Source organism: Meleagris gallopavo, chromosome Z (genome assembly GCF_905368555.1).
Source record: "Meleagris gallopavo chromosome Z, MGAL_WU_HG_1.1, whole genome shotgun sequence".
NCBI classification, from domain to species: Eukaryota; Metazoa; Chordata; class Aves; order Galliformes; family Phasianidae; genus Meleagris; species Meleagris gallopavo.
In genome coordinates, this window is record NC_139435.1 from 27,709,119 (window position 1) to 27,853,297 (window position 144,179).

General features: G+C 38.0%; 2 protein-coding genes across 5 annotated transcripts; one reads left to right on the forward strand and one right to left on the reverse strand.

The window, feature by feature from the left end:
* The first annotated feature begins 6,023 nt into the window (after nucleotides 1-6,023).
* Nucleotides 6,024-99,236, forward strand: JAK2 (Janus kinase 2). 4 transcript variants are annotated; one of them, XM_085212969.1, is made up of 26 exons: nucleotides 6,114-6,191; nucleotides 41,610-41,674; nucleotides 46,855-47,107; nucleotides 55,506-55,629; nucleotides 56,389-56,506; nucleotides 59,933-60,078; nucleotides 61,777-62,098; nucleotides 64,012-64,131; nucleotides 65,189-65,346; nucleotides 66,716-66,827; nucleotides 68,468-68,654; nucleotides 69,099-69,223; nucleotides 69,633-69,767; nucleotides 71,441-71,528; nucleotides 73,038-73,082; nucleotides 73,401-73,528; nucleotides 74,043-74,181; nucleotides 75,524-75,675; nucleotides 76,741-76,891; nucleotides 77,520-77,656; nucleotides 80,390-80,579; nucleotides 81,441-81,565; nucleotides 85,464-85,636; nucleotides 87,170-87,287; nucleotides 90,653-90,766; nucleotides 95,105-99,236. In XM_085212969.1, the coding sequence occupies exons 3-26, from the start codon at nucleotides 46,888-46,890 to the stop codon at nucleotides 95,210-95,212; spliced, it is 3,435 nt and encodes a 1,144-aa protein (XP_085069095.1). In that variant the 5' UTR covers nucleotides 6,114-6,191; nucleotides 41,610-41,674; nucleotides 46,855-46,887; the 3' UTR covers nucleotides 95,213-99,236. The 4 variants fall into 4 exon arrangements, with proteins under 4 accessions (XP_085069098.1, XP_085069096.1, XP_085069095.1 ...); XM_085212970.1 differs by lacking the exon at nucleotides 41,610-41,674 and having other exon boundaries at nucleotides 6,058-6,191; XM_085212971.1 differs by lacking the exon at nucleotides 73,038-73,082.
* Nucleotides 99,237-108,602: 9,366 nt separating this feature from the next.
* LOC146542182 (relaxin-3-like) lies at nucleotides 108,603-111,142 on the reverse strand. Its single transcript, XM_085212986.1, has 2 exons — nucleotides 110,822-111,142; nucleotides 108,603-109,141 (listed from the first exon to the last, which is right to left on the reverse strand). Exons 1-2 carry the CDS (start codon nucleotides 111,042-111,044, stop codon nucleotides 108,774-108,776), a joined length of 591 nt encoding a protein of 196 aa, XP_085069112.1. The 5' UTR covers nucleotides 111,045-111,142; the 3' UTR covers nucleotides 108,603-108,773.
* Between the last annotated feature and the right edge of the window lie 33,037 nt (nucleotides 111,143-144,179).

A 144,179-nucleotide genomic window follows, 5' to 3' on the forward strand; every position in this document is an offset into this window, starting at 1 on the left:
AGTGACGCCTCACCTGGAGAACTGCATCTGTATGTGGAGTCCTCAGGACAGGAGAGACATAGACCTGTTAGAGTGTGTCCAGAGGAGAGCCACAAAAATGATCCAAGAGATGGAGTACCACCTTTAAGAGGCCAGGCTGAGAGAGCTGGGGCTGTTCAGCCTGGAGAAGAAAAGGCTCTGGGAAGACCGGCTAGCAGCCTTCCATTATCTGAAGGGGGCAATAAGAAAGAAGACAACAGAATCTTTAGCAGGTTCTGTGTGATAGGACAAGGGGAAACTGTTTCAAACTAAAAGAGGAGAGATTAAGACTGGATATCAGGAAAAGGATAGCAAGGGACTGGAATGAGTTGCCCTGAGAGGTGGTACATACTCTGTCCTTGGAGACATTCAAGGTCAAGCTGGATGGGGCTCTGGGCAACCTGATCTAGCTGTAGATATTCCTGTTAATTGCAGGGGAGTTAGACTAGATGACCTTCAAAAGCCTCTTCCAACTCAAACAGTTCTGTGATCCTACAATTCTGTTCCAGTGGTGACTAGGGGAACAGACCTTTCTCTGTAAAATTGGCTTGCCCAGGTCACTGGCTGTGCACCTTTCTGAACACAGACACAGAGAACACAACACCCAGACAACAGTGGAAGAGAGTGTTGGAATATCAACTTCTTTCAAAGATTAGAAGCCCCCTTGCTGTCTGCCAGCATCCTGCCTGCTCCATTTAGATGTTACAGGCACTTCCATAGACATTCAAATCAAGATAGATACAGTGGGTTATATCTCTCAAATGTAACAGAAGTTCACATAAGCTAGGATTTTTACAATGTCTGACTTTCTCCTTGTTACTTTCCCTCAGTGCCATTCTTTATTGCCTGATGGTGTCCAGTGAGTGGGTGAGAACATAATATACCACAGAACTTGTGGAAATTTAACATCTGTTCTTCTGCTTGCCTTAAATGAAACTGGCCAAAAAATTCAAAAGGAAAACACCTGTGTTAAAGATGTTTAATTTTTGTGTAATCTATTTTTACTCTAAACTGTTTTGATGTTACAGTTTGTCACAGTCTGTGCATTTGATACCAACACTGAATTTTATACACCCTCCACACTGATCTAATTTCTCAGAAATATTGATAAAGCAAAGCATCTCATAAAGGGTGAGCAACTGTTACTTAGCACTTGTGAAAAATCAGCGCTTTATTTCAAATTGAAATAAATTTCTGAATTTAAATTAAATTATATGCATTGTTTTGGGTTTTGTTTTTGTTTTTGTTTTTTTTTCCCCCCAGGACAGTGAACCCAACTTGCTATTGCCTTGTACTTGCAACTAGATGTAATACTGAGAAGAAAGAAAAGTGAAATTGGGTAGTTTTGCTCAGCTAATATTAAGATAGGAGCATCAAGTGGAAAAATCAATTATCTGAAATCAAAGTACATGTTTTACCTTTAACTTGCTGCAAGCAATTTAAAGAAATTTAGAAATAGTTCATGAATGGTTCTTGTCCATATAATTGTGCTTATAGTAAAGGTTCTTGATTTTCAAGGTATCTGGTGGTTGATATGGAAACCGCAGGCAGTTTGTAAAAAGTACAAGATGAACCTGATTCAGTTTTATGATTTCAACTTTCATATGGCACTCAGGCAGCCTAGTTATTGTATCTTATACACAGAATTTAAAAACAAAAAACAAAACAAAAACAAACAAGAAAACAGGGGTAAAAATAATAGTTTGATCTCTCCTAAGAGAAAATTCCACAACTTCAATAGTAAACAGTAGGAGAATTTAGTTATCCTCACTATCACCAGTTCATCTGATTGCCTTTTATCCCTTTAATTTCTAGATGTATGATATTCACACATCCTGTCACACTGGTGAAAATAGATTAAACTACAGGAACAGATTAAATAATAATAAAAACAGGATGAGAAATTACTATTTGGCTGAAATGAAGTTATATAAACGGAAGCTTTTGGAGTTTCCTGACTTTCACAGGTAAGTGCTGCCAAGTAAGTCCGGGAAGCTTAACATTCAGTGATAATGCAAAGCAAAAGAACCTTATTATAGATTCAGTTTGTTTAATTTTAAAACCAGATCTAATGAGTTAGTAAACATTTAAGTTCTAGAAGCCTTAATTTGAAGAGTAGTTGAGAGGTTCCCACCTAATTGCCATTAGATATCTTGAAACATGAAAAATATCTAAGATATGTACATATGTGAAAGTATCTATTTCAAATAACAGATCTATTTTCCACAAACTGATCCAAGTCCACTTGAGTCATTATGCACTCCTAAGCACTGTGCAGGATGAGAATGTATGTACTTAAGGTCTGAAAGCAGAAAATGTAGTTTTTAAAAGGAAAGTGGGCTGTTTTCCATGTTTGAACATTGTAAAAACATTTAAGGTGATTCTGCTTGGATATATTAAAAAAGAAAAAAAATCCCAAACCTCCAAACCCGGTTCACCAAAATTACGTTACAGGAGGTTTGCAAGTTAGTAGCCACTGCTTCTTCCAAGGAATTTTCAAGTGAGACATTCTATTAGTATTTTTTTTTCCTGGTTGTAAGTAGACCTTAGTAGATCCTATATCCATTATAGGGTAAAACATCGCAAGCTGCCAAGAGTTGTGTGGATGGAAAAAGGAGGCAGGCAGGCAATGGCAAGCAATCATGCTAACTATAGAACTTTCTGAAAATGAATTTTGAAATAGAGTTCACTGATAGGAAGTGGCTTGTTATGAAAAGCATTGAAAGGTACCACAGTTGTCACTGTGACACTGAGAATTTTGCTGAGTGCCAGAGAGAACAGATGAAGTATGCCAGCACCGTACAATGAGGAAAAGCGTCAGTGGGAAAAGTCTGAGATTTCTCCTCAACAAAATCTGCACACAGAACAAAAAAAAATTAAATTATTAAAACTACAGTCTGAGTTGAAGGAGAAGACACAGACAGTACAAACACCAGCTTGCAGTGTTCTCAGTGGATCCGTGGTTAAAACTCCTGGTGACTGCAACACAGATTCTTTTCTAGCCCATCACTGTAGGTCTCCATTGAGTTGTACAAACTCACTTTACTTCCTAATCAAGTTCAGCTTGTGTAGAGTTAACTTTTGTTTTGTTTTGTTTTCCCAATACTATTCTATTTTTAGTGCGGAATATCCTCTATTTAACTAGTGCCTTAGCACAATGAGATGTGATTGAGCTTACTACTGGGATGGCTTTTTTCTTATTTTTTTTTTTCCTCCCCCCGGAAGTATTCACTCATAGCACTCAGATAAATAGCTTTCAGATAATGACCATGAATACTGAACAAGTTTCTTTTAAGAGTGCTCTTTATGCTCTGTTAAAAAAAAAAAATAAATCTGACTAAATTATGTTTCTCAAAAAGGCTAGACCTACCCACATAGGGGAAGGAAAACCATTACAACTTAAATGCTCATCTTAAAGCATTTTACATCCTGAAAGATTTCTAAAGAAGGAAAAGTGAAATTTACACAGTCTGCCTCCATAGACTTGACTTAACTAAGTATCTTTTCAAACCTTGTCCTAATTCATGAAGTTTTTGCAAAAAATCCTCACATTGTCCTGAATAAACAATGGACATTCAATTTATTTTCAGCTGAAAATAACAAATCTAATTCCAATTTTGAGAGTTTTTTAAGTAGTTGCAATAAAACTGTTTTGACCATGTTTATCTTTTGAATATGAAAATGAAACAACATCTATTTCCTTGTCTGCTTTCTAACTTCAGAACTTGGAACACACAATTATGAAGAAAGTAAAACCAAGTCTCTTGCAAAGATAGCAAGTTCTGTAACTTGCTTTAAAAGCAGACTAATTCTGAAGGGGAATTATTACAATAGTTGTAAAAATAAACATTTCATATGTAATTTGTGGTATTTTTCTCCATTACTTGGGGATATATTTAATAAGCTTCTCTCCCAGAGCATTTTACCTATCCATTTAGTTTAGAATTCTGTTAATATGTCCGTGTTAGTAGACACTACACATATTTCCGTTTGAATTACTTAATATCAAAAAGTGGAACCAAAGTTGTAAACAGGATGAAGCTAAATGGTATTTCACTCTTTTTAGAATTCAGTTGCCACACATCACAGGCTGACACCATTGTACCAAAGAGTATTAACACACAAAGGTATGCAAAGTATATACAGTCGTTCAGCAAAGAAAAAAGGAAAGGGGAATGCTTGAATAAGATGGAAATTTGAGATGCTGTGTTTTTGGTGAAGATGCCTTTGGAAGGCCTTGCTAAAAGTGAAGAGTTCAAAGTAACAAGCAACCCTGAACTGACTACAGGGGAAAAAAAAAAAAAAAAAAAAAAAAAAAAAGACATTTCAGAGAATAGGTTTTTTTTTTCCTTCTAGTATATGCTACATTGTATTTTATTAAAACAGAAGACAAACAAGAGTGAAAATGCCTATTATCACTAGATAAGCTGTAATGTTGGGAGTCCTAACATAGATGGGTCTTCAACAATCTGTCAACTGATTATGTGATCTATCAGCTGAGAATTTGGAAGGTTTTGATGGCCTGACACTACTAACATGTTGAAACTTAGTAAACTTAATCATTTATTTCCCACCCACTTTTGAAAAATTCTTTGCATTTTCAGTGTTCTATCAAAATTGACCTTGATGATTAGTGTGTGGGTATGCACTGATGCACAACCAACATGTAACTCTCCTAATCTTTCAGCCTGGATACCAATGCTCATGATATTTGGGAGGCAGTAGCACATTTTGAATTTGTTCCTTCCTGTCTGTCAGAAACTTTCAGAATGACAGCAATAGATGCCTGTATGATTTTTCCATGCTGCAGCCAGGAACAAGAGAAAGGCATCAGAAATGAAAAGCAAACTTTTACAAAATATATCACCACAGAGACTTTCAGTGAGATTAGGAGCTATACATTCTAGAAGGAAAACAAGATTTAATCACTTCTAATCCACAACCACCAAGTATCCTGTAAGTTGCATATTTAAAGAAATCAAATATGCAATGTAATGTGAACTCTGAGTTAAAATCCAGTTCTAAATTTGCCTGGATTTCTGTAAGATGATGCTACATGACATAGGCAACGATTTTCTTCTGAGCAAATAAACAATATATATCAGAGATGACAGTGGCAAGTTCATCCTTAAAGAACAGCATCTTCTTTGACAGTTCGACATAATGTTGGCAGGCAGGTAACAGCTTGCTTTGGAGTGAAGAGCACATGTCTGTTGGTGGATTTGAGTCACCATTACTTCTGATCAAATTGTCAGTTCTCTGCCACCCCTTCTTCTCCCAACTGTTTCCTGTAAGAGGACTTCACATTTCTGTGGATCAAGTCCTCTGGTGCTGGCTTTCTTCCTTCTATCCCGAACTCATCATCTCCTCACCGACACTGTCTCCTGCCTGCTTGCCCAAGCAGACAGCCTTGCTCACCCATCCCAGAGCTGAAAAGCAGCACCAAGCACATTGGCTTTGCGTGGGTAAGACACTAAGATACAAAATTACAGCACAAGTTACAGAAGACATTTTAAAAGCCCCCTTTTTTTTTTCTTTTTCTTTCTTTTATTTTTTCTTTTTTTTCCTCCAAAGTTGTACTTTTTACTACAAGCTGAGACAGAAACAGCGGGCACAGGCTCGGCCTCAAGAGAAGGTGCCACCGCCTTGGCCCGCTACCACTTCTGCCTGCTGGTCGGAGGCCTCCCGCTTAACTTTCTTCCCGTTTTTCCCCACCGGGGAGGCAAAAGGGAAACCCGTAAGAGACACAAACCACCCACGCCCCGCAGGGCCTGCCCTGAGGCGACTAACAGCCGCGCGGGACGCACCACGCTTCCCGCTCCCCACAGTCCCGCCGCCCGCCCAGGGCGGGGCGACAAGAGCACCGCGGAGCAACGGCCGCGACCACCAACCCCGCCCCGTGTCGCTTAGCAGCTGCGCGATGACGCAAGCTGCGGGAGCCCCGCGGTCCCCGCTCCTCCCAGTGCGAGCGGGTGCCCCCGCCCCGCGCCGCTCCCCGCCGCGGCGGTGAGGGAGGGAGGGAGGGAGGGAGGCGGGGCGGCTGTGCCGAGCAGCGGGTAAAGCGCGGCTCGGCAGCACGCCGCCGTGCTGTCTGCCCCGGTGCTGTGCATGGAGAGCTTGCGGGTGCTGAGGGGAAGCCGCCAGCTCGCGCCGCTCCGCCGAGCTCCCGCGGGGTGAGTGGGGCAGCGCAGCTCGCCCCGGCGGCGACTTGTCCGCTGGCCGCCACGATCGGGGTCGGGGGGGACGGCGGATCGGAGAGGGGGCTGCGCCTCCTCCTAAGGGGTCTCCGCTCCGTCCTGCCGGTGGGGAGTCCCGAGCGGAGCCCCGCGGTGGGACCACGCTGAGCGGCCCGGGGCGGCGGCGGGGCCCAGGGCGGGTGCCCCGAGTAGGCCCTGCGCAGAAAAGGGGGGACCGGACGGCTCCCTGTGCACGAAGGCCTCTCTGTCCGGCAGTGCGGTGCCGGCCGGCCCGACCGCGGGGCGAGGCAGCGGGAAGTCCGCCGTCACTCTTCGGGCCGCCGCGCCTCGGCGAAACTGCTGGGTTTTGCCGGAGTACTTCCTCGAGAATAGTTGTGGCGTTGAAAGATCATCGCTGCGAGGGGAAGGAGCGCCGCGGGGGCTCTGGGGCTCTTCGCTGTCAGCTCGTATTTAAGTTGTTTCTAGGACTCTTAGTTGTATGTTACAAATTACTGCATTTCATTCCCCTTCCACAGCATGAAGTTATTTCTATTATTGTAGTACACTAGTGTACTATTATTATTAAGGAAACAATTGCGGGTGAAACTTCAGGTTGGTTTTGTTTGTTTTTGGTTCAGCTGAAGTCTAACAAGTCTAATGCCAACCTTTTTGGCTGTGTCTTCAAATTCCCTTTTCTCTAACCTGTGTGATAAGGCAGAAAGTAGCACCTGGCTTTAACACTTATTATCAGTGAGACATAGGCTGTTCCCTCTGATTGTTTGTCAGGGAGAAACATAATTGGAAAGATGTGGAAGTCAATGAAAGTGCCAGGTGTAGCTTCGTAGGGCAGGTCAGCTGGTTAATGATCAGTGCTCCTGGCATGCCTGCCCCATACGCTCCCCCGTTTGTCATCTCTCTCTCTCTCTCTCCACTATCTCTCTTGTTAATCAAAATCAACAGATATTGAGTTCAGATGAGATAGAAATACTTCTAAAATTTGTATTTTATGAAAAATCAGTATTAACAGGAAATTGTAGGGAGATTGTGCACACTGTTGAAAAGTGCAGTTTGTATTGATTAACCTCTTTTTCCTTGCAATACTTGGTCTACATGGTCACTGATACAGGGTAGCAGAAGTATGTCCTTCAGGCCTTTCTATTGTTTCCTGTCCAGGAGCCATAATTTGAAGGCTTGGGCATAGCAACATTGTTTCTACCATCTTCTGCTTGAAGACTTGAGTCCCGAGTGACTCCAGAGGTATAAATATCAAATTGTGTTTAATAATTATAGTGTTACAGAGTGAAATGGTAATGTCTATAAACAGTGTGCTTTCTAGAAAAGCCTAAAATCTAAGCTCTTTACAAGAGCTTTTTCACTTTCATAAATGTTAGTGAGTTCCCAATGTCACTGGGAAGCACTAATCCCTGCTACGAGAGGAAATTTAATAAGCAAGAAGTTTGCAGAATACAGAAAGTGTTTCAGCATCTTGTTGGCTAGAACTGCAAAATGGAAAATGAAAGGAGGTTGCTACTGCCTCTCACATACATCTGTTCAGCCTGGTGATTGGACTGACAATAACCGTTTCCAAATGATGTGGTGCTGATGTTGTACATGACCGCAGTATGACTAAAGCAAATGTCATTGCCATCTTATACTGGCAGTGGTATTCTCTTGCCTGAACTATAAGAACAGCAGTTACTGAACAGGGTTGTGTCTTCTAACGTTGGTTTCTTTATCGAAGTTCTGGAACATTTTTACTGTATGACCTAAAGTAAACAAAAAGCTTAGAGGAAACATTTACAGTTACAAGAAGTACTTTGAAAACTTGGCTGAAAGACCCTCAAGAGGGAAACAAGATGAATATATATGGTAATACTAAACAAACACATCAGCTAAGTGGTGTTAATATGTACCTAAAAGGCAGCTAATGTCAGAAGTTATGAAACTTTACTTAAGAGGCAGGATAAAATAATTATTCACAAAACAACTAAAATATATTTAATGGGATTTTGAAAAAGAAAAAGCATTTTACAAAGAAGAAAGCAACACAATCTTGTGGCTTTTTAAAATAAACTTAACTGCAGCTTTGAAGAGGTTTAACTAGATGAGACTTCCTAAGATACCTTTCAACCTGAATTACCGTATCCTAGTGGTACTGTGCTATTACAAGTTAGCATTTTTGTTTTAAATATCCTATTTCTGCCCCTCCCTCATTTTTACCAAGGTTTGAATGCAAAGATTAACAGTGTAGTTAGGCAATACATAGTTATATTTTTTTCCATTTAACTCAATAGAATACTATTAAAAGTCACTCGCCCTGGCTGTGTGCTAATTTCAGTGGGTTCTGTATGAATTTCTGCATCCACCCACAGAGTGCTCAGCATGAGCCCGGTAAGATGACTAATATGAGTGAGACTAACAAGATCTGAGTCAACACTTGAGCTCAGGCTTGTATTTGTATTTCTCTAATGTATTTCAGAAATGATTTATGTATCGGAATGTAAATGAGGAGCTTTCCTGAATTCTTAGATATGAGGTTTTGTTAACTACTCTGTATAGTAATTCTCTCTCTATGGAGACTTAGAAAAACAAAATGAAAACAAGTATATAGCACGAACTTTCTTTATGGTAGTTCTTCTGGGAGAACTGTAATTAATTCTATTAGTTATCTGCACATAGGTGCTATTTTTGCTTAGTTGCTCTCCTGATCTACAGAGTACGTTGTATCTGTCACTTAAGTGACTGCTGGAATACAGCAAGAGCTACAGGATACGTGCGTAAGGTATTGTGTCTTTGTCATTCATAACCTGGCCAGTGCTGAAAGAAAAAGCGTGATGCTACTTCTGCTGCCAACTCTCTGGTTGGGCACCACTGAATGCAGAGAGATTGAATTCATGTAGACAAAGACAGTATCCTCTTGTGTTATTGTGAGTGCAGCTGATGTGTAGTTCTAAGGTAATTAGCTATCTTTATTTCTGTCTTGTTATCCTGTACTAGAAAGCAGTTTTCTTTGGGGGAAAACATAAGTACAGCTTGAGTAGACAAGTAGAATGACCTGCCTGTAAGGTAACTGTGTCTGTAATTTTGGTTATGCTGTCATTACACATTCAAACATAAATATTTAAATTTGACTGGGGGGTGGAGAGAGAGAAAATCCTGTATGGTGCAGCCTAATCATAGGGGTTTCCTTTTAATCAGTACAAACTGATTATCTTTTCTTTTTATGATACAAATTTTCTCTTCAGCTATGCCTTTTATGACAGTAATTTTCATGGTACTGTTATTAACAATAAAATAGGCAGTAAAATTGCTTTTTAATCATGGCTGAACTTTTCATTGTATTAGAAACACATTGGCAGTCAATGTTTTTTCCCCTCCATACCTCTGCCCCTTCTTCTGCACATCTTTCTGTGATTTTCCAAGTAAAATTAATATTTGATCCACAGATCAAATGCTTTTGTCTGAATTGTGACATCACAGAAAACAAACAAAAATGCAGAAAGAAACAAGTGAAATGAGAATGTTTTCAATGCCATTCATTATTCATTGGAATACTTTGTTTCTTGCCTTGTGTGTGCCTGTATTTCGCAGTCTGTTGATCAAGACATCCTTCAACCTGGTTGCTTTGTTCAGTTAGTTACCTTTGGCTCAAAATTTAACATGTAGGAGTAGCTGCAAGTTACTCTTTCAGGAGTTTATTAGTTTCTGTCTGTTGACATAGAACATTATTTTTCTTCTGCTCTTCATTTATCTAGGTCTCAATTTTTGTTGGAATGTCTTGATCCTTGTCTAGTCTTGAGTTAACTAATTATCAGTACAGTTGTCTTTCGATTTCCTAGTAAGCACTGAACAGCAACTTAAAAACAACTTCATTGCCAGGCCCAGAAGATAGAACTGGAACATTTTACAGGGTTATTAAAATTAATTACTCAAACTGTGACTTTTGAAGTACTTATATATGTACACATTTGTGTGAGTATGGCATAGTATTTCTCACTTTGCATGCATCCCCATCTAGAACTTGTTCTGGTATTTATTGCAGTTCCTGAGCTGTATGTTCTTCTAGATGTGAAATTCATATTGACAGTCCAGGGTGCTATCTTCGCTGGTATCATCTTTATCACCTTACTCTTGTGCTCAAACAGTTACAGTAGATTTCAGGCTTTTGGAATGTGTTTAACGAGTGTCTTAAATACTACATGTGTTCAAAGTGATGTGGTTAAGGTTATTTGCACATGTAAATTAAAAATTAAAAAAAAATATTCTTTCATTTATTGGTCTTACAGATTTGTTTTTGTTGCTCTTAGTTTAGGAGTTCAATTGACATCAATTTGTCAGACTTTTTGTTTTTGCAGTCATCCTGTTTTCCAAAAACAGAATATGGAACTAGGAATCTGGCTGAGATTTCTCTTCTTTTAATATTTTAGAGTACTGGTGTTAATATCTTTTTAGTCCTAGCATATATGTGCACGTATATATGCATTCTGCATGTACAAGATAGATTGATCTTTAAGAACATGCCTAATATACCTTAAATGAGAATCTTCAGTTTCTGTTCTCCATTAATACTGGTCAACAGCTAGGGCTTCTTAGTTAAAAGCAAAATATTCTTAATTATTTTCTGATATGTAGTGCTGCCTCCTGAGTTTCCAGCACAGTAAAAATATTTTACTTCTACATATTAAATATTGCTATATATAAACATACAGTATATTTCCTACCTTCGTTTCTCAAACAATCCTTGGAGGCCTCAGTTGTTTAAGTGCATTTAGATGCACTCTGTTGACTTCAGCATGAAATCAGGGGATTGTTTTCAGGAATTCAGTTATAAAGACAGGATTGCAGGTGGTGTCTGGGTTTCTCTAAGTATATTGGTAAAACTTATCTACAAGCTTAATGCAAGAGCATGTCATGACTAAAGTTACTGGAAAATAACCGTTAATTTCTGATTAAAGAGGGATGCTTTTTTTTTCCCCCCCCAAGTTAGAAAATGCTTTAGAAAGCTACTACAATAGTAAAAAAAAAACATAGACTGTTGAAGTTATAGAGACAAAAGGCTCTAAAAATATAGTTTTCAAGTGAGGGTTCATGCTGAAAGATGATGGGAAGGAAAAAAAATCATAAAATTAAGTCTTATCTGTGCTGTAGTTGGTGTACAGTTTACAACATTAGGCAGTAAAGCCAACAAAAATCCTGTTTTGCAGCATTTCCCAGCTGTAAGGAATTCTGACATGCTATAAAGTTTACTTCTGGTTCTAGAAAATGTAACAGTGTTATGTTTGCTCATAAGTTAATTGTGATGTAGTTGCAAGGGGTAGAAATACTTCCCTCCTCTGTGAAGCAAAGGACTAAATGCTTGCTGAAATGTAAAGGAGAGACAAAGCCATTTATGTATGTTTGTTGTATATCATCTGTATGAAGTACTCCTGTGTGCTAGGAAATCTGGAGTTGGAGCCAAATAGCATTTGGTCTGTATGAGTTAGCATCCCTGCAGGGACAAGCAAAATCAAAAGCATTCTTATTCCAGAATCAAAACCATCCTTACTCCAAAGGTATAAACTACAAAGGTAAGGAGGGCAAAAACTCCCTCAGAAAATAGAGGGAGTGAGTAAAAGGAATTGAATTGAGTGAAACTTTTAAAGTCTCTTATAATTGAAAGAATCAGAATTGAACACAAAGCCAAATTATTTCCATTTTGTAGGTTGCTGCATTAAGGCTGCCAAGATCTGAGCACCTGAAAGCCTGCCTGTTTTTCAACAGTATCATCAAATGTCTAGAGATATTTCCTCTCTCCATGTGAGGTACATTTCATAGTGAGAAGTGCTTCTTGTACAAAATGACTTTGTAAATTATAACTGGCATCTCTGATCTTATTTTTGGTGCTACTTTGATGTACTTTACAATGCTGGTAGTACAGATTCTTTCTGGGCTCATTTTGAGCCACTAGAAATTCTACAATAGAATACATTACATTCATATAATATGTACATAAGTGCCTGCTGCTTTAATTGTCATGTAAAGTCAGACTTAAGCCAGTTTTACAAGAATGTACTTTTCAGAGTCAAAGATTATTTGTGTGAAACTTGAGCACCTACTCTTGTGAGTTAAGATCAGTGCTAATTATGCAGTTTTTAAGCAACAGATGTATTAGATTGACAGTCATTTACTGTGCATATCTTTCTGATTTCTGTACTGAATAAAACAAACAGCAATGTCTCCTTTTTTTCCCCCTCTTACTTATTTTGATATCTTGAGGTATTGCTCTCTGAAGCAGTAGAAAGTTGGACTATCTTTTAAGGCACTGATGTCCAAGGAGAAGATAAACTTTTAATGCTGGGGGAAATTACAGGAATCTGAGCAGTGGCCTTTTGGCCTTTCTGTAAGGAATTATAGAACAAGAAATGCCGAGGATCTCAAAGAAAGTTAAGGATTGTGGCTTCATAATGTTCTAAGCATATGCCCCTCAAGATGTTTCTTTCCTCAGCCTCTCGTAAACTCTGGCATTTGCTGTTCCATCAGCTTTGTAGACACAACAGCTCTTTGTAGGGTTGTGATATGAACTATATCATAACCGTGACTTCAGTGAAAGACTAATTTCGATCTCTGAAACAAGTGGCAAAAGGTAAGGGGGGGGTGGACAAGGTAACTTCTTAAACAGGCTTGCAGTACCAGAGAAAATGTTGTGCAACAGCATCCTGGATAACCCCAAAAATGAACTGAACTACAAAAGAAAGTTTGGGTTCCCTGTGGAATCTGAGGACACGAGATTGCACAAGACCCAGATCCTCAGCTGTGGGCAATAAAGCATGTCAGTCCAACAGCTGGCTTCCAAAAGTTTGAGACTTTGGAACTCTTCTAACTGTGTAAATAGGTGCACGGTTATCTTTTAATTGCTCTATAACTATACTACCATAAACCTCTGTAAATGTGTTGTCTATCAGGGATTTTGTGAATAAATAAAATAAAATTCTGGATTCTTTTATATTAACCTCGCATCAGCGAACAGTGATTTCAAGGCTTCAGGCTAAATTTAAGACATTCTATTCCAAGAATATTTTGACCCGTAAAACTGGAGACTGGCACACTGATTGTCTGTTTTCAACACTGAAAGAATGGTGAAGCTGTACTGAATTCCAGGGAGTATTCTGAAAATGTATATAATCAATGAATATACAGATGTTATAATTAAGAAATATGCAAGAACATTAGGCTAAACAGGTTACCACACCAAAGAAGAATAGATAGAAAGCTTACCCTTGTCTTGGGCTTGCTGAGAAGACTCCAAGAGAAGTGATCCCCAAAAGAGATCCTAACCCACTGGCAGTCAGCTCTTAAGTGGGATCTAGGAGAGGTGGAGCCAGGCTCCACCCTTTCCGGTAGCACAGGAGAATTGCCTTCACCTGTGCTCCCAGGGCTGACTCATTGCTTGCTTCAGCTGGTCAATCAGAGGTTCAGGCCATGATTCAGTTCCCATACAACATGGTTGCAGAGGTTGAGTAGAACCGTGTTAGGCTTAAGTTTGTCATCATGAGAAAATGAAATAGTTGGTAGAACTTACGGGCCTGTGCAAGATAGGTGTCAAAAATGAGTTGGAGTCTCCAGTTACATGGTTAGACATTTGTAGACCTAAAAACAGTGTGATAAGTATACTTAAGCCAAAATGGAGAATAAATTGTGTTGCTTGTTTGGTTGAGGTTAATGAGATTACCCCAGTATAAGAACCAAATCAATTTGAAGCATTGCATGTGGGACTATAACCCATTATTAAGACAGAATTAGCTGAAGTTTCAGCAGCTTGAAGCCAGAGGACTTGTGCAAGACACTTTAAATTCCATGTTGTTCTTGTTATCCAAGCTGGTTCAGGCACATAAATGGTGTTTACAAGGGTGCCAGTGATATGTAGCAGACTTAAATCATTCTTTAGTTTTTTTGAGTTTTATTATTTTTCCATGTCTGTCTGTCTTAGTACTCATCCATTTGCTTATCAATATTTTTGCCTGTAGACTCATAGGACTGAGTTTTAAGCTATTGTAAGCAAAATACAGCTGTAATATGCCAATGGTTGAACACGTTTGTTTTTATTCTTGAAGCTCCTGAACTTGGAATATGATATTTTTTAACAATTTGTTAAAAGATGATATGTTGTCATGTTGTTTAAGACCTCATGCTATGATTTGATGACATGCTAGTGAAATGGTGTTTCTTATGGTCAGACTTCTAAGAAGAACATTCAGAGTTTGTCATTACCTGATGTTAGAGCAAATCAGCCGCATGTCAGTATGTCCAGATGTGGTAGTTTCAAAGGAGTTACAAGCCAAGCTACTTATTCTGTATGTTGTAACTTTCTTTCAAAAGACACAATCTCAGTTCTGTCTTTCTAATTTCTTACTGGTAAGCAGCCTTGTGGACTGTTCTGTGCTACTTTTGTGAAATATCTTTGAGCAATTTTCTGTTTAGATTACTTGAAACATTTTCAGGAAAAGCTTCAACTTCAAACTGGCACTTCATGTGAATGTATCAAATTATTTTTCTCTTCCCCCACATCAGAAGTCAGCTTTGAGTGGAAAACTTAGTATTGTTTTGACTTGCTGTGATGTAGTTGAAGTGTTTTTTACTGAGAATGTTTATGAGGAAGCAACCTCCAGCATCCTTTGTCATATATTGAAACAATAGATTAAATATATGTGAGCCTGGAAAAGGCTGTTGCATATCAAGATAAATGTACAGACACAAAACAAGAGTGATTACTTCAAATCTGCTAAGACATAAATTTAATCAAACAATTTATTTTTTTCATTAAATATACTGTATTCACAGAATCAGAAAATAGTTTACTGTGAAGCACTCCTGCCTAAAGCGGCGCTGGTAACGAGATCATGACAGGTTGGTTATTCAGAGCTGTATCTGGTGATGTCACGAAAGCTCTCAAAGATAGTCATCACATCTTCTCTGGGTCCTAGTTGTGTTGCTGGACTCTCCTCAGCGTGACAGAGTTTCTCCTTATGTCCTGTCTCAACCCTTTAGACCTCTTGTCTGATGAAGAGCCAGGCTCTGACTTTCCAAGGACTTCCCTGTAGGCTCTGGAGGCTGCTGCCAGGTCTTCAGAAGTCATCTGTTCTTCAAGTTGAACAGTCCCAGTCTGTCTTCCACTGACCATGTCATTGTCCCCTATCGTGAACATTTTCAGTCTGTATGCTTTTCTCTCACCGATGCTGGCACTGGTGAGGCCTCAAGTACTGTGTTCAGTTTTGGGCATCTCAGTACAGAAAGGACATTGAGATGCTGGAGCAGGTCCAAAAAAAGGCAACAAAGCTTGTGAAGGGCTTAGAGAATATGCCCTATGAGAAGAGACTGAAGGAACTGGGGCTGTTTAATCTGGGGAAAAGGATGCTAAGGGGAGACCTTATTGCTCTCTTCCAACATCTGAAAGATGATTACAGCGAGAGCGGGATTGATCTCTTCTCACTGGTGACAGGTGACAGAATGAGGGGAAATGGCCTCAAGTTGCACCAGGGTAGTTTAGATTGGATATCAGAAAGAACTTCTTTACAGAAAGGGTTGCTAAGCACTGGAATAGGTTCCCCAGGGAGGCAGTTGAGTCACCATCCCTGGATGTGTTTAAAAACTGTTTGGATGCGGTGCTCAGGGACTAGGTTTAGCAGAGGGTTGTTAGGGTATTATGGTTAGATTCTGGTTGGACTTGATGATCTTGAAGGTCTTTTCCAAGCTGAGCGGTTCTATGATTCTGTGTTGGAGATTGGTTGGGAGTGGAACAATACAAGTAAGAGATGAATGTTGCCAGAATTTTAAAGAAAGTCAGAGTGGTAGAAAGTCTGGAAAAGCAATCAAACCATAAGTGCTTTCCAAATTTACATATAAAAATAACCGTAAGATCATAGAATCACGAGAGTTGGAAGGACCTTTAAACGTCATCTAGTTCAGCTTCCCTGCAATGAACAGTGACATGCACAGCCAAGTTGCCTAGGGCCTGATCTAGCCTTGCCTTAGAAGTCTCCAGAGATGGGACATCAACCACATTTCTAGGCAATGAGAAGAAGTATACTGGTTTTAAACCATTGAAGGACACTGTCACCAGAAACTAAATGTTCAGTTCTCATAATTATAGTGCTTTCCTTCTTTATGAACTGCTCAGTTTGAACTTGAAATATTTTGATAGAAGTATTTGATAATGTAGCATTTCTTTAGAAATGTTGCATTTAATGATATTTAGATTTTTATGTATTTTTGTTGTATTTCAGTTTTGTAAATGTAGCTTGCCAGAAATATGTTAAAAAAAACATTGTCTTGAAAATTACAGCCAACTTGCTTGTTAAGACACTAAATACAACCCCAAGTCTAGGTTGAATACATTACACTTCTTATGTATAAATGAAATGTAATGATAGAACTCAACATGTCTTGTTTAATCAATGAAAAATCAAACTTAGCACAATGTATTACTGTTTGACTGGTTCCGTGATTAAAGTGGGTAACTGCAGAATGACAGCTTAAAAATACAAATGCAAATTACAAATGATTTATAATAAACATTGTCTCCAATTTCAATCAGAACTGCATTAAGCAAATTTAAATTAAGTGAATTAATCTGTTTTGCCCCAAGACTCTTGAATACTTAATTACACTGAGTTCATGTGTATTACGTGAATGTATAAATAGATGTATTTAAATCAGAGTATTTTAAAAATTCCTTCTGTTTCTCTAAGATTCATGGACTGTTAAGCCAATTGGAACTCTTGGAATACTATAATTTGGTTTTGTAAAGTCATTAAACTTCAACCAGTTGAGACAGATATGTTATTTTTTGATAGGGTGTTATCTAGAATTACTGTCAAGTCTATGCAGATGGTTCTTTCACCACCTTTAATTCTTGAGTTAACAAATCATATTTATTTTATATTTGCGTTTCTATTGGTAGTTCTGTAGCCTATTTTTGTACTAATAGAATAGAAATAAGGTAATTGTGGTATGTAAACTTCTTTCCTCAAGCAACATAAATGCATGACAAATCAGTATTCCTTTTTATGTATCTTTTTAATGATTTCACTATCTTTGTTTAATAAAAACTTGTTCTATTGATGTTATGTATTGATAAAATTCTTTTATTGCTAGGGGACTTACTGTTGAACTCGAGAATCTCATGTATGTAAAACACTTGCCTTCTACTTTTGTTTTATATTGCTTTCTAAATTTCATGTTGCTATCTTTCCTTTATCAAGTGGAAATCAGCTAAAACATTAGGCTGCTTTTCTGACTGCTGAAGTGCAAAAGGAGCAAGAAGAAATGTAAAAAAAAAAAAAAAAAAAGAAAAAAACCTCATATTTGATTGTTTAGGCAAATATCTTCTCTTAATTCTTCCCCATTGAGAAATAAATCCATTTTGAAACAGTAAGTATGCTTGTATTATCCTTATGGTGTTATTAGTTGAAACTATCTTCGCCTATTTCTAGTTAAAGCAAATATAAATTCTCATCTAATTGTTAATTTATTGTAGTTCATTATAACAATTTAGAATATTTATTGGTTCTTTACCACAGTATCTTTTCATCCTATCACCATTTCTAGTTACTCTTCAATCCTATGGAGAATGAAACAATGCAAAAAAACCAAACAAACAAAAAAAAAAAAACAACCACGAGTCTCCCTGCCAAAAAAAAAAAATGTAAGAGGCAGCAACAGAGTCAAATAGACTTTAGGACTCATTCAGTAAGCCTACATTGCAGATCTTTAAAAACTTACACTTTTCCTACAACTTTACAGAAATACACATTCTAATATGAATGATATTACACCACACATAACTGTTTTCAGCCTATAAATGAGAAAAGTCTCAATCAAAGATACTGTGGGGAGAATATAGTTTGTCTTGACTGCTTCTAAGTGGCTGTGTTTTCTACACTATATTAAAAGGAGTTGTCTTTTCCCACAGTAATCTGTTGTAATTTACAACAGCAAAAATAATGTTGCTGCATTAGTGAAACAGTAAGTGAGTTTACAGGCAAAAGTAAAGACTCAGTAGGATTCTCAGTAGGAAACAAAATGGCTTACAGTAAGAAGGGAGCAAGTATGTAAACAGCTTTGTCCCTTTATCCCTCCAAATGCCTGACTGTTTCTTTGCCTTCTTATCATACCTCTACCTTTTCCCCTTTGTTTCCTACTATTTATTGGCTCTTGTTGTTGTTCTTTCCTCTCTCCCCTTCTCCCTGTAATAAAAGAATCAAGTAGTTTTTAAGGCAATTCTCTGATCTCAATAACAGTCAAGATCTGAACTACTTGGAACTTCAGGGCCAGATATTTAGACTTTCAGTTTATGTTTGTGAAAAACCTTCTTGTCTTTCTTCAGACTTCAGCATCTTCAGATTTCTGTTATCTATTATTTGGGACAGAAGACTCTTTCTTCCTAGATAAAACTTGCTAGTTAATTGTGAGTGCACCTGGATGGGAAAATAGGAAGAAAATAACCCAAACAAACAGTTATGAAAAAGAAATGTTAAGATCAGAAAATATATGCTAGATATACTGTAGACCAGGTTGTAATATAACTATATTAAAATTGGTAGGAATCTGAAAAATCAGTTTTCAATTGGAGAAGAATTGTTGATGGTTTTGAGGAAGGAGATAGTTTTGATTTGTTAGTAGAATTTTCACATTGCTTGTGAAAAATAGATTGCAAGTAGACTCAATTCTATTTGTGTCCGTGGGGAAAGGTGTGATATTGTGATTAGAATTTAAAGTGGAGGATCAGAAGAATCAGTATTTGTCAGGAAGGAAGGGAGATTGGCAGGTGGCTTGGCAGTAGACTGGACAAAAACTTGCAGTTAGTCTGAAATGGAGGGGGAATGAGAGGAAAGTATGTGTTACGGATAACAAAAAGATATGACAGATGAGTGTAATAAAGTGTGGGTTGATGAGTGGCTCTGTATGGGAAATGCAGACAGTGCAAGCATTTGCATGCATCTTCTTGATCTTAACTTTTCACATACATCTAATTATTCTACTGGTTATTATAGCTGCTGGAAATACTGTTATGTTATTTCAAATTTTAATGGGGCTGACACTTTGAGAATAGAGGAGTTGTGTTGTGATAGGAATTTAGAACTGTTCTTTTGTAACTTTGGAAAACAAAACTGATCCCGAAGAATGTGGATGCTGTTTGCTTTTTGAGTGCCATGCTCACTTTTAAATGACCATGGTTGAGAGCAAGGTTCTCTGGCTATATATGAGCAATATGAAATCAGAATTGAAGATACTTTTTTTATATTAAAGGAACTAGAATAATGATTTCTAACACACATACATCCATGCATCTCTTACTTATTTTCCTGTTGTAACTTTTTGTTTTTAACTGTGGAATGAGCCGGAACATTTATCTCAGATTATATTCCTTATTTAGACTATGCGGTAGAACGAAGTAGCAGATTAACAAGACTTTTTGTTTTATCACATCTATTCTACTGTCACAGATGGTGTACAGGATTAGTTTTGCAATCGTAATTTGTGATCTCTTCTTTCCTGTTTGTTCCTACACATTTTTATTTCCTTTTCTTTTATCTTTGTAATGGGTAAGGTTCTTTTGGAGGCTTAAATATCAGATCACAGCACAAAAGGTGGGTAAGGAGTTGACACAAAAGACTAGAACTTAAGTTATTGAAACAATTTCAGAATCATAAATACGTAATTACACATAAAATATTTACAGCACAGTACTGTGCAATTTGGTTATTTGAGAGAGAACCTTAAGTGGGTTGTCACTGCATGCACAAATAAGAATTTTTTCCACTCTGTACTTGAAGTAATCACGTACTTCTACTTCACAGAGCTTGGGAGTAGTCTGCATCAGATTAAAAAGTTTCACATGCTTTCAAAATGTGAATAGAATATTGAAAATGTGTTATTGCTAATGTTACAGCTCCTGCTGAAACATCTGAGTTATTGATGTTTAGCAAGTAGATCGTTAAAGTACTGTTGTTGGACTACTTCACACAGAGTCTGGTTTTAGCAAATCTCATTATATGATTACAGGCATATTTAAAGTGTTAAATGGTGTCTATGAAGAAAGAAGGTGGCAGGTTGACTGTGGATTATGCAATCTGTGTGGGACTGTCAGTTTCTTCATTTGTCTATCTTCACTTTTGCCTTTGTAACTGGAAGTTGTGGCTGAATAGAGAAGAATGCTAGTGACTGTTAAGATAGCTATGATAACTAGTCTGGTTTTTTTTTTTTTTTTTTTTGGAATAAATGCATGGTATACTGACTTAGTAACAGTAATGTGTCATTAGAGATTTATAGTGTGAAAGTAGCAGATAAAAAAAAAAGTGTGTTCCTTTAGCTCACTAATACTAACGTAATAAAAGTAATGCTGATTTAAATTAGATCATGGTTTGATAGGAAGGAATAATTGGTAGTGCAATAGCAAGAAAAACTCAACAGCACTATTCCTAATGATTGCAAAAAAAATTCTAGAATATTTTTCTCAATATACTAATAGATTGTATGTACATTTGTTGTTTTGTTTTTCCATTATAAGTCAGTTCTTAACTGCAGCCTTCCTGCATATAATTTTTGTCTTCTGAAGTTCTGTGATCACACATAAGTAGTTTGATAAATATCTTACACCTTTAACTGAATACTTCTAATTACTGACTTGAAACTTATGCAAGAAGACATTAATGACTATCAACTCCAAAAGTAACTTGTAACTGGAGTGATAAAGATACAAAATACTAGGGAAAACTGGCTTTTTTTTTTCCTTCTACAGAGAGCTGAAAGAGACTTTCAGAGTAGGATGGGCTCCTTTGAGAATTGGACTAGAAAGAGAGGGGAAATGGGAAAAGGAGGATGTCCAAAATAAACAATAGAAAAGTGGAGAACTTTCCCTGAGTAAAACAGGGATAGGTGAAAGTGGAAAGAAGTTAAGTATGTAGGTTTTTTTCTTTCTCTGTATGCTTTTGTTTTTCTTCCTGCTTTTTGGGCAGAGAGTGGATTATCTTGTACTTAAAGAGAAGGAAAGAATCTAAAACTGGAGAAAGGGTTGAAGAGGATCTAACTACGAATATAGAATTATAGTAAGGGTGCACTGAAGGCTCAGCTTGGGAAGTGCTTTGTGGCTTTGCAATCCAGTAGAGACAATGCATTTGTAGTTTTGTGGTAAAGGGAGAAATATTAAATCACTTTTGTCAAAATCATGCTACTGCACTGGAAAAACTCGCAGAACATCTAACTTGTAAGGAAAGGGGTTCCTCAGCAGTAGAGTACAGAAATACAGATTTGAAAGTAAATGCAATCCAAGGAGGACTATTAGACTGCGTGTGGATCAGATTTGGAATTGCAAAAAGAGAAACATGATGACATTTCAACTGTTTAGCGTTTCTCAGAACATGTCCGTTCACCAGGATTGAGGCACTGGCACTTCAAGCCTATGGCTTGTCTAGCTGTTCCTGTTATATTAATAATGTGATGGAAGTGTTCTTGCAATGTGTCAGCCATTCAAAAAGTCAAAAAAACAGAGTATAAAGGAGGAAAACAGCACAAATACTTACTGTTTCATATAACTGCTGGTAAGGTGGAGTAGGCAGTATATTAAGGGGAAGAGGTTGGACAAGGCTTCCATCAAAAAGTCTGTGGAAGCTTAGTGCCAGTGTAGCCAACATTCCTATAAAGAAATGTAATAAAACAAAAAGAATGAGCTACTAAAGCAGAAGGCATTGAGGAGAGAGGGATTTTTTTTTTTTTTTTTCCAGAACAGCTTAGAAGTTGTGGATGATGATATATTCTGTGATGTAAAGGAGCTGACAAATATGTAAAGCCATGCTGCTGCAGCTGTACCCGGAGGGCCCTGCAGTATGGAGTTTTAAGTACTGAAGTACTGCAAAGATCCTTTGCCGGCAACTAATTTAACCAGGGGCTTAGGCAGAGAAGGCTTGTGTTCATCCATGTTTTGTTTTGTTTTGTTTTCTAGTGCTATAGCTGCAGTGACAAGGAGCAGGCATTAAGCTGACAAAATGCTTGCACCCAGGTAGCCAATACTGTTACAATTACTGAAGGCATTTGAAGAAATACCGTTCTAGAGATAGGGCACCTATATCTTCTTAAAATCACTGACTTTATTTGGTTACATACAGTATACAGTGCATTAAACGTATTGAGAACAGAAGAGCAATTACAACCACGTATGTAGTTACAGCTCTTGAAACTCATAAATTTTGAGTGACTTTAAAGAGGATCTACAGCCTGGTTGTATTTTCTGCATGTACTGAAACAAATATACTCAAACTTTTCAGCATTATCTTTAGCAACCTAACTTGTGATGTTCACCTATTTTAAAATGCCTTCTTTGAGACTTGAATTGAAAAATGCATTAAGTGGACTTCCATTTAGATAGTAATCAGTCATACTAGACTCCCTGATCTGACTGATCTGGGGTTTGTTTTGTTTGGTTTCTAATTTATTTTTTATTTTTTTTCCAAATATTTATTGTCGTGCTATTTAAGCTTATAGTCAAAGCCCTATGAAATCAACAACATAATTTGAACACTTCTCCATTTTCATTTTGACCTATGGGGACATGAACAAAAATGTTTGAGTAATATATGTGAGTCAGCTGGCAGCTGAATAAATTTAAGTGAATTTTATGCTTCAAGAGTTTTTTTTCTTTAAATAAGATTCATTTCTTAGTTACTGCTGAAGAAACTGAAAGTCTTACTATGTATATAAAAAACAACAACAAACAAACAAGCTTTTGGAGGCAACCACTGGTTCATTTAGCATGCCACGATCATGTTACTTTGACAAACATTTCTTTGTAGCAAGTTATGCTGTTTGTTATGAATGCATTGAACTTCTTGGTAAATGTCTGACTTCCTTGCCCCATCTTACAATGCATATTAAATGCTGAGAAAAGGTAATTGGAATACTTGGTATTGCACTTGACTTGGATCCTCTAAAAGAAAAAAAGGGCTAGGGGCATGAAGGCAGACAGAGTCATTCCCATGTGCCAAAAGATTAGCTAGAGGGGAAAAGACCAGCCTGGCTGAACAGAGACCTGCTCCTGGAACTCAGAAACAAAGAGATTTTACATCCTTTCGGAAGGGGCAGGCAAATCGAGAGGACTATGAAAGTGATAAGAGATTATGCAGGAAGAAAATTAGAAGAGCCAAAGACAGCTTGAACTTAGCATCTGCAGTAAAACACAATTAAAAGTGTTCTTATAAAAGGAGGATTAAGAAGAATCTCCATTCCCTTTACTGAATGTGAGTGTGGGGGTCGTACAGTGAGTGATGAAATGAGGAAGAGGCTGAGGTCCTTGGTGTGTTATTTAGCTCAGTCTTTATTGCTAAGACCAGTTGTTCTTGGGATGCCCAGCCTGCTGAGCCAGAAGACAGAGACAGGGAGTAGAATGAAGTGCTTATAACCCAGGTGGAAATGGCTAACAACGTACTGCACCATTTGAACACTCACAAATCCAGGGAGCTGGTTGGGATCTACCCAAATGTGCTGAAAGATCTGCTCAAAGTTTTTACCGAACAACTTTAAATAATTTAATCAGCTGTCCTGGCTGAGAAGGTCTGTTAGGAAATTGTTGGATGTGACTGCAATTTACAAGAAAGGCAGGAATTAAAATCTGAGTAATTACAGGCTTGTCGGCCTGAGCTTGGACCCTGAGAAGGTCATGGAGCAGATCATCTTGCACTGCTACCATTATGTATACAGGACAACCAAATGATCAGACTCCAGTCAGCATACAATTATAAAAGACATGTTCTCCTCTGATAAGATGACCTATTTAGTGGACAAGAGTAAGGTTGTGTATATTTAGTTGAACTTTAGCAAAGCTATGAATACTACTTTCAACAGCACACTCCTGGAGAAACTGGCTGCCTATTGCTTGGACATATGTACTATTGAACATACTGACACATGTATTATGAACTGGGGCTGTTTAGTCTGGAAAAGAGGAGGCTGAGGGGAGACCTTATTGGTTTTTTCCAGTATCTGGAAGGTGATTGCAGTGAGACTGGGATTGATCTCTTCTCACTGGTGACAGGTGACAAGATGAGAGGAAATGGCCTCAAGTTGTAATGGCCTCAAGGGTAAGTTTAGATTGGATATCAGAAAGAACTTCTTTACAGAAAGGGCTGTTAAGCACTGGAATAGGCTCCCCAGGGAGGTGGTTGAGTCACCGTCCCTGGATGTGTTTATAAGCCATTTGGATGTGGTGTTCAGGGAAATGATTTAGCAGAGGGCTTTTAGTATGGTTAGATTCTGGTTGGACTTGATGATCTTGAAGGTCTCTTCCAACCTGAGCAATTTTATGATTCTGTGATTCTACAATTCTATTTGCTGGGCAAAAATACCTGAGCCCAATGGGCTGTTGTGATCCGGTTGACATCTGTTTGCATCTGGTGTTCCTCAGGGCTCAGTACTGGGTCCAGTTTCATTCAGCACTTTTATCAACGATCATGAAGGGGTGGAATGCACCCTCAGTTCCCAGATTACACAAAGGTGGATGAGGGTGCTTATTTGCGTGAGGGTAGGAAGGTTCAAGCAAGCATCTGGGTAGGCTAGGCTAATGGGCTTTGTCCATCAACAAGGTTAAATATCGAATTCAGCACTTGTTTTGCATCAGGCTGATGCAGTGGTAGAAGCTTTGAGAAGAGTAGCTGGAAAGTTGCCTGACACGTAAGGACATGGAGCTGACTGACAGCTGACTGAACAAGAGCGAGCAAGGTGCTCAGGTGCCCCAGTAGGCCAATAGCATCTTGGCTGGATCAAAAGTAGTGTGGTCAGCAGAACTAGGGAAGTGATTGTTCTCTTGTACGAGGCACTAGTGAGACTGCACCTTGACTTCTGCATTCAGTTTTGGTCTCCTTGCTACAAGAAAGATACTGAGTTGTTCAAGTAAGAGCAAAACAATTAGCGGAAGTGCTAGAAAGACAGATGCCAGTAGTGGGTGAGGAAAGTAGGCTTATTTTGTCAGGAGAAGAAGAAGCTGAGGGGAGATACCACTCACTACAGCTATCTGAAAGGAGGTTCCAGTTAAAGTCAGCTGCTTTTCTCAGGTGACAAGCAACATAATGTGGGAATTGCAAGGGATGCATGGATATGGTGTTTAGGGGCATGGCTTAGTGGTGTTAGTTGAATGGTTGGACTTGATGACTTTAAGGATTTTTCCAAACAAAATTATTCTGTGCTTCTATTCTGTGATTGTAAGTGGACAGCAGAAAGCAATAATGTAAAGGTAAAGGCACACTGCAGGCTTGTTTTATTCCTGTACATTTTCATGGGGATTTACTCTTGATTGCTTTTGGATGAAGATCTCTATATGCCTTTGGTCTGGTCCTAGTAGGCATGTAGGAAAGCACATGGCTTGGAAATACTGTACTGAGAATTAACTCTTAAAATCATGTTCTGCTACAGTTTAGGTGCAGAAAAAATACAAGTAACAAATTTGTTTTGTAATAAATTCTCAGTTATAAAACAAGATTAGTCTGATATCATACAATATGCAAAACATTAAGGCTGTTTGAGGAAAGACCTCTATCTTTGATCGTGCAGGTGGTTCTGAAACAGTCTGCATCTCTTGTCAGTAAGCAAAAGGTGTGGTAAGAGCAGAATTATCTGGAAAACCAAAGATGACTGGGAGCATGGAATGTAAACAGTGAAAACAGTCAAAACTTTCAAAATGCTTTAAGTTTATCTTTGTAAAGTTGTAAAAGAGCTTCAGCAGCTGTAGAAAATTCTCTAGAGATTTTTTAAATACAGTAGTTAGTTTTACAAATGTCAGAATGGCTGTTATGTAGCAGTCCTTAGGAAAACAAAAAATTAATACTTCATATAACTGAAATGAATGGAACCAAGTAGGTAGTGAATGTGAAGAATTGAGCTTTTCTTTCATTGTTTGTTAGTTATCATGGAATACTGCTCTTCTAGAAATCCTTATTAATACTCTTCCATTGCAGGATTAAATGTAGCTAAAAAAGATTTGAAAGAAAAAAAGGGGACTTAGTTGGGAGAAAGCAAACATCTAGGAGCTCAATTTCAGAAGCAAGAAAAAAACCTGTTCCGAGTCTTCCAACAAAATGGATGGAAAGCATGCAGATAGACAATTGCTGTAGTGCTGTATTCTGTAACAGGCAACAGAACAACTTTTTTGATATAACTTTTTTTAAAAAATGTTGCCCACATTTGTTATCTTTGATGCCAAGTTCATGCATTTGAAAATGGTGTGGCCATGAGAGCTAATTAATTTATTTTGAACTGTCTGTGCTGCTAGAGAGTAGCTTCAGTGATATCAAGGAAAATGCTTGCTATCAAATATCTTTAATAGGTAAATCTACTAAAGATTTATCAAAAGCTGATTGTAGCAGATCTGGCTGCGATGTTAACTTTTCCAACAGTAGCCCATGCTCTGCACTTCTTGTTAGAGCAGTCACTTCATGTCTATGGGGAAGACATGCACCATTGAGTGTGGAAGGGTTATTTGTGCTGAATATCATAAAATTTTTCTTAAACCTAAATGAACCACATGGCTGAGGAGTCAGGCTGTATGTAGAAAGACTAATGTTCATTTATCATTGGTGAGTAAGGATCAGCTAGTTGCACTGCCCTTGCCTTTAGTGCTTCTGGACATCCAAGCTTTTGTACTTGGAGCCCTTTAACTTCTGTGCAGTACCAAAGCTTCCAGAGTCATGTTACAAAAACAAGGATGGAGTGGGAGTAGAAGACCTGTGGCGGGTAACCAATAAGTTACAAGCTTCCAAAAGCTGTTTGTGATCTGCTGACTATCTGTGAAGAACACTACCAGCAGTAATGTCCTGCAAGGACTCATGATACCAATTGTATGACTGTTTGGCCAGAGCATAAATCAACCTACAAACACCGATGTTTTATACATCTTTTCAGAAATTGACATAAATAGTTGGTACACCTTGCAAAAAGTCATTTATACTTAGACTGCATGTAATTTTTGGGAAAAGCCAAATAATTCCTTTTGTCCAAGAATATGCAAAGCCAATATATCTAAGGAGATGTTTGCATTGACTGCCTCAGAAAAATACCAAGTTTCTCACCCACCTCCTGAATTCACACATGAGAGCTGGTGGACTGTGCAACACAATTTTTTCAGTTCTCATTTTCTTTGTAGGTGTTTGGGACACATCCTTCCTAGTTTGGCTCCCTGTGCATCTGAGCTGGTAATCAAAATAGAGCAGCTTGTTCCTTGTAAATTCATTCTGCTTGAGAGTGGCGGATCACAAACTACTGTTGGAACCATAAGGATTAGAGCTGATTTGCTCTTCTGGTGGAGTATGTTGCTGCAAATATTACCTGCTCTGATTTCTTTTAGTAAGACCAGTTGGCTCTCTCACAGATATTTTTGTCAATAGTTGGTTCTCCAAATAGTTTGTTCTCTCACTTGGAATATACATATTATGTCTTCTATTATGTGCCAATCTGTCTCAAGTTTATCGTGGAACAAGTCACTTTCACTGTTGCTTTTACTCTGCACAAAACAGTAAGAATATTTAAAAAGTAATTTTGAAGCCTGTGCTAGCTTAGTCTTGTTCAAGTGTTCTCCTGAAAGCTTCCTTTATCCCTTTCTCTGTGGACCACCCTGGTAGTCTGCTTTTCTCATAAATATATCTTTCCCTACTGCTTCTCATTTTCTGTCTGTTTCAAATGTGATTTCGTAAGTTTTATTTACTCTGACATCAGACAAGAAAGGGCTGCAAATTTCAGCAGTAGGGGACTTGTGGTGTTATACTTAGCATTAACTCCTGTGGAGATGTTTTCCATTTACTCCCTACGTTTAGACAAGAAGAAATGACTGGAAATCCTTGGCTGCAAGATTGTTATCTCTGACCACTGGGCTCTGCAATGTAATAAAATCCTTATCCATCCTTTTCTCCAGAACTTTGAGAGAATCCTTAAATGTCGCCAAGGGTGAAGGAAGATCTAAATTTCATAATTTTCATAACTTTTCATAATTTTTCATATTTCATAGTTTTTAAAACAGTAATATCTCCATACTATCAAAAAGGAGAGGAGAAAAAAAAACCCTGACCATCAGTGGTGTATTTTAAAAGCACCTACTTCTCTTTCTAACTTCTATTTACTTGTAGCTGTGATTTGGATGCTATGGGAATGTAAAATTCATTGGTTTGTTACTGTGGGGTATTAAGTGAAATCTTTATTATGTGCTCTCGCAGTATTTGTTTTAATGGTCTGGGCATGCTGAGTAGTTTCAGATAATCTAAGGAAACTGGAATCTCACAGCAGTTGCTCACTTGGGTAAGCCTGAGACCGTATCTCTCTGGGGATGGGAGGGTAAAGACCTACATACTCTTCTGTGTAAGACAAGAGTATAGAGATGCAGAAAATGAATTAGTACAGATATCTACCCTTTCCCAAGGTTTCTAGTTTCCTGTACCACCTGTGACTCAGTGTGATATTTCCATCTTCCAATCGAACCAAGGCTCTTGCTATCATTTTTTTGTTCTCTCTCATGGAGCATGTCATCTCTATGGCGTCTGTTACAGCCTTGGAGCAAATAATCACCATGAAAAGGTATCTTCTCAGGATTAGTTTAAGCTTCTTCCCAAATTTTCATTTGTATTCAATTACACTTCCAAAAGTTAAAACAAAACAAAAGGATGCCTTCATTTCCCCTTCCACTCCCGACTTTTTTTTTTTTTTTTTTTTTAGTTTTTTTTTTAGTTTTTACAGGAATCTTACTGAGTCTGGACTGTTGATCATGCTTAGTAAATCATTGTATATTTTCTTCTACCTTCTGGAATAAAGCAGGTTCTAACATGCCAGTTTTTGCATCTGTTCATGCACAATAATCATCTGGTTTTTACTTCATGTGTATTAAGGTTATGTGTGTATATCAATCCACTGTAACTTAATTAGTTTTAAATAAGGTGGGGTAACTGCTAAGTGACTGAGTAGACTTCAGTTAAAATTCACAACCTGATTCTTTATCCAGCTGAAGATGAGGAGGTGAGAATGCAGTGCGAGATGTCTTTCTTTGTTGGAAAAGCTCAGTGGGGAAGAAGTTCAGATAGGAGAAGTAGAAGAACTGCTTTATTCTGAGAGCTTTGGGCTCAAACTCTTGTGTTTTAATCTCCATTTAGAGCTAGGGATTCTCAAATTCCTCAAAATCGAAGAACTGCTAAATCTTCTAATCTGTCATCTCATCTTCTTTGCTCTCTTAATTCTCTTGTTTTTGCCCATGGGTTTGCTTTTCTTGTTGCACATTCTTTTTTCTGGCAGAGAGCAGACAATGAAAGTTGAAGTCCCTGAGTGTGACTCAGATGCTGCACTTATTCTGCTTAACAGGTGATAGTCTGAGAAATGGATAATCTGGCTTTAGAAAGATTCTGCGTCAGGTGAGATGAAATTGTTCATCAGAGGATGAATCCATTATGCAATCTTGCTGTCACAACAAAAGCACAAAGGAAGACAGTTAATCTTTGCCACTTTTTTTGTTACTTTGCTTCTGAAGGGTCACTAACATCCTTCATGGATTATGAGAATCATCAAACTACTTTTCTTAAGAAGAAACTAATCTGTCACATCCGTCTGAAGTGACTGGCAGGATCTGTCCCAGATTATACTGTCCTTACGTGAGTTCATAGTGATGTATGTTACTTGTACCTTGATGAAGTCAAATATTTAAGCGGTGGTACTACCATGAAACAGGAAACAGTTTGGGGAAAACAGATACAGCTATCTAATGAAGGAGATAAATTTCACTTTTAGAATTCATCCATCATAAATGGGGATGGAAGAATTAACAAGAATCCATTTTTGCAATTTTTGTTTTTGTTTAATGCTAGTATACATAGTGATGGCATTTAGATTGGATCAGAATGACTGAAGCACTAAGAATCCTGCTTCTGCTGAAGGTGTGAGGAATATATTAGTCACCTATTAGGCACTCAAAAATACACCCACAACCTTTGATAGAGATGTTAATGAAGTGTTGCGTTTGTTGTACAATTCACTTTTTTTGGAACTCTAAAAAGTAATTGAACAGAAATTCTGAAAACAGCTTATGAAATCATTGTGTTCTTTGCTTTGAGGGACATTAAATGTCTCTCTCTTCTATGTCTTTCCCTCTTAAGGCTTGTTCTTTGGTGTAGTTTTGTTTTGTGGATTCTTTTTTTTTAATGTATGCCCTTTATATTGAACTTTGTGTGTTCAGGTAAGATTATTTTTCATTCCCCTGCTTGAGATTTCTTCTATATACTGAGAACTGAAACTGAGATGCTGTATATAATGAGAATTATGCTAAGAATTTAATTTAAAAGTGCATTTTCTTTTGCAATGTTTAAGCAGTTTGGGGATTTCAGCAGCACTTCCTTAGTGGTGGTGCTTCATTGCAACTGTTCACCTTCCTTGAAAGGAATTGTGAGACATTTTCTTCTTTACAACAGAAATCCATTCCGTTAAATATATTGTGAAACCAATAGTTGTATTAATATCTGATCTATCAGTGGCTCACAGTGTGAAATTAGGCAAATAATTGAGACTCTTTGTATTTCTGTTAAGTTTGGAAAATAAGAATGGTGATCATTTATTTAAAGTACCCTAGTACCAAAGTGCAATGCAGTCAAGAGTATGAAAATAACTGTACTTAAGTGCCTGTGCAATTGGTAAAGTTTGCCTCTAATATTCTAGGCAATCTAATGGCTTTTAGTGACTCATAGAAACATGTTCTTTATCTACAATAAAACTACATTGTAGGGTTTTGTTTTTAAATAAATTTAATACCATGTAAACATTATCAACAATGTACAAAATAGGGCCATGATTTGGCTTCTCCTATTTTGTGGGGTGTTTTTTGTTCATTTTTTTCATCTATCTGTGTACCAGACAGAGGGATGTAATTCCACTGTGACCTTCTTGTTTTGATTTAATAAAATGAAACTCAAGTGGGTTATTATTTGATGAAATTGGCAGATCAGTAAATAGATGTTTGGTTTGGAACTTGGTGTGGGTGTAGTGTTTCTTACATGTACTGGCAATCAAAGTCCTTACTGTGTGCCAATTAAGAAAGAAAAAAATCCATTTATAAGATCGTTTATTGGTAGGTGAACAGATATAACAAACACTTAAGGATAGGAGAGAGTAGCAGGATATCCATTTGTATCAACTGGAAAGTCAGAAGTGGTTCATTCAGACGATTTTAATTCCTGCTTTCAAGAGATTTCAGTTGTAGTCAGCTTGATGATTAGAATATACATTTAACAAATATTGTAACTAGCAGTATTTATAGTAATTTGTCATTTGTTGCATATTAAAGGTAGATGTTCAGGAGTCCAAAGCGTGCATAAAGACAAGAGACTCTATAGCTGGTTGTAAAACCCCCTATTGACTTCAGGAAGTCTTGGCAATTTGTCCCCAAGTTCAGCTGGAGGCAAGTCTTGCTTTGTGCAGTTTCCATGTTCAAAAAAAAAACAAAACAAAACAAAAAACAACACAATATCACTTTGACTGTAACGTGTTATTGGTTTTTAGATTTAGATCCGGTTCATCTAATAAAAGTAATTGCTTTCAATAAGAATTTATCAAAGTGAGGCTGCAGTGCTTTTGATAGACTTTTTGGGGAAAGCTTAGTTGGGCTTATCACTGTGTTATGATTATGACTTGTTTTTTGTCACCTGTTTATTAGTTAGATATTAATTTTTTTTTTTTTTTTTTTTCCTTGGGATGTGATTCTTGAAGTCCATAAATGTCTACCCTCTTGCAGCAGCTCCTTCTTGACCCTTGCAGCAAGTCTGGAATTTGTAGCTTGGCTGAACTGAGTTAAAGCTGCAATTGTATATATGCATTATTCTGAAAAGTTCCACAGAAAATTGAAGTTGCTAATGAATTTAAGACTGGTCAAGGAAAAAATATGTATTGTTCTGTTACTTAGGTAGTATACATGGTTTCTGAAAGGGGCTGCAGTTTAGCAGAAGGAATTCATGTTATGTTTGGCATTACTGAGTGGGTACATCCAGGGAAGATTCCTTAGAGTAATTTGAGCTCATCCAATAATGGAACGTAGGTGGAAGCCTATGTTCCAATTAAGAACTGAGTTCAGTACTGTGACATGTACTGAGAGACTTTGTTAGGTTTTTCTAATTTTTTTGTCACCAGATAGACTTTTAGGAAGCTTAGTACTTGTTCGGTGGGAATTTTGTAATGTAACTTGTTATAAACAATTTATTGGTATAAAAATATAGTTATGCTGTAGATGTTTCTTCTTTCTTTATAATGTCCTCTTGTAAAGGATCTGATAATAGCACAATCTATAGTGACACATTTTAAAATCCAGAAAAAAACCACCATCTTCTTATTTGATCTTCTGTTATCAGTGCTGGTTATATCTTGGATTTCCTTCTGCACACAGTCCAGTAATGTGAGTTTATCTAAAATCTATTTTAGATATATCTAGATAAATAGATAAAATCTATTTTGTATCAACTCCTATTTTAAAACTAAAAAATAAAGAATCTACTGCTTTCTTGACTGTTCCAGCAGTTAGTCTTATTTCTGAGAGAAATAGAAAAATGTATTTCAAACAGGTACCTATGATTTTAATCTTCAGCTACTGTATTTGAATCCTTATTTGCTTTTCATTATATTATTTTCATGAATTTGTCAGGTAGTCTGCTGTTGCTTTTTGAGATAGTGGGGCACGATTCTCATGCTCTTACTTTCTGCAACTTCTTTAATGTTTTTGTCAGGATTTAATGTCAAAAATCATGATAGTTCTGTCTGTAACTTCAGAGATAAGGAAAACACACGATATGTGTATAAATAGTTCCCTGCATTTATCTTATAAAGAAATACTTATATCTTCCTTTAGAACTAAAACAAACAACTAAGTTGGAATAATCTTACTCAGGTGAGAGTCCTATAAAAAATAGATTATAATAATAAGCATTGGTTTCTTCTATAGAACAAAAGAAAAAATAAGCTTGCTTCTTTTGTATTCCACAAGAGAACACAGAGTATTTGATACGTTACATTTATAAAATGTGATTGTCTTCCTTAGATTTTTTATTATCCTTTATTTTAAACAAGTTGCTCATTTTAATCATTTTTGTGGAATTTCCACTGGCGGCACACTTTATGACGAGCCTTTGTTTACTTTCAGAGTCCTGGGTTGTTTTTTTGTTTTTTTTTTTTTTTTTGCTACGAACTTTTTTTTCCCTGACAATCTGTGTTTATAGAGATAACGTGATCTTGGCAAAGCTTGTAGTGCTGTATCTTTGCAAAAGCTGGCTGGTATTTCAGATAGGGAACAAGTGGAGGACTCTCAGGTCACATGATTAAAGAAGCATTAAGTAAACTATCATGCAAGTACATTTTCCTGAATTATAAAGATAAAATGTCAGTGTTGTTATCATAAATGATTCAACATTATAAAGCAATTAATAGGGTTTAAAAAAAGAACAATTTTTTTTTGAAACTTGCTGGAAGCCTTCTATAAAAGAATAACAGAAAATGCCATATTTATATATGTAATAATTGAACTTTTAAGTCACTCACAATTTAAGAAGCTTTTGAATGCATTGATACAGGCTTGGGAGTTTTAGCATTATTTAAACTGCTGTTTACAAAAATCAGTCCTTTTCAATAATTTCTTTGGCATTGACTTATTGCTACTCGAGTTTCTTGGAGGGTCTTTTTTGTGTGTGTTTTTTTATCACATTAAGTAACCAGCCCCTAATTCTCTAATAATTCATATGATCTAGTTTGTGCTCCATGACTGTTTGTAGTCACATAGAATTCATTTAGGATCAAGGAGGTTGCAAGTAGGAAAGTGTTGCTGTGGTTTCCTTTTAGTTTTGTTTTCTAGGACAGGTCAAGTCTTCAGTAGGTTTTTACTTTCTAGTGCAGCACTATAGAAGAGTTAAATACAAATATATAGCATTTTATATAGATTGTATTGGGATTAAATTTTCTGAAATCAAAAGTCAGACTTAAACACCTGTAAATAAAATCAGTGTTTCAAGTTAGTAGAACTTATACATAAGGGCTTAGCTTTGTTTTGTTTAAATAATTTTAAGCACCAAAAAAAAAAAAAAAGTAATGCATCCAAACAAAAGAAAAAACCACCCACTCACACTTTAAGGAATTTGTATGTGAAATTTGCATCAGGTCTTGTCTGTTTGTATGTAATTTCTAAACTGAAGCAATTAAGGGAAGCTATAAAAGCAAGGTGGGCTGAAGACAAGGGTGGAAAGGAGACAGTAGAATCTATACCTTTTGGCTGTTCTGTAGAGATTGCTGATTCACGCTGACTTAAATGTTATCCTGTTTACTTTCTGACAGTTCCCTTGGCAAAGTGCTAATTTGGTGAAATACACATTTTCAGATTCTCTTCAGCTGTTGTTAAAGCTGGGATAGAAGTACAGGGTGACTTCATTCACCTAGATGTTTCACACTGTTGGCAATTTATCTCGGTTTTACTTGTATTCCTGCCCTCGACCCCCCAGCTTTTACTGAAAAATGTTAGAGAAGTTGAGGTCAGTTGTGTTCTTCAAGCAGTATATTATGCAATGTTCTTGTCCAAGTGAACTTTACACTTTGCGTGGTCCATTTGTGAAAATTGGAAGAGGAAAGAAACCAAAAATCACAGAACTGAGAACAGCTGGAGGAGTATCTTATAAAAATAATTCAGTGAAAAACATGGTTTATGTATTTATTTTCTCTCTTTGTAGTCAGAAAAGCTGACTGAGCTTGTGATGGTATTTTCCATGATGCTCTCTACCCTATATGGTGAAGTGTGAAGGTATGTCATTAGTGTCTATAGGTAGAGGGTTAGAAGTGTGAGAGAAAATAGTCTGTTATGATATCCTGGCTGTTGAAACTCCAGACATCTATTTGTCTTGGACAGTATAGCAAGGAAGTGTAGAAGTACGACTCTTTGCAGTGGTTTCTCACTGCATGTAAGGTGACTGAAAATCTCATTAATTATTCTTAGTGTTGGTTAGCACTTCTTAAATTGTTCTGATGCTTGGCCAATAGTCAGAATCTGCCTATGTTTTGTTCATTTTCTTTCCCCTTTTTTTTTTTTTTTTTATATGCTTATAAATTCCAGTTGTGTTAGAGGAGATTAAACGTCAGAAGGAAAATGTTTTGACTCTTGTTGAGGAGTAGGGTCTAAAAAGCTTGTTTTGTCACCTTTCATCTTTGCTTTCTGTTACTTCCTTCTTCTTCATACCTCCTCCCACTTCTATAAGACTGAACCTATAAGAGTTTTGTGGTGTTACTTCTGCTCCTCCTTCCCAGGAAGAAAACTCTAGCTTCTCAACTCACATGAATTTCTGCGCACTATGTAAACATGTATGACAGTTTCTTCAGAGGCAGTAGTTGTACTAACATCTGAGGAGGGAAGTTGCCAAACTGGGGAAGTGAGATAAGAGGACAAGAAAAGGGAGATAACAGAATTCACAAGGAATGCCCCAAAGACTTCAACTTTTTAAAATCCTGTTCTTGAAACGGCTTGCTGAACAACTACAAACTGGGCAGTTTGTCCTAATTTTCAATGATAGCTGGAAAGAATTGACTAATTTTCCTCACAGAAATGTTTGCTGTGAGAAACCCTTCATCTTCTACGAAGGAAGAGAACGCTGTGTGTTCTACCAGGATATAACTATGTGATGAAGGATTTGTGCTGTTATTTGCCTAGAAGATACCATTTGTATAGACTAGAAGCTTCACAGCAATCCTGTAGCTGGAGGGGATAAGAAACTTGGCCCAGATTTAGGTGCTCTTCAGAAGTTATGGCAAGTGATGGATCATGACTGTTCCATTTCCTCTGCCGTTAAGTTGTTGAGAGCGGACATCTGCTGAGAAATCTCTGCCTCCCAGAGGAAAAGGACAGGTATTTGGAGGCTGAGAGAAGAGGGACAGTTTTTGAGACTTTCATTTGTGGATACTGGAGCTGTTTTCTGCTGTGTCACTCAGACTGCAGTGTGAAATGTATATGGCTTCTAGTAGTTTAGTGTCACTTGCTTGGCTCTTGACAGCATCTGCTAAACTGGCATTTGTTTTGTAATTGTTGATGTTGTTCTTTGGCAACACAGAACTGTACAAACAGTTGTTGGTTAATGTTTTGACAAATCCTTCTTCAGTTGTGGCATAGGGAATTGCATTTTTTGAAAACGTTAACTTGATTTCTTCAAAAGTATCTTCCAGCATCACTTGCCTGTTATTTGATATGACCAGTCTAGGGATCTTGTGATGTTTAATACAAGCAGTTAGAAAGATGACTTTGTTGCTGCTGCGTTGCACTTTTTGCTTTCATTTATGCTTTCAATACTTATTTTAACTCTTGAATGTAGCTATAACTGTCACCTGTGCACTCTGGATTGGTGGGTTTTTCCCCTAAATATTGTTTATGACAGAAATGCCTTTTAAGAGAAAAATACTGCTTTCTGTTTCCAGTGGTGAATCAGAATATCTTTCCACTTTGAAATGTGATTTTTTTTTTTAACCTTTATTGCTTCTTAATTCCTTGGTGATTTATTAGTATTTGTTTTTACTCATAAGCCAGTACTTTGGTGTAAGAAAGTGGTTCAACAATTTCTGCAACCAACAGCCACCAGGGAAAATGAAACTACCAGTCAGCAACCTTCAAAAATACTAATTACCTTGATTTAATTTGTTCCAGATATACAGGAACATCAGCAATTTCTTTTTTATATATTTTTGAAAGAAATTAAAGAAATAATTAAGATATATCTGTTCTCTACTAATTAACCCTTATTTCATGGTCTAATCTAGTAAATAGAATTCTGCTTTCAGTATTGCTTGTAAAACATAAAATCCAGCATGATGGGGGGTAGTTATGGAAGTACTCGGTCTCCACAGCTAGCATACTGTTTATAAGAGGAAAAAACTCATAGTGAGGATGTTCTTGAGATTTTTTTTGTATCCATTTCAATTTCAAGCAAGTGCATACAAATTGACCTGCTGTATAGTGTCCTGGTTTTGCTGTTGTCATTCTTCATTGCATCACTTCAGAAGAATTTGAGAGATGTATTAGGGAAATGAATGTTATTTTCATGTACCTTGTGTGAGAGGTCTGTCTGACCTACTGTGTTTACTCATCCCATATCCTCTGTGCATATAAGGCTGTGCAGATGACGGTGGCTCTGATGGACTAAAGAACCTCAAATGTCACTGTCTTGGGAAATATTCTTTGCCAGAACAGTTGGGCAACTATTTGAATTGCTTGGAAATTTTCTGATGAAATAATCTTTTGCTGAAGTTTATCAACATGGTGAAATTTAAATGTTTTGCAGATACAGACCAGCTTTTGCCAGAGTTCTGATGGAACCCAACCAAAGCTGTTGTCTGTGGGCAACCTTTGATTTGATCACTGTTGGTTTTTTTGTTTTGTTTTGTTTTGTTTTTTTGGCAGCTCACCTACCTAGCAGATTACAGTGATGGCCAGGCTTCTGTAATGTATTTTTCATTCTGCTTTTTAGACAACATTTGTTGGCAGCTTTCATCCTGAGAAAAGCTGGAGTAATGACTTCTTTCAGTTGTGGATAATGCAGAAATACCAATTTTTTTTTTTTTCTAATCAAAGGAACAGACTAAAAGTCTCATGCTAGCAGCTTTTGTCCAGTTAGTTCCTATGTCGTGCAGACAGATTAGACCACGATCATTACTCTTTCCTTGTGCAAAAGTTCATGGACCCTTGCTGAATTGCTGATACAAGTCAGTGGTTTACCAAGGGAAAACTGTAAGCAAATGTTATCTTTGTTTCCCCAGGTTTTTTTACCACGTTTTGTTGTTGATATGTTACAGATCTGTCATCTTCCTTCTGCATCTGCTTCTTACTATTTGTGTTCAAATTTCTGATATATTAAAAATCATTGTGTTATATTAGCATAGCTGATGAAATAGGAAAAAATTCCTTTGGAAAAATCTAACTTTTAGCAGTTTTCTTGTATGAACAGTCATTTTTCTAGTGTCTATGTATTTAACTTGCTGCAGGGCAAAAAGTGGAGCATGTGAACAAGTGGCAGTGGTAACTGAAGGCATATTATTTCTCTACGGAATGGCTTTAAATATGCTTAAGGGAAGACATTTAGATTTTTGTGAAAGCTGTTTTTGAAGTCAGAACATGTTACCTGGGAAAGGACAGCAGAGTTCTCTTAGTACGGAGTATGATACAGTTAAAGCATGGATTAACTGTCTGATTAAATTGGCTTCTGTAGTTTCAGCAGTGGAGAAGTTTCTCAGATTCTCGAGATTGCTAAAGTACTTTTGTTGCTGAGTACTGTGAGTTTGATAAAGTTAGTGAGAAGAATGATTTCTTGTGAATATATGTGGTGGAAATGGGATCTGTTGTAGTGATTTTTTCCTTTTTGGTGAAAGACCAGATGCTGTTCAACTGTGGTCTGGCTGAGCAAAAACGTGAGAATCTTTTGTTGATCCTTTAAGGAGTAGCAGTACCTCTGCATGCACTAATATTTTGATGATATGTTTAACTGCTTGTTAGAGAAAGGTATGCATTTTTGGATCTTTTAATTTAATATATTTTTCTGTCCAAAGAAAAAAAGCAGTCCACAAAGCAAATCATATCAAGGTTACTGCATGTTATATGCACAATATGAATACTGTTACATTTTCAAGATTTAAAGTTTTCATAGACGCGTGCTATGAACAGGTTTATTTGTGCTCCATCTGCCCGTATAACCAAATTGAACTGTGAAGATATTCTGAGTATAAATGTTAAGTATAACTGATAAATATAAACAAACAAGCTATCAAAGCAATCTGAAGTTGGGAACTGACTGACAGACTTTTCATCTTACTCTTATTTTATATAAATAAACGAAATTTTATTTAGTGTTCTTATAACAAGATCTATAATATTCATTAGAATTATTAATTATGTTAGAGCTTTGTGAGACATTTCTGCACTCATACCTACCCTGTAACAGCCTACTTACCAACTGAGAAGGTTTTCATAGTTGCTGCTCATAATATTCTTTCAAATTTCTTGAAAGAAGGATGTGTGTATAAGGTGGAAAGTGTGTGATTTTGGTATTTTCAAGCTTAAAGATGATATCCTACTTTACTGACAATAAACTAATAGAGTTGTTGGGAGGTATCTATGTCTTCAAGGCCTTATTTAGAAATATAAAATAATAGAAAATGCTATTTTTATATTTCTCCTCACTTGTTTATAAATTGAGTATTCAAGTTGCTTAATGGCAGACAAAATAAACATTAATTGCAATTATAGGAATTCTAAAAGCTTGCTGAGAAGGGCCTGTTTTAACTTGCAGAATCTCCACTGCATCTGTGCTGTATTCTTCGCAAATTGCAGCAGCAGGGAGATGATGGACATATTTAACTGTTTCATTAGATTTTAGACTTTGTTTTGCAACTGGGAATTTAAATCCTTGCAACTGCCAGAAATGTGGTCTGGTGTAAACGTGAACAAACTGGAGGAAATGAGAAAGCTGGATTTTTTGCAGGATGGTGCACTGTCAGGTCAGTCCAAACTGTAATATATGTGGCATTCTTAGTCTGCTGCTAAAAGAACAAGCTATGTTAGACAAGACTTACTCAGTGTATGAATGAAGTAAATAATTTTGTAAGGCCTTGATGAAGATCTTATAAATAGATATGTCTGTAGGCAGGAGGAACAGAGGTTGACTAAAAGAGGGAGATGTTACAGTAGCCACTGTGAGCATATTCAGTGTTGACATCTTTGTCCCTAAGTTTCACGCTTTTTGTCCAGACCTGTGAGTTGTTCTATCTTAAGCAGTCACTTTTCTGTTTGTTAAGTGAAGTATTATAGACTTCCTGTTAGGCTGCTTTACCCAGTTGTTGGGCTTGAAGTGCAAACTGTGATGTTACTGAGCTTAGTCAGAATATCGTAACCCTTGTTCTACTGGGCACTGCTATTGCCAGAGTGGAAGTGACTTGGGTCACTAACTCAACATGGTTTATACCATCAGTTCATTGCCAACTGCCTCATATAACTTAAAATATTTACAGTTGATCTGGAGTTTTGGGGAAAGTTCACAACCAATTACAGTCAGGTAAATCTTCATGTGGTTTTCCTCAATCAAAAGCCAGACTGGGAGTAATAAGCATGAACAGTAGTCTCAGAGCAGAAGGTAATTTAGAATTAACCAGCCTCCCAGAGATCTGCAACCTGCATGAGCAGGTTATAGTTCTGTGCTCTGTTGGAACTGGTGTGCTGTCAGATTAAAATCCAAGGGGCATATGCTCCAAAGGTGAATGATATGCTGCTCTACCCCTGAGCAACTTACTCCATCCCTTAATACAGGTCTGGAAAACTTGAATTAACTCTAGAGGACTTTGTATCAGATATTAATTGTCTGACTAGACAGCATTTTAAAGAGCATCCTTGGAGGTGCGTAGAAAATATGCAGCTGTCCAAACAAGGTGTAACTGCTTATCTCTAAAGCCAGATTCACAAGAGAAGAAACACTGTTCTCAGAAGTCTGATTTATGTGGAGACAGAAGCTGAATTTGCAGTTGTGTGAGGTGGGTTCCGTTTTTCAGGGCCATGAATGGTAAACTTGGTAGAAGCAGCAGGTGGTGCTGAGGAATTTAATTTCCTTCTTTTTCCTTCTGCCCAAGATTTGTCTGAAAAGTCATCAAATCTAAACTCTGCAGTGTTCTCTGAGTTTCATCCACTTTCAACTATCCACTATCACGTTTTTTTTTTCCTCTTCTAGTCAGCTTTAAAATGCGCTTTTGTTTCTCTCTTCTTCAGCCTTTTCTTGTGGTTGAAGCATCACAGCAGGGTATTTCCATTTTTTCACTGATGAGAGAGCTACTGTTTTGCTTAAATCTTTTCAAATGGTGTTTATTGCAACCACAGAAGTATGCAAAGAGAATGAAAGTAGGTGTGCCCTTGTCCTTCCTCCTGCAAGACATTTGGTGCTAACTTCCACACAAATTGTAAGAAGAAGGTGTTATCAGTTTTTAGCTAGAATTAAGTGTTTTAGCGAAATGGAGTGTTACTACCTTAAGTGAATCTGCCGTGTCTTTTTTTTTTCTTTTCATTTCTCTTCTAATGCCATCAACAGTTCTCTTAAACCGATTTCTTCATTTACGAAAAAGAAAAAATACAATCTAAGAAAAAAGAAGACAGCTGGGAATCATGAAACAAGTGTATATTTAGTGTACCAGCTTATTGTTAGCACTAAGGATCAAGGTCTAATAGAACCAAAAATATGTTTTTGAAAAGTTCTTCACGAAGAAGACAGTAGGAATTCAGGCAAATGAGAAAGGAATGAATCGCACTATCTGAAACTCAACACCTGAGTTCTTAAATAATGATATATTTGCTCAGGGCCATTAACTTTTTTAATATTTAGTATGTTTCTATTGCAGATACATTATGTTCTACCATTGCCTGTGTGCCAGCTTTGTCTGACCTCCTGTGGATACAACAGCAAGTGGGTGACTTTTGATGTGCTCATTTAAAAGTTTTCATCATTCTTATGTTTTATACAAAGCTTTCTCAAGTGATAAAAAGTAGTTGACAGGAGTTTTACCTGTAGTGGAAAAATGCCCTTTCTCCAAAAAAAAAAAAAAAAAAAAAAAAAAAAAAAAAAAAGCAAGCTGAAAGGACAGAGAGGTTATTTTCAAGAGAAGAGTTTAGACTTAAAAAAAAGCTAGTGCAGCCTATAACTTGAAATAGTCTGAAAGAAGAAAACTGTAATAAACTGGGCAATGAATGCTGAATACTATTAAATCATGAAGGGCTTTTTATGCCCTCTGCATTTTAATGTATTTTCCTATATTGTGGTGGTTTTCAGTTTGTTAATTAATTCTCCTTTCTAGTTGAAGTTATATTATTTATTTTATTATTTTAAGCTGCAGGACAGCATGGAAGGTAAAATCAATCCTTTGGTGCATTGGAGTTGCAGACAGAAATAGAAAAGAGCATGTAAACATGTTGCATTGTAAATGCTGTGGTTGTTAGAGCAGCATGAGTAATAATTAATCCTTTAAAAATTCAGTCTTAAAATATGATCAAGATAAGAAATATCAAAATAACTCTATTGGATCAAATTCATTGTTCCTTAGTTCCAGAATCAGATCTGTTACAGATAGCTGCTTTGATCACGAAATCAAAATGTATTAATTGAAGATTTTGTTATTTATACTAATGGAGAAATGTTTATAAGTGGACTGGTAATTTTTGAATTTCACTGAGTTCTGGTTGCATGTTGGATATCAACTTTCAGATTTATATGGACCTTGTACATTGTATCTGTTTGGGCAACAAATACATGTGTGGGTACTGTGAGTAACTTACCTATGGATGTCCCATTCTGAGTATATTAAATCTTTGATGCAGTGGTTGTTTTCTTCAACAAAACATGAGTTTCTGGATGGCTTAATAGAAATGCACATTTATTCCCTTCATTGAACATTGTTTGCCTGATTGTGGTCTTTGCAGCTGAAAGACCTTCCTGGCAATTTATGACTAAGGCCCAAACGCCCACAGTCCAAATTCACTTGTACTTAGAAATGTAGATTTATGATTCTGTGATATATTAACTCTCTGTTGCTTTAGTTTGGAAATTAAAATGATGTGGTTTTCTATTGATTATGTCATGATGTTGTTGTTGGATATTTTATTTTTTGCTTTGTTTTGCTGGCTTTCTGTTTCTATTTACCATCAAGTTAGTATAATTCTGTCCTCTTCTATAAATAAATTGAGTATTTTTATCTGTTACATAGATCATGAAATGAATGCTTTCTTCCTTTGAGGTGTTAAGCTTTTTCCTGCTGGCTTAGCTATTGTGATCTTTTTTAGTAGAACAGGTCATTTTTAACCCATATAAATGTAAACCCACATAAATCATACAGTCATATTTTCCTTAGTAACTGCAGTTTTGAGAGGGGAAAAAAATTAAAAGTAACTCTCCAAACAGGTATTTTATGATAAAGCAGTATATGTATTACTTTCTCCAAAAGTAATGCCTCTTATTTACTTCCATGGAAACTACAACAAATATCAAGAGAACAATAATGCTATTTGTCAGAGCCAATTTTCAGCTAAATACACTATTTTTTAACATAGTTGTCACCATGATCTATACATTTTTGCCAGCCATAAACAAGAGCCTGAATTCCAACCTTGTAAAGATCTGCATGGCAGTCTGGAACATGGCTTGTCTTTAATATCGTCTTTGCCACTGCTATAGTGCACCACTCCACTGCCTTACTGTGCTCATATCCACTGTTTGGTCTCCATAAACGTTCAGCAAGCGTCAATGAATGTCAGTGGGAGCAATTTTTTCCACATGGAGGAATTCAGTGACACACCTTTGCTTCATACACGTGGCCATGTCAGATGCTGCTTCGTCAAATTGCCCCTCTCCTGCCATGTGTCGTATAACAACAAAATGTTGAGAGAATTTTGGTGGGAAGGTTCAAATGCTTTACTACTAACATCTGCCTCCGATGTCATAGGCTGACATAAGGTAATAAGAGGCATTACTTTCAGAGCAGCCCTTATAAAATAGGAAGCATTACTTGCAGAGTAGCCCTCATAGTTTTCATAATAGCAAGCTTTGTACAAGTTTTTCTTGTAAGCATGGCTTTTACTGATTAAAACTGTATTCAACAGAGCAAAGCCATTCTTTAACTTTGGAATACTTCTTCAATCTCACTTTTATTTTTTAACTTTTTGTTTTGTTTTGTTGTATTTTAAAATATTTCTATGCTTCTTTGTTGGGTTACTTGTCTCTCTGTCTTCCATTTTTATCACTGAGGATTTTTTGCTTGCATTCCAAAGGAATAGAGTTACCTGACTAGGTCTGAAAGGAGGCCTTGGTTTTTATCTACAAATAGTGGCTGCTTACTCATCAAGCCTCACCTCAGTTGGGACTTGTTTTGTTTTAAGTGTGGAAGAGTAAAACTCAGCTTGAAAGTATTCCTACTCTTCCTCTGTGCTAGTCTGTGGCCTGTCTAGTTGTTTTGTAAATATTCAGCACAATCTTTTGGTTGAAACTGGGATTATCATAAGATTCACAGATATCATTAAAAGCATTATTTTGACCATCAAGTTTAAGTAATGTGTTTCAGTTGGACAAGTAAGCACATGCTATAAAATCTAGTGAGCAGTGATAAATATTGGACTCCAAGTTTTTACTTTAGTTTTTCCTCTTCTGGTGTTTGATATATTCCAGAATTAGAGTTATATAGTAATCCCAGGCCTTTGACATTGTCCTACACCATATCCTTATCTCTGGATTGGAGAGATACGGATTTGAAGAGTGGGCTCTGCAGTGGATGACGACGTGGCTGGGTGGTCATATCTAGAGGGTTGTTGTCAATGCCTGTACCTCCAGGTGGAGGAAAGTCAGAAGCGGCGTTCCCCAGGAATACATCTTGAGACTGGTGTTCAACATCTTTATTAACAGATGTGAGACTGTGAGGTTGAGTGTATGCTCAGCAAGTTTGCTGATAACACTGAGTGGTGCAGTCAGTACAATAGAAGGGAAGGATATTATCCAGAGGCACCTGGACAGACTTGAAAAGTGAGCCCATGAAAATCTAATGAGGCTCAGTAAGGCCAAAGGCAAGGTGTTGCACTTGGACTAGGACAATCCTAAATATGAGTATAGAGAGAATTGGCAAAGAACTCATTGAGATCAGCCCTCCAGAGAAGGACTAGGGATTCTGTTTGATGAAAAGCTGGACAGGAGCCAGCAGTGTGTTAGAATCATAGAATCATAGAATCACAAGATTGGAAAGGACCTACAAGATCCATCTAGTCCAGCTGTTCTCCCACCACCATTGCTACCACAAGCTACTAAACCATATCTTGTAGCTCCTCATCCAGATGCCTCTTGAACACTGCCAGGGACGGTGACTCCATCACCTCCCTTGGCAGGCCATTCCAGTGCCTGACCACTCTCTGAGAGAAAAAGTTTTTCCTTATGTCTAATCTAAACCTCCTCTAGTACAACTTGTAACCATTTCCTCAGGTCCTGTCTGTTGCCTGAGAGAAGAGGCCAAACCCCTCCTCATCACAGCCTCCCTCCAGGAAGTTGTAGAGTGCAATAAGGTCTCCTCTGAGCCTCCTCTTCTCCAGACTAAACAATCCCAGCTCCCTCAGCCGCTCTTCATAAGGCTTGTGCTCCAGACCCCTCACCAGTTTCGTTGCCCTTCTCTGTACATGGTCTAGGGCCTTAATGTTTATCTTGTAGTGAGGGACCCAAAACTAACACAGTATTCAACGTGCGGTCTCACCAATGCTGAGTACAGGGGGATGATGACCTCCCTGCTCCTGCTGGCCACTCTATTTCTAATGCAGGCCAGGATGCCGTTGGCCCTCTTGGTCACCTGGGTACACTGTCGGCTCACATTCAGTCAAGCATCAACCAGCACCCCCAGGTCCCTTTCCTCTTCACAGTCATCCAGTCACTCAGCCCCAGGCCTATAGCACTACATGGAGTTATTGTGGCCAAAATGCAGGACCCGGCACTTGGCCTTGTTGAACCTCATCCCATTCACCTCAGCCCAGCAATCCAGCTTATCTAGATCCCTCTGAAGCTCTGAAGGGCATCAGGCAGATCGACGCTGCCTTCCAACTTGGTGTCATCTGTAGACTTACTGAGGATATACTCAATCCCCTCATCTAGATCATCAATAAAAATGATGGGCCCCAGTACCAGTCCCTGGGGGACACCACTTGTAACAGGTCACCAGCTGGACTTAACTCCATTAACCAGAGTCCTCTACCCAGTTCCTTACCAAAAAAGGTATACCTCTCCAGGCCACGGGCAGCCAGTTTCCCCAGAAGAATACTGTGAGAGACCATATCAAAGGCTTTGCTGAAGTTTAGGTAGACTACAGTGACAGTCTTTCCTTTGTCTACCTGTCTGGTCACCCAGTCATAGAAGGAGATGAGGTTGGTCAAGCATGACCTGCCTTTCATGAACCCCTGCTGGTTGGGTCTGATTCCCTGGAATCCATGTACATGCTGTGTGATCTCACCCAAGATGATTTGCTCTGTAACTTTCCCTGGTGTTGAGGTCAGCCAACAGGCCTGTAGTTCCCCGATCCTTCTTACGGCCCTTCTTGTAGATAGAAATACATCAGTAAGCTTCCTTCATGCAGCCTGGAAGGCCAATGGTATCCTGGACTGCATCTGAAGAGCAGTGGCCAGCAGAGAGAGGGAGGTGATTGTCCCCTTCTTCTCTACCCTGGTGAGGCCCCCCGGGAGTACTGTGTACTAGATGCCCCAGGCCTGGTCAAGAAGGATATGGAGCAGTTGAAGCTTGTCCGGAAAAGTCCCACAAAGATGGTCAGAGGACTGAAGCACCACTCCTATGGAGAAATGTTGAGGGAATTATTTCTCTTGGAGAGGAGAAGACTCTGGGGAGACCTCATTGCAATCTTCTAATACTTGAAAAGAGCTTACAAGGAGATGGAGAACCAACTTTTTACACAGGTAGAAAACAACAGGACAAGGGCAAGGGGGAATGGATTTAAACTGAAATAGGGGAGATTTCAGTTTGATGTTAGGAAGAAATTTTTTACTCAGAGAGTGGTGAAGTATTGCAAGCAAAAATATATGCAGTTATTCAAAAACTACTCTTTATGTTTCTTTTAGGCAAATGTTCTGAACAAAAACAAAAGGAAAACAATGGCCTGTCTTACAATGGCAAATATAGAAGGCACAGCAACTGCCACTGTCCACCAGAATGGCGACATCCTTGGGAATACTAGTGCACCCAAGCAGACAGAGCCATTGCTTCAAGTGTACCTTTATTATTCACCTGGGAAGACGGGAGGAGATTATCTTCAATTTCCAGCTGGAGAATACATTGCAGAAGAGATTTGCACTGTTGCCTGCAAAGCATGTGGTAAGTATACATGCTGTGGTTTTTTTTGACAGTGTAATTGCACTTGATGCAAGAGAGCTTTTAATAAACCAAAGGTCATCATAATACTGGTGTTTTAACAGAAATGCTAATCTCTCTGATGTTTTTCAACTAATCATTATCAGTAGTGATTAGCGCAAGGCTTCTGTTACTATCAGAAAGACTGTGAAGTTGAAATTATAATCAGGTGACTATGTCTACTACATTCATTTGTATTTGTAATATATATGTTTATGTATTTATGTAAATATAAGTATGTAATATAAATGTATAACATATAATGCTTATTTTTATATTTATTTATATTATTTATTTATCATAAATGCTTCACTTTACTATTTATTTATTTACTATAAATGAATCATTTTTTATCATCTTTTTAGATGGAAAGTGATGCATTAGGTATAACATGGCCACTATGTCTGTGGCTTTTTCCTTTTGAGTCATTTATAAAGTAAAGTCAGCAAGAATGTAATCAACTTTAGAATAAATAATCCTACGTCTAGTTAATAATGCCTTTGAATTGTTACATTTTCCTAGACCATGGATAGGTGCTAAGATCTATAGTAAAACAATTTAAATGTGTTTTGTGCAAGGATTTTTCGTTTCATTGCAGTAATAGCTTGAATTGAATTTGGGCAATTTGGAAAGAAAAAAAAGTAATTTTGAAGTCCAGATACAAAAGAGACTTTATTATTCACATATGTGCACCTGCACACAGTGTCTCTGTCTGTTTTTGGGACTGTCCATGGTACAAGACTTTGCCTTTTAGTTCTCCAAATGCCACATTTCAGGTGCAAATGACTTTAAAAGGAGGGATCATAATTTCAAATATTTGTTTTCCAATGAGTCACAAATGTGTACCCACTTTGGAAAACATCTCCTTAATGATTCATCGACTGCTGTGAATTTTTTAATAAGAGTACATTATTTAGCATTGTTGCCAGTGTTTTTGGTGGGTGTTCTTGGACTTCCGTTTTAATATTCATATGGCTGTAAGACTCTCAGCTACAGTATTTATAAGTATGTAAGGCTAGTTGCATAAGGGAGGAGGTTCTTCTTTTTTGAATGCTAAAGTGGTGAATTTTTTACATTAGATTATATTTATTCCCATAAAATATTTAATTGCTACTGTAGTGAAGGACTAGTGTTGAGGGGATTAACTAGAGAATGATTTCACTGGAAAGTGGAGAAATAAAATGTTCTTTAAGTTTAATCTTCTCATATCAACTTGCCAGAATATTAAAGTAATTACGGTCTTGTGTACATCAAACTTAGTATGTTCAATGTATGTCTATGTTAGAATAGCATAATCTTTGAAGGAATATGTTGTGATCAGCCATGACATCAGGTACCTTCTTTTTCTTACTATTTATTTGACTACGTTATTTTTGTCATAGAGAGATAGAACCTAGTTTGAATTTACTGGAATAGTAACTATCTTGATAGTTTGATTAGCTGCTTCTACTGTTATTTCTTGTCTACTTTTTATTTCCATTTCTTCTTCTCTAATTTAAATTCATCTTTCTTCAGTTTTCAGATGTTTGTTTGAAGTCGTGTTTTTTCATTCTTTCCCCATCACCACTGCTAGAGAGACCGTCATTATATTATCTTTAGATCATTTTTTTTAAATGTATTTTGATGGATTTCAGTAGTTTGGATGTCTTAACTATTTCCATTTTTTACTGTCTTCTGCACCATCTGCAATTTCCCATGAATATGTCCAGACCAAGCAATGTACAATATTCTTCTCGTCCATGTCACAAAAACATGCAAGATAGAATTTCTGCTAACACAAGAATCCAATTGTATTTCCTGTGACATTATCTAAAGACTTCACGTTTCTTGTTTTCTCAGACTCCACCAGTCTTTCTCAAGGCTTTTAACATCCTGGTGTAGTAGCTTTTGTTTTGTGGATATGACTGGTTTCTAGCTCCCAGATGTATCCTTCTACAACTGACTATTTTAAGAAACAATTTTTTATGAACAGAATTCCTTACTGAGTGGATTTTATCTTTTTAGCTATTGTTACATCATTCTGTATCAGTTTGTAATTCATATTTACAGTGGTGTTATATTTCTATAAGTGAAATATTTTGCTATGTTGAGGCTTCATCCTTTTAGAGCTAAGGTGGAGAAAGTCTTCTGAAGAGTGGTTTCTGCTTGACAGCTACCATGGCAGTATCTTGCTGCCAGATTGTCAGAGGAATTTGTAACTTCATTACCTTCTGAATTGGCGGAAAAGACTGAAATGGTTTTTGTATGTAGGGCTTTTTCTTTTTCATAGTAGTTCTAATCATTTGCACTTTTTTTATGAGATTTTATGCTTGTAGGTAGAATATGTAGGTCTGCATAGCATACGTACTCCAAGAATGCTTAAACAGGCAAGAATTTTCAGGAATTTTCTATGAATCAGTTCAATTCATAAAGAAAGTGGTTTAGGTAGTAGGAATGTCTGAGATGCAATAAACTTGGAAAATACTGATGAACTTTCTCCATGATTTGAGCAATTGCTAGATCCCTTGATAGCAGAGCTGGTTACATCAAAGTATGACTGCTGCTTGTGGCAAGCAGTCTTGAGTACCTTTTAGACAAGTCAAACAATTGAAGGTTTTCCAATCTATACTGGCTTGGCTTAAAAATATAATTAATACAAACCTTCTTGTAGGTTGTTTACATTTTTATGTTCTGACAGTTTTTAATATCAAACTGACAAATTTTCTAACCAGAAGTGTTGATTTTAAGTTTAAATCAATGAGTTGTTTTCAGCAATCAGCCTTATCTATGTCATCTGCCATGTAAGACAACTCTAAAATAATTGCACCAAAATGAATGGAAGCCTCAGCCGAAGAGAGGAAATTATATTAGAACAGGTAACTGAGTATCAAAATGAGATACAAAAAATTATTCTAGAGGTTATAGCATCATTGCATTCGATTCATTTTCTAAATTCGGTATCTGAGATTTTTTTTTGCAAATCACCATCTTAAATCCTTTCCCTTTCTCTTCTCCTTCAAATTAATCTAAAATGAAATTACACTTTTAAATAGTTTTTAGTATTTATATTTTTTACTTAAAAAAAAAAAAATAGCATGACCAGTGTAGATGTGGAGGTATAAAAGCACAGTGAGGAGAGGAAGGAGCTCTATGCAAATGCTTTTGCTGTGTTTTTTTTTAAACTTGAGGTAGAAGTTTGAGGATTAAAACTTTGCTGTGTTAAAGACTTTCATGATGTTGCTTGACAAATGGTATAGAGTGCTGTGGGTTTTTTTTTTAGCCTTGTCTACTAAACAAAATACTTGCCAAGAGACAACTCTGATTTTATTTGCTGTAGTCCAGACAATCTGTTTAATAGCCTCGCTAGGAATGAAAAGTAGAGAGTAATTTTGCTTTATTATGTCTGAGTCACTGTTGCTTCTTCTAACTATTCACTGTTTTATTTGCTAATATGATTAGTGAAGTGTAGAAAACCAGTGGAGGTTTTTAATACCTCTTGGAACGGCTTTTCTGATTTTACTTGTGTTGAAAATTATTTCTCAGAAATTTTCACCATTGGTTAATTGTCTGGGTTTCATCGGAAGACTTAGGTGCACAGACACCCTTTCCCTCCTCCCACTCTTCCCCCTCCTTTTTGGTTTTCATTGTTTCTGGAGAAAACACTTAAGTCCTGATGTTGTTAGTTGTTTGAAAAATCCCTGCAATTAGTAGCACTGCCAAAATTTACAAGAAAAGGGAAGTGTTTGAATTCTGCTTTCATCAGACCTTTATGGACAATTTTCAAGACCCTAATAAATGATTTTCCACTAAATGTGTAATGGTCAAAATTTTTTCAAGTCTGGCAATGTTTTGATGCTGATGCAAAGATATATAATTTCCCACTGCACCACATTTTCTTTCCTCCTTAGGAATTAAGAGGTTTAACACCCTTTCTTGATGAACACACAATCTATATGTCCCCAAGCACTGGCAGTGAAAGATACCGATTACCATATGGAATTACAAATGATTAAGTATGAAGGATGGATGAGTGCTTAAATTACTTCCTAACCGTAGGAAGGAAGTAAAGGTGGATTTCTTTTTGTTTTGTTAATGGCAACATTTCACCTTGTAGGGAGAATTTCAAAGTCCTGTTCCTCACTTAAGAAATCAATTTCTGCAGAGAATGGCAGTGGTGTGATCTGGGTTGAAGTATTGAAGTGTTGTGTGTGAATGTGTATGTTTCTCTTTATTTTTATTTATTTTTTTTCTGTAATGTACTTGGTGAAGCACAATACCTTAGCACAAGGCACTTGTGCACTTGGTGAAGCACAATACCTTTAGTAATTTAAAAATTACTTGGAATTGTTCAGTGAGCTTATTTCAGATTTTAATGAGGTAATATCTTAATAAGACTACATAAATATTCAACACTGTCTTCAACGGTGTCTAACATCTGGCTAGAATCTCTAGTAGGTTGGTAATTTACTTGCATTAAGCTGTAAAATATTCTGTGATAATTTGGTATACATACACCACACAGACTCAGAACTAATGTCAGTTACTTTTGCTTTGAAGACTAGTAATCTGTAATATGAATTGATCCAATTTCACAACCGAATTCAGTTGCATAGGGTTAGGGTTAGGATAGACTTATTCTTAACTCCAGAAAAAATGAATTTGCTACATCCTGATTTACACCCAGTCTCTAATTTATTAATCTGTTCATCGTTATTCATATGGGATTTTTTTTGTTTTTATTTCTCTTTGGTTACTTCACATAGTTCCTTCTATTTTCTTCCGTTGAAAATCACATGTTAGTATGTGTAGGTCTGGCATGTTTTAGTGAGCTATCTCAAATGATTAGCCTGTAGATTTCAACAGCTTAATCTGGCAGCTACACAAGAGCTCTTGGTCTTAGCCTTTTTGCTGGCTCCCTGCAGCAACATACTCAATTTATAAGAAGTTTAAACTTGTTCTTAAGGATTGAATTGCTTTTTGTTGCAGTTTTATACCTAGAGTTGATTTGTTTGTTTCTGATTAAATGTGCTTTAGATTTGATGAAAGGGGCCTACCTCATTTAATAATTACCTGCACCTAGACATTGTTACGAATCTGTAGGTGGGAACTGGGGGAGCAAACTCCCCCAGCCACTGTAAGGGCAGAGCAAATCTGAGGTCAGCTCATGGAACTGAATGTGTGCAAGTCCATGAGGCCAGATGACATGCATCGCAGAGTTCTGAGGGAGCTGGCTGATGTAGTTACTGAGATGCTCTCCAACGTATTTCATAAGTCATGGCTAACAGGCAAAATCCCTGGGGACTGGAAAAAGAGAAACATCACTCCCATTCTCAAGAGAGGGAGGAAGGAGGTCTCAGGGAACTCCAAGCTGGTGGGCCTCACCTCTGTGCCTGGGAAAATCATGGAACAGATCTTCATGGAAGACATGTTAAGGCACATGATGGATGAGCAGATGACCTGAAACAGACAGCATGGCTTCACCAAGGGAAGGGTTGTGCCTGACTAGTCCGGTAGCCTTCTGTGATGGAGCAACAGCATCAGTGGACAAAGAGAGGGCAACTGATGCCACCTACCTGGACTTGGACATGATCTCTCACCACATCTTTATCTCTAAACTGGAAAGATACAGATTTGAAGGGTGGACTTTTCAGTGGATAAGGGATTGGTTGGAAGTTTGCATTCAGAGGGTTGTGATCAGTGGCTGTATGTCCAAGTGGAGGTTGGTAATAAGCAGTGTCCCACAGGGGTCCATCTTGAAGCCAGTACTCCTTGTCAGTGAGACAGATGATGGGATTGAATGCACCCTCAGCAAGTTTGTTGATGTCACCAAGCTGAACAGTATGACTCATAGAGCAGAAGGAAAGAAAGCCATCCAGAGGAACCTTGATAAGGTGGGCCCTAGTGGACCTAATGAGATTCAACAAAGTAAAGTGGAAGGTTTTGCACTTGAGTCAAGGTAATCCCAGATACGTATACAAACCAGAAGAAGAACTCCTTGGGAGTACTATTGCTGAGAGGGACTTTAGGGGTCCCAGTTGATGAAAACCTACCATGAACCAGCAATGCACACTCGCAGTCTGGAAGGCCAGTGATATCCTGGGTTCTGTCAGAAGAGGGGTGGCCAACAGGGCAAGGGAAGTGATTGTCCCCCTCTACTCTGCCCTTGTGAGACCCTAGCTGGAATACTGCATCTCTAAGTCTGGGCCCTCCAACACAGTAAAGATGTGGATCTTTTGGAGAGAGTTCAGAGGAGGGCAACAAAGATGTTCCAAGGGCTGTAGACCTCTCCTGTTAAGACAGGCTGAAGAAACTGGGCTTTTCAAAATGGGAAAGAGGAGAAGGCTGCAGGAAGACCTCATTGCAGCCTTCCAATATTTAAAGAAGGTTTATAAATATGAGGGAAATCAACTTTTTACATGGGTAGATAGCGATAGCACAAGAGAGAATGATTTTAAACTGAGGGAAGATTTAGATTAGATGTCAGGGGGAAGTTTTTTTTACTGAGTGTGGTGAGGTCCTGGAACACGTTGCCCAGAGAGATTGTGGATACCCTGTTCTTGAAGGTGTTTAGGGCCAGTTTGCAGGTTGCAGTTGGCAACCTTGCCTGTGGCCAGAGTGTTGGGGCTTTATGGCGTCCCCATGAACCCAAGTTGTTCTGTGATTCTGTGAAGTCTATAAAACCTTTTTTTTTTTTTCCTCCTGATTTCTGTGTGAATTTCTGTGATTTCCTTCTAAGTCTTCAGGATGGAATTGATTTTTAGTGTTTTGCCTCTTGCCAGAATTCTTGTGTCTCTTAACATTATACACAATTGCATTTGTTCTCACTATCTGTGAGGTATTTAAAATATTTGTGTTTCTTTCATAGAATAGAATCATAGAATCACCAAGGTTGGAAAAGACCTTTAAGATCATCTACTTCAACTGTCCTCCTACTAGCAATATTTTCCTACTGAACCATGTCCCTTCGTACCACATCTAAATGTTTTTTTGAACACTTCCAGGGATGGTGACTCAGCCAGCTCCCTGAGCAGCCCTTTCCAGTACTTGACCACTCTTTCACAGAAGAAATCTTTCCTAATATCTAACCTGAACCTCCTTCAGTGCAACTTGAGACCATTCCTTCCAATCCTATCGCAAATTATATGGGAGAAGACACTGACCCCCACTTCACCAACTGCCTCCCTTCAGGAAGCTGTAGAGAGCTATTGTGGTCTCCCTTGATTCTCTTCTTCTGCAGACTCCCAGTTCCTTCAGCCACTCCTCGTAAGATTTGTGCTCCAGATCTCTCACCAGCTTCCCTGACCTTCTCTGGGCATGACCCGTGGCCTTGATGTCTTTCTTGTAGTGAGGGTCCCAAAACTGAACACAGTACTAGAGATGCAACCTCATCAGAGCAGAATATTAGGGGACAATCACCTCCCTGATCTAGATGACTAAACTATTTCTTATACAGGAAAGGATACCATTGGCCTTCTTGGCTACCTGGGCATACTGCTGTCTCATGTTCAGCAAACTATCGAAATCCCCAGGTTCATTTCCTTACCTTGACTTTCACACTACAACTTTTATCCTACTCTCCGATTTGTGCACATGTATCCCATTATGTCTTGAAAATTTGTCAGTGGTTGAATTTCTTTCTTTATTGCTGCAATGTCTTGGATATATAACCTGTTTTCCAAATCATAGCATTGGCATCCCTTGGACACACAACAGTACGGTATATTACAGAACTTTATCATCTGTCTTTCAAGTTAGGCTGTACCCTGTAGTTAGAAGCCTCAAAGGCAACTTATAATTTCATGCTATTGAAGATCTGGTGCTTCACAGATTTATACAGTTTGCAAGTAGAATTGATTCTCAGTTCTCACTGAAAGAGTTCTGAAACTTTTTGAGGGAAAAAAAAATATATCCATTTTTGTACATTTGGTTTTGTTCTTAACTGAGCTACGGAAGTATAAATGGCAGGTTGTTCTAGTAATGATGGCATTTGATTACTCATCAGCCTGGAATAATGAAATCAATAGCTAGATTTGATTTTTGGAAATGTAAGGAAAAAGTAATGTACTGTTGTTGATTGTTACTTCTTGAACTAAAAGGCTAATAATCCATTGTATTAAATACCATTCAGATAAAATCTTATAATTTGAACATTAAGAATAGAGTAACAAGTAAGTACAATCTTGTTAGAGAATGAGAAAACAAACCAGGAAAAAATCTGCAGGTTTTAAGGTGATCTCTGCAATGCTGTTGGCAGTGGTAAAGCGATGTAATAAATAGTTGGAGAACATGTGCTATCTACTGCTTTTAACAATGTATTTTTCATAGTAAGATTGATTCTCTACAAAAACAAATTCTTATATATACTTATCTATTCTTTATTTAGGTATCATGCCGGTCTATCATAATATGTTTGCACTCATGAGTGAAACAGATAGAGTTTGGTATCCTCCAAATCACATTTTCCACGTAGATGAAGCAACCAGACTAATGCTACTGTACCGGATAAGGTAATCCAAAGCAAATCTTACACACTTTTCATGATAGTACAGAACTGTGTGAGGAAAATACAGTCAATAAGGTATTTAGATGAACTGTAATTTCTCTGTTACAGACATTGTTGGTGAGATTTGGATGAAAGATAGATGAGAACGTAAAAATCAAGTAATTTAAGTTGTATACATGTTATATGTATGCCATTTCAGATTGGAGAAAGAAACAATTCAAATGTATGAGGAATTAAGATGATATTGTTCTTAAGAGTACTACATCTCCATCTCCTTACTTGCCCATTTGAAGTCAGTAGGAGTTCTGAAATGCAGAATGATTATTTTAGTCAGGTGGATGCCTGCAACAGATCCATTTTTGTCTACCCTGATTTTTGAATGTGGGCTTCTAAATGTACGGTCACTGTTTTCCTTAGAGAAAAGATTGCTTTTTCTTTAAATTGCATAATGTAACCTAATAACTCAATTGTTTCTTTAGGAATTGTCTTAGAGGAAACTGGAAGAGTAACACAAGATCCTCTGTATTCTGATTAGTGAGGATAGATTTGCAGAGCTCATTGTTTTGACCAGTGCAACTTCTCACCCTCTAAGTGTTGTACTACACACCAAGAACTAGATGAAAACATTGTGTTGACTTTGGAGGGCTTAATATTGGCTTTTCAGAACAGCCAGCCCTTAGTTTAGATCTAAGAAATGTGTAATTTCTGCTGTGGTAAACAAGAGTGTATTTTCACTGTTATTTACTTAAGTATTTTTTAACAGGTTTTATTTTCCCCACTGGTATTGCAATGGCACAAGCAGAGCATATCGCTATGGCATTATTCGGGGTTCAGAAAGCCCTGTTCTTGATGATCTTGTCATGTCTTACCTATTTGCACAGGTATGATTTGCTTCATTATATCTTCAAAACGCAGACTTATAAAGGTTGTTGATATTTCTCCCTTTCAATAAAGGGAGTTATGCAAGTTCTTTTGACAGCTTGAAGCTTTTAAACAGAAAAATTAAAGCTTGCATCACATTGTATTTCTGCAGAGGTGAAGTTCAAATGGCGGTTGTGAGGAGAGCAGGGAGATTGTGCAGTTCCCATCTAGTGCCACCACGTGCAAATCTTTCACTGTGACTTCCATTTTGGACGGTTACATTGTGGGATAATATCCTCCACATATGTTAGCATTGCAGTTTGTATGACAAGTTGCTGTCTGTCTGCTATTTCCAACAGCTCTGGTTATGGTATCCATTCAGCAGATAGTTGTGTCTTCTGTGACACCTGTAGCCTTTCCAGTCACAGAAACTGATGCAGCTATGCAGAGTTCCTGAAGGAACATGTAGCAATCCAGGTCTCAGGTTGTAGGCTGTGCCCAAGCTTTCCATCAGTGTCTGGTGGCAGCAATGAGCACACCTGCAGGAAATATGCCCAGATGGAAGTACTGCTCAGCCTGTGGACAGAGCTTTGGGAGGAGATGAGTAGGCTGAAGTACATCAGGAAGTTGAAGAAGGAGACTGACTAGTGGAGCTGTACCCTACCATCTCCAAGAATGCATTAGCTGACCACAACAAGAGAAATGAAGGGCTACCTCTCTTCTCAAAAACAGGAGAAAGGAAGGTAACTAAGAGAGAGAGCAGAATAGAGGCAGGTTTCTGCTCGGGGTGGCAGGTGAATCTCCTCCCTGCCTATCTCACCCTCATGTTCAGGTGCATAAGGAATGAAGCTTTGGAATTTGATGAACAGATAGATGATGTAGATGAAGGTTCATCCAGGTTGCAGGGGTCTCCTAGGGCTAGACAGCCTTTCTCCCATACCATTAGCACGTCTGTCAATACAAGAAGGGTTGTTGTGATAGGTAACTCCTTTCTGAGAGGAACAGAGGGTCCAAACAGACCCACACCATACCATACCAAACAGACTCAAACCATAGGAAAGTCTATTGCCATCCTGGGTAAGAGACATCACTAGAAAACTCACTACCCTGGCGTGATTCTCTGCTTAATGTCTATTAGTGGGTTTTCATGTCCATGGTGATTAGGTAGCAAAAAAGTCCTAGGGAAATCAGAAGGGACATCAGTGTCTTAGGGTTATACTTTTCTCTATCCTCCAGAAGCCTGAAGCAGTGTTGAAAGGAACAGGCAAACCCAGCTGTTGAATAGGTGGCTCCAAGGCTGGTGTCACTTGCAGAATTTTGTTTCTTGATCATGGGATAACCTTCTCAAGATGAAACACACTGGTGACCTCTGAGATGCACCTTTCTCATAGGATGGGAAGAGGACTTCTGTGCTTGAGCTAGCAGAACTGATTGGTAGAGCTCTAAACTAGTTTTGAAGGGCAAAAGAATAAAGCCAATCTCACCAGTAATAAGTTATGGAATGACATACCAAAATTTGAGGGCATTACTGGCATAAGTGAAATCTGTTGGGAAGAGTCCTGGGACCGCTGTATGATGAGGGACGGTTATAGACTCATCAACAGAGAGACATAGGCAGGGCATGTGAAGTGGAAATGTGGTGCGAGGTTTGAGGGAGGGCCTGGAGTATATGAAGCTTGCATTTGGCAGTAAGATGGTTAAGAGCCTTGGGCTGGGGATTAAGGGACAAGCAAATAGACCTTCAAACGACATCCACTTTATTATATGTCTTCCAGCTGGGATGATAACATCAGTGAATCGTTACTGAAGGAAATAAGAGACCTCTTGATCAACTGCCCTTGTGACTTCAATTTGTCAGACTTAAATTGGGAATACCACACAGCTGATATAGACAGATTCAGAATATTCCTAATACACCATGATGATAACTTTCTGGTACCAAGGGAGCCAATGAGAAAAGATGCCCTACTAGATTTGCTGCTTGTGAACCAAGAAGGTCTTGTGAATGAAGTGGCAATTAGTGGCTGTCTTAACTATAGTGACTGTAATGTTGTATAGTTTACAATCTTTAGTGTCAGGGTGAAAACTGCCATCAAGACTTTAGCCTTGGATATGAAGAAAGCAGACTTCAGGCTGCCCAGGAAACTGGTTAGAAGTGTCTACTGGAAAACTGGTTTGAAGGTGTTGGGGTTCATCAGTACTGGTCTGTTTTTGAGTACCACCTCTTAAAAGCCCAGGAACAAGCAATTCCGAAGTGTCAGAAGTCAACAAAGCAGGGCAAAAAGCTGTGGGGTTCTGGAAGCTTCCATTTTTAGGGCCTCTTATTAATGTTTTCATCAATGACTTGGGTAAAGACTGGAAGGTATACTAAGTAAGTTTGCAGACAAGACTGAATTAGGAGGAGCTGTAGACTCTCTAAAGGGGTAGAAAGGCCTTTCAAAGAGATCTTGAGAGATAGAGCTGGACCATCACCAACCATATGAAGTATAAGAATAGGAAGTGCCAGATTCTTCAATCCTAGATATACGTATAGAGTGGTGGGACAAGAGTCTAGAGAGCAGCACCACAGAAAGGGATCTCTGTGTTCTGGTTGATGGCAAGTTGAACAGGAGACAGCACTATGCACTGGCAACAAATAGGGCTAACCGTGCCCTCATGTTTATCAAATACATCATTGCCAGCCAATCTGGTGTGCTCTGTTCTGGTGTGGCCTCATCTTGAGCACCGTGTGTAGTTTTGGATGACACAATATAAAGATATAAAACTATTAACGTCCAAAGGAGCGCTACAAAGATGGTAAAGGGTCTAGAGGGGAAGATGTATGAGGAGCACCAGGGGTCCCTTAGTTTGCTTAGCCTAGAGAAAAGGAGGCTGAGGGGAGGCCTCATGGTGGCCTACAGCCCCTCATGAGGGGAGTGGAGGGGCAATGCTGACCTCTAATCTCTACTCACAGCAACAGTACTTGAGTGAATGGTACAGTGCTATGTCAGGTGAGGCTCAGGTTGGGGGTTAGGAAAAGGTTCTTCATCAAAGGGTGATCAGTCACTGGATCAGACTCTCCAAAGCAGTGGTCATGGCATCAAGCCTGCTGGAGTTCAAGCAGCATTTGGACAGTGCTTTCAGAAATATTATCTGATTTTGGATAGTCCTTTGTGGAGCTAGGAGTTGAACTTGATGATATCTTCCCTTCCCTTCCACTTCAGGATATTCTATGGCTCTGTGACACACAGACCTAGTCAAGATTTTAATCAAGGACATTTTGAGAACTGTTTCTAGTCACGATTGTATCTGGTGTCCAATATGAGCATACATAGTTCTCTGGAGATGAAAAGTTTCACTTGAAAGAATGTGATCTGCAAAATAAATAGCAAAACCAACAAAATGATACTGTCTCACTGCAGTTCATGAACAAATATTTTAAGTTGCTTTTCTGCATTTTTCTTCAGTGGCGAGATGATTTTTTGGGTGGATGGATACAAATGCCTGTTACTCATGAAACGCAGGAAGAATGCCTTGGAATGGCTGTTCTGGATATGATGAGGGTGGCCAAGGAAAAGGACCAAACCCCACTGGCTGTTTACAACTCAGTCAGGTAACTCAATAGTTCATAACTGTGTAACACCTGCTATCTATAAATATTAATTTTGCATGCTAGTCTGTCGTGAGTTGAAGATCTTTTGTCCCACAGCAAGTGGGGCTCCCTTCCCCCTCCCTCTTCCCCTGCAGGAAGAAGGCAGAGAAGTGAAAAGGAGAGATTACAGCTCAAGTGAGTTAGAGAGAAGCTCATTCACTAGAAATGATAAAGGAATGTGAGATAATACAATACAAAAGGAATCAAGGGTAATAAACAAAATGGGGAGAGAAACACCTTCCTGACTGTGCTGTAAATAGTAGTCTGGCCAAAAATAAGGCCATGGAAACCATATAAGAATGACTGGAGTTGCTGGGAACTGTAGCTCCCAGGAACTGCAGCTCCTCAGCAGCCATCCAACTTTGACAGTTCTCTACATAATGTCATGGTATTGAATGCCTATGAAAAGCCGTGACATAGCCATCTAGGTGGAGATGTTTAACTATTGGGGATTTATTTAGCCTTGCATATTGGTTCCATAAATTTACATAGAGTGTAAGCTTGAAATCAATAGAAAGCTTGTATCACAACATCTATTCTTTTTGTTTTTCAGTACATGGATTTTTTTTCCAGTTCAGATCAGGGCCAGCTTCAAAGTTGAGATCAAGTTGCACAGGGCCTTGGCAGTAAAGTTCTGAAAATGTCCAGGGATGAGGATTCCACCATACCTTTGGGAAGTTTTGACATATTATCATCCTCACTGGGGAGAATTTTCTCCTCATTTGATCGATCTCTCCTCTGTGATACCACATGCACAATACCTCTTGTCCTATTACTGTGCATGTCTGTGAAAATCCTGCATCAGTTTTCTCCATAACTAGTTAGTTGAAGACAATTGCTAGAACACCTTACTGGACCTTTTCTCCACACTGTACAAAATTCCATAAGCCTTTTCATTCATATCGTGTGTTCCAGGCTCTTAACTATCTCTGACAAGTCTCCACTAAATTTGTTTATCAGTACACTCCAATTTGTTGAAGTAATCAGTTTCTGCTTCAGCTGAGTGAATTCTGCCTCTGCTTGGTACTTCATTCTTGACGTTTGTCTTTTAATGAAGGCTAGCAGAAAGAGTTAAATAGAATGAGATAACAGATTGACCAGCTGATTGGAGGTGTCAAACTACTTTTTTGTCTTTTGATCCAATCTGGACAGTGATATGAAATACTTATATGAGAATCAGCAGCAGTGTTACTTGTGTTTTACCACCTATTGTATTTTCCATAATGAACTGTAAATTCTGTTTGTTGAGCATCTTCTTTCCACTCTAAACAAAGCAACTCTGTAATTTGTGATTTTTTTCTTTTTTCTTTTTTTTTTGCTGTCTTGCCTCAGGCTTAAATAATATCTTAAACTGGTGTCTGGATATATGGAAAATGCGTAATGTAGTATATGTTCAAATTAAGTTGAGGACAAAAAAAAGAAGAGATAAGGCTGTATTTGAAAGATTGTATTACAGGCTGAAAGAAAAATCCTTGTTATCCTAGAGCTTAAAAAAGTTACATTTAGTGGAAAATGTTTTTTCACATTGTCTTGTTCAGCACAGAGGTAGATATCTTTGTTAGATTTAATGGATTAAATCATTAGTTGTGGTTTTTGTTTATTTGCTTGTGGTTTTTTTTTTTTTTTTTTTTTTTTTTTTTGCTGGTTATATATTCACAGCTACAAAATGTTTCTGCCTAAATGTGTGCGAGCAAAAATCCAAGAATACCACATTTTGACCCGAAAAAGAATAAGGTACAGGTTCCGTAAATTCATACAGCAGTTCAGCCAGTGCAAAGCTACTGCCAGGAACTTGAAACTTAAGTATCTCATAAATTTGGAAACCCTTCAGTCTACCTTCTATTCAGAGGTTTTTGAAGTAAAAGAACCTGGTGGAGATCCTTCTGGAGAAGAAAGTTTTGCAACTATTGTAATAACTGGAAATGGTGGAATTCAGTGCTCAAGAGGAAAACTTAAAAACTGTGAGACGCTGGCAGAGCAGGTAATTTCTTTGAATGTATCTACTTCATTATTTTAATAGTTGCACAGTTTGTCATTGATAGTTTGATTAACTTGTTAAAATTTATGTTCAATAAAATGCATGTTGTCCGTGAATTCTGTTTCAAATGAGGAATTTAAGGGATCCAGAAAAACAAGACAAATTCCACTTTGCCTTTATATTGCTTCACTTAGACTCTTACCAGTATCTAAAATAGCAAATTTAAAGAGATGTTTTTGTAACTGCAGTCTGTTTACTCTTTCTCCATGAGCTAGGTGCTAAGTGGTTCAATAAGCTGTCATGATCTTATGCTGTTGTATTTTTCTCTATTGTTTCTTTTATGTATGGTTTCCCAGCATGACTGTTCTTTGGTAAAATGTACCAAAATCTGATAATAGCTGTGTACAGTAAGAGTGTGGGAATTTTCTAAAGGTAAGATTAAAGGCAAAGTGAAGCAGATGTCAGTTTTCCAAAATAGTTACATTTATTGCTTGGTAGTTTTAATGCATAATGTGTAGCAGTCAGACCAAACTACAAAACTGGTGACATGTTTATAATATACTATAATGACTTGTAAAAATGCATTTTTTTCCTAAAACTTTTTTTTAAAAAAAAAATCTGATTACTTACCCAGATTTTCTATTTTTTTTTTCTTAGAATGTTTGCAGATTCAAACATTCTAAGAAAAAAAAACAAATTACTGGACAATAGGTCCAGTAATTTCTTTTACATTATGTGGCAGTCCTCATCATGGTGCAATTTTTCTGTAGTCACTAGTTGCTCTTGCAGGAGCTGATGTTGGGTTTCTGTAATTTCTAGTTTTTGGTGCACAAAACTTATGCATACTGTGCTGTCATGGCAACTAAGCCTTTAGTAAGTATAGTGTTTAAACTGATCTCTTTTCAAATGGATATTTGAGAACTATTTTTTGTAATTGATAATATTAGCATCCTTAGTGAAAAAGACAGCATGTAGGCCAAATATATTTTCACTGTTACAGAAGCTGTGTACAAAATATGTTGCAAAAATTTAATGAAGGAATAAGGTTGACTGTAAAAGTGATCATAACTTTCAGCAGACTTTACTGATGAGACTTTATTGAATGTTGAATTGAAACAAGATTTTTAATTTTTTGAAGTTGGTAATAGCATACGTGTGGTAAATTATAAGGAAATTTGTTTTGCCAGTTCACATTTAATAATTAATTAATAGAGCTTCAGGGTCTTAAACGTATTTGAGCTCATTCATGACTTCTGATAATCAATTCAGTAGTATGACATTCAGTAGTATGAATGTATTAGGATACACTTGCAGCCTTATAGATAGAATGAATTTGCTTTGGAAGAATAGTTTAAGATAAACACATCTTTATTTAAGATGTTGTTTAGCATTTAAACTTCTGCTGCAAACCAAACAAGATATGACCTATATGACATGGTAATTTGACGTGTGAAAGACTCGAGAAAATTAGGAATATTATATTATATATTATTTTATCAAAAAGTCCCTGAACTGTCACCAAAGGAAAAAGTCATAGATTTCCTCAGTGGAAATCTTCTTACCTGGTCAGAGATGGCCATAGCTGAGAAGATCTTTTCTTAAACATTTTCTGCATCAATACTATCTCCATCTTTTTGGTAGCAGGTCTTGCAGCTTGCTGCATTCCTGCAAATGAAGACATCATGTTCTGAAATGTTAACAGGCTCTCTAATCAGGATGTTTAAAAAATAAAAAAAAAAAAAAAGTTCACAGAATACTGCTTTTCATTTTTTATTCATGTGTTTAAGGCTTGCTGAGCCTCTTCATTTCTAACTTCACAAGGTTAATGTTGTAGGAATTCTAATGCTACAAATAGGTGTGTGGTTTTTTTCAGCTGAAATTTGTTAATGTTGTGGTTATATAATTATTTGTTGTAGGATTTACAAACATATTGTGATTTTCCTGATATCATTGATGTGAGCATTAAACAAGCAAGTCAAGAAGGTTCCAGTGAGAGGAGAATTGTCACCATTCACAAACAAGACAGCAAGAATCTGGTCTGTTTACATTTACTTGCCATTTTTGTTTTCTGTATAGATGTTGCTTTGAGCAGACAGTGGTGTTCATGATTTTATATGACAAATTATTAGCATGAGGTAAAACTGAAAGCATTTTTTGCAATATAAGAGGTGTATTAAAACACTGAAGATCTTGTGAGGGACTAATGGAGACAATTCTAGTTTAGGATGATTGCGGATAGATTGATTCTCCTTTGTTGGAGCCTGAAATCTGAGTCTGTGTTTCAGCAATCTAGCATACTGTTTGTATGAAGTCATGATTAAACTGGCTGACAGTGGCCAAAAAATTGAAAAGGGGTCAAAATATTCTGGAGAAATGATAATACTTTAAAAAAAAAAAAAATGTATATGGACATAAAATTAATGTCATTGCTTCTACTTTATAAAATGCTTTGAAGAAGACACTGGAAAATAATTTTATATGTGAGTATAAAAAGTTGTTTTAGTTTGGCCTCCAGAAATTCCCCTGCCACCTGCTGGAAAGTCTGATTCAAATGCCATACAGTTTTCTTCCCTTGTCTGCATGACTGGTCTGCAAGTCCTCAGGACTCACGATCTCTCTATTTGTGTGATCAGAGAGCTTCCCACTGTTTACATGAGGAAGCTACGTGCATCTTATGCACTTCTTCATAAAAATAGTAATGAAAAAAACCCTCAAAATAGTTCAAAAAACAGTAGTCAGTTTTTAGTCTTCCTAATAGGCTTTTGGACAAAAGTCATATGGTTCACTGATGTATGGAAGAGCTGCAAATCTCTTTAATTTCTAATTTTAATGGTACAGAATTAATGACCTGTTAAGAACTTGAAAATTTGTCCAGGCCTTTTATAGAAATGTAAAAGTAGCTGAGATATCTGTGATATACATTTACAGTGCTCAGAGTATGAAAATATTTTGGATAGGAGAAAGATGCTTTCCATAATTATAAGCCATGAAAATTCTCTTAAATTCTGAATATCCAGGATATTTGCATTGACTGTTACAGATTCTCATTCTTTCTCTCCTCTTTCTCTTTTCTCTCCCCTGGCAATTTAACAGGAGGCTGAATTTCAGTCTTTAAGAGAAGCACTCTCCTTTGTATCGTTAATTGATGGATATTACAGATTAACTGCAGATGCCCACCATTATCTCTGCAAAGAAGTAGCACCACCATCAGTGCTTGAAAATATACAAAGCAATTGCCATGGACCAATTTTGTAAGCAAATTTTAGTGATGTAACAAGGTGCTGTTATTTTTGAAGGATGATTTTTAGCTGATTGTGAACCATGATGGACGTCTTAAGATGTGCATTTATCACATTTATATTATTCACTTACGTAACAAAATGCTTTATATTTTTCCTCATTTTTCACTTTGCAGAATAAAATACCTTGTTGATATATTATCAGAAATAGAGCAAAGGATTGTAGATTTAATTTTCTTCCCTTAGAATTCTGTCTTTTGTTCAAGCAAGATACAGCAAAGTCATAGTGCTGATTTCCACTGAATTACAATTATTATCAGGGCAGCAATGTATAATGCCATAGAGGACTTCATGTTTTAACTGCAGCCTCTATTACTATACTGTTTGAGTTGCTAAAGAGAAAAAGACAAATTCAAATACAGTAAAGTGCTATTCATGTAAATTTGAGGGTTTGCTTGTTTTCAAGGAATCTTGTCTCCTTGTTCTCTTTCTCTGTATTTCTAGGGAAGAATTTCAATGACTTCTTAGATGTCTTTTCTTAACATGGGAGCTTAGGAATGTTTTCTTAGGCAGAAAAAAATGGGTATTTTATATATATCTTTAGGTACAGAAAGCTCAAAAGCAGATATCTACAAGATTTGTTGTATAAAACTAAAACCATTCTACTCCATTAATACAGAATGCTTCTGGAAATTTCCCAGTGACAGAGTATAGGTTCTGTGCATATGAGGGAAGATAAAGGAAAAGAGGAACAGAAACTTACGTTTCAAAACATGTTTTTTGCACCTTGCAGACCTAGACTAATACCATATATTGATTTTTATTTAGAACTATTTAGCATAATGTACTGTAAGTACAGAACTTGCCACATGATTCTCTTTGTAATTCCTTGAGATAGACAGAAATAGTTAATAATGACTTGTTTAGAGAGAGATTAGTTGCTGTAGTAACAAATGAAGCTTTCTTTCAATCCTGTTTCTTATTAGCCCTTTCCCAAACTAAACTAGTCATTTTCCATGCACACAAATGCTTCTCTAATCTTAGCTTGTTTATCAGACAGTTTCACTTGAACAGGTTCTTCCATGATGGAAATTGAGAGTCGTATCATAAGCCCAAGGCAATGCCTTTTCAGACTGCCAAGTTTTTGATCAAATAGATCACTGAGTTTTAAAGTGTTAAGAATCTTTACTGCATTCTTTTGTACATAAGCAGCCATGTGACTACTGGAAAATAGAGAAGCAAGTGAATTATCTTAAAGGAGAGTCTAAAACTCAGAATTTGTATTGTCATTGTATGAGATATCTTATAATAGTGCTCATAAGTCATTATCTGGTCTTGTTCTTTAAAATTATGCAGTATTAATCATTTTCTTTTTATATAGCATGGACTTTGCTATCAATAAACTGAAGAAGGCAGGTAATCAGACTGGCTTCTACGTTCTTCGTTGCAGTCCTAAAGATTTTAAAAAATACTTCCTCACATTTGCTATTGAGGTTTGTATTCTGGCATGGACAGTACTTCTATAATTTCTGTTATGTTTTGATAATGTGCATGGGAAGTTCAGTAAATGATTCTGGATTTTCTTTTCAGAATGGTAGTATGTTGTCTGTTTATTCTACAACTACTTGTGTCAGATAGGTCTACTTTCAGGGTCATATGAGAGACATACTAAAATAAATTTATGATAAAGAATCACTGGCACAGAATATATGCCCCAAAATCAAAAAAGGCAGAGGAAAGAGAGTTTGATAGTTTTGGGGTTTGGAATGCAACTGTTCAAACTATTGTAATTGTTTGGGTGGTACTGTGGGGATTTTGGTGATTTCTGTTGTTTCTGGCACGGTAGGTCTTAATTACTGAGTATACAGTTGATTGCTGTGGTGATCTAAGGTTGTCTCTCATTGATGAGTTTTTATAGGTTTGAGTCGTACCCTTCATACAGCCAGATTATCTGGTGCTTGTTATGTCAGCATGTCTTGAGGATATCTGCTGTAAACTAGATGAGAAGCTGCACTACAAAATTCTCATGCTGCTGAAAAGGCAGATATTCATCTACTCTATGAGATTGCAGCTAGTGATAATGCAGCACTTTAATAGTGCTGTTACATAATTACACAATCTCATTCCAGTATTGATCTTGTTCCAAGGGTGGGATTATTTTTAATTAAATGAACAGAGCTACCTTTGGGTTTTTAACTGGAAAAAGTAGCATACATGGCTTTTCTTACTAGTTCTGCAGAAAGCTATCAGATTTACTCAACACTGCCGCAAGTAGGTACATGTTTCAAAATGATAAAATAATGTTGATTTGTGGGTGGAGAAGTAAAGAGCCATTTTTAAGACCAGTTTTAGAAAAAGTTTATGTCTAGCCAGTGATTAATTAAGGATTTTTTAGTCCCTGAGCAAGCTTAGGGTCACATTTTGAGTCAAGCTTGCCATTAACTGACCTGGTTGTAGTTGTTTTTCTTGTTCTAATTATTTCTGGGCAAGCATTAAAAGACTTTTCAGATTTGTTGGAATTTGTTGGAATGTTTTTCACAGCATTAACATGAAGGATTATGAAAACATTATTAAGAGCTCCTCTTGATTAAAAACGTCTAATGGTATATTTTCAAGATTCATCAAAATAATTCAATGCATATTGAGAGCCTACTGTACTAGGAATGAATTGCTTAGAACTGCACTGTACACTACAGAAAAACAGAAATACACCTTAGATATCCAAATACTTGCCAAAATGAAAGAGTTCGAATTTTTGGACTATGGCTTCCAACATTTTTCTATTTTATTACCCCATGTTCCAGTGAAGGAACTTTGGTTGCTAGATCTGAAGATATGAAGGATCTTTCCTAGGTTCCTTCATGTTTTCTCAGCATGATATTTGGAGATTTGTTAATGTTTGTTCATCTTAGTGCCAGCATACTAATTTCAGGGATGGAGGTAGAATCTTGGCTGTGTTTGTGTTCTTTTTTTTTTCCCCCTCAGAATCACTGTTACATAGTGAGTAACAAAATAACAAATAGTGATAATGTTTAATTGAAGGGGGGGTTCCTTAGGTTACTGTTGTACGTTTAATTTTTTTAACAACTGAGTATTGATCAATTTTCTTTTTGATGGGAAAAAATCTCTGCAGCGTGAGAATGTCACTGACTATAAACACTGCTTAATTACGAAGAATGAGAACGGGGAATATAATCTTAGTGGAACCAAGAGAAGTTTTGGTAATCTTAAGGATCTATTGACCTGTTATCAGACAGAAACTGTCCGCTCAGACAGCATAATTTTCCAGTTCATCAAGTGCTGTCCTCCAAAACCAAAAGGTAAGAAAGGATAGTTTATTTCTAAACAAGAATCTTTTACTTTAAGTCTTTATGAATTGTAAACAACAAAGTAAATGGCTTTCAGGTAGATAAGTACACATATTGGCTCATGTGAGTTCTTTTCATTCCACTTACCTGTTTTTACTTTGTTTTGACATGGCCTTCTAGACAGCCTTCACAGTTTCATTGTTAGAATTGAAACTATATTCTTAATTACTGTAGGAAGCAATGCTGTACAGAAACAGTAGAAGTAGGAGAAGCAGCAAAAGCAGTTTTTGCTAATCCGAAAAAGTGAATTATTTACCAAGACACTCTATCGCTTTTAAAATGAATTGGTCTCAGATTGATGTTGCCCTTTTTTTTTTTTTTTGTATTTATGACTTCTGAATATATGATTTTTTTTATATTTTATGGCTCAATTTTTATTTCTCTTTCTTCTCCCAGATAAATCAAACCTCCTTGTCTTTAGAAGCAATAGCGTCTCTGATGTACCTTCATCACCAACGTTGCAGAGGCACAATGTTAGCCAGATGGTCTTTCACAAAATCCGAAATGAGGACTTGATTTTTGTAAGTCCCTTAGTTGCTTCTTTCATTGCAAATGGTTGGTTTAGTAAGTACAATATAAATACTCCGTGTGCATTTAAAAGAGCTTTTTTTCTTTAAAAAAGAAAAAGTGTCACTTTGACTGCAGTGGTAGGTCTTTTTGTTTTGTTTTTCTCTGTGGTTCCTTCAGCAATTTGTTGTCTAAGATGCTTGACAAGTTAGTAACGTTTTTTAAAAAATTAGCAAGGATGTAAACTGTTTGTGGTATACGTGCTTATACCTATACTATACTATACTATGCTATACTATAACTCTGGAGGTAGACTAGCTGAGAAGTTTCACATACATGTACTGTTTATGGAGGAAGTTGTCTGTCTTTGACAGAACAAGTAGTGGTTCCTCATTTTCTCTTTCCTGCTTTTTGTCTTTTTAGGAAGAGAGTCTTGGACAGGGCACATTTACAAAGATTTTCAAAGGTATAAGGAAAGAAGTGGGAGACTATGGCCAGCTCCATCAAACTGAAGTTCTTTTAAAGGTTCTGGATAAAGTCCATAGAAACTACTCTGAGGTTGGTATGATTGTCAACTGCAGTGTACTTGTCCATCCCATATTACTTTTCTTACAGTAAACAACTTGCTATATTTGTTATATGATAGAGGGATGATTGTTGATCAGAGCTCATTCTTGGCCTTGTGAAATTGGGAAAAATCGTTTTGAAACTAGCTCTGTGAATTTCACCTATATACTTCATTTCCTTTCTCCCCGCTATCTATCAGAATTTAGAGCTACCATAGAGAACCAAAAAACAGTGGTTCTTTTGTACTACACAGATAGCACAGGAGAAACAGTTTGGCCACAAATCTGTACCAGTAAACTCATGATCTACATGTGAGGTATAAATTTTTAGGGAAAAATTTATTTTTGTTGACTGTTTTCCTGTTTTTTTGTTTTGTTTTGTGGGTTTTCTTTTTTTTTTTTTCTTTTTTTTTTTTTTGAGTCTTACTAGTTCTCCATAAAATAAATATTTTGCATCAAGTCATAAAAAATCAGAAATATGAGGAACACTTGCCATATGTGGAATCACCCATATTTGATTAGTCTTCTAGTGTTTGAGTGAATCTGTGAGCAGACCTGAAATGCCCTTTTGCGGAAAGCAGTACAATGGTAATGTAATTAAGCTCAAGAATGCATATGTGGAAAATTTAATTTAAAAAAATTAACAGATATGCTATTTCTTAGTATTTGAGTGCAACTTTATATGGCTGCTTATTGTGTACTCTGATTATATCATAGTTTCAAATTCCTAATTAACCTAAGAGCATTTGCAGTGAGTCAGAAGAACCAGTCTCTTATTCAGTGAACTTTTCAACTGCTTAGAACATATCTAAATTAAAATTTTAACTAAAGAAAAGGAGAAGAAACTTCCAAGAGCTAGTGTCAGAAGCAACATAGATATACCCTTTGAACATATGAAAGTAAAAATGATAATAAAAATAACATGTTTTAATTTTAAGAAATTGGATAATATATTATTTTAGAATAGGGTGAAAATAAAATTTTTAAGGAGCTCTAAGAATAAAGAAATAAAAATATGATCCTCAAAGGAAAATATGCAAATTTTAACCTCATCTCATTGGGGAAACAATCTGTACACAAAGAAGCATAGCTGGAGATACCACTGAAAAGAACAAAACACGACTAAAGAGATTAAAACATTTGAAAATTTCCTACAAAGGTCAGGTAAGGTCTCACAATACTGGATGAGGGATATAGTAGTTCTTGTCTTAAGTTAAGTTAAAACTTAATAATGTTCTATGAAGAAATAAATTGGGACTGAATAGTGCATTGTGAAAGAATAAATTGGAAACTGAATAGCGCATTGTGAATTTGCTCATTGTTTACTTAATGATATAGAAAAAAAGATTCTCTTTAGGATGCGGAGATGCATCTGCCTGCAAGAAAAGAGACTGCTAACTCTTCTAGATTGTGGATTGTTTTTTAAAACAAACAAATAAAACCCACAATAACAGCAAATCAATTTTTAAAAAAAAAAAACAACACAAACCAAAACAAAAAACATCCACAAATAAATAGTATGAAATTTTAGACAGTTTTCAAAATAAGATGGGAGATGGATTGTTTTTTAAAAAATTATTTAAACTGTATGCATTTTTTTTCTACAAAAAGTGTCATAGTTTTTCTTTCGCTGATCTGTTCTCTCTTGCTCTCTCTTTCTCAAAGTCCTTCTTTGAGGCAGCAAGCATGATGAGCCAGCTTTCTTACAAACATTTGGTATTAAATTATGGAGTCTGTGTGTGTGGAGAAGAGAGTAAGTATCTTTTTCACTAATTATATACAGCTGCCATCAGAGTTTTTTTTTAAAAGGGGGGAGAGTGAGAACTCGTTCCCCACAGAAACTTCCAATATTAATGAAACATTAATAATAGCAAAATCTTTACCTTACCTACAGAAGTAGAGTATGTCCTCAGCTTACTAAATTACTTGCACTGTAGTTATTTATTAATAAGTTTTTGAGAACACCTGATATATAATTCTAGCACCTCATAATGAAATCTTAATTTTGGATGGCAATCCAGTTCTTATATGTCGTCTTCAAATATGCATTACTGGACTTGACTTTACCAGTTTTCATTTTAATTCAGTCCTTGGCAGAAATAGCAGTTTGGATAAAAACCATTTTTTTCTTCTATTTAACTGTTTGTAGCAAAATGAGGCATTTTATAGTAAATGTATAATGTGTAGACTGCTACCTCCATTAAGAGAAATGGAATTTGCAAAGCAAGAAAGGTGAGGGCATTTTGTATTGGAAGTGGCTTTTCCTATGAGGTTGGGATGCAGTACAATTTTGTCTGAGAACTCATAAAACTACATCCACAATTGCCCTTCCTAGTTCATTCATGTTATCATGCATAGAGGCTATATATAAAATTCCAGATAGATAGTGTATCACTTTAAAACATGGAAATAGTAAATTCCAATTTATCTAAGCGTGGATATTATTTCTTCCCTATATCACAGTCAGCCTCTATAGTTTTTTTGTTTTTTGTTTTTTGTTTTTTTTTTTTTTTCTGAAAGTGAGCTTACAACATATTACTAATTGGCAATTAGTAAGAGATGGGAAGAGAAGGTCTTGCTTTTTCCCAGCATTAGACATTTGATGTACAGATGTCAGAACAATTGCTTCACATAATTTTTATTTTTAAAAAAGTTTTCTCTCTATAAAATAATGTCATAAAAATTAGTTTATTTTCATTAGACAAATATGAAACTGGTAGTTTCCAGTGTATTCAGAGTGTTAAAAACATTACAATGTGAGCATCCTCTCTATACCTTCCGGAGGAGGGGGAGAGGAGAAGGGAGGTTCTGGGCTCTTCTCTCTGCGAGTTGGTATCAGAGCAGACAAGAATGGATTAAAGCTGCCAAGACAAGGTTCACATTGGACATCAGGTAAAACTTATTTACTGTGAAGGTGGCCAAACACTGGAACACACTTCCTAAAGGAGAGGCTTTTGGATGGTGCCCTCAGGTGCTTTAACTTTTGGATAGCCCTGACATGGTCAGGCAATAAAATTCAAAAATCTCTGTAGGTCCCTTCCAACTACGCTATTACAATCCATCTTGCAGCTGAAGACAGGATTTCAGTACTACAATTTAATTTTTTTATTGAAACAGATTGTGCAGTACTGTGAAGTGGATCTAGTTTCATGGGTTGTTCTCTGTATGACCATGTGGAGACATATGTCATACGTATATGCAAATGTTTGTATTGTAAATTTTTATTGATCTGTTTTCAAGAAATCTCTTTTTTTTCATGTAGTGTCTTATTCTTCCAGTAAAATTGGAGATTATAAGCACCTAAGAAGTGAGTGACTTGAAATGGATATTAATTGACTTATTGCATTCATGTTACTATGTACAGTGCTATGCTTACCAGAAGATGTGTTATTTACTATGCCTTTGGAGTGAGGGTGGAAGGATAATCACTGCATTTCTTAAGGTGGAAATGTAAATTGCATGAAGTATTTGTGACAATATTAAGATGTCATATAGATTTGAATTTATAGTTAGTTTGTCAATGAATAGTGAAGAAAGAGATGGGTAATATTATGGTAATGTCTGTCTTGAATTTCCATTTGTTTATGTTATTTTTAATTATTACACTTTTAACATTTTAAATCAGATATCCTTGTACAAGAATATGTGAAATTTGGATCTTTGGACACATATTTGAAAAAGAACAAAAATGTTATTAATATCTTGTGGAAACTGGAAGTTGCCAAACAGTTGGCATTAGCCATGCATTTTCTGGTAGGTAGTTTATTTTTTATTTTTTTTAATGGTTGAGTTAAAGTGTTTCAGGTTAATGCACGTAGAGTGATGAGTTATTATTCTACCTCTTGAAACTAAGTGTGGAGTGTGAAAATAAGGTGTTGACTGAGTGCTGAAGTCAGACCTTTATATCTTACATAGAATGTAATAGATTTTTTTGTTCTTTCGAACTATTCCTTTAGATAGAGTTTAACAGTTCTTGTGTTCATTTTAAATGTATTGTGGACCCATCCATTTAAGTTAACATACTTCAGATAAAATCAAAAACATGTTGATGATTAAAATGAATGAAAATTTGCGTAGAAAAACTTAACTAAAAGGAACTGATGAAATGTCTGAGATTTGGTCAAACTTATCTCTGATCTTTATTTTCTTTTTTTCCTTTATGCTGTTAAGTGTTTTTTGTTTTAGTTTTTGTTTTTGTTTTTTTTAATACCTTTTCAATCATAAGGTATTTTTGTCTGTTTGTAAAAGATGCCTTTTTGTTTATCAGGAGGATAAAGGCCTTGTTCATGGGAATGTCTGTGCAAAGAACATCTTGCTTATCAGGGAGGAGGACAGGAAGTCTGGAAACCTTCCTTTTATAAAACTAAGTGATCCTGGCATCAGTATCACAGTTTTGCCAAGAGACAGTAAGTCTTTGTGTCATTTTCCTTTTTAATGCTTCTGACTTGAAAATCAAGATTATTTTTTTTCTTGCCACCATCTTATTCCTTTTGTTTCAATAGACCACTTCATTCTTTTGTCACTTTAGAATAATCCCCACAGTCCTACTCAGCAGTTTTGAGTATATCCTCTTTTTCATCAAATAGATACAGGAAAAAAAAGTCACAGTTATCCACTGTATGAGTATTTTGTGTTGTTCCCATTCTAAACAAATGCTTTTCATTGATAGTACTATTAATATACTATAAAGTACTAGAAGTCTGCAGATAGCTGCTGGACTTAGTATCCTGTTATCAATCAGGATTGAATTGCTTTATTTTGTCGAAGTTTTCTGAACTCAAAGTTATGCACTTATCAAAATGCTGCCTGGCAGTTGAAAATTATCTTTAGTACGTATTTTGATGAATGACTAAAGTCACGGAGGTTGCTGAAAGTACTATGTTATTAGCTTTGCCAAAAAAACTGTTTTACTGCTTTATGAACAAAATTATCTCATACTGAAAGAAGCATAAAGTGTGTGCAAGGTCCTTATGCTAATGAAACAGAAGTAAACTTCTTATCCATTTCTGAGTCTTCATAAATTTTTTTTGAAAAATGAACACATTTTAGACTTGCTAATTTTATGCAGAAGATACAACACATCTAAGAGACTGTAGGCAGCATAGGACTTACAGTCCAATAATTTTTCACTCTTTTAACACACAAAGCCTTCACTAACCTTAAAAATACCATATTCTAAGATAGAATCAGAAAACAAATTGACTTTCAACTTGTTACTAGACTCACTATTAAAAGCTCAAAAATCATAAAGTGGGAAATCGCTCACTATGGTTACTTTATACCGCTGTGCCATAATGTATCAACAAACAGTAAAGTACTTTTGGCTGTTTGCTATCTAGTTCCTTCACGACAGCTATTAAATCTTGATAATTTGGGGGAAAATATTAAAGCCAAAACAAAAATATAGTGTGGAAATGAGGTTAGAAAAGTATTTTTTTAAACATTAGTCTAATTCGATAGTAAAACTAATGATCTTCTGAATATACGTTTTCCTAAGTATTCATAAGTATTAGTTTTCTAGAACTTAATTCATAAGTATTCATTAGTATTACTGATTCAAAAGTATTATTTCTGTAGATAATCTGTAGTTTCAAGAAAAGAACAGAAACTTGGAAAGATATTAAAAACATCTTACAAAATGAAATAACTGTGTATACTAAAACCATTTTTACTTAATCAAATGTGTTTCAGAATTGTGTGGTTTTATTACTGATCTTAACATAATGTTTTCTTTGCATGACTACACAGTTCTTCTTGAGAGAATACCATGGGTTCCACCTGAATGTATTGAGAACCCCAAACAACTAAGCCTAGCTACAGATAAGTGGAGTTTTGGTACCACTTTATGGGAAATCTGCAGTGGAGGAGATAAACCTCTGAGCGCTCTCGATTCTTCAAGAGTAAGTGTCACTGGATCTGCAGTAGTGGCAGTTCTTTGGATACTTTAAAACATCTGCTGTTGTAACCAATCAGCATGCAAAATGGTGTGGCCCATAACCACTATAAGAAACATTACATTGTCTGATAGACAATGATCGTAAGTGATGAATTAAGCATTACTTTTACATTGTTAATTTTTTATTCTTGTGGGGACAAAGTTCAGATATCCCAGAATTATCTTGCCCACACTTCTTTTCTTTTGTTATAACCTTATCTCAGTTAAAAAGAAAAAAGAAAAAAAGAAAAAAAAAAGCTTTCCTAAAAATGAGTATGACCTTCGGTTGGCATAATTCTAGTTATGCTGTAAATGAATACCTAGATACCTAGAACCTGTAAGATGGTGTGTGTTGCTGACAATTCTATTTTATTTAAAACAGAAATATTAGTGTTGCCTCAGGAGCTCAAGGGATGGGGGTGTTAAGCAGAAATATATTCCATAAAAATATTATTTCTTATATCTTTAATTTTTATTTGGAAGTGAGCAGAAGTTACCATTTTTTTGTAATGATATGTAGGATTATTATTATAAATCGGCTGTTTTTCTAACAAAGCCTTGTCCAATTTCTCAGGTGTTGTAATCAGTTCTTAGAAAAAATTTCAAGATCGTCTTTAGACAGAGCTTTTAGACATTTGTGTTTTTCAGAAGATGCCCTCATCTCTTTTATTAACTCACAATCTTTTTTAGTGCCAGTGAAGCTTTTTTACGTTTAGTTTGTAAAACTCAGCTCACAAATGGATAAAATTTTCTGCTGAATTTAACACATTTGGGTTTAATGAGATTACGGACAAAGGAGATACCTTCTTCTGTTTTCTTATCTTCCACCAGTAACTGCCTTGGAGCTTTTCAACTCATTTCTCTAAATTATGCTAGTCTTTCTAAACAGCCAGTCAGTTGGTCATTCGTGCATGTTGGTGAGGTGATAAATCTAGGTTGAGAGCTGTATTTTTTCACTGCTCAGAATATCATAGCTATTAGAACTCTTCATGGTTGTATGGTAAAAAGGCTTTTCTCCATTCTATTCCAGAAACTACAGTTTTATGAAGATAGACACCAGCTTCCTGCCCCCAACTGGACAGAGCTAGCAAATCTTATAAACAACTGTATGGATTATGAGCCAGATTTCAGGCCATCATTTAGGGCAATTATACGTGACTTGAACAGTTTGTTCACTCCTGGTGAGTCTGAGTCTGTGGTGTAAAAGGATAGCATTTTTTATGGTGCCTCCCATTTCAGTATTTTGGCCTACAACCACTCTCCAACTCCATAGAATACTACATTACTGCTGCTTAGTTTGTTGTAAAAAAGAATATATTAAAAGTTAGTATGAAATAAAAATAATGCTTTGAGTGATGATTAATGTCTATCTTAACTGTTCTAGTCTCCTAGCCAAATGCATTTGCAAAGGTCTTTCTTATCTCTGAAAAGTAAGAAATATTTTACTAAATGGAAGATGCACATTAGCAAAAGCCCAAGTTTTCATTTCTTCCCTCTATAACAGAGTCATTGTGCAATAGCTGCTGAATTTAAGTTCAGTAGATCTTTATTTAAAAAAAAAAAAAAGTATTTTGAAATTACAGCAAGACTTGTTATGAGTCAAGCTACTTGACTGTTTGGTAATACCTCATTGTCTTCATGACTGCAAATTACTGTGTAGAAATAAAGGAAGTTGTTATTATTCTACTAATCTCAGAGTACGCCTAGGGTTAGGGTTAGGTAAAAGATGCACTGTAGTAAGTTTGTTTCATTCTCCTGTTTGCCTCTCTTTTCTTTCTTCATCCTTCTTCTCTTCCTCCTACACCTCAGATTATGAGTTACTGACAGAAAATGATATGTTGCCGAATATACGAACTGGAGCTCTTGGATTTTCTGGGGCCTTTGAAGATCGGGACCCAACACAATTTGAAGAGAGACATCTTAAGTTTTTACAGCAACTTGGCAAGGTAGTGTATTTGGAAATTCTCAAATTGCCTAAGAAATAGCTACCTTTTTCAATTATCTTCTAATGAACCTATATACATTAGTAACACTGGATACTTCCAATACATAAATAAATAATTCAAGAAATATCTGAGCACAATGGAAAAAAAGATTTGAAAGAAACTTGTTTGATGGTTTTAGACAGAAGAAAGGTTTTTTATGTTGAATCCATTCACCAGGAGAGGCTTAATATTTCCAGTGCAGAGCTGCATCTGACAATTTTTTGTTTGTCAGTTTTTATATTTGGGATTCATTTACAATTGTTCCAGAACAATCTTGTATAGAAACCAGGAGGCTATTGTTTTGGTTTTTTTGTTTTTTTTGGGGGGGGGAGGAGGGGGGAGTGGGGATGGGACTCTGAATACAAGGACCCAAAACTCAATAATTTGAGATATCTATATAATCTCTATAAAACTATATAATTTGAGGTATCTTTGAGATACCTGTGGGCCTCAAACTTTTTAAGCTTTAGAAATTAGCATTTGGTTACAATGTTTTGCAAGTCATTGCAGCTTAGCTGTGGAAAACGTGCACAGACAGATGACTTCAATGAAGTTATGTCAGTTGGACTAAATACCATTATTCCAGACTGGTTTCTCACTTTTTTATATCAGTTACTGATGTGTATCTACATGTCCACTTGTCTCTGTAAGTGACAAAACCTGAAAACAAAGTGGCAGAACTGCTTCTATTTGTAGGTGATTGTTGGCTATAAACAGTGTAGAGTAGGGAAAGGAAGGGAGTTGCAGGTGATGACTGCAAAAAGGAAGATAAAAAGAGTAGAGAGGAAGAAAGTAGAACGGAGAATGGAAGAAAAACTACTGAAAAACAAAGGAGAACCATGAACCAGAAGAAGTCTTAATGTGTAGTTCTTTATAAATGCAGGAAAAGAGCATCCCAGTGGGCATTATGAGAGTTAAGCAGAAATCTGTGCAGAAAGAGGAGAAAATGAATGGATATCACTGTCCTCTCCTTGCCCTCCTTTTTTTCCAGTGCTGTTCACATCCTTTCATAGTGCGTGTTTCTCACAGATAGTTGCTGCAGAAATGTCACTGTGATAGAATCGCTCAGATTGGAAAAGACATTAAAGATCATAGAGTCCAACCACGACCTAACCAAACTACCCTAAATCTAACAACCCTCCACTAAATTAAACACATTCAAGGATGGTGACTCAACAACCTCCCTGAGGAGCCTATTCTAGTGCTTAACAACTCTTTCTGTAGTGAAGTGTTTCCTGTTATCAGGCCTAAATTCTCCCTGGTGCGACGTAAGGCCATTTCCCTTCATCCTATCACCAGTGAGAAGAGACCAACCTGCTCTCACTGTAAGCACCTTTCAGATTGGAAGAGAGCAATAAGGTCTCCCCTCAGCCTTTTTTTTCCCCAGACTAAACAACTCCAGTTCCTTCAGTCTCCTTCTCCATATGGCATATTCTCCAAGCCCTTCACTAGCCTTGTTGCCTTTCTTTGGACTTGCTCCAGCTCCTCAATGTCCTTTCTGTACTGAGGTACCCAAAACTGAACACAGTACTCGAGGTGAGGCCTCAACAATGTCAAGTGTATGGCAGCAGGATTACTTCCTTTGTCCTGCTCACTACACCATTCCTGATACAAGCCAGGATGCCATTGGCCTTCTTGGCCACCTGGGCACACTGCTGGTTCGTGTTCAACCGACTGTCCATTAGAACACCAAGGTCCCTTTCCATCAGGCAGCTTTCCAGCCACACCTCCCCAAGCCTGTAGGGTTGCCTGGGGTTGTTGTGACCAAAATGCAGGACCCTGACACTTGGCCCTATTGAAACTCATGCCATTAACCTTGGCCCATCGATCCAGTCTGTCCAGGTCCCTCTGCAGTGCCTTTCTCCCCTCAGGCAGATCAACACTGCCTTCCAACTTGGTGTCATCTGCAAACTTACTGAGGGTGCACTCCATCCCCTCAACAAGATCATTAATATGGATGTTAAATAGAAGCAGTCCCAGTACCAAGCCCTGGAAGGCACCACTCATGACCAGCCGCCAACTGGATTTAACTCCGCTGACCAGAGCTCTTTGGGCCTGGCCATCCAGCTAGTGTTTCACTCAGCAGAGTGTACACCCATGCAAACCATGGGCAGCCAGCTTCTTCACGAGAATGTTATGGGGGACAGTGTAAAACGCTTTACTGAAGTCCAGACAGACCACATCGACAGCCTGACCCTCGTCCACTAAGCGGGTCACCTTGTCATAGAATGAAATCAGGTTTGTCAGACAGGATCTACCATTCAGAAACCCATGCTGACGGGGCCTGATTCCCTGGTTGACCTGTAATTGGTCCATGTTGGCACCCAAAATTATCCTTTCCATAACCTTCCCAGGCACCGCGGTGAGACTGATAGGTCTGTAGCTCCCGGGATCATCTTTCTGGCCCTTTTTGAAGATAGGCGTCACGTTTGCTAGTCTCCAATCCACCGGGACATCCTTGGTTAGGCGGGATTGCTGAAGAATGGTGGAGAGTGATCCTTTACTCTTAACTTCTTTCATGGTGATTTTGTGATATTTCACTTAAATAATTATTACATAAATAATAATATAGTAAATGTTACATAAAACATTATATCACTTCAGTGTTATACTGCAGTGAGCACTGAGGAATTTATAGAAGAGAGAATAATGTGGACTCATTTTTTAATTCAAGTATTTCTGTTTATGATCTAGGGAAACTTTGGCAGTGTTGAGATGTGCCGGTATGATCCCCTACAGGATAATACTGGGGAGGTGGTGGCTGTGAAAAAGCTGCAACATAGTACAGAGGAGCACCTTAGGGACTTTGAAAGAGAAATTGAAATACTTAAATCTCTGCAGCATGATAACATTGTTAAATATAAAGGAGTTTGCTACAGTGCAGGTATGTGCTATGTTGAATACGCCTTAAGTTGCATAACTAAGCATGTATACTGCAAGAAATTCAGGGAGATGTTTACAAAAGCCATTGCCTAGTGACTTTTCCAAAGGAAGAAAAATCTGCTATGTACAGCTTTTCATTGCAGGATGAATTTTCTTTATTCAGTCAGCTCGTAGCATAATTTTATGATTTTTAAAGAACGGGCTGTTTTGACTGATAGGTCTGTTACCTAGTTGCTTTGTCTAAAAGCAATGAATCTGGGGGTAAATAAGAAAACGAAATCATTTTTTTTAACTATTCTTATTTTTCCTTTAATGTGATGTCTGAGAGTGGATAATACCATTTTTTGTACAACTGTATAATAAATGACTAAGAAGGAGAAAGTCTCAGAAACATATATATTTGAATGAATTGCTGATGATGTTGAAATTGAGTGAAAGCACAAGTTTTGTGCAAGATCTGATTGTTTAAAAAAAAAAAAAGTGTTCAAAATCAGATTAAGTTTTGAAGATTGTTAAATTGCTAACTAGTTGATGTCAGTTGTCATTCTGAGTTTTACCTCAGCAAAAAGAATGAGTATGTAAACACAGGTATACACAAGTGGCACTTGTGCTTTACTTTTGGCAATATTAGTTTTTATGAGATGTTGAATATTAAGCATATACACATTGTGGTCATGTTTAAATAAATGGCATTTCCATATCAGATGCAAATAACAGATGAAAAATTGCACACTAATGAGCATACAGTAAAATGCATTTTTGTTAGTGAGACTTTTCTATTACTTCTATTCACTTGTAAAAACCTGTTTCAAAACTTTGCACTGAAAAGTGACATGAAGTATTTTATTTGTTGTTGTAAAAGGTCGTAGGAATCTGAGGTTAATTATGGAATATCTACCGTATGGAAGTTTACGGGATTATCTGCAGAAACACAAAGAGAGATTGGATCACAAAAAGCTTTTACTATATGCATCTCAGATATGCAAGGTAAGAGAGTTTTCAGATGGCTTGTATTTTTTGACAAATTTGCATCTACTCATTTCATTCAGAAATTAGTTGTTTTGGTATATATTTTTTAATTGTGTTAGGCAGCTAGTAAAACATAACGCTAAAAAAGATAGTAAGGTGTACTCAGATTCAAGAACTTGAAAAAATTCTGAGTATCTTTGTAATCCTTAATGCAGCATGCTGACATTGATCTGTATACTGATTGAGGGAGAATTATATTTTGAGGGTCATTTATATTTATGAGGCATATAGACTTATTCAGAAGAATTAAAATCTCTTTTTTCTCTAATGAAAGCTGCATTAAAATTTCGAAGGATTTAGTGTACTCATTCAAGCAAACTGTTCATGGGATACCATAACTGATATTTCTTATATAGACTTAGTGACTTTTAGAGATGAATATCTATAACAGTTTGACAATATTAGTAATATCGTCATTTTATAAGTAAATAATATTATTTTTAATTTTTAATTAATTAATATTAAGTAAATAACATTGGCATTTTGATCTAGTGGCGGGAAGGTACCTGATTTCTGTGTGAAGAGCTAGGGGCTATAAAAGTGCCCAAAACTGTAATAATTCAGTCTCACTGGCTGACATTGAAAATACTTCATGATTTCTGAAAAGGAAGACAGGTATCTAATCTTATTAACCTATGTCTTACTACCTCAGAAGGAAAAAGTATGTCTGCCTTAGATTTATGCTATTGTTGTGTTTTAGATATGAGAAACTATGGATGCTTCAGATTTCACTGCAGGTTTATTACCTTTAATAAAAAAAAAAAAGAAAGAAAGATAGGTAGACGGACACACACACACACTCCCTTCCTATTTTAAGACACATAAGAAATATTTTAAATTTCCATGATTTCCATTTCAAACAAGGAAACGGTAAATTAATGCGTATTCTTCAGGGTGTATAGCCATTACGTATTGTCATATCTAGTAGACTTGTGCCTTTCACTTTCAGGACATTTTGTGTGCACATGTATGCACAAATATGAGAGAAATGTTGAAATACTGCAGGTATGCAGACTGTCAATGTAAAATCAAAACAACAGATCAAATGACTTATCTCTAAGTACCATCTAGGAGGAAGGAAGTTAGAATTTGCATTTTGCCAATAATTATGTGAGAAAACTTGTGCTTTCATGTAATCAACATGGGCAAACACTGTCAGAATTTGGGAAGTCAATATAGAATATAGAATTACTTTAGTTGGAAGGGACCTTAAAGATGATCTTGTTCCAACCCCTCTGCAGGGTTGCCAACCACTGAATCAAGCGTCTAGATCAGGCTGCCCAAGACCCCATCCATCCTGGCCTTGGAATACCTCCAGGGCTGGGGCATCCATGGCTTTTCTGGACAGACTGCCAACACTTCACTATCCTCTCCACGAAAAATTTCCCTGGCATCTAGTCTAAATCTCTCCTCTTTTAGTTCAAAATTGTTCTCCTGTGTCCTCCCACTATCTACTTGAAAAGATGATTTCCCTCCTGCTTACAAGCTCCGTATAAGTACTAGAAAACCATGTATAGAACGTATAAAGAAGTATCTCTTTTGACTTCTAAGGGAAGCAAAGCCTAAGTATTAATGTGTGTATTTTACTTCGCCTTAATGTTATTGTGCTACCTGTAAAGCAGAAGTTATTTTGATTGTACTAAGTATTTCTACTGTATTATTTTGCTTCAGAACAACTTGTTTTTTTTCCTCATGGGACCTAATGTTTTATTTCCCTCTGGATAAAATCTCAAAGAGCTAGTGAGTCTGTGCTTAGTTTGGAATCTGTTTTAAGATAAGTGTATTCAAAGCAGACTTAAATCTGGCAAAAGCACTCAGTTACAAATTATTACTACATATTAAAAATGAGTACATAGTATTACTAAAATGAGATCGAAATACTTTTAGCTTTTCACCTCTTCTCCTTTCCTTTTCTGCTTCTCTCGTGATTTGTTCTTTCACGAACTTCAGTGTCTGAAGTCTCTTCTGCCTCATGTGCATTTCCGTTACTTTTTTTGGTTTGTTTGTTTTGCCTGCTAGTTTCTTAGCTGAAAGTCTTTTTCATCTTCAGCCGCCTTCTTATTTCAAGTACATATGAGAGAAATGAAGACATTACCAAACTAAAAGGTTAAGATAAGTGTGCTTGCTTGCAGTGTATTTGGTTCCTTACTGAGAACTGAGATAAATGTCCTGATTTGTGTTTCTCATACTGTGAAAAGCAGTGTTTTCAGAGGTGGCATTTGCTAATTGTGACATTTCTGTAGATGCAAATCATTGCAGCTATAATGTGATGCAGCTCGTGTCACTAGTTCTGCTTTTCTGGTGGCAAGCAATAGAATTCCGCAGTCGAATTAAAAAAAAAAAAAAAAAAAGAAACAACTCAGCAAACAACAAAATTAGATTCTCAACGCTTCTCTGGTTTTGAGGCTGTTCTTTTTTTCCTCTTTTGACACTACGTTTTCTTAATTCTTCCTGGTAAGAGGGTGGGAGTAATTTTGTTTTCCACCTCATAATGCTTAAAGGGCCCCACACCTTGCTGGAGGGTCCCACACCTAGCAGTTGAATAGTAAAGGTGAAAACATTTGAACAGTGTCACTGAACTTGACGTCACTGCTAGTGTAATGTCAGAAGATTATGATTTCCACTCAAAATTTGCATGATTTCAAGTAAATATGTCTCTGAGGCTGGAAAATGGCTATTCTAACAGGAAAGTCACTAGTATCAGAGAAAATTAAGGACTATTTTTGGTACAGTATTTAATACTACTATTTTTCAAGATAGCAAATGGTAACTTAGATAATGGAGAAGACGTCCGTTCTAAACAGTTTTGAAGTGGTATGTTCTGTTTATACAGTGTTGCCACCTACTGGTACAGAGAGGTAGCATGAGATTGAGAGGAAGTAGACTTCCAAGTTATACTTTTCAGAGGTTTCTCACTTAAAAAGGGAAAAGACCAATCTTTTGGCATTAAAAATATAATGTTTATGCCACAAATGTTTGAATTTAGCATTCTAGAACATCATTTATTGCTTTTTCTGTTGTGTTGCCGTGTTTCTTTATGAAATTGTGAAACTGACAGCCTGCTTTGTGTTTCCTTCCATGTATGAGAATCAAGACTCTCTTAATACCACATTGTCAGTTTCTGTTCACCATTTATTGCTGTGTAAGCAAGTTTTTTTTTTTTTTTTTTAATGATGTAATACCTTATCTTTATTGTCTCTTCACACACTGGCTTCTGCGTTCAATTAATTGCAAAACCAGAATGTATTGGGAAGAAGGGATCAGCAACAGCAGCAAAATATGATAACTTCAGATTATCGTTTCTTGGGTTGCCATTACACAAGATACAGTAAAAGGAGAGCTGTGATAGAGGATAATGGTCAATAAAAAGGAGAAAGATTTACAAATATGAATACAGCCAGAGAATAGTTGTCATGTTCAAGGACTTGTAAGATAAAGTTTTATAATGAAATTAGGAAAGAAGATGTGAAAAATGTCTGGAAAGAAGGTTAATTCAAACAGCTAATGAAAGGACAGGCTTCTTATCTGCCCTGCATCATGTAGATTAGCCTAGACTTCATTTATTTTTGCCTAGTACTGGCAAACTGCAGTTGGGTATGGAAAGGAGCTGTAACAGCCATCTAGCTACATAATCATAAAACACTTTGATGAGAAAGATTCTCTATCTAGCTGCCTTCAGTTAAGGAGAGTCCTGTATTTGAAAGATTAACTTAATAGAGAAATCAAAAATTCAAGTACTCTGATTTTGATACATTCTCTTTGATTTTAACTTTGAGCTTGATTCATCCCTTTAAAGATAGTGCAACCACTTAAAAATAGTTTTCTTTTCTGTTGTGTTTGTGAACCTTATGCTTAGGGCATGGAATATCTGGGTACAAAAAGATATGTTCACCGGGATTTAGCAACAAGAAATATCTTAGTGGAGAATGAGAACAGAGTTAAAATTGGAGATTTTGGATTGACTAAAGTCTTGCCACAAGATAAGGAGTACTACAAAGTGAAAGAACCTGGTGAAAGCCCTATATTTTGGTAAGTCTTCTCTCAATATATGAAATCATGACATATTTTCAGCTTTATGGTTTCAGACAACTGTTTTACATATTGTGGAATTATGATATGCGGTTTCCAAATCTGTTTTTAAAGCATTGTGAAAGTCACATGCATGATACTTGCTTTTACAGAACAACATTCAGAATTCCTAACTTTATGCATATTCTTCCTCCCCCCAAAAAAAAACAAAAACAAAACAACAACAAAAAAAAAAAACTGCAAAGATTGTAGTTAAAAAGTTAAATAATAATGCCACAGGGAATGTATTCAGAGATGAAAGAAATCTAGAAAGCTTACTGAGGAGTGGGCTTCTGTGAGTTTTGGACCCTTAAACAAAAATATGTATCTTCTAGCTGAGATCTGTTGGGTGAACCATCTGTTGGCCAAGTGGAGTTAAATCGCACAGACGAGTTAGCAAGGATAAAGTATTAGGCTGAATGTTAAAGTAAATGAACCATGAGGCATATCCTGGAGGAGTGGGCTGCTCTAGCTCAGGTACCCAAAGGTGGCTGCTCCCCAAGCCCTCCTGCCTCACCGCAGGCTCCTTGGACTGCAGCAATGGCCTGAGGCTGCTTCTTCAGGGGCTTTTCATGGGCTTCAGCCTTCTTTAGTCACATCCACTGCTACACCTTCGGCTCTTCTGTTGCTGCATGCGGATATCTGCTCTGCATGGTGTTCATGGGCTGCAGGGGGACAGCCTACTCTACCATGAGCTGATCCTGAGCTGCCTGGAACTTCTGCTCCGCACCTGGAGCACCTGCCATCCTTCTGCACTTTGGGTTCTGCAAGGCTGCTTCTCTCACACTTTCTTCATTCCCCTCACCCGGCTGCTGTTGTGCAGCAGTTTTACCAGTTAATCTCACAGAGGCACATTCAGTGTTGCTCATAGCTCAGCTCTAGCAGTGGCAGGTTCTTGCTGGAGCAGCTGGAGTTGGCTCTGATCTGCCATGGGGCAGCTACTGGGCTCTGCTCACAGAGGCCCCCCTGCAGTCTCTTGCTACCAAAAACTTGTCAGGTAAATCTAATACAGCTGCATTTGGAGTACGTACTTGTGTGTATTCAAAATGTCACTTCGTACTTGTGATTTTAGTGTATATAGCTGCCATAGATGACCTTAAAATATAATACTTAAGGGGTAAATAAAATAATATAAAATAGCATTAACAGTAGATGTTATAGATCTGAATAAAATTAAGCCCACAAATACATGGGACACAATTCAAAGCGTATTGAAGGTGGTGGAAAGATACTTATTGGTTATAAGTGTTTTTATTTCCAGTCCTTACCATGTTGAAATGTTGTTTACCCTCACTAGACGCAGGAAAAATATCAGTTCTTATGTACCAGTTAACCACTATTATCAGAATACTTGTTCACTTTTACTAGTGCAGGTAGTGCCTATGAACAAAAAATACTTTACTCATGAAAAAAAAAGAGTCCTATTCAAAGAAATATCTTCAAAACTGGAAAGATGCAAGTGATGCAGAACAATATTTTTACCATGTGTTGCAGGTATGCTCCAGAGTCTCTGACAGAGAGCAAATTTTCCGTGGCTTCAGATGTATGGAGTTTTGGTGTGGTCTTGTATGAACTCTTCACTTACATTGAAAAGAGCAAAAGTCCACCAGCTGTAAGTACTTAATTATTTTTTCCCAGAGATTTTTATTTGTTTATTAAAAAAAAAAGTGTATGGATTTTTTCTGTATTTAGATAGGTTGATATTTATTGAGCCTTTTCTGGAGCGTATCTTCATGTTTGAGACAACATCCAAATGTAAACAGCAACGTGCTGAGAAGCATTAGCATCTAGGGGTAAAATGCAAAGATTATCTGGAAAACAGTCTGTTCAAACTTAATCTGCTCTGTAACTTCCAGCTGTTTGAAAAGATTTGAAAATATCTAATTAGAGACTTATCTTTCTCATTCTTTATAGAGAGATCCCAGGTGAAACTGTTCCACTGTAATATTACAAGTATTTTTAATACCACCCTAAATCTAAGATCCAGACAAGCAAATACTTCAACCTTAAGTTGGTTTAAGTGAGGTAACTCTTAAAGTTACTCTGTTATCTTAGTAAAACCCAAGCTAATTAACTGAAGCTCAGAAAGGAAAGGGAGTTTTTCTTTTCTCGCAAACTGTTGACAAGTCTTTAAAGATACACACTAAATGGAGGAAAGTACTACTACTGAAGAACAGCTCTCCAGTTGGAAATGAAGTTCATAATGTTACTTTTACCTAGAATTGCCCTGCAGGCATTACAGAGGAGAGGTAACTCAATTGTTTACTAGAGCTGTCTTCACCGTTCACCAGTGTCTCAGTCCTGGCAAATGTAGTTCTGAGAAGCAAACAATGATTGTAGGGAAAATGTATTTGACAGACCTCTACATCAACATCAGTAGAACTTAGTAATTTTATGCAATCACAAAAGCTTTCAAGGAATCTATTCAGAACCAGTCAGAGGGACCTCAACAGGCTAGAAAGGTGGGCCTGGGTGAACCTGATGAGGTTCAACATGGCAAAGTGCAGAGTTTTGCACTTGGGCCGGAGGAATCCCAGGCATCCATGCAGATTGGAAGGAGTGGTCCTTGAGAGCAACCCTGCAGAGAAGGACCTGGGGGTCTTGATAGATGAAAAGCTTAACATGAGCCAGCAGTGTACCCTTACGCTTGGAAGGCAAATGATGTCCTGGGTTCCATCAGAAGAGGGGTGGCCAGCAGGGACAGGGAGGTGATTGTCCCCCTCTATTCTGCTCTTGTGAGGCTCCATCTGGTGTACTGTGTCCAGGTCTGGTGCCCCCAGTACAAGGAAGACTAGGAATTGTTGGAGAGGATCCAGAGGAGAGCCACAAAGATGATCAGGGGACTGGAACACCTCCTCTATGAAGACTGGCTGAGGAAGCTGGCCTTGTTCAGCCTGGAGAAAAGAAGGCTGCAAGGTGACCTCATTGCAGCCTTTCAGTACCTAAATGGAGCCTAAAAACAGGAGGGAAATCAACTCTTTGAAAGGGTAGATAACTTCAGGACAAGGGGAAATGGGTTTAAGTTGAGGGAGGGGAGATTTAGATTGGATGTCAGGGGGAAATTCTTTACAGAGTGAGTGGTGAGGTGCTGGAACAGGCTGCCCAGAGAAGTTGAGAATGCCCTGTCCCTTGAGGTGTTCAACGCCAGGTTGGATGGGGCCCTGGGCAGCCTGGTCTAGTATTAAATGTGGAGGTTGGTGGCCCTGCATGTGGCAGGGGTATTGAAGATTCATGATCCTTGAGGTCCCTTTCACCCTGGTCTGGTGAATCACAGAACCACAGAATCATAGGAATGATCTAGTGATCACCTAGTTGCTACCCCTTGCTTAAGCATATTCACCAGAGTAGATTACACAGGAATTCTGGTTGGCTTTCACTTCTTCTGGAGAAGGAGACTCCACAACCTCTCCAGGCAGCCTGTTCTGTCACTCTCTCAGTAGTTGTTTCTCATGTTCAGGTAGAACTTCCTGGGTTATAGTTTGTGTTCCTTGTCCTGTCACTGGTCACCACTGAAAAGAGCCTGGCCCCATCCACTTACCTCCCTCCTATTAAATATTTACAAGTACTGACAAGATTCCCCTTCAGTCTTCTATTCTTCAGCCTAACAGTCCCAGGTCTCTCAGCCTTTCCTCGTAAGAGAGATGCTCCCAGCCCCTAATAATTTTTGTGGCTCTCCACTGGACTCTGTCTAAAAGTTCCCCGTCCCTCTTGAACTGAGGAGCCCAGTACTTCAGGTGTATCCTCATCTGGGCAGACTAGAAGTAGGGGGTTTACCCTCCTTGACCTGCTGACCGTACTCTTTATTGCATGCCAGGATACCATTGGCCTTCTTGGCTGCAAGGGCACTCTCTTGACTTATGGGCAACCTGCCATCCACCAGAACACCCAGGTCCTTCTTTGCAGAGCTCCTTTCCAGCAGCTCAAACCCTAATCTGTACAGACGCATGCAGTGGAGAAAAAATTCTCAAAGCAGGGACAGCTTTCCTTGTCTGATACCAAACAATGCACACGTGGAGTTTTTCAAAAGGACTATGAAGTGGAAAGTAATGTAGTAAGTCATGGAATATGCTTTGAGTAAATAAACATTTTGTGTGTTCGTGATTTTATGATCAGAGCCAGGTAGCTCTCTTAGTATGTATTAAGAAAAATTTATTTTTATCAATTTGACAAAGCAGCATGTCATCATCATTGTAACTGTTACTTGTATCACTGACTTTGGCATTCGCACATTCTACCAGCAGTTATTTCACATCTTTGTATTATCACCATTAAGGACACTTATGTAGCGCTGGAAGAAAAAACAATCCCTTTACGTTATGCTTAAAAATTATTTTCCATTAATAGTATTTTCTTGTTTACTTTAGATCTCTGGCAATCTGAGATAATTTTTTTTTGGTCTACTTTCAGGGTTATGTTGACTTTTGGCTAGCAAGACTTATTTGTTTATTTTTACCTGAGTTTAATTAATTTCTAGCCTTTAATTACTGACTAATCCAGTTAATCTTTTTTATGCATTTCATAATGTTATTATATGTAACAACATTTATGTATATATATAACATTTTATAATGTTATTGTTTGCTTTTTACTTGACAGGGGTTTTTCAAAGCATCCAAATTTAAACATTTCACGGATCTCTTTAGAATTAGCAGTAAGATTTGATCTTCTAAAAGTGGATAATCATCAGATTATAGTTCATAACATAAAACAAGATTTTAATTTATAACTTTAAATCATATATCTATAATCCTAGTTTCTCCCCTCCCCACCCTCCCCCCGCCCCGCTCCTCCCAAATGAATGGTGATTGTTGATATATTATCAGAAATTGTCATTTATAATTTTATCTTTGCTATTTAATATACTATTCATAGAATTTTCGAGGTTTGTCTTATAAAGAGTTTTCCCAGGGTAATGATTTTGCAGCATATTTTTTTCCCTTTCACATCTTATTTATGATACTTGGCCTTCTGTTTCAGGAATTCATGCGCATGATTGGCAATGATAAACAAGGGCAGATGATTGTATTTCATTTGATAGAGCTTTTGAAGAACAATGGACGACTTCCAAGACCAGATGGATGCCCTGATGAGGTGAAGTATTATTATAGTAATATATTACTGTAGTCTTAAAGGTGAACAGTCAGGGTGAGTATATAGTAAATGCAAACCTCATGTTTCCTTCTGTGTGGATTATGGAAGAATGTATGCAGCCTAAATTGTTGTGCTGTTATTTTATCAGTTACATGATAGGTATAATCACATTTGTTTTTATGATACTTTAGATTATACTCACTCAGGAGCCTATAATGTAGTCTTTCTGAATATGTGAAATAGGATTATTATGACTATTACACTGGAGTGCTCAGGCTTCTATTTAAAAAATGTAAGTGAAGTTTAGTATATGGAATTTGTTCATGAAAGACTCATATAAACTTTCTTGCTCAAAACTGTACTGTAAATTTTCTGATGTGTTTAATGTTTACGAGAGAAACTTTAGTATCTACATAGTGTTCAATTAATCATATTTAATTCTGAGACTTAAAAAACCCTTTATCTTTATTATTTCTCTCTTGCTCTTCCTTCTTCAAGCATAGAAATACTTACATATGTTTGTCATGTGTATTATTAATCATCAAGCATTCTTGGACAGGTGCTACGTGCAGACTATGCATGCAGTGAAGTATGTGAATTGGATTTTATCTGTTCATGGCCTTTGGATTTGTATTCATGCTTTTTGTAGATCTGGTATATGTATATGCCTCTAAAACAATCTTGAGAGTATGTTAATCCAAGTTTTTTTAATTTGCTAATACTTCAGGTGTTTTAAAGATATTTCCTTACTATTTCTAAGCCCTTTACTTCACTGCTCTTTTGCAAAGGGTGCTCTTCAGCTTGAGTCAAATTGATAGGGCTGGGTAAGTCAGTAAGGAAGGAATGTAACTAAAATAGATACCCTATTTTTTTTTTTCCTATAACTTCTAGTCTGGATAGATTCTTGTATCTCTTTATGATTGGACACACTTGGCAATAGTTGCTGATATAGTTCCTACAAAACTGCAGATAGGAGAAACCAAGGTCGAGAGATCTAGCAGAGAAGAAAACGAATGACACAGATGCGGCAGAGAAACCACTGGACATGTGCATATGAGTACAATAGTTGTTGAATCACGAAGGTTTGAGGTTTTCGTAGATACTCTGGATGTCCTATAAATATGGTAGTACTACATCTGTTTTATTGAAACTCTAAGTGCTGTTGTCTGACATTTCTTCAGCTAACAAAGCAAGATGCCAATACCTCTCTTCTGGTAGATATTACGATCATCCTATTTTGATCCTAAAAGGCCACAGATCTTGAAACCTTCTAGGTGTTTGTAACTTACAGACTGCTTTAGACTCAGATCAATGTGAGAATTTCAGATTTGCTGAAAAGTGGAGAATTAAAAGCTACATTTGTCTCAAGCTTTTCAAATAGAATCATAGAATCATAGAATTACTCAGGTTGGAAGGGACCTCAAGGATCATCATGTCCAACTGCAGCAGTACCCTAACACTAACAACCCTCTGCTTAATCATATCTCTGAGCACCACATTCAAACAGCTCTTAAACACATCCTGGGACAGTGACTCAACCACCTCCCTGAGGAGCCTATTCCAGTGTTTACCCACCCTGTCTGTAAAGAAGTGTTTCCTAACGTCCAACCTAAACTTACCTTGGCGCAACTTGAGGGCATTTCCCCTCATCTTGTCACCCATCACCAGTGAGAAGAGACCTACCCCGCTCTCACTGTAAGCACCTTTCGGGTACTGGAAGAGAGTAATAAGGTCTCCCCTCAGCTGCCCCTTCCCTGAGGCAGACTAAACAGCCTCAGCTCCCTCAGCCTCTCCTCATAGGGCTGATTTTCCAAGCCCTTCACTAGCCTTGTTGCCTTTCTTTGGACTTGCTCCAGCTCCTCAATGTCCTTTCTGTACTGAGGTACCCAAAACTGAACACAGTACTCAAGGTGAGGCCTCAACAATGTCAAGTATGGCGGCAGGATTACTTCCTTTGTCCCACTCACTACACCATTCCTGATACAAGCCAGGATGCCATTGGCCTTCTTGGCCACCTGGGCACACTGCTGGCTCGTGTTCAGCCGACTGTCCATTAGAATACCAAGGTCCCTTTCCATCAGGCAGCTTTCCAGCCACACCTCCCCAAGCCTGTAGGGTTGCCTGGGGTTGTTGTGACCAAAATGCAGGACCCTGACACTTGGCCCTATTGAAACTCATGCCATTAACCTTGGCCCATCGATCCAGTCTGTCCAGGTCCCTCTGCAGTGCCTTTCTCCCCTCAGGCAGATCAACACTGCCTTCCAACTTGGTGTCATCTGCAAACTTACTGAGGGTGCACTCCATCCCCTCAACAAGATCATTAATATGGATGTTAAATAGAAGCGGTCCCAGTACCAAGCCCTGGAAGGCACCACTCATGACCAGCCGCCAACTGGATTTAACTCCGCTGACCAGAGCTCTTTGGGCCTGGCCATCCAGCTAGTGTTTCACTCAGCAGAGTGTACACCCATGCAAACCATGGGCAGCCAGCTTTTCCACGAGAATGTTATGGGGGACAGTGTAAAACGCTTTACTGAAGTCCAGATAGACCACATCGACAGCCTGACCCTCGTCCACTAAGCGGGTCACCTTGTCATAGAATGAAATCAGGTTTGTCAGACAGGATCTACCATTCAGAAACCCATGCTGACGGGGCCTGATTCCCTGGTTGACCTGTAATTGGTCCATGTTGGCACCCAAAATTATCCTTTCCATAACCTTCCCAGGCACCGCGGTGAGACTGATAGGTCTGTAGCTACCGGGATCATCTTTCTGGCCCTTTTTGAAGATGGGCGTCACGTTTGCTAGTCTCCAATCCACCGGGACACCCCCGGTTAGCCAAGACTACCAAAAAATGATGTACAGTGGCTTGGCAATCACATCTGCCAACTCCCTCAGCACTCTAGGGTGCAATCCATCTGATCCCATGGACTTGTAAGCATTCAGCTTTCACAGCAGGTCCAAAACTATCTCGTCATGGATCATGAAGGGCTTATTCTGTTCCCCATCCCTATCTACCAGCGCAGGGAGCTGTGTTCCCAGGGAGTAACAAATCTTACTATTAAAGACTGAGGCAAAGAAGGCATTAAGTACCTCAGCCTTATCCCTATCCTTGGTGACCAGGTTGCCCTCAGCATCCAACAAGGGATGGAGACTCTCCCTAGCCTTCCTTTTACTATTCATGTGTTCATAAAAGCATTTACTGTTTTCCTTTACCTTAGTGGCCAAGCTCAGTTCTAACTGCGCTTTGGCTTTTCTAATTTTCTCCCTGCACAGCTTCACTACATACCTGTAATCCTCATAAGTAGCTTGCCCACTCTTCCAGAGACGATAAATTTTCCTTTTGTTCTTCAGTTCCAGCCAAAGGTCTCTGTTCAGCCAGCCTGGCTTCCTTGCCCGTCAGCTTGTCTTCCGTGACATGGGGATGATCAGGTCCTGCACCTTTAGAACAATTTCCTTAAAATATTCCCAGCCTTCCTGGGCTCCCACGCTCTCCAGAACTACCTCCCAAGGGACCCTCTCAACCATGGTCCTAAAGAGGTTAAAGTCCACCCTCCAGAAGTCCAAGGTAGCAGTTCTGCTGACTCCCCTCTGTGGTTCAACAAGGATAGAGAAGTCTAGCATCTCACAATCACTTTGCCCCAAACGGCTTCCAACCTTTACATCCCCCACCAGACCTTTTCTGTTAATAAACAGCAGGTCCAGGATATTGCTTCCCCTCGTCGGCTCCTTCACCAGCTGTGTCAGGAACTTATCTCCCACACACTTTAGGAACCTCCGGGACCGTTCCCTGTCAGCTGTATTATAGTTCCAGCAGATACCTGGGAAGCTGAAGTCCCCCACCAGAATAAGGGGGAGTGAACAATAGTTGTTAAGCAGAAATTTTTGGAAGAATGCAAATCTGTTTACGATCTGGATTAAATCAGTAAAAAGAATACAAATGAAGACAATGTCGTAGGACTACTGTTCTGTGATCGGATATCAGGCGCATGCTTGGGAAAAGAGAAGCTTGTCTAAATGCCTTTCAGAATATACATATTTTCAAAAAATAATTTTGATCTGTTTTTAATATTATTAGGTTCAGTTTGCGTTTGTGTCATCTTACAAACTTTGAAAATTAATTCAATCAATTTTCATATTAACTAAAAGAGAGAAAATCTCCATAAAGGCCTTTTGCTGTCCTTAAGCAAGGAAATTGATGACTATTACTAAAATCTTGCTACACTATTTTGTCACTGTTGCATGGAAGAATGTAGTGAAGTTGGATAGTCTTTGCACTTAACTAACTGTCTGTGGCATCTATTTACATAATATTTATTTTCTTTGTTTTTCCCCCAGATTTATGCTATCATGAAAGAATGTTGGAACAATAATGTTACTCAGCGGCCCACCTTTAGGGATCTTGCTCAGCGAGTGGATCAAATAAGGGACAACATGGGTGGATGAGGAAACTGTCCCTCCTTAAGAGCATATATTAAGATGCAAAACAAAATGTACTTGGTTTGCTGTGTATAATTGACATATGTGCACATGTGCATCTATCTTTGCTGGAAGTAAAATCTGCATGGCAAATATCTTATATGAATCTGCAAACTGAGGAATCCTGCTGGTTTTCTTGATCAGGATATATTTGTTACTATGAGAACATGTTAAAATTCTCAATACGGAAAGAAATTATTTTTCTAAATTGAATAATATAATATATGGTCAGTCTACAACACCATTATTTGCCTTACTTGGCAATGAAAGAAAGAGGTGACAAAATATGGTGAGATTAAGAAATAATAAGACTATTTCCTTGTTGAAATGGAGATACATAGAAAAGACATGTAGTCTTTTCACTGAATATATAGTGAGTGACTGCACACCCTGTTTTGTGTGTTGCACAAGGGCTTTGTTTTGTTAACGTGCTTTTGTAACTTTTCATTGTTGTTGCAGAAGTGGCTTCTCTATATAACAAAATGGAGTTGGTTATGTAATCCAGCAACTTTTAATGTGCCTGTCTGAATCAATGATCAGTCAGCAGTATATGCAAAGAAACATAGACCATGTGATATACTGTAAGTATTTCTAGGGAAAGGAAAAGGAAGTGAATTGTTTGTAATTTGGACAGCCAGATAACTCACCCATGTGAGAATTGTAATTTAAAATGGAAAAGAAACATTAACAATTTTTTCGTATTTTTTTTCCCGTAAGTATTAGATTTCCTTTACGTGTTTGAGGATACAGTGATAGCAAGTAGAATTGAAGACATTTCATATAAGACTGTCTTCAGATTGTTTCTGAATATGAAAAAGCCAAACATACTGCTTTTGAATGTCGCTCTTTCACTCTTTCCATCTTTGTATTTTTTATGCCGTCCTCAGTGTACCTGTAAATTGGAAACTTCGTAAAAACAGAATTAAAAATATAGAAAATGCCCTTCAATTCCTCACTTTGTTATGATCATAATCTTGTATGTTCCTTCCAGTACCCTAAAAAGAAGGTTTGTTGCTCAGTGTATGATATGGTCAGTCACCACTCAAAGTCATTGAGTTGACTTTGGGCCAATTCATTTTAAAAATCTTTTTTTTCCTGTTTTAAGACCTAGCCTGTGACCATTTGGAAGGAGGAAAGTGTAAGTGCAGTTTCTACACATTTAGCTAAAGGCAAGAACATGATCCCAGTTAATGAGAACTGGAAGGAGGTCAAAGTTACTTGAACAGATTACTATGTGTAATTCTACTTCTGAAGTGAATCTAACAGATTTGTGGACAAGGCAACTAACTGGTTTTGCCTCCAAGCATGAAACTTGCGAATAATCTTGTATCTTAAAGTGAAGGTTTCAGGTTTTGTTTACTTAAATTCAAATGATCTGGTTATTTGTACATATTCTTAGATATTGTTTGTAACATATAATGTTTGTTGTTCTTGAATTTTTGCTGAGGTTCAATTAAGGCTACACAAGCTCACAAACCCTTAAAATCCATACATGTATTTAAAGTGAAGTATTCATTTTTGAAATTTATGGCAGTGAATTTGTGGAATAGAGGGACTACTTTGCTGTGAGGCCTCATTAAGATTCGTGATTAATTACAAATCCATCTACTCAGAAGTTTAAGTAGTAGCTATAATTAAAAAGTAGGAATTTCTTGCTCAGTGTAACATAATGCCAGTATAGCAATGTTTTGTACCACTGTGATCTTTCTTTCCCACAATTATTCATTCAAAATTATGATTTTATAATATGGGAGATTGCTAAGTAGGGACAGCAGCATCAGCCCTCTTTCTGCGCCTTGAATTTAATAAAAATTTTGTTGGGTTTTCTTCCTATGAAGCTCTTTTACAGAACCTTTAAACTGATTTTGCCAGCAGTTTGCAAGCTGCAAAGAACTTTAGAGTACTCCTATACATGTGTTTTCTATGTTTTTGTGCGCTGCTTTCAAGACGATTTAGAAGTTTCAGGCAAGGAACACCTTTGCATTTGTACTCTCAGTTGCATGTACATGTTTTTTGTAGCAAAAGAAGATAAAGCTTTGAAGCATCGAAGCAGCATTTTAGCTGGGGTAACGTATACAGGAACTACTTAAAATTTGCAGTGCGTGGCAGTTGATAGCTAACAGGTTTCCAATATATAGTAGACTAAACATAATTTATGTAAGAATCTCAGGGAAGTTTGTGTAATGCAATGAAGAGATCTTCCAGTCTGCTATTTTTTCAAGCGAATAAAAAGTCTTTTGCTTGTTCTACTACCATATGATTGATTACATAGTCTGTTTGATTGCTTAAATATAGTATGGAACTCAAGGATAATTTTTTAAGTTTTGTGGACTTTTAACTTCAATACTTCATAATTTTTAGAGCAAGCCATACCTTTACACTGCAGTATAATTTTGTGCTGTTGGTCAGGAGCATATGTAGTCCGTTGTACCAAGTCGGTCAGTGCAAAGGGCTTGATCATCCAGGATAAGTATTCTTAGCTGGATGAATAGGACCAAGTAGTGCTTAGGACTCAGGGGATGTGTGTGATCATCTGCAGTGTCAATGTTTAGGTTTTGGAGCAGACAGAATCATGGTTTTCTCATAAAGCTTCAAAGGATGTAAATGCAATGATTTGTTGAATTTGCTAATGCCACCTGTAGTATCCTTTTTTAAAAATAAAATGAAATTTAAAAAAAACAAAACAAAACACAAAAACTGCATTTCAGGAGCAAATCTATAGTAGATTTGTAGAATGCTGTATTTTTATATAGTATTTTTATTAACAGAATCATATTTTTGTTTTTTAAATTTTCTTCAGTTGGCATTGCATTTGTCACACTTTAGTGTAGTCAATATATGCTACCCAAAATGCTGTGATTTATTGTAGGAAAAGTGCTGTTTTATGCATACAGGACTGCTGCTATGATGTAGAATTAAGATACTAATTACCGCTTTACACTTATTTTGAGAGAGAGGATTTTCCTGTGTACAGGAAAGTACACAGTGTATCTTAAAAAATATATATATATAAACAACTATTGTCTAATGTAATATAACGTTGGCTTGTTACCTATCAGTATAAGTAGCCTAACCTTCAAAATCCGTTTTTAAATATGCACCACAGCCTTGCAACAGTCATGTAATAAGCCTGAGGAGGAACCGATTTTCAAGAAAAGAAACCCAAACTTTGTCAAGTCATGTTATTCATTAAAAGCTTCCATTGTTGAGATAATTACTGCTATACATACAGACAAAACTATTAAAAAGATGTTAAATTATCTGAATTAGTTTTAGACGCCAAGTCTTTAATTGTTATGTTTGCTTGAGATATGGCTAGCTGTATTGAAATGTTTGACAGAAGACATTATTGCATGAGGTATAAAGAAATGTTACTCTTTTGTAAAGAAAGCAAACTTTTCAGGAATGTATGAGCATATAATGCTGGAGGATAGATTCTGAGAGCAAGAGTGGAAGCACAGAACTACAGGAGGACTTTTGGAAAACGCTGTTGTTAAACAGTGAAAAAGCATTTTGTAATGCACAATGATTTACAAAAACACTGATAATGTCTACTGAAAATGCCATATCATTACAAATGTGCTAATGTATTTCTGAACTGTGTGTTGTCTGCCTTAAGTTTAAAATTCTTAGAGACCTAATCCTGAGAGAAAAATGCAAGAATGATTATACCAAAGGAAACTGCTTAAAATTGTTCAATGCCAGCCAGCAATCTTAAAAGGTGTTTAAGTTTTTTTTTTTTTTTTTTCCTGAATCTTGCTTTTTAAATAAGAGGTTTATAATACTTTATATTAAAGTAGAAAAAGTTCCTTTGGGGGAATGGAGGAGAAAACTCATGTTACTTGTAGTTGGACTGCAAATATTTGGATACATGGCTTGTTGGAGAGAACATGAAGGGGATATTTTCTAGAAAACTATGTATTAATAACTGAAACTTATCTGTGCATTTCTTTTGAGTTTGATTAGTAAAAAATAAAATAACTGAACACAATGAATGGCACGTGCCTGCCAAGGTTTTCTTTTATGCAATGCCTAGAACTACTTTTGGTGTTGAAGTTGCTGGTGAAGAAGGCTGCTCTGTTTTAAGGGGGTAAACTGCAGTGTATACAACTTCGTGATCTTCCTGCGGTAGCTATATGTAGTGTTTCCTCTTTTTCTTAGGAACTCTTTTATCCCAAAATAAAGGCTGACTTTGGGTGCTCCCTGAAGTTAAGACTGACTTAACTAGCTTAATATGAAGTTGGTAATTTGGGAATGAAGAAGCACTTCCCTTTACTGTCAGTATTTACAGAGAAGCTCTGACAGACTGCCTGTTAACCAGAGTGCAGTTCTTTGCAGTTCCTAATGCAAGCAAACCTGGGTGCAAATACAGAAATGAAAATGTATTTTTGTTACTTTATCATAGGTTTTCCTCCAATTTTTATTTTCTTAGATATATAAAGATTATCACCACTTTGAACAGAATTGGTGCAAATGGATTTTTGTGTTGTTTATTTTAGGGGGGAGGGGAGTGGCCTTTTTGTTTTGTTGATTTGTGCTGGTTTTATTTTGTTTGGATTTTGAGAAGTGCAATAGCAGAACACAAAATATATATATAAGTACACAGTCAGATATATAGATATATCACAGTCAGATATAAGATACTATACTGTGGTGGAAATAATTATCCTAGTTCAGTACCCGCTTCCAACACATACAGGTGTCTTATTCAGTGAAGTATTTGAGTTGCCTTTGAGGTGATGCTGACTCTGAGTCAGGATTTAAAAAAAAAAAAAAAAAAAAAAGGGTGAGGGGGAATAGAGGAAAGCCAGGCGCTTTGGCACTTGCTATTGTGGCCTTGTCCTATACAGATCTCTTGCTGCATGGGATTCGCCTGTGCAGTGCAGTGGATGTGACAACCAAGTGTATGCAAGGGACTTCTCCATGAACCCTCAGCAGCATGCTGTGGCTGCAGTGCAGGTCAGAATGAGGGCTTAAGTCACTCTTTTCTTGTAATGCTTTCACAGGGTAGAACAACTCCACCAATAAGGGCCAAACAGCTTGGAATCCCACTGATAACTGAAACCCTAAATGGGATAACAAAGGGAAGAGAATCTGAGGGGAGTTTCTACAGGGAAAGAACACCAAATTCATCAGATGTCAATTTAATAAAACTGACATAAGCACCTTTCCAAATTTAAGGTGTATTTTAGACTGATGAATGGGGAAATTGAAGGAGATGATCACAGTCAACTCCTTTTATCACAGCACAAGCCACTTTGTAAGAAAGTATCTGGAATTAATTGCTTTCTGATACTTAGAAAGTTACCACTAAACAGACTAGGGTTTGTGGAGGTGGTTGTTTGTTTGTAAATTCTTTCCCACCCCTATCAAAGTTACTCCTGATTGCTGTTGTTCAGTATGATGCAGGAACATTCTATCTCTTAGGATTCCATAACTTATACAGGAAATCTGTTTCAGTTATTAATTTTCCATTCTCTTAAGTATTTATCCTGATTCTAAAACACCTTTCATTGCTTTTTGTGCCATGTTGTGTAAGATTTTGTCATTACTGCTGCCTTTACATATCTGAGGACCTCTGCATGTTTTTGCCTCATTCTTTTTTTCTCTGTTTAAAACAGCTGTTTCTACATTGTTTCTCTATTAACATACATTTTCTTAATCTTTGATTTTGCTACTGTTTGGCAGACTACCTCTTTCCAGTATGTGATGTTCAGAAGTGGACATGGTACTTGCTTATTCGTTATGCAGAGGAGTTTACTAAGAGGTAAAATTCTCATGTGTCCCATTTGCCTGTTTTTGCAACAATATGGTGCTGTTACCTCATTCTGATATCATCCATAAAACCAGACTCATTTCTATAGCCAGAAATGGCTTGTATTTACGCTTTCAATCATTTCTAAATGTAGGAAATGCTTTCCCTAATTTTTGAAGAACAGTCTGAACTCTTTATCTCCAAAGATAATTCCAGTCCCTTCCTTCTAAATGCCATCTGTAAATGGTTCCGTATCTTTACTGGCTCCCTTCTTACAAGAAATTAATGAAAATGTCAGGTAGTGCAGACTTAGAAGAAGATGATCTAACGTCATTTTCACATATCTTTCTGCCTTGTCAGCACACCCTTATAAATGTCTGCAATACTACACTGAGATTCTGACTGTTTTTCTTATCAACCATTCAGCTCAGTTTATGTTACCCTGGATTAGTTGCAAAGATTGTCAATTAAGATTACATAACATTTTTTGCTGCCAAAACACTGGGACTGAGTGCAGCAAGTTTGCAGATGACACCAAGCTGTGTGGTGCAGTCGACAAACCCAAGGGACAAGATGCCATCCCAAGGCCAAGACAGGCTCAAGCAATGGGCCCAGGGTAAACCTCACGAAAACAAATCCAAATGCAAGATCTTGCACCTGGGTCATGGTAACTCCCACTATCAGTATAAGCCAGGGGATATAAGGATAGAGAACTGCACTGCCAAAAAGGACTTAGGAATACCAATGAATATCAAAATGGACATGAGCCAACAATGTGCCCTCGCACCCCAGAAAGCCAACTGCATCCTGGTCTGCATCAAAAGAAGCATGGCCAGCAGGTCAGTGAAGGTGATCCTGCCCCTCTACTCTGTTCTGGTGAGACTTCACCTGGAGTACTGTGTCCAGATGTGGAGTCCTCAGTACAGGAGAGATGTGGACCTCTTGGACTGTGTCCAGATGAGAGCCACAAAAATGATCCAAGAGATGGAACACCTCCATTATAAGGACAGGCTGAGAGAGTTAGGGCTGTTCAGACTCCAGAGGAGTAATCTCTGGAGAGACCTGATAGCAGATTTTTCAGTGTCTAAGAGGAGGCAAGAAGGAGACAGAATCTTTAGCAGGGTCTGTTAAGACAAGGGGAAATGATTTTAAACTTGAAGAGTGCAGATTTACATTGGATATAAAGAAAAAGCCTTTTACGGCGAGGATGGTGGAACAAGTTGCCGAGAGTGCTGGTTGATGTCCTGTCTCTGGAGACATTAAAGGTCAGGCTGTATAGGGTTCTGAAAAGTCTGATATATCTGTAGGTGTCTCGATTCATTGTAGGAAAGTTGGACTACTTCACTTCTAAGGATCCCTTCTGACAAACAATTTTGATTCTATTATATTAAACATCTTACCTAACCACAAAATTTAGAATATTTTTGTTTGTTTTCCTCAAATCCTTAACTGTTGTTCTTCATCATCTTCTAGGTACCAACACAGTTATTTACTTGAATGTTTGCTGTATTTTCTCTTATGCTCTAAATTGCAGCCAGACTGACCATTCTGGTATTCTTTGTCTAATTTTTAAAAAGACCTTATCTTTATTGTTGGAATTTTTTTCCCAGACATCTGAAAGTTCTCTTGTCCATTTTGAATTCCCACACATTCATATATGCAGGCTGCTCTGAAGTTGTATTTTGTTGGCTCCTGATATAAGAGGCAGATGGTGGTGGTATGGCAGCAGAGGTTGAACCTTCCCAATAATGTCCCATTACATGTTGTTGTGACGTAACAGATGGCAGCAGAGGGATAGTTTGACAAAGTGGTGTCAGATATGGATATGCATATGAAGCAAAGGGGTGTCATTGAACTCTTCCCTATGGAGAAAATGATACCTACTGACATTCAACATGCTTGCAGATCATTTATGGAGACCAGCAGTGGATGTGAGTACAGTGAGGCGGTGGTGGTGTGTTTCAGCAGCGGCAACAGTGACGTGAAAGATGTCAAATTCTGGATGGCCATTCACTGCTGTCATCACACCATGAAATGAAGAGTATCAGCAGTCAGTTAATCCATGTGTATCTGGTAATAGTGGTGACTCTTGCGTTTGCTTTATCAAATAGTGTTATTCTGCAATTCATTGTCATTTCTGTGGAAATAAATAGGAGGCACTATTTTTGGAGTGACATACGTAGATGAATCTGAGGCTTCAGCCTGGAGTGTTGTGTGGGATAAACTTGACTGAGCACTAAATGTCCACCCGGGTGCTCTTTCTCTCCCCCTTAATGGGATGAGAGAGAAAATATAATGCAAAGCTCATGGATGGAGATAGGGTCAGCGAAACCTCTTGCCGTGCATCACTGTGACAGTAGATGACTGTGCTTTTTGGCTCCTTCACTGAAGTACACAAGCCACCACACAACCCTGCTTACATAAATTAGTTATTTCTTCTGTACTGAATTAGTAAACAGTAGTAAATATAATCATCTTATACTATCTTATTCCATGTTACAGTTGTAACAACTCACTCACTAGTCTCTGTATATTTTCTGCCCATCTCCATTACAATGCTAAGACTCCTCTGATCAGAGAGGCTATGTAGCCATACTCTATTTACAAGTTTTCCAAATGCTTATTAGTAAGTTTGCTATAGTATGTCTTTTGAGGTAGCTCAGACCATAATATCTGTTGATACCCTTGTTTCTCAGAATGAACATTGTGCGTATTTCTGTGCTGACTTTTGTTGCTATCTACTGACTGGTTTTGACTTTCTCAGACAGCATCTTTGCATCCATTGCTCAGTAACATCATGTTTCCTGTCAGTCTATACCACACCACTAAGGAACCAAGACTCCTAGGTATCTGGTTGGTGCAGCATGTACGTCTGACCCTGGGCAGGGGCTAACAACTTGCTGCAGACTGCTACTGGGTCCCAGAACCCATCTCTTTTTGAGACTAAAGAAGCTCTGCTTCCTCAGCTTCTAATAGATTATCACAGGTCCAGAGCTCTGCTCACACTGGCATCTACTCTTTTTTAGCATTTTCTCTTCTGGTGACAATGATTTTTAGGTTCCAGTACGTCTTTTTTGTTGGTGGTGGTTTTTGTTTGTTTGTTTTTGGTGGGGGGAGAGGGGGGGGGGGAGGAGGGCAGACTGACTAAGCTAGAATTACAGACAGTTTGCCAGAAGGAAAGTTTGACAGGGCCACAAAGAAGAAGCAAGGTGTGCTTCCACACAAGAGGGGAAGATTCCCATGAATTGCAGGGTAACTGCAAATCCTTGAAGAGAGGGTGTGCGGACACTGAAGGGTGAGATTCTATTGAGTGTAGAGTCCTTCACAGGATGAATGTACCTCTGAATATATCCATACTCCACATCTGTCAGAAACTGTGAAGGAGAGCAGCTGAGATGGTCTGCTAAACACTCCTCGGTGCCATGCAGGAAGTTTCCTAAGTAAAGCTAAGAATCTTTTTCTTACATCAGGTGGATGAGCCTGCAAATATTGTAGATGGGTTAAAATTGAAACAAAGACTTGGTGCATTTATTCCAGTTGTTCAGCAGAAGAATAAGCCTTTTCCCATGTCATATAAAGCTGGTGAGCTTTCTGAGGCACAGAGTTCTTTCTGTAAGGCAGTGCTCGATGAGAGTGGAAAAGACCCAAGAGACCAATGGTGAGCAACATAAAATCAGTGTCAGTAACACAGGAAATCTGACAAACAGTGAGGAGTACCCAAGGTTCCTCTCAATGGAAGTGTAGCAGTACTGCTACAAACTTTAAGAAGCCCTGAAAAGTGGTCTGTTTGTTCAAGTACCTTGGCCTACATGTGGCAGAATACACCTATCCTTTTGTATGTTGCTGGAAAAAAGTCATAGACAAAAAGCTGTTGCATATTAGTAGGAAAGGAGTTCTGGCCTAACTGCTGAAATTTCTGCCACTCAGCAGCAATGCACAGATGGCACAGGAGAACTGAGATTGGCCTGGCACTGCATCTCATCTCAATTGGAAAAGAATGAGTGGGAACTGCCCCCTCATGCTGTGCTGGTGTGTGGTAACCATCCCTGTGTAGCAGGATTTCACCTGTTGGCACAGGGACAAAAGGTGTAAAACCAAAGACAAAGAAACTCTCCAGTGGTGTTCTTTGATGCTAAGACTGGTTGGTGCTGAGTTTGACTTCTGCAGGGCCAGTAGTGCAGTCATAGAGAAATGTTTTTTAACAAACTGATCACTCAGGGAAATGCTTGGTATTGAATATCCCACTAAAGAATGGTAACAGGAGAATTGAAATCATGGTTTCAGCTCAAGTACAGAGGCAGAAAGTCACACCTTACTACACTTTTCTTTCAGCTTGTCAGGACAAAATTTTTTCTGAAGATGTACTGCTCAGCGCCAGCTGCAATTTCACAGAGACTGCATGGAGCTGGGGAGATTCAGGTCAAGCTGCATAACTCAGAGAATGCAAAGGTGCCCATGCTGCTGGGGACAGTGTGGTTGGCCTACTGGAAGGACGGCACATAGCGTTTTCAAAGTGTGAAGGCTGTAAACAAACTTTGGTTTCCCTTCTGAGTTTCCATATGTGAGAGACTTGCTGCCTCACATATCTGTGTTAACAAAGAAGTACTCATGAAGATCCATGGGTACAGATGTGGCCGTGTACATTTCAAGGTTAAAACATGATGGTATGCTGCAGCAGTGGGATTTATAGTATTGCAAATCAAGTACAGGAGAAATCCGGGGCAGGAGAAGTGTTGATGTGAGGACAGGTAGAAGAAGAGACTGCAGACAGATGAGCAGATAAACTTTCCTCCTTAATAGTTCTGGTTCCCTGGAATACATAGGCCAGAAAACAGCACTGGATATGCACATTGTGGAGGGAGAACTTGATACCAAGGCCCAGACATGAGGCAGGTGGCACAGAGCAGCAGAGCGATGGTCATGTAACTGATGGAGCAAAAACCCAGGGAAAAGTGCCAACAGCTCCTGTGTTTGTTCCCAGGATGCAGAAAAGCTGTGTGATGAAAAATTCATTCAACTTATGATGTGTGTGGCACAACTGAGAAGAGCCTCTTTCAGCTCCTTGTAGGTAAAAGCGAGCATGCAGTGCAGCACACAGAGTATAAATCCAACCACCTTACCTTCTGCTGACGAGAAAATAGTTTGCATTTCCTGCTGTGTCTCTGCTGTTTGAGGAGGAGAAGGAACTGTAGTCTCAGAAAGTCTTTCAAAAACACAATGTTGAGAGAAATATGTAGACAGAGACATGTGAGTACAAGGCCTGCTCTGGAGGTAACGCCTCCTATTTTATTATGTTGGCCCAGAACATTAGAGGAGGATGTTGGTGGTATGATAGCAGAGACTGAATCTTCCCACCAACATTCCATTACATTCTGTTGCCAAATGACAAAAGACAACAGAGTGGCAGTATGACAGAATGACATCTGACATGAACGTATGTATGAAGCAAAGGTGTATCACTGAATCGTTCCATGCAAAAAAATGGCACCAAACATTCGTCTTCACTTGCTGAGCATTTATGGAGACCAAACAGTGGATGTGACCACAGAGAGGTGGTGGGTGATGCATTTCAGCAGTGATGACGCAATGCAGAAGACAAGCCATGTTCAGGATGGCTACACACAGCTTTTGCTGAAGAGTGTCTTAATCAGCTCATCCATGCAAATCAGATAAAGGTGGTGACTCTGTTGAAAAATGATATTTTGTAGCTGAGAACGTGCTCTATCAAATAGTGTTATTGTCTCTGCATCTGTTGTCATTCCATTAAAATAAACAGGGGGCATTACTTTCGGACTAACATACGTATTATCCATATGTCTTTGGGCTGATTTGTTCAAAGAATTCATAGTCAGACCTGCATCATATTTTATACACAGTAAGAAAAATAATAATCCCGGACCGCCCCCTCATTAGGATAAACTCTCGCAGACACAAATATCTGCTCTAATACGCCTGTGTGATGATGTATCATTTTCTACTCACGAACTGCAAACAGCTGTTCAGAAGATGGCTCACGTTGTTAGATTACTCAAATATTGACCACTTCATTGGAGTTAAGTTCATATCAATGGGACTGTGATTTCTGTAAACAGCTAAGACAATGTTTTTCTCAGTAGCTAATTGATCACTGAGAGAAATGGAGGGGAGAAAAAAGCCAATTTCTTGTAGAAACGTGTGTATTTTTGAACAACTGTGATGGTAAACACAGTGTGTTACTTTGAACTACTCTGTGCATATTTATGCTGTTCTGTATGTACAGCAGTACTAAGCCTTCGTGTTTGCCATTTGGATCAATATGTTGACTCAATATTTTTATATTTTGAACTGTCTGCTTAAAAACGCTTTTGCTTCCCCTGTTTAACTAGTCAGACATCTCATTTTATGTGTCAAGTTTGCTTCTGGTCTTAAAGAAAGCATGAGTGTTTTTGTGTTTGGACAGCAAGCCCGCAATCAGCAGCAGGCTGCATCCTACCACATGGTTAGACCTGCTGCAGCAGTGGAGTGCAATGGTCACCTAAAGCTACAGCATAAAGAAACTACTGTAAAATTTAACCTACCCACAGAAAAAACAAATGTTTTTAAGGACTCAATTTTCATTAAAGCAAAACCAACATCTTTGAGTATACAGATGTATTCATAGAGTCAAATATTTCCTTACAGTAAAACACAGATGCAATTTCAACTTAATTCAAATTATTTGATATCTATGTCATAGCTGGCCTGCTACGCCTTTAAAGGCTACAACAGGACTATTAGGAAACCAAATAAAACCACGGATTTTACCATTTCTCCCGGTAATGCACAGTGACGCATCTTGACTCATGCTTGTGACAATGCCAGTTTCTGTCAGATCAATACTGATGCTTCATGTTTTCATCTTTGGCTATTTATACCTTGTTGTGTTTACCCAAGAAATTAAACTTCAGGCTGCTCCATTCAAGGTGTAAGCTAACTGTAAGACAGGAACTACATCTTTGTTTCATTCTAGGTGTAAGACCTGCTCAAGCTGTATGTGGGTTGGGGCGCAATGCTCATAGTGAATGCTCATTCTGCACCATCTCTGACTAGAATTTAAAAGGTTTAGAAGTAATAAAGATGATTGATAGATGCCTAGGTTCTAGAATAATATCTTAAGAAAAGAGATAAAGAAGCGATGCAATAATCTCATTAATTAGTTGTTTGATCAAAGATCACGTCTCAAAAGAAGAAATATTTAGCCTGCAAGTGTTCTACTGTCGTGTTTTAGAAAGATATTGCATAAAACAATTCTGCAATTGTTAGGAAAGGGAAAAAAAAAAAAATGTTTGAAACAATCAGAGCTGAGTCTGTGTTTAGGGGAGTTTCAACAGGCAAAGTGTCGTACAGCTTTGTACTGTGAATCTCATCTCAACAACGTTCCTGGGTATTCTTTCCCTCAGAAAGGATAACTCTATTATATTTAATATAATTATACTTTAATGAATCACTTAAGGTTTTCCTGAAGTGTTACAACGATTTGTGCATTACATTTGCAGTGTAAGAGTAACAGCCAGATATTAAGATGAATTGTGAAGACTTCTTAAAAAAATACAGATCTAAAGTTACTGCAGCAAAACTAAGTCATTACAGTTACACTTGAGGATTTTTATTTATTTCTACTTTAAAGAAAAATGGTGTTACTAATAGAGTGGCACTTACAGACAAAATAAAATACATAGGTTTCTCCCTCTGCACAGTATTCAATCAAGTAGCACTACAACAAACATAGATTTCATGCATGAGTGCAGAGGGGATTTAAACTCTGCATACAGCACTGATTTCAGCTTTTGTACAGCCCCACTTGCAACACATTCCTGCCAAACCCAGAGACTCCCGCTTTCTTCTGGGATTCCTGGCCCAGGGATAACTGCTGGGTCCTATGGGGGCTGCAATTCCTTCTCCTCCCTTGTCGCTCTGAGCAACCTCTTCTAGCTGGCGAAGAAGTTCCTTGAAGTCATCTGCCACAAGCTCGTATTCACTGTAGTCATTTAAGCTATACAAGTCCTTCCGTTTTTCCAATCCAAGAAGTGGGTTGCTTCTCTGCATCTGTTCCATCTCAGGACCCAGAACTGACTGCTGCTTGACGTGTCCCAACAGGTTGTTACTTGCTGCTTGAGAAGAATCTGTTCGAAAGAAAAGACTTCAGGGTAAGACTGCAGGATTATCAGAAAGCACAGCTCTAGGCAGCAGCAAGGGAAAACCCATTCAGGACAATAAGGAAAGCATTTTTATCTGGGAGAACTGCTGTGCTGCAGAGCCTACTTTTGTGATTAGTTTATGGATCACTTACAGGGGAACCCCTGTTTCCAAGGCGCCTGCCTGTAAGACAGGAGAAGTGACAGGAGAAGTACAGTGTGACAGCACACATCCCCTTACAACTGCACCGCTACATCTACAGGTCTGTCAATTCTTCTGTAAAGGAAGTTCTAAGGAGGTGTGTCTGGAGACAGCACAAGACTGTGACATGTGAGTTACATCAGACCACTTCTTTCTTAGGCACAGTTACACAAACCAGTATCAAGTGAAAAAAAAAAAAAAAAATGAAAGGAGGAGGATTGAGTATTGGATTCAATATGCAAATATTTCATATGAACTATTTCTTACAGATGACATAATGTCTTTATAATGTCAGCTGACAGGTTCCAGTTCTTGGAAAGTCTCAAAACACACTTGGTCCCCCTGGCCCCGGTGTTCCCATAGATCCAGCTCCACTTTCATTCATCATGCATTGCTTCTCCTGGTTTTACTTCTGCCAAGGTGAGCAGCACTGCTTATTTCAGCTAATATGAGGAGAAGCAGCTTATTTTATTCTAAAATTAAACAGCCTGAAAGAAGTGCTTGCCTTGTAGTCTCAGTCCTGTCACTTTGGTCTTACTTGTTTCAAAAGGCTGAAAGAATACAAGAATACGCAGTGAATGTTATATTTACTTCAGTAAGGACCGATACATGGCAGATGGAACACATACCAAAATATGTTTAAAAAAGAAGGTGGCAGTCGTAGCCCCTTCACTCTGTCAGACAGTGCTGCTCAGCAACCACCGTGGGAGGAAGGCTCCCAGCCCAGCGGGATGGCTGGAGAAGGTGCCATGCAAAAAGAACAGGAGCTTCTCATGTACTTTGGAAGCTGTGTTTTGTTACAGTTATTATCTACTACTCAAGCTTGTTAAAAAGATAGAAAAAAGAACTAATTTACTGCTCAAGTAAAAAGTTATTTCGCTCATGGCACGCTTAAATAAGAAGAAAGCAGCCCTTTCCTTGCACGTCTCAGCCATAATTCTGACTTCTCTGCCTAGAAGTGTCACTTTCACATGCTGAAGCATCAGTACAGATGAGAGCCAGCACCTGAAGTTGCTGTTACACGAGCGCATTTCACAACCTGTTTGAGAACTCATCCAAAAACAATACGCCTACTTCTCCTTACTGCATTTGACTTTGTAAAATCGCGCGGAACGTTTTACCCGTGAGATACTTCACCGAAGATCGCTGACGGAGCTCCGCCAGTCGGGATGTCAGTCCGCAGCGCCGGGCTCGGGGCTCCGCTCCTCCCGCTAAGCACGGACACGCGGCGCCGCGTGCGCCACCGCCCGCACGTCGCGGCACGGGGACTCCGCTGTCCGTCTCCGGCACGGACGAGCGCCGACACCACGGGGAACTCCCCGAGGGCAGCGGCTGAACCCCCGTCTGCTCCGGAGCTCGGAGCTTCCCTCCTCCCAGGATCCCCGTTCGGTTTTCGCCTCGCGGACGGACGAGCCCCGCGCCCGTCCCGCAGCCCCGCGCCGTCCCCCCTGCTCCCGGGCACTCACCGACCGCGGGAGCCGGCTCCATCGCCAGTAAGGAGAGCCGCTTCCAGCGGGACCCGCCGCAGGTGAAGATGACGGCACGGATGAACTCCCTGCCGCACAGCTTCACCCCGTATCCCTCCCCGTCGCCCGCAGGGCGCAGCGTGCCCTGCACTCCGGGTTGTCCCGGCACGGCCGCGCTCAGCAGCGCCGCGGCGGCGCACAGCAGTCGCAGCTTTGCCCACATGGTGCGCGACCGTCCCGTCCCGTCCCGTAGCGTCCCGTCCAGCAGAGCAGCCGCGAGCGCTACCGCCACTCGCAGCTGCCCCAGCCTGCCGCCCGCCTCGCGCCTTTTATGGGCTGAGGGAGGCGCTTAGTCACCGCCTCAGCCCGGCCCGATTCCGCCGCCCAGAGCAGTGCCCTCCCGCCCCCGCTTCCTGATACTGCCGCTGCCGGTCCCGAGTACCGGGTGGGCGTCGAGGATCAGCTCGGAAGCGCCGCCCCGTACTCCGGACGAAGGGAAAGCGCTCTCTCCTCCCGCTCTCTCCCTTCCCTGGGCAGAGAAGCTCCCCGCCAGACTCCGTCCCGCCCGCTCGCCTGCCCGGCACCGAGCGGCACCGAAGCGTGAGGTAGGGGCGCGACGACAGCCGTCCTTCCCCGTAGGAACGGGGCACGCTCCCACCTCCTCCACTGCGCTCCCGGTTCGCTTCCAGGTGTCGGCTAGTGATGCCGTCTGGAATGATTTCAACGTGTGAACAGCGCCTCTGACAACTCTTTTCCAGTCTAGAGTGTGCCGAACCGCTTAGATCCTCAACATTTGGGCTGAAGCAAAGATACAAAAGGCAGCACAGTGAAATAAACGCCGTTCCACAGAACTGCGGGCGCTTGCAGTGTGAAGGCAGAGCTCGCATTGAGACTGAAACACCTCGGGGACGCCTCGGCTCTCGGTGCAGCCCCCAGCAGTGCTGGTGAGGGCATTCTTCAGACCCATTACACAAGCTGTGCTCCCTGTGAAAGCAAACATCGTTTCACTGTGGTGGCTTCGGTTTTCAGCTTAATAGGACAGCAAATCCCTGCTGTCCCTTTTCTAAACACTCGTATTACAGAAAGCTAAAAAGTCTGAAAATGCAGTCAGGCAGTTGTCAGTGGGTCCTCTTGTGTCAGGGTTATATTTTCAGTTCTTTGAGTAGTGCTAGCATATGGAAAAGCTGCAGAATTCAATCTGGGAGGAAAGCCCCCAGGAAACACACAGCCCAGCATGTGAAGGTGACTGATGCACCTCAGCTGGAAAGGAGGAACACACACTCCAGCTGTGTTTTCAAGGAGGACTCCTGTGTTCTACACTGAGCTGGATCTAGAAAGTATGCAAGCTACAAAGTTTTGCATGCCTGGACTTCCTTCTTGGTCCAGTCTGCAATATTTTGGATGAGGCTGTAGCTTCAGGAGCAGGCACAGACGCCACCTGGACTACTAGAGGATGGGATCCTGCCAGGGGGAAGCTGTCGGTCTGAAATTTCTGAAGGACAAAACTTCCATCTGTTTATGTACATCTTACATACAAATTGAGCAGAGTTACTGACAACCTGCATTTTTTAAAGAGAGTGGCAGCTCAACCTGGTTGGTATAGCAGGCTTTTCTGAATGTGTGCATCATGTTTTGTGGACTTTCTTAGCCTAGCTGGAGAGCTGCCGGCATGTGCAGGAGTACTAGCAGAACTTCAGGGCAACAAGGAACGTGCCTCCTGAGTTTGGCAGTGACTGACCTGAGTAACTTATTTAATTTGTAAACTAATATCAATTATTTTATATCTTGATGCCCATACCAAATATTGGATCCAGTCTTTAAAATTTAGGATGTGATTTTTCAGAGCCTTTCACTGGGGAAGCTCAAGGCAGGTGCTGTCACGTTGGTTGGTCAGTCTGGCTGTGACACCTCTGATTCTCTGAGCATTTTAGTTTCAAATTTTACTGGAACATCATTACTGCGATACCACACCCAACCCTCCTTAGGCCAAGGTAGGCATTAGGATAGATATCTTTAGTTTCTTCACAAGAACTCATTTTTGCAGATGTCTGAAGCACATAATCTCTGACTGCAGCTGCAAAATGTTGGTGTTCAACAAAAGACTGGAAAACAAATAGTTCAGAAAAACTTTCTAAACTCACATGCTTCTTCAGGGCTACAAAATGCAAAAGAGCACTTTCTGTGCCTCTGTTACGCTTGTTGATAGGTGATAGTGTTAGTTGTCAAAGAGACCTCAGAGGGAATGTCATTTCAAGACATTCATAATTCCTCATGGGAGCTCACACTGCAGTACTCTTCATCATTTTTCTTGTAGAAAAGCATAGGCTGAAAATTCTCTGTTACTACAATTAAAGACTGCCACAACAGGCAGTGATTTAATGAGTTTTATAAAGGATCATACCTGAATGAGCTCGCAGCGGTCTGACATTGCTTGATGTAACTATGCTCAGTGCTGTGTCACCAGTAGGGTGTACTGCTCAGCGTTTTTCCTACAGCCATATTTTAATAGCAGTGCCTGTGCACCTAGGGCTTTTGATTGGATCTATTGTGATTCAAATAGTAGGTTATAAGGACACATACTGGTAAGCTGAATAACTTTAAATCATGCAGGGTTTTATATTGAAAAGCCTAACTGGCAGTCTTTCAGCAATTTGCTATGAATGTAAATAACCAGAGGCTAAGCTGGTTTGCTGGTTCATCATAGCTGGAAAAAGCTACCCGTATTCAAAATGATACACCTTCATTTTGTCTTTGAAACTACTGGATGATAGCAATCAAATTTTACAGAGAGTAAAGTGTGATTTGTGAAAACAAGCAGTTAGATAAACACACCCTCTAATAATAATTGATAAGCTTGCATGCTTGGAACAAAAGTCTTATTCTCATATTAAATATCAGACAATCTACACAAAAGATCGGACTGATGACAGTGATATTTTGATTCTGTTGGTCTCCTCTCAGAGACTTCATTTCAAATTCATGGAGTTCACTTCTTCAAGAATACTGAGTTTTTGAAAGTTGTGCAAATATGAATTTTAGATATTTCTTAAGACTGCTTAATGCAAGACATATGGGATTCTCTTTCAAAAGAGAAATACCACTGCATGCATGTGTCTGGTGACTACATGTCATTTTATCCAGATATCTAACCGGGGCTGGCAATGGGTTTTGGAAAGCAGCAGTTCATCTTTAAGGAAGTTATTAGTTTAAAAATGAAGAAATCCAAGCATTTTTACATGGCACATTCCAAGACTGATTAAATAGTTAAATAATATAGCAGAACTTAATATTGCATGTATACTGTTTGTGTATGTTCTCCTAGTAATTTTAAGAGCAGCAAGGTGCAGTTAACAGTCACCAGAAAAACCTCAAAGCAGGTAGAAAAATGCTTGTGAAAAACTCATCCCTCCCACTCCCCCAAAGCTTTGCTTCATTGTCAGCAATACTCATGTGTCCTATCAAAGTGAGATTAACTACAGGTGGGACAGGCAGTTGTTGCTTGCAAGTAGCACACACACTGGATCCCAAAGAAGGCACATCCATAGAGAATACATACAGAGTTTAATTTTGACAGATTAATCATGACTTACCTCTCACTTTCCCTGAAAAATCCTGCTCTGAGTGACATTGATTCAGGGTACATGGCTATCATAGATTACAGCCAGATCAACAACAGTATTACCATGGTAAGAGTAGCCTGTGGGCTAGAACAAGTTCCCCCTGCAGTTATTCATCTCTTCCCCAATGATTCTTGAAAACAAAGACAGTTGCTGTGATTTATTACAGGAAATCTCACAGTTGAAGCCAGTTGAGCACCCATGGCAGAAGGGATCTGATGTTTTATGTGCTTTATTTATTTGTTTCTGAATACAAGTGGTGTGATGATTATGAACAACTTGTGTTGTAAACATGTTTCCCTGAAGTAGACCCTGTCAAAGGCAAGCTTTTTCCTACATTGTTCTTTGAAGAGAACGGTACTGTTCAGCCTCTCTAAATAAATATTCACTAATAAAGAATTAGAATATTCAAAAGAAAAGCATAATTTAGCCAGAACTGTAAAGTATAATTTACCCAGAAAACAAGCAAACAAACAAACAAACAAACAAAATCAGGATAAGCCTAACAGCAGAAAAGGTGATTAAACTGTTAAATCCTTGACAAGCTTTGTCACATTCTGTGTAGCACGTGTAAATGCACTTCTGAGTTTGGCATTAGGCTGTCCTGTTTAGAGTATATTTGAACCTTTCTCTTATAAATTTATTGGCTTTCACTGGTACTTCCTGGATAACACTGAATTAAACATGCCCTATCTGCCCTGGCTGACTGGCAGAGCACAGAGAGTCGTCGTTGGTGGTGCAGAGTCCGGTTGGAGACCTGTAACTAGCGGTGTTCCTCAGTGGTCAGTGCTGGGTCCAGTCTTGTTCAATGTCTTCATCAGTGACCTTGATGAGGGGATAGTGGCCACCCTCAGCAAGTTTGCTGATGATACCAAGTTGGGAGGATTGGCTGACACGCCTGAAGGCTGTGCTGCCATTCAGCGAGACCTGGACAGGCTGGAGAGCTGGGCAGTAAGAAACTAGATGAGATTTAATAAAAGCAAGTGTAGAGTCTTGCATCTGGGGAAGAATAATTGCATGCATCAGTACAGGTTGAGGGATGAGCTGTTGGAGAGGAGCTCTGCGGAGAAGCATCTAGGTGTCCTGGTGGATGACAGGTTGGCCTTGAGCCAGCAGTGTGCCTTTGTGGCCAAAAAGGCCAATGGCATTCTGGGGTGCATTAAGAAGAGCATGTCCAGCAGGTCGAGGGAGGTGATCCTCCCCCTCTACTCTGCCCTGGTAAGGCCTCATCTGGAGTACTGTGTCCAGTTCTGGGCTCCCCAGTACAAAAAAGACAGGGATCTCTCAGAAAGAGTCCAGCGGAGGGCCACAAAGATGGTGAAGGGCCTGGAGTATCTTCCCTGTGAAGAAAGGCTGAGTGAACTGGGTCTACTTAGCCTTGAGAAAAGAAGACCGAGAGGGGACCTGATCCAGGTCTATAATTATCTGAGATGTGGAGGGCAGAGCGGTGAGACCAGACTGTTTTCAGCAGTGTATGGAGACAGGACAAGGGGGAACAGCCAGAAACTGAAGCATAGGAAGTTCTGCACAACTGTGCACAAGAACTTCTTTACGATGAGGGTGACGGAGCACTGGAACAGGCTGCCCAGGGAGATTGTGGAATCTCCTCCTCTGGAGATATTCAAGACCCACCTGGACACCTATTTGTGCGACCTGGTGTAGGAACCTGCTTTGGCAGGGGGGTTGGACTCAATGATCTCTGGAGGTCCCTTCCAACCCCTACGATTCTGTGATTCTGTGATTCTTTGATTCTGTGATCTCACTTTTTTGGGGAGCGGGTGCTCTTTGAAGTTTAACCCTAGACTGAAAAACAGAATGAAACAGAAGAAATTAAGTTAGGTTGAAGTAGCCTTTCTACTATCTCTTAAAGTAGTTGTTTGAGTCACTGTTTTACTTTGCGTGCTTATTTATGTAACACTGCTTTTAGATCAAACACCATAGACAGCAATCTGTCTCAGTGGATAGGATTAGGATATTTCCTAATTTTCTAGGACTTTAAAGTAAAACTGCAATGTGGACTATTAAAATAGCTCTCTTGTGAACTGTCTTTCATAGGGTTCAAAAGTGAATTAAAAGGCACCGGTGGGGGCATACAAATACCAAAACGAACTGGTGTAGTTGTTTTTCTTTCTTGGAAGAGGGAATATCAATAGATGATAAAACATCTACCTCTTCAGCTCCTCTACTTTCCTCCACTTTACGTGGAGGAAAGGTAGCAGAGGATCTGCTATGTGAAGAAAAACTAGTAAGAAGGGATATCCATGTCCAAAGAACAGAACAGATCTGAGTAGCAAGTTAGGACAGACATTTTTGTGGTGAGAGATTGTGATACAGGGCAAGCAGAAACTGTAAGGTGGACTTGAGCAGTTTTAGTGAGTGCACAGAAGTACACTGGCTGGCACAATGTAGTACCATAGGCTGAGCTGAGGCATACAGAATCACAGAATGGCTTGGAGTGGAAAAGATCTCAAAGATCACCTAGTTCCAACCTCTCTTCTGTGAGTACAGTTGCCAGCCACCAAATCTGGCACTGGATTAGGTTGCCCAGGATCCCATCCAACCTGGCCTTGATCCTCTCCAGGCATAACTTCTGTATGGCTATTGCTTGATTTATAAAGTGATCTTATGAACTGATATAATTGGCATTAAGTTCCTTTTCTTTTTTTTCAATTGTGTGTTGTTTTGGAGGGTTTTGGTCTGCAAAAATATACATTCAATCTACAGGTCTCTTCCTAATCCTCTCCCCTGCAAAACACACATCTAACCATGCCCAGAAGGTCAACATGTGTGATCCCCGAGGCAATGGTTGTTCCATACACTGTCCTTCTATGCTCTGTCGTCCCATGCCATTGATCCTCAGCCTCCCACCCCTGACAACCTGGGAGGATCCCCAGACAGCTGGAGAACCAGGAGCTGCTCCGTACACATCCCCGAGTACCAAAGTCTCGGGGCTGTCACTGGGCACATCTTTGAAGGTGATTAAATTCACGGAAAAACCACATTCACTGCAGTGTTTCAATACCATTTCATTTCTTTCCTGAAGACTTACCTTGCAGTTGTTGTTCTTATGAAATCCTACATGGCAAAAGTATAGACCAAGCTACTAAAGCCAAAGCAGCTATTATAACAAATTTTACTGGCCTGCACATTAAAATGCATCATTTTTGAAAACATGCAGTCTTTATTAACATACAGAACCAATTATGAAAGTGAATGTACTTTTAAGAATCATCTTAGACAGCTATGAAAATTGTCATATTTCTTCTACTTTAGAAAGCTCTTATTATGTGATCTACTCACCTGTCTTACTGTAATAATATCCTAATCTTAGTAAAATAGTCTTCAAAAAGTATCATCAGATGACTTAAGCTTAATTAATTATTGGATATTCTTACGCACTTGTTTTTCATCCCCACAATTAGATTAATACTAGACGATCTTCTATACAAAACACACAAAAAATCTGCCTTTAAACACAATTTCCAATAGGCAAAGTTACATTGTTTTCCAATTGTAATGTTAGAACACTAAAATAAGCTGAAATTATATTCTCAGTAAAGCAAAGGCATGCAAAAAATCCTTCAGTTTTTCAGCACTTGTAAGGCCCCTTGGATGTGCGCATTACAAAAGCATACATTAATAGTTTTGCTTGCTGCTAGCCTAAGTTAATATTAATCTTCATAGTGAAACTCTGATTTCATGTAAACAAATTATTCTGAGTTTCAGTATGTCAAACAAGCATTAAAAAGATTGAGGACATAGCTGCATAATTTGTTTTCTCTTTTTGAGGAATTATCTTTACTCATACTTTAATACTGTGTGTTCATAAAACACACAGTTAGCAAGTGACGTGTTTACTTCTGACCTACTTCTGATAAAAGCTGTTTATTCCAGAATTTGAAGCAGAGATGGTGAGTTCTTTGCTTAAAGAACAGGAAATTAGAAGGGCCTTTTTTTTTTTTTTTTTTTTCCAAAGAAGTTGACAGTCCATTGCTGACTTCAGATTAATCTCTGCATCCTCAAATATATTTGAAAATTATGACTATTTACACAAAATTTGTAACTGACAATTAAATTGGTTTTTGTTGATTATTGTGAGTACAGCCAGTAGCACACATTCTTACTACAGGTGGAAGTTATTTTCAGAGTAAATATGCAGTGCTAATCGTTATTTCACTCTAAGCAATAAAACTATACTTCAAAATGGATATTTTCAAGAGATACATCCAGTTTGAAACAGAAAGTATTGATTTTTAAATTTCATTTTATTTATAAAGGCACTTATTTTTCTTCATACTGATTCATTTATATCAAAAAACATTATTGCAATTGCATTATAGATACTAAGTTTCAACACTATTCTTTTATTTTTCTATTTTCAGAACTTGCTTTGAGATTTTCTGATTCTTTTTCCAGGTCTTCATAGAGAATGGTCCTTTTGGTGGTTTTAGTAAAGTGCTCTGTGTGTTCAATACGTTCCCTGCCCCACCTTAAAAACAAAGAAACAAAAAAAAACACCTAAAGAGAAAAAAGACTGATTGAGCTATTCTTATTTGGCCCAGAAGAACAAAATACCATGTTGTAGATATGTACTTTACAAAGGAGTAACAACACTGAGGTATATCTTTAATGAATTTCGGGCCAGTCTGATAGGAGCGCACGGAGGTGTTTGGCCTGAAATGAATGTCTTCCTGAAGCTGCATTTGTTTGAAAGAACTTCAGTCAAAACAATCAGCTGTGGTCTTGCTGCTGTCTCTGTTATCCCCTTTCTGCTAAAGACTACAGAGTTATTCCAGTAATTACACAAGTACATTACACAAGTTAGGAATGGAGGCAAGAGACACAGCAGACTTCGCATCATGATGCAACCTCATACTGTATGTGACCAGTTAGGTGAGTCTGGGAGGAGAATCACACATGCACATTACAGGGTTTATGTGCTTTAAGAAGTAAGTTCTCTCTACGTGCTATCCTAGATATGACCAATTTGGGCATCCTTTCTCTTCTTATCTTAGGCCTGGCTAAAAGATGTTAGGTTACAGGCACAAAGTGGGTAGTTGGAGAAGCACTGCCAAAAGTGTACTGGTTACATAAACGTTTGCCAGGACAGTTATCCAAACATCCAATCTTAGCAGCGGTTCACGGAAAAGTTGTAGGGAGCAGAATGTGCTGGGTAAGGCTGGAATGAAAACATCTAGGACGGAGAATCTAAAAAACAAAGATAGAGACTGAACATCATAAATGAGTTGTGGTGGTCTGATTGTGATATAAGAAAGGATGAAGATTAGGCGAGTGTTTTGGTTGTTGCCATTTGGTGCAATGCTGATTATCTATGCCTTAACTCCTAACTCAATCATTACAGCAAGGATTTGAAGCTCTACTTACGTAGATGGAATACTGTCATGCAGTCCAGATTGTATTTGTTCTCTGAAATGGATCTGAGTGCTGAAAACTCCAGCTGAGATTTTGGTTAGTATTCCAGTGCGTGGGATTTCCACACATTAGTAATACCCAAATGAATAACACAAAGTAACACTTTCAGTGACTGGCAAAATCACAGTGACAGTCCAGTTGCATATGACATCAAAATACAGAAAAGAGATGTTAGTTGACAGATGTTACAGTTGGCCATATCTCTATGTCTGTTACTCACATGCTCTCAGACATCTACTAGAACAGAATTTTCTGTTACCGTCCTTGTCAGATAGCTCAGAGTACAAGGAGAGACTTCTTGGAACAAGCAGACAGAATGTCATGGCTAGCAGAGAAGTTTTGTGCACTTGGAGGCTGCCTATACAATCTTTCCCCTCCTTTAATAATTTATCTGAAAAGCAGAAATGTGTACCTAAACTGCAAGAACAAGCAGAATGACATAGATAGCAAGTCCATGACTGAAATTTATGGAAACTTTGTTTATACTTTTGTTCTCAGACATTCAAAAGAGATGCACCTGAGGGCAGTTCTGTAGCTCTGCCATCTCCAAAAGATTGAGTTCTGGTACATGTCCCTTCCACACTAACAACTTCCCAAAACAGAAGCAGAACACAAAACGAGTATGTCCCCATGTCCTTCATTTTACCCTTAGTTAGTCCAAGCTATGCTGCAGAAGAAAAACCCTAACCCTCAATTTTCATTGTAGATAAAGAAGTATGTCATGAGAAAATGTTTGTCAAGTAGACTAGAGACAAAATGAAACAATTATAAACAAGATGAGAAACAAAATACTGGATGAAACAGAAACAGAGGAGCTCCCTGGTAGTATAGAACGGTTCCAAAGAAAGGAGAGCAGATGCTGGGCTATTTGATCAAGGGGTTCAGATACAGGGAAGGCTATGGAGACAATGAAATAACTGCAGTTAGCTTAGGAGAGGGGCACTGACTCTTACGCTGAACACTAGGGAGAAGAGACAAATTAAAGAGGCAATAGTGGAAGTAAATTTGTGTAGATTCACCATAAAACTACAGAGATGAAGCACGGCGTGCAGGCAGAGAAGCAGTTGAAAAATAATCTGGAAATGTACACAGGTATCAGCTGAGTAATAAGAACAAGTATGATGGCTATAGGTCACTTGTGCCGTGAAGCCTTCCCTTCAACTGCTTGTTTCTTATCTTAAAATAAACTCCTGAACACATTTTTCACACAATTACAAACTTTATTCTGATTTCCAGTCTAGATTCATTTAGGTTAGCTCAATCCCTTTTATTCTAGTGCTGAAATTAGTAATTAGTTTAACTTCCCTCTTACTTTCTAGTATCTTACCCCATAAGTAGGGTGTGCAGGCATAAATCTCTGTTGTGGTTTTGTAAGGCTAAGCAAGTTAATCACTTTGAATTCTCTTACAAGGCAGCTTGACATCCTCTAATAACTTTAATTCTTCAGTAATTTTAGATTTCTTATACAGTGATACATGCATAAAATTTCAGTGAAAGTATTATTGTTTTTCTGCATCAATTCTTTTCAGTCTGTACTCTATACTACAGTTGTGGAATATCCATTCTTGCAGATGTCCAAGAGACAATTGGATATGGCCACAGGTAACTGGCTCTGGTTGGCCCTACTTTAGTAGAACAGAGGCTAGATCAGATGACCTTTAGAGGTGTGTTCAAACTCAATCATTCTTTGATTCCATGATACCAGAAAACCTTACCTAATGTTCCCAGACTTCACTGGACACTGTAACAGTTTCATCACACTACTGAGTTATATTAATTGTGTGACCACCTTATGCATTATGGTTCTTTACTATTACCTCCAGCTGGTGAGTTCTGATGGCAGAAATCCCTATTAATCTCTAGCTTCTTGTTGTCGTTCACATCAAATTGAGTTCCACTTTATTATATCAGTTCTTTAGGTGATCAGTTATTGTGTTACAGTTCATTTGTCTTCTTGATAAAACCAAAAAATTTTGTCATTCACAAATATTACTATATTAGTATAATGTATTCACAATGTCAAAAATAAAACAAAAGCAGATTGAGACCAATTCTTGAGGATCTTTTTTATAACCCTACTAAAATCAAGATTTCCTATTTAGGTAGAACCTTTGATATCTTCTCTTTACCCCAGTGCTCACATTTTTCTAATCTCATTGTCCTTCACGGTAACTTAATCTTACTGTAAATGCTTTCAAGAGTTTATTGTATATGTACCACATTTACCTTGGAAAAGAGAACTGATTTTCCTAGAAAAGACATAATTAACTTGACATGCTACATTTTTATTTTATCATCCATTTGGCTCCATAGCTTTTCTTATTATTTTCTTCAAAACTTCACTATAAGCCTTGCAAATCACTGAAATTACCCTAATGGATCCAAAACTGAGATGATGTCTTTCCACCATTGCTTTCCAAATATCATATGACATTACTATTAGTTAACCTATGGAGGACCGTGTGTCCTCACTGAACACATCATATACTTTTTTCATGGGGCTTGCACTATTGTATGATCTCTCTTGAAAAAATTTGGAATGAAAATTACTGCATTTTTCAACCAATCCTAAATTCCAAACATTGCTTCTGCATCAAATCAACACTAGTTTCTAAGACCCACATGATTTACATCCCTCTGCTTATCTGCCTCTTTCTACTAAAAAAACAAATGTATTCAATGGAGATTTTTGAAACATTCACAGATATACATTGCCACATGCTGGCAGTTGAGCTTCTGGGTTCTGCTCTTTTATTGTTCTGTTTAAAGGAAGAAATAAAATAATTTTTTAAACAACAACAAAAAAAAAAAAAAAATGAGGGGGTAGGGGAGGGAGCCCAAGATTGTTTAGGACATTCAGCACATCATCACTGCTGGTTTAGACTGACCTTGACAGTATTAAGATTTGTATGCTCCTACACATTATTAAATCAAGAAAGAAGTCATCTTAATTTCTTCAAAAGCATTAAATTGCTTTCTAGTCACCTTCCCATTTCTCACTTAAATGTCAATTAGAAGATATTAAAGAAAATGCTTCAGATGAGATTTTAACATATCTAACATGAAATGGGATTATCTACCCAGTTGAGCATGCATATATATCCACCCAGCCACATGCAAAATGTAGTAATCAAAGCACTGCATTCTGTTCCAGGTGCATCTCAGTGCATAGAGAATGCCCTTGTGATGCTCCTCCTGGAGTACTGCATCCAGGCCTGGGGTCTACAGCACAAGAAGTACATAGCGCTGTTGGAATGGGTTCAGAAGGAGATCACAAAGATGATCAGAGGGCTAGAGCACCTTTCCTGCAGTGAAAAGTTGTGGGAACGGGGCTTGTTCAGCCTGGAGGAAAGAAGGCTCTGGGAAGGCCTCGTTGCAGCATTTCACTACCCGAAGTGAGCTTATAAGAAAGAGGAAGACTGACTATTCCACAAAGCCTGATTGTGATAGCTATAGTGAGAATGGTCTTAAAACAAAAGAGGGGAGATTTAGGGTAGAAGTTAGGAGTTAATTCTTTACTCAAAGAGTCATGAGGCACTGACATAGGCTGCCCAGAGAAGCAGTGGATGTCCCATCCCTGGAGGCATTCAATGCCTGGTTGCATGGGGCTGTGGATTGCCTAATCTAGCAATTGGCAACTCTGCCCATGAAACAAAGTTGGAACCTTCCAGTCCAAGCCATTCTGTGATCCTATGAAAATTAAGTCACCTATTTGTTTTAAAGATGAGTAATTCTGTCATTGGTCTATACATCCAAAACACTGAAAAAATTGACTTTTAGTTATTTCACTACAGTCAGTAGATTCTGATTGAAAAAAATCATTAGTAATATCAATGAATAGTTTATACTAAGAAAACATTTGGGTCAATTAGCAGATACTTTAGGATAGACTTTTTCTATTGCTGCTTCACATGGTCAAGAAAACCAGAATACCAGGGTTAGCCTTTGAGAAATCCCCAAATGTCAACAGAACTCTTTAAATTAAGTTTCTCTGACCTTTACATTTCTACAGTGATCCAATGAGTATCATGTAAGCACTCTTCAATCTTTTTCTGCTTGATTTTAATTTAGCTATAAGCACATCTAGGCATCTAGGTTCAGCCTTGACATCTCTTTGACCTTCTAAGATTTCTTTTCATATGACTCAAGATAATAGTTCTTGTGAACCAGTGTAGTTTATAAATATAGAAAAGCACCATGAAGATAGCAGATCTTTTAAAGACAATTAATACATCTCTACAGACTATAAGAAAATACTTTCATAACTGAAATTAAAAACAATAATGCAAAAAGTGCCATCTGGACATTATATTCAATACATCAGAGAACTTTGTATGATGTAGGGGCTTAAAAAAACCTCAACATAATACTAGAATTTTTTCTTTTTTTCATTATATGTTCTATCTAAACAAATTGGTCTGTTTCCAGTAATTAAAGGTACATTTAGTGTTTCCTAGAAGTTCCCCTCTACTGCACAAAAAATGAAGAACACATTGTTCTTTACTCCTTAGAGTTCCAAGAAAAATATAAATTGTGCCAAAAATACACTGAAAACAGTGTATTTAAGAAGTTAGTTGGGTTAGTTAAAAAGAAATCTGCTTCTTCCCACTGATATTTGTGATTCAGCATAGGGAAAAAACAGAGTACCTAATTTAGTAATATCTAGCTTAACTAAGTGAGTTGCATAAGGTACAGGAAACTGAATACTAACTGCCTAAAGAAATATATTCTAGAAAAGAAAGTACAAAGAGAGAATCAAGAAAGTTCTCTTCATGTATCAGTAAAGCAAGTAATTAAATCTATTCTTTTCTTTTGCTATCTAATTCAAGAATAATTTAAATGATTTGTAATTACTTAACGTTTCTACCATTTATTCATCTCCATTACAATTGATTTAGCCTGAGCAGAACAATTTCTGTTAAATTGTTACTAATTATTTCTTCAGACTATGTTGATTTTGCTATCTTATTTACAAGGTCATTGAGTATCTAGATAGGTAGAATTAATTTTTAGACAGCACAGTAAAAAAAAAAAAAGGAGGAGGGGAACAGATCTAATTACATATAATTGTACACAGTAGGAAAAACTACATTCACTGCAGTGTTTCAATACTATTTCACCTCTTTCCTGAAGATTTACCTTGCAGTTGTTCTTATGAAAATATCATCAACAGACTCTAGTTTCCTGACATCCATAATTTTCAGATCACTTTTTTGCAGAAGAAGTAATTACATTGTGGGTGACAAACCACTTAATAAAATATCAAAATAATTAGATTTTATTTTCTCACCTACAAGAGACTTAGAGATTCTAAAGTAAGCAAGCATGCTGCCTGTTAATTAGCCCCATTGTGGTCCCAAATATCCTAAGCCTTGTAAATTGCTGAGGGTTGATATGACAAGATAAAATAATGACATGTAATTTAATGTTCTCTATTTTTCCCTTCGATTTGATGATGTGTGTAGTTTGCACATGTATGAAAAGTACTAAGAGATCCTTTGTTCTCTTGTTGGCACAAGGAGTATATGCTTCTAAAATGCACAGTAGCACGTAAATGAGCTTCAATTTGAAGATGCACATGGGGAGGAAGTGGGACAAGGTTATGCTGATGAAATACATGTATTTCCAAAAGGAAACTTTCTGGAGAAGAAGAATAAAACCAGACAGTTTATTATGCACAGATAATAGAGAGAAGTGGAAAAAGTTACAAAAAAAAAAGTTTTCAGTTAAATCTGTAAGAGTAAACTAAAACACGACTTCTTAAAAAGCAAACCATGGAAGTTACAGAGTGACAGCTCTTTGTAACCACAATAATGAGAAAAAAAAAGAATTAAGTCACAAACACTAAGGTCAAACAAAAGACTATCTGTAGGAAAGACTTTCTGCAGGAGACTATGCAACAAAGTTCAGAAGCCCAGGGTTACTTTCATATTTATTTATACAATTAAAAAGTAATACATAAAAATAACAGTGTAAATGAAAACAGCCTGTTATATATATTAAAAATAACAGCCAGATAACATAATGATTAATTTTTTCATATTATTTTCTTAACTAAAAGAATTATTTCTTCACTTTTATAACCCTTAGCTCTCTACAGATTACCACACAAAAATAAATGGGAAAAATTCACAGTAAAACCCTCATAATGCCTTTTCTTTGAGCAAACTTCTTCAATGTGTGTATAAAACATCTCACTTAACTCAAACAAAGTACTGAATTTAAATTCATTTCTTAAAAAAGAATGTATTAAGGAGAAGATTAGACTGATGAAATTTTGAGAAAAGTTTTTTATATCTGTATGGGAAAATGTGATACAGTCAAGAAGAAACTTTTCAGAGCAATCTTCATGTACAGAAGGCTGCAAAAGGTTGATTAGTGACATTTAATTAAATTAATAATTTAATTCTTATTATTGCTCTGGTATGACATTACAATGAAAATGTTATTATAGAAAATCTATTCTTGTTCATAAACTTACAGTATTGTACCAAAATAGTGTGAAGGAAGTGTTTATAGACAATAAGTATTCTACAGTATTGCTGAAGGAGCTTGTTTTTAAGCAAACTTTTTAAAAAGAAAATTCAATTTATCTTTAGCGATAAGTTATATGGAGAATATCTAATAAAATATCACTAAATGTAACTAAATATGCTCCTTAATCTCTTTACATCTGTGCAGTGCAGAAATACGTCTTCCAAACACTAGAAACACTCTTTGTTCTGTCCTTCTATAATCTGAAAGTCTTCATTTTTCTTCCCATTTCTTCCATACGAATGGAAGATCAGTTACGTCACTTTGCATAGTTTCATCCTGTCAAAACAAAAGACTGCAGCAGTAGGTCTGGTCAGTAAAGTGTTCCAGGGTAATTCCACAGTGACTTCACTGGATTTCAAACTTTTCTTATGGAAAAAGGAAAGGGGAAAACCAAGAAACACTTATAGCCAAACACTCAGAACAAAGTGTTTCATCACAAAGCTTACTGGAATAATTGCAGAAAAAATAGTTTGGAGAATGTCTGAGCTCCACTCAGAGAACACTTGAGCCAGTGGATTGTTGAGAAAAGAGCTGATATTGCTGGCATGCTCCAAGCACAGGTCCAGTAACACATGTTTAGAGAATGCCGCTCTGACAGACTCTTGCAGAGCAAATAGAGGGCAGGACAGCATACAGATGAGTGTATGTCCAGATCCAACATCATCAGCGCAATAGATTTTCATCATCAGTATTTGATGATAAAAATATATATGTATCTTAAATGAATTTGGGTACTAAAAGTTATAATTTTAAGCAGCTACAGGGCACACAAGCAGCTCCTTTGTACCTCAACCTTTAGGACTTTTGGGCATAATACTTTAATTCTTACCCATTCAATACAGCAAACCTAGTTGAAGATTTTGCATTCCCATAGTTTTGAATGAATTAGACAGCCTGACATTTTGACCTTACACTGGAAAACAGCTCTTGGTAGATCCTAAGACAAAGCAACTACATTAATAATTTCTTAATTTCAAGGTCTCAGTCAGCCTGCTCTGGGTGTCACTGTCAGACTGGATATTAGACCAGATGGCCTCCAGAGCAATCCTCCAAACTCTGCCATTCTGTGCTTCTATGAAGACTGCTTTAAATTAAAGTAAGTCAGATGGTAAACCTATGTAGGGAAAGATTCAGGAGTCTACTACAAAAGACTGATTATTAGGTGAAAGATACAAAACCAAACAACATTTGACTGCAGTTCAAATCAATTTCCCATTTTCACCCGTTAATTTCTTAGTAATTGTGTCTTATTTTCCTCCACATGTGTTCTATTAAAAATGCCAGCCACATTGGTGTAGTGAAAGAGAGGAAGAGACTTTTGACCTATTAACATGCAGATTTTATGACAAAGCCAAAGTCCCATTCCCTTAGGACTTATTTTGCAATGAAGTTTAAGACAACTTCTTTTTCCTTCATGAAAGACAAGAAGCAAGAATTAAAAACAGTATCTATTCCTGCAAACCATATCATATCATGTAGAACTTCATAAGATCATAAAAGGAAAAAAAAAACACCTTGTCATTCAAACTTAGTGCAGTCTCACTAATGTGAGTAGTTGATTACCAAGGAAAAAAGTTACAGGTGAGTATCATGCATGAAGGTAAACAGTTCATGGTCCAAGTTCTGTGTCTCTGGGAATAAAGTCTACTTCATTTTAAACACATAGGCCTCCCAGCTATGGAATCACAGAAACTTCAACAGTCACTACTCGCATTCCTACATTTTTATAAAAAAAAACAACACATAAAGAGACTCAGATGCAGATTTACAATGGCAAAGGTGCTGAAACTTTCCCAACCAACAATCTTGGGCAGAAGCTGTGATGTGAATGTATGGGTACGCTGAAGCATGCTTTCCTATTAATGTTGGGAAATCCAAGTCTGACAAGCATCAGACCAAGATTTAAAGGCAAGTAAGTTAGAATCATAGTTTTAAAAAGTGGCACAAAATTTTTTGAGTTTAATTCCATAATGAACAGGATTTCAAAAAACACAGTTTTCTTAAATACTGATCGTATCATTTTTAAATTTAGGGTTAGATTTTAAAAATAAAATTGGTTTTACTTTTTTATTTATATTCTCAGGAGAATCCAATTAGAAATAACTGTCCCTCCCCCCCCTTTTTTTTTTTTTAAATACAGTTAGTTTTTAAGCATTGTGAGAAACTGTAAGGACTGATTAGCATTTGAAATCTGACACATACAAACTGTTATGGTAAAAGGAAATCAATCTGACAAAATGAAATATGACATATGAAGAGAAGTGAGGCTGGGACAGAAAAGGTCAGCTACTGTGAAACTGATAATGCTAATAAACTAGTGGTAACCATCCTTATCATTTCAATTGATTATTATTTCAGACCATGATGTCAAACCATAGAAAAGAACATTTATGCCATCATTTCACTGATTAAAATCTAGTTGGAGAAAATTCTTATCCAAAATAATTTAATCAACCTTGACAACTTGTAAAGAAAAGTAAACAGCTCTCTCCAGATTACAAACTACATGAGCACTGGTAAGTAGGACGAGAAATTTCTGATACTTCAGACTCTTTATTCTCTCTTTTTCTGTTCCATGTTCACATGCTGTAAGAAAGAACAAATACTATCTTGGTCTTTATTAGGATGATATTCAGAAGCAAAACAAATGGGATCCAAGGTGGTGTATACAGTTTCAAAGGAATTGGAAACTACTACCCGTGAAAACTGCTCCCTCCTCATTGTCCCAGTGAATTAAATACTACTTGTTTGATGCACTGCTCAATGCATCAGGAGAGAGGATGACACAGCAACCACCTTTTGATAAAGTCTCTATTTATCTGATATACTTAATGGCTCACCTAGCAGATGCACCCGTTGCCCAGAGTCCTTCAGAGAAGGGAGCAGAGCAAGCATTCAGCTTGAGAGCCATCACAGCAGTTACACTCCTGAGGGAACTGCATTTCATGTCACTGTTATTAAGATATAATTATTTTGATGGTCTTGTAAATAGATATTCAGACAGAAATTTACCTTGAAGGAATTATCAGCCAGGGAAACATACACATGCATTTCTGCTTAAGTTCTCTAACTCACACTACAAACCTAAAAAAAAGAGAAATGCAAAGAAACTGTTGGAATATCCTTTCACTCATTTTAAAAGAACTTTCAGTTCAGTTCAGAGTCTGATCTCTTCTATGTCTATTAGAGGTGTAGAAGCCATGGCTACTGTAGCTCTAATAGGACTTTACTGCCACTTCAAGTTTTTCAGTCATCAGAAAGTTGAAAGTGTTCCTCAAACACCTAGTTACTACTGTTTTCTGAGTCCTTTTATTCAAAAACATGACAGTCTCATACAAAAACCTGTAAATCACTTAGAAAGCATTTATAAAAGTTGGTCTGCATGTAGTTTAGTTAAATAAATGCATAAACAAGATGCAGAAGCAATGCAATAGGCATTTAGTAAGTATACTAAAGACTAATGTTCTTGTGGCTCATCCTATGTGTCAGCCTTCCTGATCAATGTGCAAAAAAATAGAAGCTGCTACAAATAGCTGCTGAGCAAAAAATAAATAACTAAATTGAAAATAGAATAGTGATACTTATATTTACAACCACGTAGTAAATCACTAGAATGGAAAATAGAGATGATAACTTGCAATAATTACACAGCACTGCTTGATTCTACATCCAACATATATATAGAAGTGTCAGGAAATGGGCCTCTAAATCAAACAGTTAAAATGAATGTTTGATCCTACAGCTTCAAAGCTTGCCTGCAAATATCTTTCACTTAGAGTACGCAGAGCAATTAAAATTATTAGCTGTGCAAGAAATTACACTCCCTGAAAGGCAAATTCAACTTTTAAAGCTTCCAATTGCAAATGCAGATTACAAAATATTTACAAGCTAAAAGCCATCATAAAAAGGGGGTCTCAAAACATTAGCTACAGGCCAGAATGTAAACTGCACTGAGAAAAAGTTAATGGAATTACATGTAATTTAAAAAGAAAATAACACAAACTGTGTGTAAATCCACCTGGGGTTTTAGGCTATAAAAAGGTGAGATCCATGGACTGTCATGTGGAAGTAAGGATCCGTGGGAGTTACCGTTGCTTCTGCTTGTGGACATTACAGCAAAAAGCACAGTGCAGAAGGGTGTCTTCCACCTGCACTTAAAAATCTCATATCTACAGAGTAAGCTATGTTTTGGGGTGCCGTATCATCGTGTAGAATTCTTAGGAGTTTTATACAAGAATTGCATAGACAAACCAAAGTCTTTGGATAGACATTTACGCCAAAAAACAGCTTTGGAAAGGCAAAATATGTAAAGCAGTGTAAGACTGAGTTAAGATTACAAAATCAAATAATTCATAAATCTGACTAAAAATTAAGTAAGAACAATTCAATTTATTATTTCCAGCCCCCAATTATTTCATTAAGTATGCTCCTTGTGTGCTCTATGAACTTGTGGTTTTTGTTGTTTCAAAGAAATGCAGAGTCACTACTGAGTCAAAACGAAAACCATAAGAAATTGCTGTAAAATGATACTGTTGTATGAAAGGATATTAAAAAACAAAACAAAACAAACAAAAAAAACCCCAAGATCTTCAAATGTGATGTTTCTTCCTATCCATTTCAGATATCTTCTTGCAAAATTATTTTTCTCTCTTTAAAGCATTTTGCTAGAAAATAAAAAGAGATGCAAAATCCCTTTACCTATCCATTTTACATCCTGCGCTCTTGAAAGTTCTGCTCCATAGATATTCCCACTTTTAATCTTTCAAACTTAGCAATCAGGAAATATTTTTTCATACGAAAAATGATTAAATACCCAGATTTAATTTAAATGGACATAACAGCAGAGGACTAAAATGGTCAGTTAGCTCTGCTAACAAGAAAGAAAATACTGAAAACTTGTACTGCTAGCGAGGGCAGCTTCAGAAGGCATTTTCTCTCTGCAGTGAGGTAAATCCCCCCTGCTGAACTAGGGATTGGCTGCCGGTGTACCTCTGAGAAAGGCAAAAATTATAACTAAGTACACTGCATTCATAACAAAATGTGCTAGTCCGGTAAGACTGAAGAGATGTACTACACTGGTAACGCTTGCGTGTTGGAAATAATTAGAATTTGCCATTGTAAACCACTGCATTTTCTATTTCACAGTGTTCAGGAAGAGTACACAACGCAATCTCCCAGCTAATTCCAACCAAAATGGCTTTCTTTTTTTCTTGTGAGATAGATTGTTCTCATCTTCCTCGGCACAGATATCATTCATCTTGTTCTGTTCCATTTGATGCACACAAACTAATAAGGATATAGAATTGTTACCAGAGAACATTTATTTCCTGAATTAAGCCCAGATCACCTAGAGGGCAAAACAATTTTTCTACTGCTTCAAGAAAAATACATTAGAAATGCCATAAAAGCTTGTAGTATCTTGCCAATAGAAAACAAATGTAGGTACTTCCCACCCCAAAGGGAGAAGGATGGTAGAAGTCAGGAAAGGGAAAGCAGGCTTACATTTTACTTCACGTGGAAGAAGAGGAGCAATTGTTTGTATTGTAATAGGACTTAAAAAATCCTTTTGATAATTCTGTGTGAAATCTTTTGAGAGGAAAAGTCTAAAGACTTACAAGAACTGACAGAGAATTACTCAGTACCTAATACATGAAGAAAAAATACATTTTTAGGTATCATCGTGGCAAATAGTATATTTACTAAAATATAAACTGGCAAATCTGCTGATGTAAAGGACACCATCACATTAAGTACAGGGTGGCACTGGAAGGAGTCTCTACAAAGACAGCTATGCAGAATCATGAATCAGTTCTCTTCCTTTTTTAATCAATGAAAGCATTAGAATGAGGTTTTATTGTTCAGAAACTTATTGGCATTTTAACACAGGGAGTAGTATTAGATGATCTTTAAGGATCCCCTATATCCCAGCCATTCTATGATTAGCCATTTTACTTCTTGCTAAGAGCCAAAACATAGCACACGTATGCCTTTCAAAAGACACTAAATTTAATGATCAGCTAATAAAATATCCACAGTATGTTGATGAATATGTTGGTAGGATTTATTAAGAAAAACATAAAACTACTTGCATATGTTCTTCACCTTCAAATAAGACTGACAGCAACTCCTCTTACCCTTCCTGACATTCCTTTTTCGCATTTCTGATTTTAGATCATTGCTCAGATAAGATGGGAGTTGAGAGTAAGAACATGCAAAAGATACAAGGTACATGTAAAAGATACAAGTCTCTATCGAGAACAGAATGATAGTCTTATTCACAGAAACACAGAATCACAGAATAGCCAGGGTTGGAAGGGACCTCAAGGATCATGAATCTCCAAACCCCCTGCCACATGCAGGGCCACTAATTGATTGATAATTCAATCCACTCAGTATACCTGTCTAAGATGAAGTACTCTTAATCTACTACATACAGAACAGACATTACTATTTTCCCCTTTACAATGTTGTTGTTTGTTTGTTTGTTTGTTTGTTTGTTTGTTTGTTTCCCCTGGTATTTAACTTAATATTTTTTGCTTTTCTCTAAGCCAAATAACTAAAGCAGAATGTGACCCAGAGCCCAGTTTGTCATAAAATTTCTGATAACATACCTTGTAATGGCTTCTTTGCATTTCTTAACACATTTATATCTAACTGAAATAAAAGTTCATATGCATATAAGACCTTCATCTCAAATACAAATTATTTGTCAGTTTAAAACTAACTGGGGAGATGATGAATAGTGCTGAGTTGCCTGATTAATAAGTAATCATGTCGTCATCTCTGCCTAGCAAAATTCTCAATATCTGCACTATAAAAAGAAGTTGAGAAAATAGTTATGCGCTCCATTATTCAGTTCTCAGAAAATCAATGGTTTTAGAAAGGTACAGATTTGTATATAAAAACATTTATTTTCATAAATATCCAGATACAAATACTGCTTGCACTTCATGAATTTGTGATTCTATTATTCTGTGACGATGTACAAGCAGTATTTGTGTATGGATATTTATGAAAATAAATGTTTTTATCTGTGCTAAGTGAGTAATCTTATTTTTCATTCAAACAAATGTTTAAAATGCCTAAGGCATCTCTTTCACTACTTCCTGTCATACATTACCACTGAAACTTCTGCTTCATAAAAATGAAGGACTTTAAAAACCAGCAGAAGGATAACTAGATTCTCAAGCACTTGTCTATAAGAAAAAAACTTAAAACTCATAAGGAGTTTAAACTTACTTTTTATATGTATATATATACCCTACAATTGCTTACATTTTCGAAAAGATATTGAGATGAAAGCTAAATACCAATAAAAAACAGCTATAGAATAGAAGTTAAATCATCTTGCTAACCACTGGATAAAAGTTTCAGCAAACATTAGGTAATATAATAAAGTTCACACAGATGTCAGTATCTAGTCCTGAAAAACAGGTTACTTTCTGCATTAAAAAAAAAAAAAAAAAAAAAAAAAAGATGGAGAAAAAGAAGGAAAAAAAAAATAGATGGAGAAAAAGAAGGAAAAAAAAAGGAAGAAAAAAATCACATTTACTTATGTGTTTGAGCAGGTTAGAAATTGATAGGCTGGAGAAGAAATGTAGGCATAAAGTATGAAGTAAATCTAAAAGAAAGATTTCCTTATGTATTAGTCAGGCTTTTGTTAATTGGGCCTGCTTTCAGCTCAGGTACGTCAGCTTCTGTACAAGGCATATTCAGGGTTTATTTAAAGTTAGCCTTAAAGCAGGGAGCAGAAATAGACATTTGCTTATCCTGATCTTCAAGACCAGAAATGACAGATGTCATTGTCTTTCTTAGTAACTCATATAATGGCAGTTAAGCTCTTAGCATCTCCTAATATTTATACCAATTCTTGCTTGATTTTGCACTGGAAAATTAAGATTGAAAGTCTCTTAAAAGGACACATGAAAAAAGAGAATCACAGAATCACAGAATCACAGAATCACAGAATTGTAGGGGTTGGAAGGGACCTCTAGAGATCATCGAGATCAACCCCCCTGCCAAAGCAGGTTCCCTACACCAGGTCGCACAGGTAGGCGTCCAGGCGAGACTTGAATATCTCCAGAGAAGGAGACTCCACAACCTCCCTGGGCAGCCTGTTCCAGTGCTCCGTCACCCTCACCGTGAAGAAGTTCTTACGCACATTCCTATGCTGCAGCTTATGTCCGTTTCCCCTCGTCCTGTCTCCACGTACCACTGAAAAGAGACTGGCCTCACCGCTATGGCCGCCACACCTCAGATATTTATAAACCTGGATCAGGTCCCCTCTCAGTCTTCTTTTCTCAAGGCTAAACAGACCCAGTTCACTTAGCCTTTCTTCATAGGGGAGATGCTCCAGGCCCTTCACCATCTTTGTGGCCCTCCGCTGGACTCTTTCTGAGAGATCCCTGTCTTTTTTGTACTGAGGAGCCCAGAACTGGACACAGTACTCCAGATGAGGCCTTACCAGGGCAGAGTAGAGGGGGAGGATCACCTCCCTCGACCTGCTGGACATGCTCTTCTTAATGCACCCCAGAATGCCATTGGCCTTTTTGGCCACGAAGGCACACTGCTGGCTCAAGGCCAACCTGTCATCCACCAGGACACCTAGGTGCTTCTCCGCAGAGCTCCTCTCCAACAGCTCATCCCTCAACCTGTACTGATGCATGCAATTATTCCTCCCCACATGCAAGACTCTACACTTGCTTTTATTAAATCTCATCTAGTTTCTTACTGCCCAGCTCTCCAGCCTGTCCAGGTCTCGCTGAATGGCAGCACAGCCTTCACGTGTGTCAGCCAATCCTCCCAACTTTGTATCATCAGCAAACTTGCTGAGGGTGGCCACTATACCCTCGTCAAGGTCATTGATGAAGATGTTGAACAAGACCGGACCTCCGGAAGAGGAAGGACTAAACAAATGGCACACACAAAAACTTCAACTGCATAACAAGTGTGTTTATAGTTTCAGCCAAATACAATTTTTTCATCATTTTGCCATAGATCCCAATGCTTTCATTATTCTTACACTTGTTCTCTAAACTTTTCACAGCCTGTCCGCTTATTAACATAAGCATTAAAATCTCTTTCTCAGCAAAGTCATCAAACATGCGAATTGAGTACTTTTATCCCCAGTTAATAAATCCACAATGACATATGTTTATTCTGAAAAACTGTGCTGCTGAATTAGTTTGTATATAAGTTTATAAAATAGAGTATATAATATACTGATATTTATGCACAAGTATATAATGTACAGGACTTTATTTAAGCTCCTGGAGCGTAATCACTTATACTTGATTCATTTATTTAACTTTCCTTCTTGGATGTAATGCTCTGGACTGGCATTTATTCCATTATATCACCTATTACTCCAGGCATTTTCCAATTCATCATGACAATCTGAATTCTAAACAGTGCTCCAATCTAAAATTTTATGCAAGGAACATTTCAATGAATTATGGTCAGATTTTATTTTGAGAAACTGTGGAGAGTCTGGAAATAAATTAAAATGTTCTGGTCCTCTTCCATCTCTTCTTATAATAGACTTGACTTTTTTTTCTGTAACTATTACTATTACTTCAATTCAGAAAAAATCCAGTATCCAGGTCATAAGACATGAAGCTTGCTATAGGGTAAGGTTATATTTTCATTTCAAATTTAAGACAAATTGTTGAACATGCAGAGAAATCTGCCTCATTCCATGTATTTATTGCCATTCAATGTAAATTTCTTCAGGAAACACATCCCTTGCTGGGAAGGAGTGCAACCACATTGTTTGTTGTTTTTTTTTTCAATCTGAGAGCTGTTTCAGAAGTCTGTACTGCTCTTGTGATTTGTAATTTGGATGTGTTACTTTTAGAGGCAGAAAACTAGAAAGAATCTAGTGTGTTTGTGGCACTTCTCTGTCACATACAAAATAATGCTTCAGTTATAGGAGAAACTACTAGTTCTTTTTCATCTTTAAAAAATCAGAATGCACACTCTTGCATTACAGAATATATATATGTATAGCAATAGAGTAGCATGAATATGTCAGTTTAAGTACAGAATTGCAGGGGAGTTTCGATATTACTGCCAGCATACATTAGGATATAATAATGTAATTTTCCAAAGGCTTAAAATGATCTTTGGTGTTAAGGACTCCAAAAGAGGGAAAAGATTTTTGAAGTACCATGCCAGCCTCTCCTTTGTTTTTCAAACGATGTATTGCGCTGCACGGTGAAAACAGAATAATCTATCCCTGTCCGCTCATCCTAACATACTTTTCCAGCTTTGCTCTTAATTTTGGCGTTTCTTTACCAGAGAGTATGAAACCTTTTCCTTGCCTGTACAGACAGCATATAGGCAGCAAGTTTAATAATAACAAACTCCCCAAAACTAACTGCTATGAAAGCAGTTCTATGTCAGTTCTCTGTCTACCCAAGATTACCTGGGGAGAATAATGCACTTTACAGTCTGACATAATAAAACAAGAAGAGAGGAGGGACAGAAGTAGAAGGTGAGTGAGACTATCCAGAGATTCATATTGCAGACAGGAGGTTATAATCAAACATTTTCATTATGGGTAAACACAAGATTTGTCAGAAGTATATTATTTTCCTAGCCTGTTTATTTTCTCAAAGGTTATGTGGCTCCCATCAAAGATTAATTTGGAGGATTATCTTTGACTCCTCAATGCAATTAAGCTTTAATTGCTCTCTCTAACCCACAGAGAAGACTATATCCTTTTGTTTGATAAGAAATTCTCTTGCTAGAACAAGAAAACAAATAAATTGAACCAAAGAAAAACCCAGATAATTCTGAACTGCTACTCTATGCTCCTGTCAGCTCTCTCCCCCCCAAATCTGTTAGCCACAGAAACATTGATAAGCCCTAATTACTAACTAGTCTCCTCTCTTTCCAGCATCGTCAGTGATTTTTGCTTCCTCTTGTTTACTTTCTCCTAAAACTTAGATTTTTCAAGCCCTCCAGTATTTCACTATCAGGCTGATCCAGCCCTGAAAGTCCGCCAGAGCCAACCTTCTGTAACATTAAAGCAATACATTTACAACAAATTGTATTTAAATAACGGTTATTGCTTTTTACTGCAATTGCCAATTATGACAGATTTATGCATGTGCTATAGCTTGATACATAATATTGAACAGCGCTGGGAAAACTTACCAGTTAATATAGAAATATATATTCTATAGATCTAGTAATTGTTTCTATTTTTATTTTAAAATCTTGTACTTTACAAGTTCTAATATCTTCTAATTTTTATAATTCATGTTTTAGAATTATAGCATTTGTATGTCAAAATATAAGGAGATCATACAATTCTTTTTCATATTACATTATTCTCACAGACAAACAGACTTTTGCTTAGCTCTTGCTGGGTGGGAAATCTGGCATGCAGGGCATACTAAGGCTTTAATTCTGATTTCCCTTTCTTGTGATGTTGTCTCTACACCAGTATTACACATATCTGACTGTTAAAGATGAAACCAAGTCACAGTTAATTTCAACAGACTGCTACGCTATTCATGCGGTACTTGACAGGAGAGCACACATCACTTCTCAGTTTGTCATGAAGAAGATGTGATGAAGTCCTATTTCATGCAAAACAAAGGAAAGCAATTTTGATTCCTCTATACAGTTTAACAAAACAAAACAAAAAAAAAATCACAGAGCCCTTGTAATGCATTTAGACTGTCTTTTACAAATAAACACAAAAAATCTTCTATGGTGCAAAGTAAATTTAGTAAGTGTTGCTGTGTGTAGTCCAAGAATCATGTTCATTAAATTTAAAATTTTTGACGGTACTGTGCCATGACCTTTTACCAGCATTTGACTTAGTATCACTCTAACTATCACTATGTAAAGAGCATACTATATATGTGTGTATTTTTTAATACATTGTAAAAAATGTTTCAAGACAATGTACTTAGGTTATAAACAAAAGTTTTTCTTATCAAACTAAAGTCTTCAGCAATCTTCAACAAAGCATGTGAATTCAGACAGCTTCCTATTTCAAAGCCCATCTGATACTCAAGGCATGTTACTGTCTAGAAATATCCAAAAAAAAGTTATGTCTCAAGTGTACTAACTCATACTGAGGAAGGCATAAACAACCACAAATGCTTCTGCACTCTTAATTGTCAGTTTCAAAATGTGTATCTTTTTTTGAGGTTGCTTTGTACATCTGAAAATCGCTTTCCTATTTAACTAGTTATTTCCTTTTGAATGTATGCATTTTAATTGTCAAAAATGGAAAAGATAAATATCTGACTAGATGGGAAAGTAGAGAATGTAGTTGTTCAAAGAAATAAATGGAGAAAGTACTTCATTTTGCATTAAGAGTGTTCACACAGCTCGTGACACATTGCAAGACCTGGAACCTTCTCCTATGCAACTCAGCCATGCCAAAAGTATTTAGCAAGGCCATAACGCTAGGCCTAAGTTATACATTTGACATATTAGGTGCTTAGGGGGAGCTTACAAGTTACACTCTAAGGAACAGGGTAATGATAAAAATGAAGACTCAACAAATGTCTACCACAAAAAGTTTTCTCTTGGTACAGACTGATACTGTGTCTTGAAGCCACATGAAGACACAACACAAATAATTGTCCTTTAAGTCCTTCAACATCAAGGCAATCTGACAGTCTGTTGGGTTTTGTTTTGATTTGTTTTTACATGAAGAACATTTAGATACATTTTACAAGGCCACATCTCTTCTTTTTGTAGGATAACCCCAAGAAACATGTAAGGAGGAAACATGCACATGACTTTATGACATCCTTTAACATTCTCCTACTTGAAAATAGGCAGGCTGGTTTGAGTGGTCAGTATACATAAGAGTGACTCTAAAGCTGACCAAGCTTCAGGAAGCACCAAGGCTTATGATTTACAGAGTTTTTTGTCAACTTCTGTCATGTTACTCACCTTCCTATTTTTGCAACAATCCTCATCCAAGCTTCAAACCTCCACAGAAGGTAAGTCAATGTCTAAAAAGCTTTCTATTATTTCTCCATTCAAAAGAAAGCATGTGGCTTATTTTTTTAATCCAAATGTTCTTTTGTGGAAATTCATAGTACACTAATTGTGTTCTGAACAATTTACAGTAACTTTATGGCTCTCCCAGTACACAAACAACTCAGAAGCCGTCACAGATTCTAGAAATTTCTCCAGCACTTCCTGTGATTTTATTCTCCATGTAAATCCAATAACTTAAGTATTTAATGTCTGAGCAGTAACACACCATCACTGTTAGAAGGTACACCATTCCATGACATATTCTGCCTAAAACCAAAGAACTCAAGCTACACTATCTTCCACACATAGCCAGAAGGCAGTTTGTCTAATGCTACACTTTGGACACATCACAGGTTATACTTGCATCGCACTCTCACATGCAAAGGCAGTCTTCTCTTTTTCCTTTCTCTCTGCCTGAGCTCAAAGCAGAACCGTTTTATCCCATTCCTTCCTGACACAACATTTAGTCCTCCCCTTGACTCTAAAGCATCATAAGCACCTGGCATGACTACATACTTCATGCAGCTTTAATAGCTGATAGTTTTCTAATATGGACAGATGTCTGCTAACAAAGTGCAAACCAGACATGAGTAGGTATGTGTTCTGTTAGAAAGAAATCATCCCTGTTGCCTAATAATGTTATTAAAAAGAAATAGCACACAGGGAGAGACCCTAGAGAGCATGTTGCAAAGATTTATGAAGTGATCACGAAAACTGTTTTTGTTTGTTTGATTGTTGAGGTTTTTTGGTACTTATCCTCAGAAAAAAGAAGCTGATCTTTGATGTTAATCTGAGCATTTCATCTATAACTAGCCTTGTTAGTCATCTGTAGCCAAAGGGCCAAACAGTGTTTCCCAGTCAAAGCCCCTAGCACCCTACAAAAGCTAGCTTGAATTCAAGTTCTTTTTTCAACACAATCTTTTATTCTGTACAGCAGAGAAGCAGATCATGTAGCAAGTCTCCACTTTAATTTCATCAACATCCTCTGCCATTATGATTTCCAAAAACTCTGAGTGGGGAGACTACCTTTGTAGCTCTGGCAAGTTGGACATGAGTCAGCAATGTATCCTCATAATCCAGAAAGCCAATTGCATTCTGGGCTGCATCAAAAGAAGCGTGGCCAGCAGGTGAGGTAATCCTGCCCCACTCTGTGCTGGTGAGACCTTATCTGGAGTTCCTCATCAGGTGTGGAGTCCTAAGGACAAGAGAGACATGGAGCTGTTGGACAGCCTCCAGAGCAGGGCCACAAAAATGTTCCAAGGAATGAAATATCTCCCCTAAGAGAATGGTCTGAGAGAGATGGGGCTGTTCAGATCTGGAGACACCTGATAGCACCTCTAAGTATCTAAAGAGGGGGACAGAAAGAAAGGGACCGACTCTTCAGCAGTCTGCTGTGATAGGACAAGGGGAAATAATTTCAAACTAAAAGAGGGGAGATTTAGGCTGGATATAAGAAAGAAGTTTTTTTATGATAATGATGATGAAGCACTGAAATGTTGCCCAGAGAGATGGTGGATGTCCCATCACTTGAGACATTCAGAGTTAGGCTGGACAGGGCTCTGAGCAATGTAATCTGGCTGTAGGTGTCCCTGTTCATTGCAGGGACATTGGACTAGATGATCTTTAAGGGTCCCTTCCAACTCAAATGAATCTGTGATCCTAGGATTCTATGTATGGGAATATTTATATATATCTACATTTATTGTTTGTACACAAAACTTACGGTACATCTGATGAAACTATAATCCAGCAGAAATAAAAATGTTTGCATACATTGCAAAAAGATTATTTTCTTTATATAGTAAAGAGTTATCCAGTATTTTGTTATACTATCTTTCTTTATGCTTTCTTTTTCCTAGCTGCCTTTCCAATGCCTTCTCAAGAGTTCTGTTTAAATGTGATGCTACAAAACCTACTATCTGAATATACCTCAGCAGATTTGAAAACTAGAATATGCCACCTGATTTAATCAGTAGGAAATTTATCACCTCCCTTGACCTACTGGCCACATTTCTTTTGGTACTACCTAGGATACGGTTGGCTTTCTGGGCATGAGGGCACATTGCTGGCTCATGCCCAGCTTGACATTCACTAGTATTCCCATGTCTTTTTCAGCAGGGCTGCACTTAATTCTTCTGCACCCAACTTATAATGATAGCAGGGGTTACAGCTTATATTTGGCTTTGTTGATCCTCATGAGGTTCACCTGGGCCTACTGCTTGAGCCAATTGTGGTCTCTGGATGGCGTCTCATCCCTCGGATGTGTTGACCACACCACACCACTTGGTGTCATCTACAATCTTGCTGATTCAATTCCACTCTCAACGTCTGTGATGAAAATTTTAAAGATCACCAGTCGCAGTACTGCCCCCTGAAGAGCAACACTTGTCACTGATCTTCATCTGGATGTTGATAGATCACCACATTCTGGATACAATCTCTGGGAGTCCAAACTTTTGGCTTGCCTAGGCTGCACTGAGTAAAGAGGAACTGTTGGGGCCACATATAAAATACATAATATAGTGAATGTATATGTATACTTTTAATTATTAAAACATAAAAAAGAGGGAAACAAAAACATAAAATGACCAAGTTGGACGTGGATGCTTCAGATGGTCCTAAATGTTGATAAGATTCCCCTCTCAGCTTTCTCTTCTCCAGACTGAAGCTCCAACTCACTCACCTTTCTTTACAAGGGGATACTCCAGCCTCTACTTATCTTTGTGGCCTTCCTCTGGACTCTCTCTAGAAAGTGAACTGAGGAGCTCAGAACTGGACACAACACTTCAGATGTGGCCTCACTAGGACTGAAAATTGTGGCCTCCCTCCCCGCCACTGGCCCTGCTCTTTGTAAAGTACCCCAGGGCAGAGAGAGTAAATTCGAGCAGAGTAACAGCACTGTGAAGAAATTGGACAAGTCAGGAGAGGAAGGTGAGGGCAGAAAATGCCCCCAGTACCATCCCAGTACACATCCTATCCAGGATGCATTTGAGATCTGTCCTCAGCTGTGAGCAGTGAAGGCAGGCAGAAATCCTGCAACTTCCCTGATGCCAGTCCTGGTCTTTCCTCATTGCTGTTCCTCTGTGAGGCTGTCCTGTGCCTGTGAAAAGCATGCCAGTGCCCATGTAAGTACAGGACAGGCTGTGCATGCCTGTGCATGCAGATATACCCATGCCAGCACCTATGGCAGAGGCCATGGTTGTGGGTGGGAAGCATGGTGTGCCTAAACACAAGAATAAAAGAATGCATCCAGTGGATGACTGCGTGCTGGGGCAGGGCACTGTCTGCAGGACTGCCTGTGTTTGGCTGTGCCAATGGCCATGCCCCTCATACTGATCTGGCTGATAATGTGCAGGTGAAGTGATAGCAGCAAATAGTGTGAGGGGATCCCTGCGGAATGAACCTGTGCATGTTCAGGACTGAGCAGATATCATTGCTCTTGGAAATCCCATAGAGCCTGAGCTGCTGGGCAATGGTGACAACCTGAAGACACCTCAGTGCTCACTGTCCTGCTCTGACATGGCCTTCCTGTGCCCTGGGGATGGACTAGGGGCAGGACTTTGTGCAGGGTAGAGACCAGGAGGTGCCCATCATATCTCCAGAAGAGGCTGGGCAGCAGCCTTGGGTCTCTGCTGACAGCCTTGGATGGAAGGAAGTCCTAATGCCAGCTGCAGTCTCTTCTCATGCCCCAGAACCCAGTGGTATCTATAGCAGGAAGAACTGGGGCAGGCACGTGGTCCAATTTGGAGATGCAGGAGACCACGGCTGAGCAGCTGGTAAAGAGAGAAGCCCTTGCCCAGGGGTTGCAAGGTGCCAGGCAGCTCCTGATTGAAATGCTTCTGTATTTTGTTGTGTCCTGCACTCGTAAGACTCCACCTGGAGTACTGAATCCTGTTCTGAAGCCCCCAGCACAAGGACATGGAGTTGTTGCAGCAGGTCCAAAGGAGGGCCACGAAGCTGATCAGAGAGCTGGAGCACCCATCCTATGAGGTCAGCTGAGAGAGCTGGATATCTTCAACCTGAAGAAGGCTGTGAGGAGACCTTATAGCAGCCTTCAGTACCTGAAGGGAGCCTGTAGAAAAGCTGGGGAGGGACTTTTTGGAAGGGCTTGTAGCAAGAGATGATGGGAAATGGCTTTAAACTGGAAAAGGGAGATTTAGACTAGATATTAGGAAGGAATTATTTACTGTGGGAGTGGTAAGACACTGGTACAGGATTTCCACTGAGGTTGTGAATGCCCCCTCCCTTGAAGCATTCAAGACCAGGCTGGACGGGGCTTTGAGCAACCTGGTCTACAGCAGGGGAATTGGAACTAGATGGTCCTTCCAACCCAAACCATTCTATGATTCTATGATCAACTTATACATAGGGAGACAGGGATAGGACTGGATCAGTTATGAAAGTATTGAATTGTGTGAGGCTTAACAGTGATTCCCAGCAGGCCTCACTCATAGCAGGCTACCAGCTTGAAAATGAGCTAGGTATCACTGCTTTGAGCACAGCCTGTTAGCTAGTTCCTCATCCCTTGTACAGACCACTTCTCTAGACCAAAATGCACTGTCTTTTGTTTGTTTGTGTTTTTGTTTTTGTTTTCTAGAAAGATGCAGTAGAAAAGTATCAAAAACCCTGCAGAAATCCAAATAGATAATGTCCACTGTTTTCCCTATGTCAGCTGAGCAAATTACTTTCTTATGGAAGGCAATTAGGGGCTTGTCTCTGCATAGTGAAATAGAAGACACTTTCCGGAAAAATCTGGT

What these genes read in the sequence shown, in the direction of transcription:
- JAK2 (XM_085212970.1), top strand. Translation starts at nt 46,888, where the DNA reads ATGGCCTGTCTTACAATGGCAAATATAGAAGGCACAGCAACTGCCACT. An exon ending in ATGCTACTGTACCGGATAAG is followed by an intron (nt 55,630 to 56,388) that starts GTAATCCAAAGC and finishes ATTTTTTAACAG; the next exon opens with GTTTTATTTTCCCCACTGGT. An exon ending in CATTAGCCATGCATTTTCTG is followed by an intron (nt 73,529 to 74,042) that starts GTAGGTAGTTTA and finishes TTTGTTTATCAG; the next exon opens with GAGGATAAAGGCCTTGTTCA.
- LOC146542182 (XM_085212986.1), bottom strand. Translation starts at nt 111,044, where the DNA reads ATGTGGGCAAAGCTGCGACTGCTGTGCGCCGCCGCGGCGCTGCTGAGC. An exon ending in GGAGCCGGCTCCCGCGGTCG is followed by an intron (nt 109,142 to 110,821) that starts GTGAGTGCCCGG and finishes TCTTTCGAACAG; the next exon opens with ATTCTTCTCAAGCAGCAAGT.